The following is a 128,006-nucleotide window of genomic DNA, read 5'->3' as shown; positions in this document are numbered from 1 at the left end:
TATATATATATGGTAGGTACTGTGACATACTTACTTTTACAGACCATGAGATTATTCACAACCCAAACTCCATCATTGCAAGTCACCACGTTCGCGCCGCCGTTTGAAGTGAACCCATTTCTGCATGTGTAGGTACATGCCTCCAGATGTTCGTAAGGCCATCCACAGCCATCACTGTCCGCATTGAGTGGCATTGGTGGTAGATTATCACAACGCTTTCCCGCTGATAGAAAAAAACACAAAATACAATTTTTCCAGACTCATATTAGACAAAATTAGTTCACCACCACCAGAGACTGAATAAGGTGTTATGCGCACGTTACATAATGTTCACTCCGCGTGAGCAGGTTTTGGCATAAGGCTGGGGGAAATATGAGACTGATCCCGATTTCTATCTAGCATTCTAAGAATTCTCGACGAAGATTTGCTTTCACAAAAGCATGTCACAGTTGATGTATTTCTAATTTAGATAACATATTGCAGTGTTATCTGACCCAGTACTATTAAACATTCATCAAGCCAACCAAAAATGCCTTCGCTAGAATTAAAATCTAAAGCATTTTTCACAGCACAATCAGCTGGTATGTTTCTGTATCTACAAAAACGAAAACGGTAACCGTCGGAAATAGTAGGCACTTGAAATACATACCTCTACATCGCAGGCGGCCCGGAGGTCCCCAATCCCAGCCCGGGATACACGTAACAAAGAGGGAGCCCCCGACAAAAATTGCCTTGGGTTCGCAACCATAGTTACATACGGTCCCAACTGGGTATGGGGGTGCCGGTACCGGTGGCGGTGGAATACAGTTTAATAGGTCGGTGCGGGGTGGACTAGGTGGGTCATTATGACAATTGTTGTTTATTGTCCCTCCAGCTGATGAAAAACAACATTCGAAAGACTGATCAATTTTAGACTCATTCTAAAAAGAAAAGAGCAAGTCTTCGTTACCAATCGACCACCGAAACATGATTTATTTGCTCTACCATTTAATAAGCCCCTCCCCTCTCTTCTTAATCAAACCCCATTTTCTTAACGTAACTGCAACCGTGAATGTAGATACGTACTACAGACTACGGGTCGTCCCCAATCCAAATGCCATTATGACAGGTCTTCACGTTGCTGCCGCCGACTTGAATGTGAAATTGATGTATAAAATCTCCTGGACCGAAAAGATTCCACATGAATGGAATCATAAAGACAGACAGTAAACGGTACAGGCATAGTGACAAAACGCACCTTCGCAGACCAGGGGGGTTCCGGTCCAGGTTCCATCATAACATCGCAGGACCTGGTCGCCACTGACCTGAGTGCAGCTCGGTTGGCATTGGTAGCTACATCTCTCCTTATGTTTGTAAGGGGAATTACAGCCCTGACGGGTGGTGCAGGGTGGGCTCGGTGCTGGACCGCAGTTCTGTCCCACTGATTACGAAACAACAAAAGCGTGGAGTAGTGATAGTCTATCAACTACGAAAGCGCGTAGTTAGCATAACATTTAAGTTTTTTTCCACAATACATAGCGACTCCGTTTCTGCTACTACACAAATGCTGTTTTTGTAGTAGCAGATCTAGTCTCTAAAAGCAAAATGTAGTTATGGCATCCCCTGCATAATTGTTATCAGATGACTATATAAATGGCATACATACTTCTACAGATCAGGTGGCTCCCAGTCCAGGCTCCATTTCGGCAGGTTCTCTCGGCATCACCGCCCACTGGGACGTAGTTCTTTTTGCACCTGTAGGTACATGTCTCGCCATGGTTGTAGGGTTGCTTACAGCCACTCCGAACGGTGCGCTTTGGGTTTGGTGCTTTATTACACCCTGGGAGCCATGATAGAGAACAACATTTGAAATACACGTATTTTCTCATACTCATTCTTTCTCGGAATTCAACAAGAAAACAATTATTTTGTGACCAGTCATACTCGTGCCCAATTCCTTATTTCGAAACCAGATTTGTCTGGAAAACGTCTTATTTTATCAAGTTAGACATTTTACACAAAAGTTCATTAATGTTTTGACCTGGGGTTGAAAAAGGCACTGCGCATGATACATCTAACAGATATAATACCACCCTAATAATAGGCACTTCGATTAGAGTACTGGAAGCGGGTTAAAGAAACCGATACAGGGCCAATATACAGTTCAGTTCATCCTCAGTGAGGTGACAGCAGTTCAAAGTAAAAAAACACATAATAAGGCCCCAAAGTCCGACCCACATAGTCTGCTATCTAAGGAGGCTATAATGGTAACACAATACAACCAGTTTTCTGTCCTTACGTTTCTTACGCTTAGCTGCACCCAAGTCCAGAAGAATGGCTGATACCATAAGGACTAGCAACACACCGTACAGAAACCTGAAAGTAGAAAAGAGTAGAAATAAATGCATTTCTTGTTCTAATTGAGTGTACGCAAATACTCAATGTCGTGTACATGGATTATAACATAGACCATGTCGCCAATACACGCAGGTCAACGTTGGTCTCCCAGATAGAAGTAAGTAATTGAGAAGAATTACAAAATGGTGTTGTCCCGTAATGGTCACATAATGTACATGCAGTACTGTTCATCGAACTTGGTAAATGAAATTTGATCAAAAGATGAACTGATAACTGTGTCTCAATGACAAGCGACCTGCATGTCGATTCAAGCTTCTCATGAATACTATAGTAAAGAATGGTTCAAGCTTATTGTAGTAGTCAACAGAGTTCAAGGTCACAGAGCCGACAAAGTGGCTACCCATTTAGACTGTAGCACGAACCGTGTCACAAAGAACCCAATGTTTCAACATTTCACGTAGACAACAGAGACAGCTTCAAAACTTTGTATAGTACTCAATACTTATTTTGTGTAATTTGCCAATGTTATGATGGGTGAATCATATCCAGGGTATGCCTCCAATTAAAGTGGCATCTTTTCACAAACCACTGCCACCTGTATGTTTGAAATACTTTGAAAACTACCGACCTCAGCTCTTTTGCAAACACAAAAATACTGGCCCAGTATTTTTGTGTTTGCAAAAGAGCTGTGGTCGGTAGTTTTCAAAGTATGCCTAAACATAGTAGGCATAAACATCTCCACAGGAAAACGATTCAGAGTTCAAAAAGCAAACGTGGTCTTTCTGACAAGATCGCACATTTGTACACTGTGACGCGCGAGATTCAAGCTTATAATTATGACGTGTTTGATAATTGACCAATTTTAAAAGGGGCGCGTTAGGTAGATAGGTCAGTGTGCTTCGTGCCGAGTGAAACATGAGTCTATTGAAGTTCAGGCAAGTAGAGCGTAATTGTAATTAATGTAGCAACAGGTTTTGCTTGTTTCTTAAGACAAGAAGATTATGATGAATGCTCCCCATTGGCGTCATATCAACTTATCTACTACCACACAAATGTTGACATGGTCAAATGAGCAACCCCCCTCCCCCTTTACTGTGCAGGTGACCAATCTTAAAAAAGTGTCACAACCCTCCATGAGGGTCACTTCCCCGCGTTTTCAGAAAAACGTACCGTAGCGGACGTGGCCTCCCAAAAACACTTACGGCTGGTTGTGACCCTCGCTTTAGACATCACTACCCATACCCTCACATAGGTCATATTGGCCATCAGCCAACGGCAAGCAAAGCCTCGCTATCTAGTACCATTCCCTTAAAGTTATGTGATACCTTTCCAGAATGAATTTCACTAAATTCAACCCAAGCATCGAGAATCTTCTTAAGTTCACGGGCATGAAATACAAAGGTTCGCCTACCGTTACGAGTGTGTACGTTGAGTGGAAGAGAGTAATAGTACAGTACAAAATGTACTAATATTAATACCCACACTGCTGTACACCAATCTTGGCAAATATATTTTATCAATATTTAATATTTAATAAATCCTATTCTCCTTTCGAACAACTGTATTTCAAATTTAATATTAAACCTTAAGTTAAAAAATGGGGGCTGAAAGTCAACGCAGCTAAGTGTAAAGTCATATCCCCAGAGCTAGAGGGGGAAATAAGTATAGAGGGGTCCGTTGTTGAAAAAGTGCAGGAATTTGTTTTGCTAGGTAGTGTTATACCAGGCACTAGAAGCGATGTCAAGAGGCGGGTTGCCCTGGCTGCTTCTGCCTTTGGTAGACTCAGGAAATCAGTCTGGAATAGGTCAGATGTCAGTAGACACCTAAAAGTCCATCTGCTGTATGCTCGTATCTTCCCAATAGCTACCTATGCCTGTGAATCGTGGACACTGAAAAAAATTGATGAACAACTCCTATTGGCATTTGAAATGAGATGTCTACGGGCTATCCTGAAGGTCTCAAGGAGAGACCATATAAGAAATGAGGAAATACGAGCTATGCTTAAAGTGGAGAGCACAATTATTGACAACATCCGGAAAAGAAGACTGAAGTGGTTCGGCCATGTACAGAGGAGACCCCCAGACTCATTTGTATACCGGGCCTACCATCAGGATTTTGATAACCCTAGACCAAGAGGAAGACCCCCCAAAAGATGGCGGGACCAAATAGTGACTGACACTGGATGGCCCCTTAAGGTCGCAGAACAAAAGGCTAAGGACCGTGCTGCCTGGAGGGAGAAAGTGAAGAGGTGCAAGGGGCCAGTTCTGGCCTAGGCATTTAGGCAGGTAGGCAGGCCTTAAGTTAATACTTTTTTAGCTGCCTAGCTACGGCTCGAATGGTACAGTCCAACTTGTTGTACAGTGTCCGGTCACGCAGATGAAAAATAATGGCAAGGTGCCCAAACACGAAATTCAATGTTTTGATCATTGATAGTGTCGCCAATTTACATTTTTATCATGACGGATGAAAGGAAAGTACTCACTGGACAGAGCTACAAGTAAATAGTAAAAAAGGTAAAAAGTGTCATGTGAAAACCATTTGCTCTTACAAACTTGAAAAATGACCTCAATTCTGTGGTGTAGAAGATAATCGATACTTTTTCCCTACCCGGCTCACTTTGTCATTGAATAAAAAGTTATGTCTGACTTTTTGTTTGAAATCCACTCAAAAACACAGGAAATGCCATTTCAGAAGGTTCAATTTTCAAAATTTTCCGGGGAAGCATGCCCCCGGACCCCCTAGGGGCTCGCTGGTCCCTCAAACATTGGGAAGAACCCCCTCCCATTCAAAATCCTGGCTACGGGTGTCAAAAAGAAGTTTTATGGCGGCAACTGACAGCTTCAAGCATTTTCCAAAGTTCTCAGTACTTGCTGCATGGGGTCATGTACATGTAGTTATACCAAGGCTACGACCCATATTCAAGATATACCAACAATATAATATTTTTTCACAACCTGCCGCCCCTATATATGTCGTTTTTGAAAGGCTTTGAAAACGTCTAGAAAGCAATCTCAATTGCACCTCTTTTTAACCACGAAACTTACTGGTAACAAGTCCAGGGAAAACTATTCAGAATTCAAAAGTGGTCTTTCTAACGAGATCGAGATCGTACACTGCTTACACTGCTTACGCACGATAATACTACAAAATTTCTTTCCATGTGGCCTAGGGATTAGATAAGAATAAGAAAACGGTATAACTTACTTCATCTTGAAGTTACGCAGGTGGACGAACAGTGCACGCGTTTGGGTAGTAGAATGGTGCTGGAACTTTCTCCCTGTTGATAGTTCAGAAGTGCGCCAAAAATGAGTTGTAGCGACGCGCGCGCTTCAGTCTTATGTGGACGCTCTCCATAATTGGCCAATTAAAAAAAGGGGGCGTTTTGTAGATAAGCCTACGTGCGTCGTGCTGAGTGAGACGTCACTCTATTGAAGTTCAGGCAGGTAAAGAGTAATTTATGATTAATGTTAATTAGTTCTTTGTCATCTTGGAAGACAAGAAGATTATGATTAATGGTTCTCTTTGGCCTCACGTGTCATCCTAATCAGCTACAACACATGTACTTTTTATCATGGCGGAGTGGGAACATGGTGCTCAACGAATCAGAAGTAAGACTAGGATGACTAGACTCCACCAGGCCTCCAAGAGGGTTAGGGTGGTAGAAATCGGTATAGATAGGGTCTGAGTGGCCAGGAGAGTGGGTTTCATTTGTCCCTCTGAACCGCGCGGGTAAATGAACTCTACTTTTTCCAAACTCCCCTGGCTAATCATTCTTTCTATTGTACTAAATTATATCGTTTATGAACTAGCGTTGTTAGTCTGGTAGATATGTACTCTAACAGTGCTACTGAAGATAATCACTACTGCTGTTTTCCGGAGTCAGAGTGCAGCCAATTTTCAATGATCTACACTTTGAAAACAATATTAGGAAGAATTATTGAGAATGTGCAAAAGTCAGTCTTTCAAGGACATTTTAAAAATTATGTCCCAAGAAAATCATACATAGCCCCGAAGATACGTTTTTCAACTGTTTCAACTGTTCTGCTGTAGTGTTTTAAAAAGTTCGAGGTCACAGAGAGAGCGAGAAAGAGTCAACCTCTTCAAGGCTGCCACCTTCTCTATGACCTCTTATGACGTTCTTGATAATTGATCAATTTCAAAAAAGGGGCGTGTTTTGGAGACAAGTCGGTGTGCGTCGTGTCCAGTGAAATCTCGGTCTATTGAAGTTCAGTCAGGTAGAGAGTAAATCTTGTTTTTCTATCATCTTGGAAGACAAGAAGATTATGATAAATGATTTTCATTGGCCTCACGCGGCAACCTTATCAGCTACCACACAGATCTAATTTTTTATCATGGCGGAGTGGGAAAAGTCAGTCTTTCAAGGACATTAAAAAAAATCCCAAGAGAATCGAAGATACGTTTTTTTAACTGTACTACTGTAGTGTTATAAGAAGTTAGAATTTCTAGGCCACAGAGACCTAGAAAGAGTCAACTTTTTCAAGGTCGCCATCTTCTCGGTCTCTATGACCTCTTATGACGTTCTTGATAATTGACCAATTTTAAAAAGGGGTCATGTTTTGTAGATAGGTCAGTATGCTTCGTGCCGAGTGAAACCTCACTCTATTGAAGTCCAGTCAGGTAGAGAGTAATTGTAATTAATGTAGCAAAAGGTGTTGCTTGTTTCTTTGGTATCTTGGAAGACAAGAAGATTATGATGAATGGTCTCCATTGGCCTCACGTGGCATCCTAACCAACTACCACACAGATCTACTAGTACTTTATTCATCATGCCGGAGTGGGAAGCATCGGTCTTTCAAGGACATTTTAGACATCATTTCCCAAGAGAATCATAGATAGACCGAAAAATGCGTTTTAACTGTACTACTGTAAGTTCGAGGCCACGGAGACACAAAAAGTGTCTCGGTGACAACCACTTGTTTACTAACCAAACTAAACACGTGACTCCGCGTGCTATTTTAAGCTGGCAAAGTACAGCCTAGCCAGGTAACAACGTAGGTTCATCATTCTCCCATGGCTACACATGGACTACAGTAGTGTTATAGAGAATGTTTAGAATACGTTTTTCAACTGTTTAACTGTACCACTGTAGTGTTATAAGAAGTTCGAGGCCACAGAGATCGAAAAAGAGTCAACCTCTCCAAGGTCACCATCTTCTCGGTCTCTATGACCTCTTTTGACGTTCTTGATAATTGACCAATTTTAAAAGGGGGCATGTTTGGTAGAAAAGTCAGTGTGCTTCGTGCCGAGTGAAACCTCACTCTATTGAAGTTCAGGCAAGTAGACAGTAATCGTAATTAATGTAGCAACAGGTGTTGCTTGTTTCTTTGTTATCTTGGAAGACAAGAAAATTATGATGAATGGTCTCCACTGGCATCACGTGGCATCCTAACCAACTACCACACAGATCTACTTTATTCATCATGGCGGAGTGGGAAAAATTAGTCTTTCAAGGACATTCTAAAAATCATTTCCCAAGAGAATCATAGATAGACCCAAAGATGCGTTTTAACTGTACTACTGTAAGTTCGAGGCCACAGAGACACAAAAAGTGTCTCGGTGACAACAACTTGTTTACAAACCAAACTTGACACGTGACTCCGAGTGCTATTTTAAGCTGGCAAAGTACAGCCTAGCCAGGTAACAACGTAGGTTCATCATTCTCCCATGGCTACACATGGACTACAGTAGTGTTATAGAGAATGTACAAAGATAAGTTTTTCAACTGTTTAACTGTACTACTGCAGTGTTCTAAGAAGTTCGAGTCAACAGAGATCGCGAAAGAGTCAACATCTCCAAGGTCACCATCTTCTCAGTCTCTATGACCTCTTATGACGTTTTTGATAATTGACCAATTTAAAATGGGGGCATGTTTGGTAGATAGGTCAGTGTGCTTCGTGCCGAGTGAAATCTCAGTCTATTGAAGTTCAGTCAGGTAGTGCGTAATGATAATTAATTGAAGAGACTGAGATTTCAATCGGCACGGCACACACTGGGCAATTATCCTGAAAATTGTCACAAGGCCACAAAGACAAAGAAAATTGTGGCCTTGACGGGGTCGCCTATTTTTTTTTATCTCTGCTCTGAGACCTTCGCCTGATTAGAACACCACAGTAATTACAGTCAAAACAGTTTAAAAAGTTATGTTCAGGTCTATCTGTGATTCTCCTGGGGCAGAATGCGATGTCTTTGAAAGGTTGACTCTTACACATTCTTACAAGGGGGTTTCTGTATTACATGTATAGATGATGGAAAACGCGAAACGTACCGTGTGAGGGCCAGGCTGCACTTTTCTTGTTTGGGTCAAGTGTCAAGTTGGGTTTGTAAAAGCAAGTGGTTGTCATTAGATAATTTTTCAACACTGTTAGCATACATGTAGCTCTGTCCATCGGGTCTTCCTTCAGAGATTTGTTGAACACACTGTTTCTTCGCTCTTCTTCATGATAAAAAGTACAGCCGTGTTCTACTAGTATAGTTGACAGATAAGGTTGCCCTGTGATGCCGATTTGAAACATTCATCATAATCTTCTTGTCTTCAGTTAATTATCATTACGCTCTACCTGACTAAACTTCAATAGAGAGAGGTTTCACTCGGCATGACGCACACCAACTTTCTACCAAACATGTCCCCTTTTTTCAAATTGGTCAATTATCAAAAACGTCAAATGAGGTCATAGAGACCGAGAAGATGGTGACCTTGGAGAGGTTGACTCTTTCTCGGTCTCTGTGGCCTCGAACTTCTTACAACACTACAGTAGTACAGAATTATATAACACAGTTTTCAGACTTATGGGAGTAACTATGGTAGAACTACTAGTATATACATGAAACACAGTTTTCTGGTGTGGCGGGATTATGGGAGTTGGCGTGATAGCTAACACAGACACGTACCTTGTACGAACATGTTGTGATTTGTCTGATTGCCGTACGCGTGGGTATATCTAGAGTCGAGATCTTACATCGTGAATCAAATGTTATCAATGTTACCTGTTCAACCAATAGCAGCTAGCACCGCGCAGAAAAAAACAACAAACAGCAAAAGCTGGTACGTGAGAGAGTTTGAAAATGCCCAACTCTTCAACTTGACTGGATCTGTTTGGCGTCATTGCACACGCATTGGATGGCTGTTGGCTGAATTGGATGTCGCAATTGGCTACTCGGTGCCATAGTAAGGCTTTAATATGAATGTGCTGCATAACTCGAATGTCATAAGTTAATGGTCTACATTCAGCAGAGAAGGAAAAGCACAGTCTCTACGCACCCGGAGCTCGAGAGAGAGAGGTAAGCCATTTTCTTACTTCACGCCTATGAAGGGAAGTATTGTGTTGGACTTCAAGTAACAGTGTGTGTATGTGTGTGTGTGTGTGTGTGTGTGCTTGTGTTTTGCGATTCTCAATAACTACAACAGAGCATTGTCAGTCATTCTTTAAGCGTTGCTACTCCCGGAGCCAGCCATGACTACAAAAATCAATTTAAAGGCGGGACACGTACTCGTTGAGGGATAAGCTGTACGTTGTCGGCGGGTTGGATCGCGAACGAGCCCTCGACGGTTGTTGACAGGGAGCCCCTCTTCTAAGGTTACTGTAGCGCTACTACTTTTTGTCTGTGAACTTGAAAGGACGCAAAGCCAAAGGGTGTCGACATGAAAATATAGGGATGGAGCGCAAAACGTCTGGCTCAGTTTAGGTATGTCTATTGTAGTTTTAGCGTCTAAGGGTCGAAACCAACGTAGTACACCTATTAAAGGCTACAGAAGACTAAAGCAAGTCATTTCATGTTGCAGGCGGAATTCGAGACGTGTCGACGGACGAAGAGAATAGACAATTGTTTTTACACCCGCACCGAACAAGAAAGGCGAAAAGGCTGTGTCTCTATGCTGGTTGCATTTCACCAGACGTTAGCCTAAATATCCCGTTTTTTGCTGTGATACCTCCAGAAAACAAGAAGCAAAATCACTTCTGAATGCCACCCACGCATCAAGTCAAAATGTTTGCTGCAGTTTCTATCATGTTGCTTTTACAAAACTTGGCACAAGTAAGCTCACTTGGCTCTTGCTGGACGGACGGTCTCTGTGCACGGCATAATCCAACCTTAAAAACCGTACCGGACAATCTAACATTTAGCACGCTGTCTAGCCTGATTCTCAAATTCAACGACATAGAACAGGTGACGTCAGTACCAGAAATGCCGAAGTTGACATATCTGGACTTGTCTTATAATCGCTTGAAAGTATTTCCGTGGTCCACACTCCACAATACGCCACAGATCACCAACCTAGACCTGCACCACAACCAAATATCACGAGTTGATGCCTACGTCGACTTCCCTCGCTCTTTAGTGCAACTTTCTCTTCAATACAATCGCATCGCCACCGTTCCAGAGACTTTCCCGAGCGGAGCGAACCCGCCGGAAAGCATCTTCTACCTCGGGATCTGGCAGAACCCGTTCCGTTGCGATTGCGGGGCGGAGTGGATCGCCCGTTCGCGGCGATGCGTGACGGAACACCGCCGAGACGGGTGCGCGAACACCACGCCGAAGAAAGTGAAGGCCTGCATGTTGGCGAACTGCGATTTTCCTCATCCAACTGGCACAGTGGTGGTCCTGGACGTCCCAGAAAATCACGCCACCTTCATCACTCGCCTGAGATATCCGTACGTCCTGAGGTGTAACTCGCCATCTGAGATGAAAGGGAAGTTCTTGAGGGACTTAAACCTGATGACTTGTGCCCCTCCCAGCACTTCTGCAAAGCCACTACAAACCACAGAGCCTCACGCACCTAGGACAACCCGGACACAGCAAGTCGAAACGGGAGAACCAGAAGAGGAAAATAATGAACTGCAAGTCACTATCAGCGGACAGATGACCACTGTTACCAACTGGAAGGCACCACTGACGGAATTTTGGAAAGGTGGGGTTCTTGTTTTATTCCTAGTGGCGTAGAAGGCTTTACCTGGTTGGAAACATAAGTGTAATATAGAATCGCTGGCATTAGATGTCTGAGGATTCTGAATCTCCTGGTTGTAAATCCCACCATATATTTTGTTATTGGTACTGTTAACTGGCGATTAATATTAACTGTACATGTGTAAATGGAGCGCCCTAGTCTCTTTCTTTGTCACAGACTATCCTATCCAGAACTGCGCCTACACGTATCTAGTATATATGCCTGAATGGGTTAAGGTTAGGTTTGGGCACGGTTCTGGGTAGTCTCCGCGAATCCAGGAAGTAGATTTTGCCTCAGGCACGGTTCTGGATACAATCCAGAACTGTAACTGAGCATGGTTCTGGATAAAGCACGCTTCTGGATACAGCAAGGTCTGAACTCGACACTCGCTTTCCTCTTTCCCGCAGCGTTCACCGCCATCTTATTCGGTGCGCTTCTCGCCGTCCTGGTTGTGATCAACTTCACCCTGCGCCGCAGATCGAGCGCTCTCGTGCATCGCTTGCGTCACCGGCAGACTGCAGCGGGTCTTCACAGCACGGCAGGGGAACCAAGACGCCAGAGGCGCAGAAGAGACGGCGAGCAGGAAACAGGTTTCTAGAAATGGCCGAAACTTAAAGATGCCAAAGTGCACTATGGTGGCATGAAATCCAGCCTTGTTAGCTATACATGTAGCTATAGGCCGGCTCCTGAAAATTCGCTCCCAGCAAATTTTTGGGAGAGGACCTATTGTATCTGTATCTGTATAGCCGGTATAACCGCCTTTCGGCGTAACACACCAGCTTCGAACAAGGATGATAGTACGCAAACTACAAGCAGCTTTTTAGTGGCCACAAGACAGTATCAAATTGGGCAGGCAGTATGCAGTATCCATTCCCCAGACAATACCCATTTACCACCGAAGGATACTGTCTGGCTAATGGATACTGCCTGGCCAATTTGATATTATCTTGCGACCACCGAAAAATCTGCTTGGAAATTAGATACTATGGCAATCCCTTAGAAAGTTACGATATCGCCTCCAATTGTCTGTTCGAGATTCAATTGTATATCAATAATATCATGTTTCTAGTTTTACCACCAAAATCACAGTGAGTACACGACTACAAACGCGCTGCACGTTCTAGTGTCCGCCCACTCAAGTGCGCATACCAGAGTAGCACCTCAGACTAATAAAAACAATTCCTGGTAAAACGGAACACATTCATGATTATGGAGGATTCTAGGAACTGTAACCTACCTAAAACAAATGTTACGCCACACCCCCATTCCCCAAATCAGATGAAAAAGTTGAACGTAATATGAAGGAGGTTTTAACTATAATTTTCAATACAAGAAATTGGACTTACCCAAATTTGTGACTGTGCAACTCCAGTCTTGATCAAAGAACGGGCAATCCATCAATTTGGGGACGTCAAGCTATATGTAAATAACACAGGTGACTCGGCCAGCAGTGGATCACACATAAATGTAAATTGCGGAAAGACATGACAGCTCAAAGTTGCTTAAAATATTCATAATGACTTCTACCAACACAGATGAACTTTCAACACAAAATCAAGCTGAAGTACATGTAGAGAGTACAAACGAGAACACCATTGTAAGGGAATACCACTACAAGTGACTTTAATTCAAAGATAGGGCCCGATAATTTGTCCTTGCACAGTTCTCAACAATGGCTAATTTTATACAACAGGTAAAACAGCATAAAACACCACATGACGTCGGCCGTCCTTCCTCTAGGCACCCATCTTATCTTTCATGAACATCTACGTTAACTGCTAGAAGAGGAAGATACAATTGTACAGCAGAAAAAAGCCTGATTGCACAACGCAGTCACAATCTCTGCACCAGTTCTGTGATACTTGAATGAAAGGGATTTTTCCAAGTTTCTTGCCTTCTCCCCAAGTGACCTCAGATGAACTGTACAGACTGACAGCCTGTATGTATGAATGTTATACGGCCTCCCCACACCCATATACAAACTGTGATGTAGTAGAAAAATTCATGAACAGGCTTTCGCAATCAGTCTGAGATCACCCAAGAAGGAAAGAAACGAGACAGAACGAACCTAAAAACATTAAGTAAGACTACGCCCCTCCCACCTTGTCTTTAGTTGTACTATTGGCTTGAAATAGAGCCCACATACATAATGCAGATATACAGCAATGAAAGCCCTTGCCAATGTACACAGCTAACACCATTTCTTTGCTATAATGTATATTACAGGTAATACAACAGAAATTTTCAACAATTCTTAAACTTAAATTAGAATTATTACAGTACATATTATTCAAACATCCTTTAACAGTGGATACAACTCAAAAATGTATTTTTTATCCAGGCTAAAAGCACTTACATTGTACTGTCAATTCATTCCATATCAACAGCTTTCAATATAACCAGTCAATAATACAATTTCTTGCTTATCACATTCTATGCTGCTAATAAATTTACATAAACAAGAGCTATATTTTCAAGGATGACTTGCCTTGTGCCTCTGTTGTGTACCTTTAACAATCACTGTCTTAAAAAAGCCACTGTGGCAACGTGTATACAATTTCTTCAAGGCACCCTTGAAACAAAAAAAACAACTTTCCTGCAACTAAAAACGAACAATTCTGCCTCTAGAGACAACCCCATTTATTCATGTTGCTATGCAACAAGGGAAGTTGCCTAGCAACCATGGATGTTGCTAGGCTACCATGGATGTTGCTTGGCAACCATGGCTGTTGCTAGGCAACCATGGGTGAGAAGAATAACTTTGGCACCAGGGTGTTTCTTTTCCTATGCTGAAACATTTCTTCACCGCTAGTCTACATTCTGTGCCCGCTAAAAAAATTCAACATTCAAGAATTGTCCTTATTGTATTGTACATAAATAACTATCATTGCACATTCTATGTATATTGTTCATTCTTGCACATAATTTCGTCTTCTCTTTTTTTGTGTATGTCTGTACAGTGTGGCCTTCCTGGCACTTACATGTAACAATCTCTGCTCAAATCAACAAATGACTCCACTCCATTGGTGTTGCCAAAAATCTACAGCCCACTAAACTTCATCAATTCTTACTTTACACGTTCTGGAAATTCCTGGTTGTAACTCAACTCCAATTGTAACAAATAAGATGTACAAGTTACTGAACAGTGTAGAAGTAGAGTTTTGGTGCTGTGAACCGGAGGTTATGGGTTCAATTCCCAGCCTAGTGCTTCTTCCTATTCCTCTCTCTTTTCCCCCCATCTCTCTTATCTTATTCACACTACTTTGGAGAATCCTTGAAATTAAAACAACTGAGATCAGGAAAAAGTTGAAAGTCCTCCAGAGAGGAGGATACTACAAGGAACACTTCTAAAATCAGCTGTTATGCCTGGTTTACACTTTTAAGTGTGAACAACATTCACATTCCATATTTCACTGTTGTGTCCTGCTGAATCTTTCCTTACTTTACAACACATTTTTACCAGTGACTGCTACAAAGATATGCCACATTTCATCCATCTACATTCTACAGTAATACAGAAGAGGTTTACATCTAAAGAAACAATTACTGACAGAATTTCAGTCTTATCAAGAACACAGATCCCACTAATATCGTAGACAACCCTAGAAATCTGTACAGGAGATAGAAAGTCACTGTAACACACTTTTTTATTCTCGCTTTCTTTCTTACTTTTCAGCGGACACTACAGTAGTAATCCTGAGTAGACAGTGACAGAAATTTGAAGTAGGGACAAAAATCCTATTTCTTGAGATGAGGACTCAATGAGATGATGATGGTGAGCACGTCAGCAGAACGTACTGTACCTGCGCGAATCCTGTAGTGTGTTGTGCATAGCACTTTGGCAGAATGTCTCATATAAGGTCGTATTCGTGTATATAAGGTTAACATCCCGTCTGTAGTTTCCAAAGGTTATGTCGGAAAAGATTTTGTCTACAACAGGCAAAAATTCTGACCCAACGTTGACCGAAAATCCAACGAAAACCGTGAAAAATTGGTGTTTCGCGCAGGCACAGTACGTTCTGCCGACATGCTGATGATGATAGTGTACAATCATGTAGTAGTGAAGCAGCGCCCCCTAGTGTCTCATCTGGGTCGTGCATATCTCGGCCGGCTGCCCAGTCCAGTGGGTCCCTGGGCTGGAGAGTTGAAGGGTGAGTTCTGAGCGCTAAACGACGAGGGGTTGAAGAACATGGGGGGTGCGGCCACCGCCTGGGGGGGTGGTGCTACCCCCTGGTCTCCTACAGGGGGGCCTGCACTGTCTTGAGGCTGCTGGGGGGGTGTAAAAAGAATATTAGTAGTGAAGAATACTTGAAATGAATAGTGTATGCTTTGGCTATAGATTATACATAGGCATATTCAATAATTGCAAGCATCCGTGAATAGTTCCATCAGGCTGGTAAGTCACTGAGTAAACAGACTCTTTTTACACCAGCAAGTCTTTTATTCAGCCGATGTTTCGGTGACCCTCTGTCAGATTCCTATCAGAATTGCCCTGAGGAAGGTGACAGACGGTCACCGAAACGTCAGCTGAATAAAGACTTGGTTGTGTAAAAAGAGTCTTTACTCATATTGTAAGCGATTGTTGTACTCAATGTAACACTGGTTAGTAGCAAATAGCAGTTACTAGTATGTTGGCTCAGAGAAGTGAAAGAATAGGACGGAATGAAAGTACAAGAAGAAAATATGTATTTCCATGTTTTTCTATGTTACATGTTGTGCTGTGATAATACGCCCCACACATTTCTCAAGATAGATTCATGTAATGCTGCGAATCTTCAAAATGTACAGAATTTTCCAGTTTTTCACATTGACTTTTTTCACCAATAAACTCATTACATTTATGATGACTGCTTGATGTTTCCATTGTGTTGTGACTACTATTTCTACCTCGAATTCGTGATTTTATCAGTGGCACAAAATTTAGATGTTGTGAACCAGCAGAATATGAGGTACAGCAGTTCCCAACCCAAATTTCAGGACACACAGCAGACTACAAAATAGTCCTATAGAGTAAAGGAAGACAGAATGGAGGAAAGCTGTACAGGGAGCTCAAAATATCTTTTCTTTACTACAAACAAGCTACTGGGAAAAAGGACTGTAGGGCCACACCTTGGTTCACAGATTTTTACCTTTTGCAGCAGCTGTTTGGCTGCCAATTCTGTGTTGGTTACAAGGTTAGGCAGCAGGGAGAAGGCTAATATGTTGTTTGTACTAAAACAATCAATGCAGTAGCTGTTGCATGTACATTGTATATTCAAGTTTGCCTCCTAGCCCTCTGTTTCTATCTGCAATTTGTCGTCTAAATTTTCACTTTAAAAAGTCTGAGAACCAAGGTGAGGCCTCTTGAGTGAACTAGGAAGGGTGTGGGAGTGTGTACCAAGTCTACATTGGAATCCTGAAAAGCTTTTTTTTTACAAGAGACTGCACCAAAAATAGGAAAACAACAGAAATTTGCATCAGTGTTCACACACACCACACAGTGCTCATTCCTAGTTCACTCCTACAGTACAAGTAAAATGGTTAGTCAAGATACACTTCCTACTATGACTGTGTAATTGATTCCAAGCTCAAGTGACAGACAAATGGTGCAGAAACTATGATGCAAGTTTAAACTGTCCTTTCCAACACAAGGAATTGGCCATACAACTCCAATCTTTGTCAAGGAATGAACAATCTACCGCTTCTGTGACATTACATTATGTTATGTCAATGGTGGTAGACTGCTCATTCCTTGACAAAGACTGGAGTTGTACAGTCAAGCATTTTGGTAAGTACAATTCCTTGTGATAGAGTAAAGAGACTCTTGTTACACAATCAAGTCTTTTATTCAGTCGACGTTTCAGTGTTCGTCTGTCACCATCAGCTACACCTGTGCTGCTGTGCAATGTGAACCAGTCAGAATTGCCCTGAGGAAGCCTCAGCTGAATAAAAGACTTTGTTGTGTAAAAAGAGTCTCTTTACTCAGTGTCTTACCAACCTGATGAAACTATTCACGGATCCTTCTTGTGTTAGAAATTATAGTTCAAACTTGCTTCATAATATCTTCTACCAACAACACAGAAATAAACTTTCAAGATAAGGTGCAGGAATTAGTGTTCTTTTTTTCTAATGACGACAGACACCACAAAAGCCAAAGCACAACTCAGATACCTGTGCTTTTAGGAGGTGGCTGACCTCGTATGACATAGAACTCATAGAGCTTGACCGAGACAGCTATGTGTGGGAAAACAACAGAACAACACACCCATTACTTATGATATATCAACTTCACTGGCTGGTCAACGCAACGCAAAAATAGGGAGGGGGATTATTGGGTGCAGGTACTAGGTAGCGGCAATTCTGGAGGCCAGTTTTCAAGTAGTTTATGTTTTTGTTGTCAAATGGCAAGTTTTAAAAAAGCCATGATTTTTTTTCTATGTAAAAAGAAACCTTACATGTGTATTTCTCTCTTTCTCAATTGTTCTACACAATAATTTTGAACATTAAACCTGGTGGATACTTAAATGTAATAAGCTATCTTCTTTGTATCTTCTAAGTTATATCACTCTTCAGCTTTTGATTATTTCCAATATTTGGCTTCCTAGCTAAAATGGATGAAAATAACATTTCTTGAAGATAAACTACTTGAAGACAAGACTCCATGAACTGATGTTGCAATATTAAAAACTATATATCATTTCTTGAGGAAAAAACTTGAAGAGGTAGTAGCAAAGAGAGAAATTTAACTGAAATTCTGCTGTTTACATAGAGGAGAGGACAGAATGTTTCAGAATCTGCAAAGTGCTTTGGGTTTGTGTGATGTCTGTATTCATACATACAAAACAGAGAAGATAACAATGTAGCCTCCATAGCATGCCAAAAACTGGGGGTTTTGGGGGTCTTCATGGTCTTTTGGGAGCTTTTATGTGCTATTTTCTGATTGCATATAGACAAGTTAGCCGGCCTGGTTGAATTACCCCCGTTTTTTAGAACTGGGCTAATCAGAAAACAGCCGATGACCACCAAACCCCCAGTTCTATAAGCCTGCTACGGAGGCTACAAACAGTGCTCAAAATAAAGGATTCAAGACCTATATGGAAAAAAAAACACATACAACAAGTTTGGGACAGACTTGAAACAGATGCACATTCTGTCTGCTCTGTTCTTTTACACAATATGTACAAACAAACAAACAAACACAAAGTTACCTGCGCCTGTGAGTTTGGGGTACTTGTGGGAGGGACCTGGGCAGCTGATGTCATTGGCTCATTGGGGTTATAGAACTGAAGTGGAGGAAAAAGCATGTTTGAAACATGGTTCAGTAAAAAGCATTGATTATAGAATAGTTAGTGGTTAGTGGTATTAGTAGGAGTTTTTTTTTTTCTTACCTTCATTAACTCTTTATCTGTTTAACTCATCAAACCCCCATCTTGAAAGGTGACCAAATGTTTGTCGACAACTTTGCAATTGGCTACATTGATATAATCTTGTTATTGAAATGAAAGCTTGGATCTAATTAGGAACTATTTCAGGCTACTAAATGTTAAATGTTAAGTTGTTAATGATGACTAGAGCTGCTCTTCCTAAAGGGTAGCTACATGGGGAAGGCCTAAAACCTAAAGTAGGCGAGCATATCGGCAGAACGTACAGCACCTGTGCAAAACCTGTAATGCATTGTGCATAGCACTTCTTCAAAACATCTCATGGTTGTAATCTCTTATTTAAGGATGGCATTCCGTCTATAAGTTTTCAAATGTTGTGTCCAGAAAGATATCATCTGCAACAGGCAAAATTCTGATGCAACATTGACCAAACATCCAAGGAAAACCGTGAAAAATCTGGGCTTCGCGCAGGCGCAGTAAGTTCTGCCAACGTGCTAACTACTGTATGTGTGTCTACTACTGGCCACACGAGCCAGACACTCGCTGCACTGCCGGGGAAAGGAGGGACTCTGCTTCTGCGCTCTACGAGACATGGTAAAACTTTCTCTCAACTGACGGGCGATCCCCTTTCAGTGATGGTCTCCAGAGAACGATACACGGCACCTTGCCCCGGCACAAATGTGGGTGTGGTTGTTGCGGTCGGTACGATATTGTGATTTGCCCGTAACGGCCTCCTCACCATGGGTGGTTGTTGCTGCACCTGGGTCGGTGCGTGGGGTCCCTGGGGGTCGCCCTGGGTCATCGTCCCCTGCAGCTGCGAGCCCTGCGGTTCGTTGGCATCTGACGTGGGGACTGCAAGGAAAGGAAACAATGCAGAAGTGCCCCCTTGTGAAAGCTATTGGTGCTGCAGGCTACCATTAGACAACTACATGTACTTGATTTAGGACAATTTTGTAATTGTGTGTCAATGCCTATTCTTTGAAATTGAGATTTTCTTTGGCATCTGAGGTGGGGACTGCAAAGGGAGGAAATAGGTTCAAACAGTGCCTCCTAGTGGAAACTGTTGGTACTGCAGGTTACCATTGGATAACTTTAAAACAGACATGTTTTTTGGTATTTGATGTGGATTTTGCAAGGACAGTGTGGGAGTGCCCCCTGGTGAAACCTGTTGGTGCTGCAGGCTAGCATCAATTTCTTCATTCATAATAACTTATTATTGTGTGTCAATGCCCATTCTCTAAAACCAACATTTTTTTTAAATCTGATGCAAAGGAGAGGAAATAGGCTGAAACAGTGCAAGAGTGCCCCCTGGTGAAGCCTGTTGGTACTGCAAGCAAACAGTCCAAGGCCTTGCCAAATTGTAAGTTGTTCATATCTTTTCTCAAATCTCCCAAAATGATTTCCTGCAAACCACATTTGAGTACATTGATAGGATGTCTTGCATAAATGTGTAGCCTGAGGTGAATAAAAGTTGCATCTCACCAGCAGCTGGTACAAACATGTTAGGCATGGTGTTCCTACAATATTTCATTCATAATGCAAACCAACTGCAGCCAAGTACTTTCAATTGATAGTATGTAATTCATGAACTGGTGTAGCCTTAAGTTGAGTGTATAAAACTTGAGTCTTACCGGCAGCTGGTACAAACAGGTTGGGCATGGCGTTCCCAGTAGGCACCAGTCCAGGGAACAGGTCAGGAGGGGGGGCAGCCGGCTTGGTCGTCCCACTCTGGTTCAGAACATCCACATACTTCCCTGTGGGGCCTGGGGGATGAACACATCATGAAATAAGTTGTGTTTTAAGTCTCTCGAATGTCCTATAGTGTATAAGGCAGCCCCTACATGTATCTGTTTCTATCTACGACATCTTTATTGGTTTTCCAACCACAAACATACATATGCAGGGAAAGACAAAAGTCTCCCTGAAGTGGGTAGTTTGTTACAATATAATCAAAACACATAATACAATACAATCAATGAACAATAATCAGCTTAAAGATAACAAAATTGGATGCAGATACAGCATGGGGTAGCTTATGAAACAGACTCATTGTACAGTACAGTATGCCTCTTGAATCATGCAGTTGTAAACATAATTCAGCAAAGAGCCTCTAGTGATACTGGCAGTGTCATAGGTACATGGTGAACAATGGTCGTTCAATTCTTTTTTTTTTGCCGGGTTTTCACACATGAAACAAGTGATAGTGCTACACTTACCTGCTCTCCTGGAGAACCTGTTGGGAGTATTGCCAGGTGGAGGGGCCGGCCCACCTGTAGGAGAGGGAGACAGTTCTGTGTCAGAATTGCTCAGGAGACATTCTTATCATGTTGCACTTGAGGCTACAGGGAGCACACATACTTAGTAAACAGTCTTTAGGCATACATGAATCACACCAGTTTTGTACAGTAGGCAGAATGGATTGTAAGGCTTGATCTATTGCAACAGACCTGTACTACACATATGTACATTTGTACTGTAGCTTAGACCTACCAGCAGGAGATGGCATGGGGTCCTTAGGAGGGGGTGGTGGGGGTGCTGCATCCTGGAAGAGAAAAAAAGGTTTATATTTCATTTGTTTGTTGATTAATGTCTCCAATGGTAGACACCAAGATTCATTGTAAGAGATGTCATACAAATACTGCATTCTAAGACCTTGATAAATCAAATGAGGTCTGGAGAGAAATAACAAAAAAGACAAACTTATCAAAACAATATTTACCTCTTCTTCCCCTTCATCCTGGTTCACCCACTTGTTCCTCGCAGCGTCCCAAACAATCTGCAAAGAAAAGTTTAAGCTTTGAACACATTTTTACAAAGAATACAAAAATAGCAGACTTAGGCTGTAAGATACATGAATGTCATGTTTTCCTGGAAGTTGGTAGAAATTTAAATCATTTACTGTACAGGTAGATTCTCATTTATTGATAGATTCACCAACTTGTCTTGTTTATTCTCATTTTTCTTTTACCCATTTTGTAATCAAATTATGTAATACGTATCTCGTCATTGTTTTTTACTCTCTTTTTAAGTTTTTAGGTGTCACATAAGCAACTGTGCTTCTTGTCTAATACTCAATAAATATATGTGAATATAAATGAAAACAAAAAAACTAAAAACTCACAGATTTGTTGGTGTCATCTGGAAGGTGGATCTCGTTTTTGCCCCTCATCATTTTGGTGAAGAGACCTCCAAGCCAGGACGTGCCCCCTGACCTCTGTGGGGTCAACATGTCAACAAAGGTTAGAGTTGAAAGGTTAAGAAACAACTGTTGATATGGCAGAAACTGCTGGGTGCAAGAGACCAACAATTAGTTTTACAACATGAGTGAGGACTTCTTAATGATTAAGTATCAAAAATTACTTTAATCTGACACTGCTATGCCAGCATATAGAAAAAAATACCTGGCTCTATACATGTATGAATGCAGTTACAGTAAAGTTTTAGTGTCAGAAACACCCAGAACCTTTGTCCTGTGTCCATGTTAGTGCTGTAAAATATGTATGTAAGAGAATCTATACGGTGCTTGCAGTATACACAAGCAGACCCTAAACTATGACAGGGTGGAGTGCCAATGTGTGTTAGACCCAGTGTTTTGATAGGAGTGACCAAAAAAAAAATATATGAAAGAATAGGAGAGACCAGCTTACAATGTACCCTCACCATATCTATTTACTAACTACATGTTCGACTGTATATTGTCCTTGGTAGGATCTCATATTATCTGTCTGCCTTCCCTCAAAGTATACACCAACTCAAAAGTAAAAGATGCACCAAGATAAGGGAGTTGTGCCTTAACCAAACCAAAAAACACCAAACTAAGTGTCATGTTGTGCTTGTAGAACTTGTATGTGCTGTTTGTTGTGTTTAAGGTTCTACCTGGGCGGAGGTTTTTTGTCCCTGGTGACTTTGCGAGCTGATATTTGAGTCCTTTGGTTTGGCACTAGCCTGCCTAGAGTTGGGGACCTGTGGGGAGGGAACATGCAGCAAAGAGAGAGAGAGACATTGGGGGTGAGAAGGAGTGGACAGGTCCACATGATGAAAAGTTCACAACACACAGTATTGAAAGAGGCAAAGTACAACAACTGCGGGTGTACGTACATGTAGTGGGATGTCTTACAACATACAGTAGTAGGGCTCAAAATACTTTTTCTGCATAGCTGCACTGGTGCAGATAACATTGAGTGGTGCTGGTAAAATTTCAGCAGAAAAAGTATTTCGATGGATTTACTGCAAACCCATTACAATTCTTCCTGGTCTTATCATGTCTGGTGAACAGATGAAACAATAAAGTGTAACAGTCATGAAGGAAGAACACAACATCAGAATGGAAACAACAAGAGTTGCGCAGGGTAACACAAACAGGCTGCTTAAAGTCTGGTAAAAATGGTGTACAAAGAAAGCTAGCAGTATATGATGGTATCCCCAACTTTGCCCTAAAACAAATGAACATAGTTGAGGAATAACAGCAACTAATGCTAGCCCCCAAAAAAAGGCTACCGGGAACATCCTCTGAAGTATCTACAAAAACTGGCAACTGTTAGAAGAACAGCCAACTTCATTGTCCACTGATGCTAGCCCAAAAAGGGCTAACATCCTTAAAAAAAACTTGCAACTGTTGGGAAACAGCCAACTTCCTTGTCTACCTCTGACTCTTCAACTTTCTTCCTGTCTGAATTTTCTTTCTTCTGCACTGCTGTTTCCTCCTGTCCCTCTACAACTCTGAGATCACTTTGGGCAGTTTTCTGACTTTGTGAATCTGACACTGAAGGAACTGTGGCCTGGTTTTGTCCCTCTGTGGCTTCCTCTTGAACTTTCCTCTCTACTTCATCCCTTCCTGTATCTGTCTCCTTGTCTAAATCTTTCAAAAGTCTTGGAGAAAAACTTTCCTCTCCTTCCTGCTCTTGGATCACTTCTAACTGGAACAGTTTCCTTCTAACGCTGGCCTCTTGTTTCTCAAAGCCACCGCCCCTTGTATCTAGTCTGCTGCAGACACCCTGAAACCTGTCCTGTTGACCACTGCCTTCTGGCACGGCCAGTTCTAGCCTGGCCGAGTCCTTGCTCTGATGACTCGGCTGTGTGAACTGTTCGGGAGTTTCCTGGTACGGGCTCACACTCACACGCTTGGTCTTCCTTAAACCTGATGACTAGATTAAGTTTATGATGGCATGGGAGGGGTTAGGGGAATTTTTCTGATGCTAGGTGCATGAAATCATGGAGCAGTCATCTTTCTTCACTATACTTCACCCAAGTATCTTACTATCTTCTACTGTATATGTACGTCTCCAGGCGCTTTTTTCCTTTTTCTCCTTTCTACGACTATGTTATATCATAAACTCCAACTCTTGCTGAAACTAACCATGTCAACACTGGACCTTCTCAAAAAACAGTACCAAAAGAATCATCCCTCTTCCCCCATAAAATGGTGCTGCATGATCCCATTAAAAGTAAATGAAAGAGAAGCGCTTGAAAATACAAAAGTTAGGGACCTGGTTTGAGAGTTTTTGGTGACCATTGTTTCTCACATACCTTTTCCTGTTTCTTTTGGGCAGGTTCTTCCTTAATGTCCACCTGAAACAAAGAAACAAATTTGTTTCTTCAGTTCAAACATATATTCATTGACACAAATATTCTTCCAACACACGCACAACAATTCAGAGAGTTCCAGCAAGTTCGGTTACTGGTGAGTCTTTTAACATCTTTCATGAAGTTTGGCTCTCCTCAAACACTTGATCTCCAGATTCTCAACTGCATAGAGACCCTTCTCACCTGTGAGGACTCTGAGGTTGTTCTCTGTCTGCGCCTGATCCTCTGAGACCCGTGGGAGAGCTGAGAGGACCCGCTCATGGACCGCGCCCGTGTCGTGGAGGCATGGGAGCTCCCGCTCAGCGCCCGCAGTCGACTTTGGGAACCCTGCGAGTCCGGCGTCCCCCGGTGCTGCTGCTGGACCAGTCGCTGGGAAACATTTTTAATTAAAATCAGTATTTGTCAAGGTTAGACATCTTGGTAATAAGATACGCCAAAAAGCCATCGTATGCCATCAATAGATATAAATGCTATAAAGATATAACTTCAACAAGCTATTGAGCAATTCGATAGATTCTGATATATATGAATAGTGCATGGCTATCAATTATGCTTTGGACTAAATTAGAAAAATAACCTGGTCCAGTTGATTGAATGACAAACTTTAAAAACACAATCAAGACATCAGGAAAACTGAAAGAAAATGAAGATGAAGTTCTAAAACTTTTCTTAAGCAGTTTTAGAAATGACTGATTTCATGCATGTAAAGTAACAGATTGTGTACAAGACTGAACAAAAACATCCAGGAACACAATTCAGTCTACATTCAACAAAAAGGGGGTTACAAAAAAAGAAAAGAAGGATGATGTGTTACGTACACACCAAGCAACAGAACAGAAAACACATATTATAGAGTAGCCAGCAATAACTGTGAGGGGATGTGAACATTTTTTCAGGTTGAAAAATCTACATCAACATACATTGTATTATATTGTTTTAGCATCATACATTTTGTGCAAGTGTGTCCATTTTCATCACCCCCATCCCACAGTACTGCCTGGCCATTAGCAGCATTGGCCATGCATGAGAACAGGGGTGCCAAAGAATTCATACGAATTTTACAGAATCCATACAAATTTTATGAAATATATAATGATCTATTACTCAGAAGCATACAATCTTTACTACTTTGGTGATCCAGGCGCAGGTCACCAAATTAGATTGTTTGTTTCCGAGTAATGGATCATATGTATTCCGTAAAATTTGTATGAATTCTTTGACAACCCTGGAGAAAGCAGACTAGTGAGATTACAGCGCTAGTGTCTGAGTCCTCCTCTGTAGCGTCAGCAGGACCCTCTCCTGGGCTCTCATCAGGGCTACTGGCCAGAGACTTGAAGCTCTGGTGCAGGAGAAATGTGAGGGAGAGAGAGAGACACTTGTGTGTGAGGGCTGAACACTGAAGGGAACACTGTGCTAGTACAACGTCATAGGACTACTGGTAAAGGAACACAGGTAAAGAAGGAACACACATGCAGGACTTTTGCTAACTTCTACATTTTTCAAGTCCAGTCAAGAAACCCACTGCATTCCCTCAACACAAGGTTTCCACTCTAAGTAGTTTTCCAGTTGGCTATGTTTCACATGACATCAGTCCATATACGAGAAACTGAACATTGTCAACTACATGTAGCAAGACACAGAGAAGAAATCACTTAACAATACTAACATTCATATGTACATGTACATGAATGTTGAGGACAAAAACAGAACTCACTAACTACATTTCAAACGAACTGTTACCATTAAGTGTTATAAAGGACTGTTTGTTGCCACAGACAACCACAACCTTGTTTGAGTGTTTTAAAGTATTCTCTATATTTCTATACTGTCATAGGTATAGATATAGGCCACCATCCCAAGACAAATAAACCTACCACTTGTCCAGCCATCTGGTCATAGTAATCCGGCACATCGTTTTCTGTCTCGGTTCCCCCGTCAGTAGTGGCAGACGTGGTGCTGTACTCACTGTTCATGGACGCCATCAGGTTCATGTCAGCAGGGACGGGCTTGGACCACGGCTGGTAACTGGCATTGGGGTCTAAGAAAAAGAAAAAAACTTAAGCATGAAAGCTCTTCTACATGTATGTGATTGAGGAAAAACTTCCATTGTATCAAATGGACCACGGCTGGTAACTGTTGTTGGCATCTGGGGAATGGGATAGAAGGTTACCGGTAGCACAAAAACCAATCTGTGTAGAGGAAAAGACTAATGTTAGAGTTGTTACATGTATGAAGACTTTGTTGTGAGGGGTTGTACCACAGCTGTTGTTGGGATCTGTGGAGAGGGATGGAAACTTATCTGAGTAGGGAAAAACTTGCAGTGACGGTTCCCCCGTCAGTGGTGGCAGACGTGGTGCTGTACTCACTGTTCAGGGATGCCATCAGGTTCATGTCAGCTGGGACAGGCTTGGACCACGGCTGGTAGCTGGAGTTGGGGTCTGGGGAGAAGGATAGAAAGTTAACACAACAAATACATGAATGGATCAGATATTGGAAGGGCTGGCTGTTAGCTTTTGGGGTCTGAGGAATGGTAAAAACATTAGAAAGTTGTCTGTGATGGAAAGAATCTTTCATTGTATCACAATAAATGCTGTTTGCCATTCTTGTGCAAGATATTTTTTTTTCTAACCACCAGGGTGCAGGCTTTTTATTTCCATTTGCCCTCATCTCTATCTATCCAACCTTTCCTTTTGCCAGTTGAAAAAAGAGGTCAAAGCCAAGTGATCAACATGCATGTATGACTGCCTGTAATATCTAAAAGCACATAATATATAAGTTGTAAATCCATAAATACCCATTTGTTGTTGTTGTTGTTGGTACTGTTGGTAAGGACTGTCTGTGCCTCCCTGCTGTTGGTAAGCTGCAGGGTCGATGCCACTGGCATTGTAACCTGGGAGAAACACATGTAAGACCCAATCATTTGGGGATATCTGACATAACATACATTCATACTTCATAGTTACAGCAAAAACTTGTTAGCGGTTTCAAATTGACAGCCTTTCCAAACTTACTGTACCCAGAATTTCAAGACCAGTGAACACCTCTTTATAAGGACCACCTGGCCAATGTGACCACTTTTTGATGGCCCCTTAGATAATTTTTCCATTGACACTCACATAGATCATATTTTATCAGTCCCAAGTGGTCTTCTTGCTAACTGTACAGGCGTTAATATATGAGTTGGCAAGAGACTATAAAAGGGTCTTGAAATTGATGTAATGTAATTTTAATTCTGAAAGTGACAGCCAGTCACCAAAACTACTGGTTGCTGAATAAATAACTTTCCTATACAGGTGTACATATAGTTTGACCCAACACACTCTCACCTTCATACTGTTCCTGCTGTTTGGAGTCGTACTGAGGCGTCCCCACCCCGGTGAAGGTGGTTTCCCCAGGGGTGGGGGTGCTCGTGCCGTCGATGCTGGGCTCCGTGGAACCAACAAACATCGGGGTGTCACTGGCCGACGACGGCAACAGGGCTCCCTCCTGTGATGGGATATCAGTGATTGGGACATTAAACAATAGAAACGGATGCTATCTCACATCCTTCATTTACTGTAATGAATGTTCCTTTGTAGTTTGTTGATTAGGTTCTATACTGTAGCCACAAAACTTGAAGGGCTTTACCAGGACTTACTTGTTTTCATATCATATGCTGTTGTGGTGTGCTGTTTTATTAAGTAGAATTTGTTTTTCAATAACTAAAAACTGTGCCAATTTTTGTTTCACTCAGACTATACATGTAGTTTCTTCATGTATCATTAGTGTAGTAAGTTGTGATTTTATAGCTAAAATTCAATCATCCTTAAATGAATAAAAACCATGGTCAGTTTTGTTTCTCTCGTGCTAGTTTCTTTTCTGTGATCAAAAGTCTCACCAGAACTTGCTGGTTCATGTATCTGATGCTGTATTTAGTTCTAGTTATTACAGTTATTCTTTATTCTCACCAGAACTTGCTGGTTCATGTATCTGATGCTGTATTTAGTTCTAGTTATTACAGTTATTCTTTATTCTCACCAGAACTTGCTGGTTCATGTATCTGATACTGTTGATCCAGTCATAGTCCTGATCCTCCTCAGCGCTCAGACTGGAGAAGTGAGGGTCGTGCCAGAACAGCCGCTCTGACAGCTGGTGTAGCTGGGAGATCAGAGTACTGCTGAAGGATGTAGGGGCTCTCTCCACCGCCGAGACTATACACTCACAGTACGTCAGGGCCTGTGGTGGGAGGGGGCATGGTTAGTACACTGTACATGTATGTAAGAACTGTGTGTAGCTGGGAGATCAGGGTACTGCTGAAGGATGTAGGGGCTCTCTCAACCGCTGACACTATGCACTCACAGTATGTCAGGGCCTGTAGATATAAAGAAACACTCTCCTTTCTATAGATGCAAACGCTACTACATGTACATTGTACATACTTGAAAATGCAAAGAAATGTGGATATCAGGACAGATGCACATGATTGCCTTAGTTTCTAATGTTACCTAAGCTGTTGCATGAAAGAGTTTTCAAAGAGAGAAGCTAACATACCTGTGCTGTCATGCCACACTCCGCCAACCTTGTCGCATACAGAAACTTGTACTCCTGAAAAAAGATCAAATACAGTCAACACCAACTGTCACAAAAAAAAAACTGACAAAATGAAGATAACAATAAGATTCATACAGCACAAAAAAGTACATTTTGTGCATACACATTTGTTTCACTATTGGAGAATCGTGAACAGCAAAAAAAAAAACAAGAGGACTTTGTCTCCCATACCTGGAAGCTGGGTAGTATGTAGTGTGCAGCGTTGCCCAGAGTCATGGCGTACTCGTACACTTCTGTCATCTGGATAGCCTCATTAGAAGCAAACTCCATAAAGGGCAGGCTACAGACAAACAGTAAAGAAACAAACTAACTTTAAGTAAGAAGCAGTGATTGTCCAAGAGTATAAACTAGATCTTTCGTACCAAGGTTAACTGTTATGATATACATTGTACATAATCATTGAGAAACTTCATTGAGAATGGTGTTATTATCTGTTAGGATACATGTATAGATAATCACGGACAAACCTAGACTTCTAAAAATAATGTTTGAACTCCAAGTTGAGTTTCCAGTGCTTAGATACAATGTATGCAGTGCAAAGTGTGACAACAGGTTGGTTGACATACATGTAATATCATCACTGCCTGTTAACTGTACATTGTAAGCCTGCAAAGAGCAGCTAAGCTACAATGTACATCCATTCACTAAATGTTTGATACAGATGTCTTTTCTATTGACAGAACAACAAGGCCAACACATACATAGATATAAACAACACGGGTAGACAAAACTACAGGTACATGTACAGTGTACAGGACAGGTGTGTTACCTGTGACTGGACCCCAGTAGGACCATCTTGCTGGCCTTCTTGCTGTAGTGTCCGAAGTTGACCTGAGCCATCAGGTAACAGAAGTGGGCAGCGTGGAGAAGGCCTCTGGAACCTAGGCAGGGAACAAGGAAGGACCAAGAAGATTTAGACTGATGATGTCTTACACCTTTTACTGTTTCCAGGCTTCTGCTTTGTCTTGTCTTGTATTGGGATCTCTGTTTCTACATTGTAGTATCCAGGAGCTGAATACTAGTGATAAATACGTATCAATTTCTTCTGAACAAAATTACACGACCAGCAGACACATTTGAAGTCCAGTTGCCTCCCATTTAAAAACCAACCACCAAAGCAACCAGTTCCAGTTACTAGTTACTTTTCCCCAGTTCCAGGACATTTGATAGAAGCCATTTTGTCAGTTTCTTTAGTTTTAAATTTGTGTGGAGTTTTTAAAGGTTTTGTGTCTCTCCAAATAAAACCAAGATATGTCGGTGAAGGTTAGACATCCAGGTAATAAGATACACCAAAAAACAGTTACACAAGCAACTGGATATGATTATCCAAAACCTTTTACAGTTTCTTGAGAAACTGTTTTTTTTTTGCATAAAACCAAGATGCGTTACCAAAGTCACAACCATATGTACCTAGTGTATCTCCTAGGGTGATGATGCTTTTCCTGTCCACCTCTGGTCGCTGGGTGTGGTTAGATAACACCATCGCTAGGTGTGGTCTCCAGTCGCCCCACCTCTCGTCCGCACAGCTCTGCAGTTCACAACAAAATCACAAGGGGGCATTGTTAAACATGTCGCTGGGATTGGTCAGGTTCATTGGATGTTTGGTCAATATTGCATCAGAATTTTTCCTGTTCCAGACAATATCTTTTCCAAATCCTTAAATTCACAAACATGACCTAAACAAGACATGTCGGTAAAGGTTAGACATCCAGGTAATAAGATACGCCAAAAAAACAGTTACTCAGGCAACTGGATATGATTTCCAAAAACAAGTTTCCAAAATCATATCCAGTTGCTTGAGTAACTGTTTTTTGGCTTAAACAAGACATTCTGCCAAAGTGCTATGCACAGTACATTACACTTGCAATGTACTTGTGTTGTGTGACAGGCTGAATAAAAGTTCTAAACAGGAATTATGCAGCTCCAGATGTCTTACTGAGAGATGACTGCGTGTGTGAGATGTCGATTAGCTTGAGGAATGAATCCCCTTTACCATACATAGTACATTACACGCTTTGCAAAAGCCCAGTACTTTCTGTTGATGTTTTGGTCTATGGTTAATAAAACTGCTGAGACTCACGGTGACAGCTGCAGGCTGGCGGTGAGACATGAGCTGGTACAGGGTCTGCAGAGGGTCGTTCATCGGCAGACTGTTCGCAAACCTACAGGAAACAAACACATCGATGGTCTTACTTCAGAATCATTCATTCTGACAGGAGAGAAAACTGACAAACATACAGATCCACTAAAACATTTTTCAGTAATCTGCATGACAAAGCAACAAATAATGAGAATCTTATCTTATCTCATCTATCCTTTAGTCTAAATTACTCAACTAGATTATCTAACAACCAGTTTTCTCAAAGCTTGTCGGTTTTCTATTTCTTTTAACATTTGACTAAGTGTCATACTGGTACATTCCCTGATCCACTTTCCAATTGCCTACCCTTCTGTCTTCCTCCCTGGACCGTTGCTTGCATTATGGTTTGTTACATACCACAAATCAGGAATAGAACATTTAAAATTTACGTCCTAGCAAGCCAGACCTTGTCATAACGTTGGCGTGAGCTCTGGAGTCCATCTTGCTGGCCAGCAGCAGGGCGTGGCCCCACAGACCCCCCTTCATCGCCCACTCCAGGGCATCCTGTAGTAAACACAGAAACAGTTAACACAGAAACCCCTTCATGGCCCACTCTAGGGCATCCTGAGGGGAAAAAATACCAACATTCAGGGACATTACAGTGCCATAAGTAGACTTTGTTGTAAATAGAGACTGTTCTTTGTCAAGTTTTCCTTTTCATTTCAATCAGCTAGTGAAAACTGAAGGAACTGCACCTTAGCCAACCTTACTAAGGTGAGCTCCGGTCTCTGATGATAGATAGAGAGGGATGGCGAGTGCTTTCAGGATTGGTTCAAGCAGGAGCTTGACCAAAGTAAGTGCATGCTTCTCCCTCACACCTTTTTTCCTCCCAAACAGCAGTGAAGTAGCTATGAGCTTGTGTTGACTAGAGTAAAATTCTCACCTTTTTCCTCCCAAACAGCAGGAGTTCTCTGAACTTCTGTGTGAGCCTCTCGATGTCTGCGGCCTCGGTGCCCCCCACCGTCCCGTCACTGGTGGTGGAAGCCTGGGACAGGTCACCCTGACTCCCCCGGTCCTCTCCCTCAGCCTCTGTACGCTGGGGGTACGCCATGGACGGGTGGCCTTGCAGGAGCAGCTCTGCGATGTCTGTACCTACAATCGTCTGGAGAGAAGGGAAAACAACAGTTTTCTGAATGTCTACAGCCACAATTGTCTTGAGTAATTAATTTTCTGAGTACCTGATGATGTCCACAAGTTTCCATCATCTTCTGGACAAGGAAGAAACAACAATTTGCTAAATGTCTGTACCCACGATCATCTAGGGAAAGGGAAAACAATGATCATTATGAGTCTTCTAACTGTGACACTGGGGGTACGCCATGGACGGGTGGCCCTGTAGGAGCAGCTCTGCGATGTCCGTACCTACGATAGTCTGGGGAAAGGGAAAACCATGACAATCATGAAAAACAGCAATCATGACAAACTCTTTTAACTGTGACACTTGTAAGCTGTGGGTGGCCCTGCTGCAGCAGCTCAGCAATGTCCGTTTACCCACAATCATCTAGAGGAAAGGGAAAACAACAATTCTGTAAATGTCTGCAGCCACAATTGTCTAGTGCAAGGGCAAAACAATCATTATGACTCTGCAATGTGTGAAACTGTAGTAAAAGTAACAATGAACAATCAAAGGAAGCAATTCTGAAAGTCTACCTGCACAACAGCCTAAGAGAAGCAACTGTGATTCAGTTGTGAAAGTAACAATGCATTTCCATTGTACAAAAACATTATTCAGGCTTACTCTTAGTAAGGATACACATACAGAAAAGTTCACATATCTTCCTTACCCCGTTCTGGCGACAGAGTAGCTCTAGCAGCTGCCACAGCAGCGCGGCCGACTCCTTATCCCTGAGCTCGGTACTGGCCAGCGAGGCCGCGGCCTTGTCCTGACAGAACCGGATCACATCGCTCTTGTGGGTCACGCCCCTGAAAACATAGTCAAAGAAAAATCAACAAGAAATCAGAGATTTCAGACCATGAGGAAGTATTGGGGGCAGATTTGGGTATTGTGAATTTATATCTATATCACCAATACATAACATATTGTAAATCTATTACCGGTAGTGCAAAAAGTGCAAAAATATACACCATACTGATAGACACATTTGCTGACATGTCTGCAATAATTATTGTAACACCAACACTCAGGATGACATACTTGATAAGTGGTCCAGGGAAAACTCTGAATTCTTCCACTTCAGTGTTGTTTACAAGAAGAGTCTGTGGAAGAAAACAACAGAATACAATCATGTATTAATACATAAACTTATTATTTTGTCTATGCCCAAAAACTGAGCACACCAAAGCCTAAACCTAGTCCTCTAAACCTAGGATTTTCTTCATTATGTTGTTCCAGTTAAGTTCAAGAAGCAACAAATTAATTGGTATGGCCTTAATTGGGTTTATCTCACTTAAGTTTCCTTGCACCTGAATTTCTAAGTTACATGAAGTGTAGATGCATCAGTGCACTTATTCCAAAGTATAAATTTCAGGCCCAGTGGGTATGTTTTGAACATTACGTCTTGTACAGAGAATTGTTCCTCACCTCGAGAGCGTGCACCTCCACCACAGCAGGCATGCCGTCGGCCGGGTTGTTGGGCAGCACCTTGATCATGTGACCCCCGGGGCCGAAGCGTGCCAGGACGTGGGGGATGTGGAACTTGGCAGGAGTTGTCCTAGCAGCAGGGGTCTGACCTGGGTGGAGGGGGGATGGAAGGCATATCAATCCTATATCTATTTTTTTAACGCACTGTTATGCCTCACCTTTGCACAGCTAACCGTTAACATTGTTAAAAGCTATATGTCTTGTTACACCTAACCTCTGCATATCTAACTGTAATAGTTGTTGAAAGCTATCTAGTTGACTTGTGACACCTAAACTTTGCACTTATAACTGTAAAGGCTATCTAGTGATGATGCCCCTACTGTACACAGAGGCAGCAAGTTTCACTCTACGATAGTTCTAGGAAAGAAAAGTTTTTGAACACCTCAGTCCTTGGTTGATAACTCTGATGCTTGAAGGCATAGCTATTTCTTGATTTGTTCTTTTCTAAGCTGGCCATTAAGGGGACATTCTTAATATAAGGAGATTGACGTCAATTCAAGTTAGTAGAAATGGATTACTGTATACATTCAATGTTAGTATGTTCCAAGCCGGTACCTTGCTGCCAGGAGTCCCTGTACCAGCTGTTGTCTCCGTACCCACCGTTGTGTCCATAGCCGCTCGTGTCTCCATGGCCGGAGTCTCTGTGGAAGTCTCGCGCAAACCTAAACAACATGGACATAGCAGCATGAAACTTCAGAATTGTGTTACAGGTAGCAAACCTTTTTAAGTACTGTCCTGATGCACAGTTACAATGGTTTTAAATTGTGCTTTTTTTTCAAGATGTTAAATACTAGTACATCTAGAAGTTAAATGATTAATGAATTAAGAAATGAAATGAATTAATTAAATGATGAAGGAATGAATGAGTGCTTGATGTCGCAGATTCGTTTTTACCTATCATCATAACAGATTTTTAAGTTCAGGTCTTATGGTCTTGGATTTTACTGTGATTACTTCAAAAGAATCCAGAAAATTCAGATTCTTGTAACTGATTTGTAATGAGTAATTTTTAAATTCCATTGTCTTTGAATTTCTTATCTTTAATTTTGATGTCATTGCAAGAATACTTTAAGGCTAATGATAGACATCCAAGGAAAAATCAAAAAGAATTCAGAAAATAAATGCAAGAAGAATTAAAAGCAAATGCTGTAAATTGACAAAACCAAAAAGAAAATGCCAGAAATTGAGAATTGAGAAAAAATAAAAAACTCTAGAAAACAAATGTGAGAACAATGCAAAGAAAGCCAAAAATGCCAGAAAACCAAAGATTGAGAAACTGAGAATTGAGAAAAACCCAAAAGAATGCAAGAAAACCAAATTCCAGAAATTGAGAAAAGCCAAAAAGAATATATCACGATCCACGCCACACACAGATTAGTACTGAAATGTTGGTACCTATCGTCATACTGCCCTCCCCAGCCCTGGGAGTGGTGACTGTGAGAGCTGTGACCGCTCGCGTTGCTGTGCACGCTACGGCGGTCGTCCTCGTAATTCTCGTCATCGTACGTGTTATCGTAGCGAGGGTCGTAAGCGTACAGATCGTACCCCTGTGACTGCTGTTGCTGCTGCTGTTGTTGCTGCATCTGCTGCTTGTAGTACTCGTAGTACCGGGGGTCGTAGCTGTTACCGTGACGACCGTAGTAGTAGTTGTACCACTCCTGGTACCGAGGGTCGTTCGCCCAGTAGTCTACAGAACAAAAAATTATTTAGTTTTACGTTGATGAAGGTTAAACATCCTGGTAAACAATACTCATACATGTAGGAAATTCAAACTCTACTACTGGATTAATCAGTGACACTGACAAAGAGTGGTAGATGTCAATCGAAACGTCCAGGACCAGAAGTTATCTTCGTAATCTATCCCAAGTAGTAGAGTTTAAATTTCCTATGAGTATTCTTTAGTTTTTATACACATTACTGTAGAGATGAGTTTAATTAACATATTTAACATTGCTTTAAACCATTTTCAAGAGCTCTCAAGGGAAGCAGCTTTTTTTAAATTTCTTCCTTGAGTTAACAATTGAAAACAATGGAAGGAGAGACAAGGACACGAGATATAAATCAGCTTTACAGGTTTTTACGTCACTTGAAAGAACACCACGGTGCTTTCTATACAGTATAACTTAAATGGTATCTTAATTTTTTACATACATTGACTTGTAACTGGTAATACATGCTTTATCAGTACTCTGATCTACATGTACTTTACTGTACCTTATGGAGCCCACATCATGGCTTTTCATGCTTTTGTAAGTTGTTGTTGTTTTTTTTTGGTTGTTTTCTACATCAGTGAACAGCTAGATTCTACCAATGAACACAGTGCAACTATGGTCTTCAGAAACAGAGTCAGAAGACTCAGGCTACACAGGCCAACTCATGTAACAAAACCCAACAGTGTCACACTCTGTATCACCTGTGTTGTCCACTGACTTGCTCCTCTGACTGCCACGTTCTTCAGTCACAAGTTGCACAAGCAGAAAAAGGAAAGAACAACAGATGGTTGGGACAAACACAAAGCTAGAAGCAGGACCAAAGACTGAGATAAAAGCTGATGAAGGTTGAGAAGCTCAAGAATACATGGCAAACACAATATTAGTATGTATAATAGTATGGCAAAAACTTGGTGATCTGATTAATTGTATTAAGTATGATAGCAATAAAAAGACAAAGACACGTTTAGATACATGATGATGACAATTTGAGAATTTGTTAGTGTGTATAAAGTAAATTACAAGGTCTGGCTTAAGACAGCATCTCGTGCAAGGAAAGTATACAAAACCGCATGCCTCCAGTGTAAAGAAACATGGAGTAGCCATAAAAGCAGGAAGGCTCATCTGCATCAATTTGGAATATTCCATCGATACTTTCGTTCAACAGAGTAGCAATATTCCTGTCCTTCTTACCTCTGCTGTATCTCGGGTCCCGTTGTCCTCTTGAGTCGTACTCTCTCCCGTAGTAGTCTCTTCTTCTTCTGTACTTCTCCTGATCATAGTACCCACTCCTGTCATAGTCAGCACTGTACTGTCTGTAGTAAGCTTCCCTGTCGTAGTCTTGTCTCGAGCGTGGTCTCTCTCCTTGCCTTGAGCTCGGGCGTTCTCTCTCTTGTCGGGAAGATGGTCTCTCCCTGTCCCTGGACTCCTGTCTGCCGTAGTAGCTGTCGTACGAACCCTGGCGGCCGTAGCGTGGGTCTTGTTCGTAAGACCTGTAACGGTAGATTCAAAATGTATTTATTGAAAAGGGAGTGCCACTGAATTGCATAAATTGCAGAGATATACATAAGGAGTGGTACTCATGCAATAGTTTTTGAAAACTGACTGTGAAAAAGTAATTATGCTACTTGAAACCTCGCTAGGTGTGGTCTCGTCTGACGCAGTTTTCAACATATATCCAGTTGCTTGAGTAATTATAACAATTTTCATAATGTAGTACTGTACTACATGTACAGTCATGTTTGCGTTACATTTGACGGACTTAGATAACGCAACGCTGTCGCAACGCAGCGATAACGCTGACGCAACGCAGCGGCAACGCTGACGCAACGCGATAGCGCAACTTGCGGTAATTGACCCCGGCCGAACGAATGCGTTACAGCGTTATTTAACCTGCTACCGAGTACGCCATCGCACTATTGACGCAACTATAATGAGCTGGATAGGGTTTCATGTTTGTTTGTCTACTTTGTCATTTAAATTTAAAAACAATACTGGGTGTTATGGCCTCCTTTCAGCGGTCATAGACATGCATGAGCGTTGGAATTGGATGGCAGGAATTAGTTTGAGCATGGATGTAAAAATGGTTTGAGGCATTTCCAATGAGGTTATTCATCAGCCTGTCTAAACATGTAACGCCCCAAAAATACGTTAGATATAGCAACAATAATTCCAACTACACTTTACCCCAACATGTCGCAAACAAAATATAGCAACTCCTCCTCCGCTACTTTTCAACACGGCAAGGTCAGACAATATTTGGTTTTGCCCCGGCGGCCCGGAATCTTACTTGTGCAGTCAAAAGCGTAATGAGCCGGCGCATGTTGTCGATGATTTTTTTAAACATAGAACGCATAATTCAGCAACCAAAATTGAATTGTCAAAAGCTTAGGATATATCCCGCCAGCGAAATGGATCTTGTAAAGGAGCTGTCTTGTTTACCGTCGGTAAGCTCTGGGGTACTTTGTCGGATCGCTACCAGTCTGTAGAGAGTGCGCGGAGAGGACTGTTTACCCTCCATGTAAATGGGGGGTATTGTTTTTACTCCGTTTCATGTTTGGTCTGATATCTGAAGATCGGTGAGAAGGAACTGTACGATATTTGGCAGATTGATGGATGGGGCCTTGGAGATTGTTTAGGTTGACTTTGAGCCCCTGGTGATTGACCTTGGTACTGCAGTTTAATTTTTTTATTCTACTGTTGTCGCGTTATGGGCTGTTTGTGCGATATTAAGGTAGCATGTTGTTGTTATTACCATGGTTCAGTGGTTTAAATTTGGGTCCCCTAGCTGTTTGCGTTTGATATTTACAAAATGTTTAACGTTGGACTTTTTGTGTTGAATGTTTGGAAAATCTGGAGGATGGTTTGGTATGATATTTGGTATGTGGGTAGTTGTTGAGTCTCTTTGTGTTTTGGAGTGCATTAGCAGGTTGTCGTGTATTTGTATTGCTTAATTTAAAAGGATTTTCACATTTTCACCCCTATTTCATAATAGGATGGTCTGTTTGACCCCAAAGCTGAGACAGAGTGTTTTTGTTTATACCCCCAGCTGGCAGGTCAGGCCCAGGCATCAAATCTATTTTTACCCTAGACAGTCTGCAGAAAATATCGTCTGGTTGTGTTTGGGTCATTGAATGGGGTTTGAATTTGTTTATGTGTGCTTGAGAGGCCATTGACCTCACCTCAATATGGTTGGTTGGTTGGTTGTCTGTTAGTGCTGTTAATGATAGTTTATTGATCCAAAGTAGCGTCTGTGATGTACATGTTTAGTCAGTTGTTCAAATCTGTGTCTCAGATGGTGGGTAATTTGAAGGTGAAATTTTGTGTATCATTGAAATTCCTTTCTCATGGCTAGAGTGTGCTCTCTAGTGAGGCTGTTGATGTCAGGACTGAGGTCATAAATCTTGTTTGTCTGGTCTGCAGGTCATTTGCCTGCCTGGTCATTGACCTACATGTACAGGCAAATGACCTGCAGGCCATCAAAGTAAACAAACCATGGTAACAAGACACTAAACGCTTGCACATGACAGCTTGGCAACCCCTTCCAATACAAAGTGCCACCACAAATCATTCTGCTGATAAAAACAAAGTTTGACTCATAATATCGCTATTGAAATACACCAAAAGATTAAAAAATAACAAGCTATTTCATGGAGGGATGATGTCTACGACTTCTCCTTGTTGTGTATGTATTCGGCTGACGAAATGATCTTCGTTTCACATTCGTTTCTTTTCGGTTCTTGTCGTCAGCGAATGAGTGTGTTTGGTATGCTCACGAGATTTGCCGATCTTCACCAGTAATTTTCTAAGGGGAGGAAAGATCACGATTACAGTAATGGAAAACATCACATGATTGACTGCAGTCCCTTGCACTTGGCACAAAAACAACAACTTGTTGGGAAACAAAAAATAGAATAAAATTTTTGATCGTAGTAATTTTTTTAAATTTTGAATTCGTGTATGTAACCATGGAGTTAGAAGGAACCTCCCTGGTGTAACACAGGAGATCTTTTCTCCTTAGTGTCAGACAGCTTGGCGCGACAGACCTGTCAACATTGATTGATGACGCCCGCCCGACACAACTTAGATCAAAGGCGGCGGCGGCGGCCAGTTTGAATGTAGCAAACTCGTTTCACCAGGAATTCTCACGCTGGTGGATTCACAACAACGCTGATAAAGAATCCAGAGCTGTATGAATCTGACCAGATCGTCTGTATTTCTGCCGAGATTTCACGCTGTACACGCTTTTTCAATGCATTCCTTTCTTTTGACAAAATATTGACGGCGCGGAGTTGCAGCGGCTCTACGTATATATTTATAAGATGACGGGTAACGTCATATGGCTCCTTGATCAGTTTCAAAGACATTTTTCTACACGTGACTTTTATTCGTTGAATGGGCCATGGAGGTGAATGGGCTAAGCATTTCTGGGATAAGCTCGCAAAATGTGTATTGTAAACGAAACAGATAATAGGCTATTCAGCCAACAATGAACAAAAGGTGTGAAATAAACACTAATCCATTCGCCCATCCTTGCCACTACGATATTGTTAATTAACTATTTTGCAAATGAAAGCGCAAAATTTCACGATCCAATCTCTAAATAACCCAACAGTTCAGTCAATAAACGAAATGGCGAAGCTGTATCAGTCCCGCCCCTGACAAAATACTTCTTAGTTTTTTTTTGCAATATTTAAATGTTCTTTTGATGTGTTTTCAGGTTCATCCTCAGGTCTTTGATTGAGTTACGAGACTGTGCTGCGTGAAACATGTGCGGACTTTGCAGGATCAACAGGATTACATTCAAGTTTTTTTCTTTAGTTTTGACGTTCGGTTATTGACTAGAAAGTTACGTTTGGTTTTGACGTTGAACTTCGTTTGTTGACTAGAAAGTTCTTTTTCTTTGTTTTTGACGTTTTTTCTTTCGTGTTGACGTTAAGTCGTTGACTGCGTTTTTTTATCGTTTGAAGTAGATTGAAGTTCCCCAGTTTAGACGTTCGTTTGTTGACGTCTGTTGACTCAGTTTGATATGTTATTATTACGTTTTGGTCTTCTCAATTCCATTGAAGTTTTTGCTAACCACACTTTACTAACTGATTTCGCACAACTAATAACTCATATCATTAAAATACTAATATGTATCAGTTCATGGATATTTTAGGATACGTACACAGGTAATGTGATTAACGAGTAAGTGCTATTATATTTTATCAAAGAAAACGAGGGAATTGTTAGGAAATCTTCTTGTGGGAAGTGATCTTGTCTATTTTATTACCGGAAGCAAACGGAAGAAATGTTGCGAATGAATGTAACATCTGAAAAATGCCGCACCGAACCCTTTCGGCCGAGATGTAATATAACAACGGATGGTTCCGTGTGCCTAACTCAAAATAGATACATCACAAAAGTTTTTAAAGATTTGCAACGGGACGAAAAGATATTAAGGAATATAGTAACTGTTTACTCACCTTAGACAATACCAAAAGGACGATCACGAAGTAAACGATGGTCTAACTACATTATACCGGTAGTGTGACTTTGTCAGCTGGAAGGTTGTCCAACTTGGCAAAAGATGTCAGTTCAAGACATATGGCACACGTTTGTCTGACGTATAATCTTGTATTATATTTTCAGCTAAGGGTGAGGTGTATGGTGTTTGATGTCCAAACAAAAAATATTGACACATGAACATGTGAAGAAAACGCCGTTAAACAGTAGTTTGTTGGGAAATTAATAGTTCCGTGGTGTTTTCTAAAGCCGACACACTTTAGATTGTTGGAAAAGCTTTCTGTAATATGTCAGAGTGTATAACATTACAGACAGCGGGTAAGTTGTAGAACGTTTAAAAATAACGTCCAATCAGAAATAATGATAACGCAGATTTGATACAATGCATTGGGAGCGTCTATTGAATTGTCTTTCATCGGAAAATCGAGAGTTCCGTATCATTCTTGAAAACCGAGAACACGACAGATCCCTATAAATGCATATTGTTATACAAGAAATATAACATCCTAGTAATGTATATAACTAAAACAAAGAGTATTTTGTGGAGGATTTAAAAAAATGACGTCTACATGAAAAGATTGGCAGCGCAGTTGAATTGACGTCCTGATAGATTTGTATTCCAAATGGTCTCGTATTGGAAAATTTATGGTTCCGTGTTGCTTACTAAAGTTTACAACATTGTAGGGGGATATAAAACTTGTTGTAACATCACTAGATAAACAGAATTTTAGTGTTATATTTCACGCTTAGGGTGAGTTGCAAAGCGTTTAAAATTTCCGTCCAAACTGAAGCATTGGCAGCGCGGGTTTACTAGAACACGTAAGGAAACGTTCGTCTTCAATAGACATTTCAATAGTTCCGTGTTGTTTTATTAAACCGAGACCATTTTAGGACTTTTCAAGAAGCCTTCTTTAATATGGCAATAATAGTACTCTAGTAAATCGTTTTAAAACGGATGGTGTGGAGGATTTTAAAAAATACTAGAAGTAGGAAGATTCACATGCATGCAGCGCAATGGAAAGGGGTGAAATACAATGGGCCGAAACACGTTACCTGAATGAACGGTCTCATACTGGAAAGTTGATGAGTCCGTGTGTTTTCTGAAGTTAAGAACACAGCTGGCAGTAGCAAAAAACATCTTCTACTATCGAAAGATAAACATGATTCTAGTACCATAAAATACGGGGGTATTGTAGAGCGTTTGAAAATATAGTCAGAAGAAAAATATTGACAGCTCGGGTTTATAGAACACGTACTGAAAATGTCTGTTAACCAGCTTCTTCGCAAAAGTGATGGTTCCGTGCTGTTTTCTAAAAGCAGGAACACCGGTTCCTCAGACCCTCGAAAGAAACATTCTGTAATATGGCATGGTGTTTTGGAATGTAATGATAGACAACGTGTGACTGGTAATGCGTCTGTAAATGATGTCGAACCGGAATATTGACAGTGCGGGTTTCATTCACAGCATGAAAACATCCATTGACCTGCCTTTTGTTTGAAAATTGATGGGTTCGTGTTGTTTTCTTAAACTGAGAACACTGTGGACCCCTCAAAAACCTTAGTCTAACATGACAAGATATATAGCATTCTAGTAAATCGGATGGTGTGTGGAGGATTTGAAAAGAAAAGACTAGAAATAGGAAGCTTTACATGTATATCCCGCAATGCGAACGGAATGAATACGCACGCCGGAACAGTTTTGTAGGATAAATAGTCTCGCATTGGAAAGTTGATGGTTCCGTGTATTTTTCTGAAGTTAAAGACGCATTGATAGAAAAAAGGAATTGTTGTAGCATGAAGAGCTATACGAAATTCTTGCATAATAAAGTTGGCTACGGAGAAGTTATAGACGGTTTGTAAATAAAATCCGAACATCGGAACAAAAATATTGACAGCGTGGGTTTCATAGAACGCGTACGAAAACGTGTTTGCAAAAATGAAAGTTCCGTGTTGTTTTCTCAAACCGACAACGCCATAGCACCTTACAAATCTTTCTGCAATATGACATGGTAAGTAGGAAGTTAGTATATTATTATAGGCAACGGGTGACTTATAATGTGCTTGTAAATGATGTCCGAACTGAAATATTGACGGCTGTATCGTATGAATACGCCTATTGAACAGCCTTTTTGCAAACAAACTAGTTCCGTGTTGTTTTCCAAAACATCGTATGCCCTTGAAAAGGCTGTCTGTAATATGGCATGGTAAGTAGACAAACAATTACTAGTTAGTATATCATAGGGAAAGGATGACTTGTAATGTGCTTGAAATTGACGACCGAACCGAAATGTTGACAGCGCTGGTTTCATACATGGCATAAGCACGCCTATTGACCTTTTTTTGCAGAAATTGTAGTTCCGTGTTGTTTTCTAAAACCAAAAACGCCTAACGTCCGTGAAAAGGTATTTCTGTAATATGCATAATATATAGGATTTTAGTATGTCATCATAGGTAACTGTTGACTTGTAAAACTTTGGTACATGGCGTCCGAACCGAAATATGGACAGCGCGGGTTTCATTCACAGCGCATGAAAACGTCCATTGACGTCCTGCCTTATATGAAAATTGATGGTTTCGTGTTGTTTTCCAAAACCGAGAACACCTTATTCCCCTGAAAACGCTTTCTGTAATATGGCATGGTAAGTAGCATACAAGTATATTATAGGCAAAGGATGACTTGTATATAAAGGTACTTGAAATTGACGACCGAACTGAAATACTGACGGAGCAGGTTTCATACATGGCATAAGCACGCCTATTGACCTTTTTTTGCAGAAATTGTAGTTCCGTGTTGTTTTCTAAAGCCGACAACGCCTTAATCCCTTGAAAAGTTTTCTGTAATACGGCATAATATGTGGTATTCTAGTATGTCATCATAGGCAACTGTTGACTTGTAAAACGTTGGTACATGGCGTCCGAGAGAGAGAGAGACCGCTGAAAGGGAGCTGGTGTTGTATGGTGTACATCTTAGCCGAACGGTCCCGCATTGGGAAGTTGTTGCTTGCGAGTTTTTTTTTCCAACGTTAGGGACAGTTGGAAGTAGAAAAAAAACTTGTAACAACGCCAGTCATCGTCAGCAAGTCCCGGACCCTCTGGCATGAGGATGGAACAAGGTAAAGGTAAAGGTTACAACACAAGATTGTCAGGTTATACGGGTGAGTTGTAGAGCGTTTGTCAATATTGACAATTCACGAATTCCCGAACTCCCCGCAACCATGCTTTATAGGTGTAGGTTGGCACAAAGTCGGCTTGGTCTTTGGTGTTCGGCGAATTCGGCTGCGAAATGTTTCAAAATGTTCTGGATAGCTGTCGTATTTGCCCCTCTTTGGTCAAGAATACTGTCATTAATTTTCAGACCGAAAACCAAAACAAAGGTCCCAAGCATAATAAACAGCCATTATGCAAATTGACATGGTAATTGACACCTCAACGTGATATTGGAACTTCACACCTGAAGTGAATATCGCAAAACGAAGAAGACGTGAGAAGCCCTCCAAAGTTATTCCCAGTCCGGTCTGCTGGCATTTTCATATGTACTAGACTACTAATACATGTAGTATATTTGAGGTGGAAATTCTGAAAGGTAGTGACGGATGTAGATAAGTTTAAATTAAGCAGTGAAAATAAAAGTATGGGTTACGTGTAAGGATTTTTTTGTAAAGATCACATACATGCAATCACTTCTAGTACAATGTATACCGTTTGATAGATATTTAAAAACTATGTTTACAATCAATCAATCATCCGCGGGCTTCATGGTAGAAGCGTGGCGGCCGTAGACAGCTCTCTCCAGAGGCTTCTGTCAGCAGCGAGGACTCTCCAGGAGTCCTTGGTGACGCCCACTCTCCTCAGGAAGTCGAAGGGCAGATCCTCCCATCGCCTTCTGGGACGACCTCTGGGGCGCTTCCACGTGGGGTCAGGTTCAGCAGTGACCAGTTTGCAATCTTCTAGTTCATTTGTCCGACGTGTCCTATGTATAGCTTTTTTCGTTTCTTGTATGTATCATACTTAAGAATATCGTTAACATCGTTTCATTTTAAGCTTCAATGTTATGAAATTGTTAGTTGTGCGAAAGCCAGTTACTAGTAGTCAAGTTTCGTTAGTAAGAACTTATATGGAATAGATAATACAAAAACGTAACAAATACATAACAAATCGGTGTCAACAGACGTCAACAAACCAACGTCAAACGAAATAAAAAATCTAGTAAACAACCGAACGTCAAACCAAACGGAACAAAAAACTTGCTAGCCAACAACCGAACGTCAAACCAAACGGAACAAAAACTTGCTAGCCAACAACCGAACGTCAAACCAAACGGAACAAAAACTTGCTAGTCAACAGTCGAACTTCAAAATGGAACAAATGAGAAAAAAATGAAAGTAATCCTGTTATGTTAATCCTGCAAAGTCAGCAAATGTTGCGCACAGTCTCGTAACTCGATCACAAAGAGGATGAACCTGAAAAACATATCACGGAAATAATTAAAATATTCATACAACATATATATTTTTTACGTCTCCAGCCGTCGCACCTTGTTAAATTTTCTAATGCTTTAGCCCTAGTCCTACCAAATGGATGCGAAGAACGAAATTAAGCTAAGGCACCTTTTTTCCAAATACTATGCAGCACATTGCTAGCCAAAAATTGTTACAAATTCATGTAACCAACGACCTTTATGGACCGGCAATGGTATACACTATACAGGGTACACAACAAAATACATGTAATAGAAATTAATTTGATGGCCGTTGTAGCGTTGTCTGCACATACATAACCAAAAATCCAGGTCTATCTTTGGCGCGAAAGTTAGTCCATTCTTCGAGGGACATGGTTAAGAAAGTACAACAGTACAACTAACTTTAATTTAACCTACGGAGACGATCTGACTCAGGAAAATAGGGCGATGAGTATGTAATCATATTCAGCTTCAAGTACATATGGCCGGTATGAAGCGCTGCTTACAGAAATAGTACAAAAAGTACCAAAGCATGCTCCAGCATATCTAGGTTCCGAAACGTTGAAACGTACTTTAATGACCTTTGACCCATTATACCGCCGGCGGTGCGGGGCTGGCAGGCGGCCTGGCGCTGATCTGCCAAGCTCCCGGCCCGGGTCGGGCTTCCACTGGAAGCAGTTCTGTTCACGGCCGCGATTGCCGGATTGGGGATTTATCCCGCTAATTAGCAGACAATGTACCGGCGTGCTTCACCGTGCATAACAATACTGCATAAATTACGGATTTTCTAAAGTGTTGCACTTTAGTAGACCATAATGGTAACAGCAACAGACATCTTCGGTTAAAATTTAGAAGACTAGTTAAACGTTTTACACGATTTTACTGGTTCACATGGAGATCTGATTTATACCGAACGTCGAAAAAATTTGATACGTGGCTCTTCTTTGCTCACCAAACAAAGAAACAAGTAATATGCGCCTAATCGAGATTTGAATACTAGTAAGATAGCATTTGAAGCGAGCTATTTTTTTTTGCAAAAATTCCAGCAAAGCATAATTTTTTTTATTTACGATTGCAACAGTAAAGCGACACAGACGACTCTAGTAACGCAAAGTAATGCAAATAAACAGTCAGGGACTTGATATAAGATCGGGCCGGGAATCTACACGTGTATCAAGCATTTATGTCCGGACATGTTACCGGTGCGTGATTCGAGTACGGTCTGATGGTATAGTACTGGTATAATGTCCTTGTTCCCAGTATATAAATTGTCCTCTTTTTTTGCCAAAATCATTTTCCACATACGTCAGTGGCGTCAATCTTAGAAAAAAAATAAAAGCCCTATTTTGCTGGGATCGTAATTTCATATACCCTTCAGCGTGACGCTGTCGGTAAAATTTACAGTAACAAAGGACCTTGGTTTGACGTATTTTTACCGAAAAGGTGAGTGTGGCCAAGGACAATATATTATATAATAGGATAAGTAAAGAGCCGGGCTAGGTTGTGCCGCTACCTTTGATCTGAAACTCAGACCGCCCTGTCGGCCCTGTAGGAGTTCATCAATCAATTTTGACAGGCTTGCACCGCCGCGCGCAGTGCCTGTCGCGAGATTTGGGTGAATTTTGACTTCAATTATCGTCATTACTAGTCCATTCCTCAAGACTTCTGATTTGACTCAACATTCGAAACTATTGTTTTGATTTACAGAGTTTTGGTGGATGCAATTAATCATGAGATGTTTGTTCAATACTTATATTTCGCATACGAGTTTTTAAAAAAATGCCTGTTGCCTTTCCTCCCCGTAAGCAAATGTGTATTCCGCTACCGACTTCTCCCAGTCAGTCCGCGTGGCTTCGCTGATCGGGGCACACGTCCTAGTGTGCTCTAAAACTTACGCTTCCAAAGTTTTCTTATCCTACCTTAGGCTTATCCGTAACATTAAATGTCTTGATTTTGACAAACGTCAGTAAAACCGGTACCTACGTGGAACATAAAAAAAACAGGTATGAATATGCTTATTTCAGTACCGAAAACACGGGAATAGCTGAATATAATTGGTTACTTCATGGAGGTAGAAAAATACCTCCATGGTTACTTCGGCACGCTGTGTAGGCGGGGCACTAATCAACTCATGACGCCCTCCCGTGCATATGAATGGATAACGCGACCGATCACTCGAGAAATAACGCGGGTGACGCGGGGCTACCTATGAGGCTCCGGCCACACAAACTGCGTTACCGTAACGCGGTATCGTCGCGATATCGTCGCGACGTTATCGCGCCGACGGCGCACCAGTATCGCGCCGCTAACGCAACCTCCGTCAAATGTAACGCAGACATGACTGTATATCATTACCCAGGCAATATTACACATACATGCTATAACATAGCTTACATGCTTTAAAATGATCAAGTGTTCATACAGTTTAGCAATTTACTAGTATACAAATGTACATGTAGTACTATTTAGGTTACAATGATTATAACGATCTAAACAGGCCCTACCTGCTGCGATAGTCCCGTTCCTGGTAGTAGTCCCTCCTGCTGTCATACCTCCGATCCCTCTGGTCGTACCAGGAATACCTGTCATCTTTGTCCCTATCCCAGTCCCTGTCTCCACCGTGGTTAGAGGAGCGACTGGACGGTCTCTCAGGCTCCTGTGCTGAGTACGCCGTGTCTCCTTCTCTCCCTCTGTAGTCCCGCGTTCTCGTGTAATCCGTATCCGATGGTTGTTGGTTACTCTGTGTTGATGGTTGTCGGGTGTCGGCTGGTTGCGTAGCATGCCCCGCAGGCTTCTGAGGCTGGCCACGTTGGCTGTAACGGTCGTCCGGTTCGGACTCATTTCCGGCAACCTGCCGCGGGCTACGGGATGGCGATGGCTGGCCTTCCTGTGGGTTCCTTCTCTCCTGTGTTCTCTCCTCTGTGAGTCTCCCCGATTGGCTGGTGTAAGAGGAATTTGACGCCGTGCTTGTCTGTCGCGAGGGAGGCGTGCTGTAGCTCTGGGTCGACGCCACCGGCGGGACGGTTTGTTGTTGAGCACCGTGGTTGGTCGAGTCCGGGGGAGGTGCCGAAGCGTTCCTGTAGGTGTCGGGAGACTGTGGGGACTGCTGAGAGGAGGGGGTGGTGGCAGATGTGGTCGGGGCGGACGCAGCAGCTGTGCTCAAAGGTGTACCAAAGGCACTGGACGACGGGATTGCACTTGCAGGAGTTGGCTGTTGTGGTTGTTGTTGTTTCTCAGGCGGACTAGCAGCAGGAATAGGAGGGGCCTGCATGGTGCTGGGGAGGTTGGGAGCAGGGATGAACATGGGGACTGGATGGGGCTGGACCGACGGGGCCTGGGTCAGCGTGGGAGGGGCCGCAGGTGCAAGAATCACGCTGGGAACGCTAGCGGGGACGTCCGATGCCCAGAGTGACGCCGTGGGGGTGGATTCCCGCCGCTCTTCCTGTTTCCTGTGATGCGAGTGGATGCCTGCGTGGTGAGTTTGACTCGGGAGGGGCTGCGCAGGCATGGGTGGAGGTGGCACGCTTTGCTCTCCTTCCGCGCCGTCGCGCTGTCCTGACGTCCTCCGTTCTCTCGGCTCGTTCCTCATGTCCTCTCTCCGCGGCAGCGGCTCGCGTTCTAGCAGGTTCTCCCTTCCGTGCTGGTGATGCTCTTCTCTCGAAGGCTGTCTCGCAACCTGCGGCGCTTCCCTGTCCTGTCTGTCCACAGCGTTATTGTCGTTGCCTGACGTTGGCGTGCTATCCTGCCCTTCCCCGGGAAAGCCGTTGTGCTCAGTTCTAGCGGGAAAAGGCTGTGGCCGCGTGGCGACAGGTTGGAACGGGCTGCTGGCACTGTGCTGTATGGGGGATGGCATGCTCGGTCCCGCATTGGGGAAGTTACTAGCGAAGGGGAACTGTGGAGCCATGGATCCCTCCATGGGCGAGAAGATGGGGAAGTTGGGGATGCTTGGGCGGGAGGGGGAGGGGGACTATGGCCGCTGGGGCGGGCTTGTGGAGGGCGGGTGTTTTGCGGCGGAGGTTCGGGCTCCCCGTCGCCCTGTTGAGGCTGTGTGGGCTCGTCAGGGCTGGCGGCTCCTTCCGGTGAGTCCCCGGGACCAACGTCTGATGGTCTACCAGGCTGGGGGCTTGGCGCTCCATCGCCTGGGCTCTGCTCCTCGAGTAACGGAGGCTGGGAGGACAGGGCGGGGTTGCTGCCAGCACTGTGGATCGAGTCGTTGGATTGGCTGTGACGTGAGAGCGACGGCGGCCGTCCGCCGCTCCCACCGCTCCGACCGGACTCGGCCGACCCGGACCGGCTACGCTCCATCGCGGCACCCTCCTGGTACGGGACGTTCAGCGGCGGGGCAGGCGGTGCACCGGAACCGCTCCTGCTGCTCCGGGCGCTTCTACCGGACTCCGCCGACCCCGACCGGCTCCTCTCCGTACCCCCTACAGGCTCCGTTTGAGCCACACTTTGCGGAGGGCCGTCGGCAATTCCTGGTCCACTTCGGCCCGAGTCTACAGACCCAGACCTGCTGTGGTCACCTACAGGTCTCGTGCCAACATCAAACTCTTCTCTTGTTCCACTGTTTGAAGCAGCTGGAGTCACACCAGGCTGGGCCTGACCCTCTACGATGAGAGAACTAGCCCTGCTGCCACTACGAGAGGGGTTCCCTTCTTTCCCACTCCCCAGGCTGATGGTGTCAAACTGCTGAGAGCTGCTACGAGAGTGGCCTGGACTCGGGGTTGGAATTCCCGATGTCGGTTCCTCTACACTTAACATTGGAGGTGCCTGTGGTGGTGGCTCGGACGGTTGGGAAGCGAACTGGGCAGGATCCTGCGGTAGCTGTGAATCTAGCCCGTCCTCTTGTCCTGTTAGTTCTCTCCTCATTTCCTGGTGTGGCGCTCCTCCTCCGAAATCCCAGCTGGTCATCTCTGGACCGGTTTGGGAGCCCTCCAAGTTTGGTGCCGGTGGCAGCTGGGTGTTCTGTGGTTGTGGTGGAAGAAACTGCTGGACATTTTCTTCCTGTTCTTGGCCTGTTAGTTCTCGTGTCAGCGAACCCTCCCCCTCCTCCTGCCCCAAGCTAGCAGCACTTCGTGACTCCTCAGGGAGGCCAAACTGTGGGTTAAACATGCTGACTTGTGGCACACTCGCTGTTGTATTTGTGTTTCCTGGGCCAGAGAAGTACTGTCCACCAGGCCCTGAATCATTCGGAAGAGAGTTTCCCTCGGGTTGTCTGAACATCGCCGCTCCTTCCGCTGGCGGTTGCTGCTGCATTCCGTCTCTCGGAATGTCCATTCCGGTTCCATCATACGGAAAACCGTGGCCCTGACCGTAGTCGCCGCCGGCTAGCATGGGCGACGTTCTCTCGCTGGAATTCAGGGACGGATTCTCGCTGGAGTAGCTGAAACCGAGACCCAGGGTGGAACTCTGGCCAGAAGACTCATAGAAGGACGATGAAGCCCTACTATCAGTCAGGGGGTCAGATACAGGGGGTGCATACAGGTCCTGGTCTTGCCATCCGGGGTAGGGCTGCTGCTGGGGGTACTCGTTTTGCTGCACGTTCCCACCACCCTGGTACCCCCCCTGGTGAGGTGGGCCGTTCTGCACCTCGTGAGAGTTCCAGGTTGGTTGCTGCTGCTGTGGGGGGTAGGTCGGGTTATCCCACTGCTGCTGAGGGGGGTGGGCAGGTCCCTGCTGGGCTAAAAACGGCGGGGCTGCGCCAGTGTCGAAACTGGCAGGGTTGAAGAACATGGGAGCCCCACCAGAAGTGGCTGGCATCTGCTGTGGGTTGTAGAAGGCAGGTTTTTGCGCCGCGTCGTTTGGAGGCCAACCCTGCTGCGTATAACCACCGTGGAACTGTCCACTGTGTACAAAACAACAAGGAACAGGATGTTAGACACTGTGAAAATGTCAGGAAAGCAACATCATATACGCTGATGCAAGGTAGTCTTTTTGTTAACATAAATATTTCAAATTTTCAACTACAATGTTCAGTCCATACAGATTCAAACATTTTGAATATGGAAAGTCATTTTCCATGTTTTAGTTGAAAGCCCTAAATTTTAACATAGCATTCTTTCAAACTTTGAACCAAGCAGAAGCATAGCAGTCGAGCAAAGTTCCTACCTTTTTTCTGCTCTTAGCATGAACATCAGTGAAAGCAAATACTCATATATCACAGCATAAAATGTGTGGAGGATTCCTCTGTCATTACCATCCATATCCCAATAGAAACATCTTTCCTGCTGATATTTCACCACCTTGCTCTAAATGTATGAATGGTTAGCCACTGATGATCAGCTACATGTTCATACATGATGTATGACCTCATTCCTTTCTTTGTGACACCTGTACATGTACATGTGCTGACCACATGTCCAATCACCTCCCTACCACCTGTTGTCTACTACATGTATGTAATCACATGACTCCATGGAAAAAAATCCTGCTAATTCTTTGTAACAAAAATGATGTTTGCCGTTTGTATTTTGGGACTTTTTAATTTCACCCCATCGATTTGTACACATAAACATCACACATGCATGATCACACTTCACCAGGATGATACAAGTCAAAATATTGTGGTGCAGGTTGTTTTGTCTGACTCGAGGATACACAATTGAGCATCCCAAAACAACACTACTGGACAGACCGAAAAAGAGTAGTTAAAGTTAAACCACCAGTACTTCCCAGTTATTACCTGTCGTCAGCAGGCTGGTCCGCCATGTTGTTCAGGGGTCACAACCTTGGGTACAGACTGTGGAAACAAGAAGCAAAAAGACTAAGAACTTTGTGTCATCATAATTAATGAAGACTGACAGATAATTAGACTGGGTGCCATCCGATTTGTGTGTGTTGCCGTTACAAATACAGGGTTGCCATTACAAATTGGATGGCACCCAGGCTAACAGATAACATAGTAGTTCCATTACATTGCTGCTTCATAGTATGACATGTAACTATGTATTCAGCATAATACACAAAACAGGCATGTGAGCACATCACACATTCACAATATGTATCATACCAGTATATAGCAAATCTTGTTAAAATTTGAATAAGCAAGATAGAAAAATACTGGGGAAAATCCCTTCTGCAAATGCATTTTCCTATACAACATATTGTCAAGTTACAGGGTATTAGTGTCCATTACCAGTATAGGAATTACCAATGCATGTTCTCCAATATATCTTACTACATGTACAAGGTAAAGCAATACAAATGTGTTACGTAACAAAGATCAATTGCCTATCGACAGAGTGATCTGTTAGTATTAACGTTAACAGTTGCCCCTTTTTCCTCAACCAAGTCCATCTGTTTCTGTAAATGAAGGACATTTGTGTTCATTTTTTCATTATTTCTAACCAGATGTTTGGAATCTTTTAATCTCTGTCTTGTCATGCCTGGTGTGTATGGAATCCCTACCTAGTAATAGCACAGACCAATCACATTAGGTATAACATCCTGGACACTAGCAACAGACCAATCATGTTAAGCATAACATCCTGGACACTATGCAAACAACCTCGCCATCACAAGTGGTCTCCTTTCCTAATGTTACCAGGGACAGACAGACAGGGCTCAATTTCTCAATTTTGTGTCAAGTAAATGGATTTTCTATCAGTCTCTTTGAAATGATTCTTATCCTCATTCCCCAGTCCAAGGACATATTATTTATTTCCGTTTTCACTCTTTTACTGAATCCTTCCCAACATGCTTTCCTTGGCTTCAACTGGGCCATGTACAGTACATGCACATGTATTGGGTAACTGTGATTATAGAACAAGTACAACTAACTTGAACCAAGGTATAGAATGCCCTTGCTTGAACTAAATACATTTGCATCACCTCAAACTCAAAGGCACAGATTTGCCATAAATTGAGCTTGCTGTCTAATGCTAGATGTTCCCTAGCAATCCTTTTCATGTGATTCTAAACTGATTTCAACCAAACAAGACAAAAGTTGATGTTGTCCACTTGATTACCTAACATTGACATCAGACTGACATTGAGCATGACTGTACTACATAACCTTGTGTCCATCAATGGACCTGTCACAGCTGGGTCAACAACAGCCTGTCAATCAATATCATGGTTACCATGGTGATAGATTTAAAATATGTGCCAGGGCCCCCTGACACATCATGACTTTGACATGAACTCCCAACAACAATAACAACATGAAGTGTTTTCTTCTTCTTCCCTTTTCCCGCTAACCTCAATCGTTTGAGGGCTCCAGCACGGTGGGGGTGGGGGTATTGGATGGGGGTGGTCGCAAGTTTTGTATGTATATTTTGGTCTGTAGCTCCTCAATGGGCAGGGGCGCCACTCCATGTCCACCATCGAGAGCAGGGTGGCATATTGTATCAAATGATATTTCTGTAAGGAAAAGGCATATACATTGTAGTATAACTTACAAGTTACAACTGTAATATTTTGAAGGCTTTGAATATTAATTGTGAGCTACATTTGTACATCCAAATGATATGGAGTCCTGTCTCTCTCCAAAGTGAACTGTTTTTGCCAGACTAGCTGCCTGTATATTCATGCTTGGCAACAATCAATAGTACTATTATAGTAGTGTTGGCAAGTATGGATTTACTACGGTACTGTGTGCAAAGTTATTGCTCTATCAGTCTATGTCTTCAGCAGTTGCCTGGTGTGAAAGTACGCAGCCACAACTTTCTATACCTCCATTGTGTACCTAGTGAGGTCATACCATTTCACACTTGGGTGGGGGGCTCTGATATTACAAGGTCAAAGTACAGATGGCTGTGAAGAATGACCTTTGCAACAGAACTCTGTCCAGGGTTGAAGGTCAAGGTCAGAGAGGAGTCATTGAGGATGACTTCTGTGGCCAGATGACAACAACATCAATGCCAATACATCAAATGGCCTATGCAGAATGGGCAAAACACTGATCATCCCCATATTCCTTGAACTTGGAAGAGAGAGGCGATTGTTACAATTGTTGGTTCCATATGGTACAAGTACTCATCCTTGTTGGGAATTTATTGTTTATTTAGACAACTGTAAATTACTGTAATGCCAACTTCTTTGCCTTAATAGTGCAACTGTGGTAGCTTCTACTTCTGAGCAAGGCAGTGAATTCCAATCTGTGGTTGTGCACAGAAGTTGGCATTTACTATTTAGACTGTACTGGCATCATCAACTTACACACTTACTACAACTCTATTAGCTTTGGTCCAATTATGTTTTAAACAATAACACAGTCACTTGACAGCATATATTTGACACTATTGTGGGAGGTGCCACTCCCATGGTAGTCTAACAAATTTCAAGTACACATTTACATTGTACTGTTCTATCATAAACTTTTATACTCACTGAAATGCCATTGTTGTTCCGATGTTAGACAATAGTACAGACTGAACAACTTAAATAATTAATCGTTCTATATGCTTCTAGCAGATTCCACCCTCCCCTCCCACCCCTTCTATCATGACTTACTGATGCCATAAAATCAGTACATCAGCCACAAATGCTTCATGAATGTTATTATGTTCAAAATCAGTGCTAATCTACTACAGGATCTTTGTCTAGTGGTATACATTTGGCTTATTTACCCAAGCACAGTAAATCACATGTCAGAAACCGGTGGAAGAAAATTTTATCCACCTGTCTACGTTGGTTCTTGTTGTACCTCGTTTCACAGGTGCCTGAAAATGACGTCGTTTAGTTAGAGTGCGAGTAAACCTAAACAAAGTACACGTCTGCAATCTTATGCAATGTTATAGGGTAGAGTATGGCATGTTTAAGATCCGTACTTACCAGAATTACCCTACCAGAAGACGTGGATGGACCTTCCTAGCCAGTTCTTGGTAGTCGTAGTCTCACCATACGGATCACAGATAAGACTATTCGGAGTAAAAATGTTCGTTATAGTCGCTGTTTTAACCGACTTCTCGGTCAAGTAACCAGTTCAAAATGGCTTCCTGTCCTTGTGCAACAGTCTAGCTCTCGTCTCTCGTTAAAATCAGTTCGTTTGAAGTCTCAGGAAGGTCGTTTTTTGGGTAGAAAGTGTAGAAACGCTCACGCTTTCGGACAACCGGCCGCCATGTTTTCCGGAACTAGTGCGACGTGTCAAGCACGCATGCGCACAGACGAGACAAGGAATTTTCGAAATTTTCGCAAATTCTACAGACTTTCAAACCTAGAAGTACACAAAATACCGAAATCTGAAACTTTCCTCACTAAATCGTGGAGCAGAATCATGTAAATCTACCGAGAAAGCAGATTTAACACTACTTCCGCGTGATACCGGAAATTACCGAGAATTCCCGAGAGAGAGCGACTGACCTCTAACCTCTGGTGGGAAACGAGCGCCAGCCACGTCACCCCGGCAAAGTTGGAGTTTTTTTCGAGTTCCTGACGTGTATAAAACGACTCGAGGGTTTGGGAAAGGTACAGACGACGGCAGAAGGTCGGGAAAATGGTGCTGATGACGATGATAGCTCGGGTAGCGGACGGGCTGCCGCTCTCCGCCTCTATGCAGGAGGACGAACAGGTAGGACCTACAGAACATGACCCGCCCCCCTCCCACTCCCTTTCTGTGTGTGTAAAAAAATCATCGATTTTCGGATGGTTGCCAAACTGTAGATCTATCCCTCTGGTCGCACCACCTGGCTTTGGACACGTTGCAGTCCGTTTTGTATGACTAAGCATGTAGATTTTTACTAGTATGGTCTAGAAACTAGAGTATAAAAATTATGACTATATTTACTAAGGATGATAAAATTAATAAATTGCAAATTATATACTGGTATTTACTAGTATGAAGTAAATTCATTTTAGTAGCCAAAATCATGTGGTTGGTGTTTGATGACCTACAATGTATGTGTGGACCCAAGGTGATTGATTCGTAAGACTCTGGATTTTGGCAAAGACTTCGAAACAGCTGCCTATTCCAGAATGGGAATTGTTCCAAGCCACAAATAATATATATACATGTTTTGTACTTGTGTGCATGTATCTGTTAGTTCCCCGCCTCCTACTAGTCCTAGCCTTATTAACTTAACCTCCTCCATGCTAAGTATGTCTTTCAACTTATCCATACGTCACTAAAACTGAAAATGAATTTTTCTCATGCCCTGTTTGCTATTCACCTTGGAAGGGGGATAAGGTGCAGTATAATTCTCTTCCAATTTCACTTTCAGGAGTAGCATGCACAAAGTTGTGACAAACCAGTGACTAGCAAGCATGGCCTTGGTACCATCCTAGTTCAGCTTTACACTTGATTGTGAGCAAGCAAGTGAAGAAGGAGAGTGAACGTAAAGCTGAAAGAGGATGGTACCCAGGCTATAGTAACCCTTCTTTACACCCATCAAGGTTCAGTTTTGATTGCTCTCATCACAGTGCACATGTAGCCTGATTAAATTGCTTTTGCCGGCCGCCCAACATCCAGCCGGCAAAAGGGTGGCGGACTATGTAGGGAGCCCCCCGGAGCTTGGGTTACATAGGCTAAGTGCACATGCATGCTGCTGGAAAAGATTCCAGACTATAGATTACACTGCACTTAGAGTGTCACTCTAAGCTTAGATATAGAAAAGTCCATCTCATGTACGTTTATGTGCACATAGGTCACAAGAATTACCAGTTTATGCACTGTGAAAATACTCACCCACTTTGGTATTCACACATACACTTCAACAAAACTAATCACTATTTTTTTTCTCCTACAGATGGGTCGTAACTACATGGAGTATCAAAACCAGGGCAAGATGCTGTTCAGGAAGCTGAATGAACAATCTCCACCCAGATGTAGTATCGAGTCAGGACCTATGATCTTTCAGTAGGTATAACTAGCTATAGTCTAGAGAACAAGTTAATACAAACGAAGGTAGTGGTAGCTTGACACACTACTTGTGGTGTTAGTAATACTTGTGATCAGATCAAAACATTCTGATGGTAGAACTCCTTTTTTTCAGTGTGCTGCAATGTTGCAAAATGTCAACATTTTGTTCTGCAAGTTGGATATGTATATACTCTCCGCAAATACACTCCAAAACTGCAGCCATATCAAGAAAGGCTGACACCATTGAAGCCCTAGTGTGATATGTTTCAGTCTGCAAAATTGCAGGTTGTTTAAGTTTTCTTCTGCAGTATTGAAAATGTCTCTGCAAAATTCAGATTGTATATATGGATATTTCTGACTCCCTCCTTGTTCTTTCCTGCCCAGCTACCTGATAGAGCGAGGTGTGTGCTACCTGGTCCTGTGTGACAAGAGTTACTCCAAGCGGCTGGCATTCTCATACCTGGAGGATCTGCAGGGGGAGTTCCAGATACAGTACGGCAAGAGAGTCGCAACGGTATCCAGACCGTACTCCATGATAGAATTTGGTAGGTGTTAAACAAATACAATTCATTGTATGCTTCAGTGACCAGATCCGTTTTGCTAGACTTGTGACTCATGAGTCAGAGTGTTTCAAAAAAGGGTATATGATTCACCAGATACAGTATGGCAAGAGAGTAGCAACGGTGTCCAGACCGTACTCCATGATAGAATTTGGTAGGTGTTATTAACTGTTGAAATTCAATGGTTACTTCATAGCCTGGTTACCAAACCTATTTTAGCTGACAAGTCTCTTTTGTCTTCTCTGCAAATAGAGAACAAAAGAGACTCTGCAGCTAAAATAGGTTTGGTAACCACTACTAACCAGGCTAGTTCCTTCAGTGACCAGATACATCATGCAAAACTTGTGACTCAGAGCCTAAATGGTAGATGACTCATCAGAGTGAATATGGTGTAATACCCGGTAGGGCCTGGTTAGGTCTTATAACCATTCAGTAAAGCACTAAATGAGTATAACATTGGGTCATTGACGTATGTATGAGGGAGCTATAGGACCTGACCAGGCCTTATCTTAACATACATGTACATTTCACTTCAGTAACTCATTGATAAAATTCGATATGTACTGTTGTGAGGTATGCATTTTGTAGAAACAGTGAAGAGGAAGACTGATCAGAGCCCAGATTTTTTTCTTACAATTGATTTAATTCAATTGGAGAACTCTGCATAGGTCATTCAAATGCTTCTTGTTTGGCCCTGGGGTAAAAATGTAAAAGTGACTTGTGATAGTCTTAACAACATGTTGTCTTCAAATCTCTAACATAACTCACTCACATGGTGGGGACGTGTGGCGTAAGGGCAGAGTGCTCGACTCAGAACTAGCTGCCTGTGTCCCACGTATATTCTGTTGTTACAACTTCAATAGATCAAATCTCTCTATTTCAGACACGTACATCCAGAAAGCGAAGAAGTCATACATGGACTCCAGAGCGAGGCGGAACCTCACACATCTCAACACAGAGCTGCAGGATGTGCAAAGGATCATGGTCCAGAACATCGATGACGTCCTTCAAAGAGGAGAAGCCTTGTCTGGTAAGCAGTGATGAAAAAGTCTGGTCTAACACAGTTTGAACTTTTACTGTAGAAAACTGGTGTGTTACACCTAAAGGTGGTTTACCAATTATGTCAGGTAAGGAGTGATGAAAAACCTGACAGGATATAAAGATTTTCTTTTACACCATCGGTAATACACTGTTTTGTCTCTTACCAAAATGTAAGCAAGGTAAGACTAAGAGACAATACTGGTTGCGTAAAAGAAAATCCCTATATCCTATGCTCTGCCGACCTGATGAAACTAGTTTTGGAAAAACCTTACAGTCTCGTCTTACAGGTACACAGTTTGTAGTTGTACTTACTGTTCATAACTAGTGTGTTACACCTAAAGGTGGTTTACCAATTATGCAAAACAAAGCAAAAAGGCAAGTGCAAGCTGACAAGATAGTTGAAGTGAATGTATGAAGATATAGCTCAGCATTTATTGTTTTATATGAGTGAACAAAAGTAGAATCTAGAATGAAGGGAGGGGCTGTTTTTCTTTGTCTTGGCTGTAACTTACAGTGGAAGTGAATTCAACATAAAAAGATCAAGAATCTTGAAATGTCATGTGTAGTTAGTAATGAACTTGATGACTTGCAAAATCACAACTTCTTTGCGCTATTTTTCCAAAGGTTCAAGTATTTTTTTTTTGTTATTGATTATGCTCTTCTATTGCCTGCTTCATAATATCTCTATCCTCTAACTCCAGTTCTAGACGACAAAGCCAGTAACCTCGCGGGTCTGTCACAGAAGTACAGAAAAGACGCCAAGATGCTGAACCTGAGGTCAACGTACGCTAAGGTCGCGGCTGGAGCCATCATAGTCACCATCTGTGTCGTCTTCTTCAGATTCTGGTTATTCTGATTTTTGCGATTCTTATTGAACAAATGTAGTGAACTAAAGTTGTACATGCACAGTAAAGGCAGGTCAAGAAGTTATGCTGAGGTCACATTTCCAAACCGGGGCCCGGCCAGGCAGTCCTATGGAACAAAAAGTATGATATAGAAGCCAACAAAGCACAAAAGAGCTGAAAAAATTAATATTGGAAACTATTTGATATAAATTGTTGATTTTTCGTTCATCGAAACAGCCCGGCCAGGCCCCGGGTTGGAAATGTGACCTCAGCATTAGGGGGTTAGGAGTGGGGTGAGACATCTTACATGTATATTGCTCTTACCAATTTTAAGTGCCATTCCTATGCTACATTTATTTTCCAGTACTTCTTCAGATACTGGTCATTCTGATTTCTGCAGTTCTTATATAACGTATGTAGTGAACTTAAGTTGTACATGCACAGTAAAGGCAAGTCAAGAAGTTAGGGGGTTATGAGTTGGGTTTATTTGAGGCCTATTATGCAGTTCCTGCCAATTTTAAGTGCCATTCCTATGCTACATTTATTTTTCACTACTTTTTATGAAGCTCATTGCTTCTTATTTTTTCCTGCATGTCAGCAAACTTCAGCTCAAAGTGATCAGTATTGTCTCAAGTTGTTGTCCTTCATTTATGTTTGTGACATTTATTTTAGAAGATACATTTAACCCTTATAATTAATTTAATGACCTCTCAACTAGTAGGTGTATATGCATTTAGCAATAACCCCCTCCCCTTTCTTAAGGTCTGGACCTACGTACGATTGCATTTGATTAGTACCCAAATACCAGTGGTATAAATGTAGAAAATCTATTTGAGTCTATTGTGAAATTCATTTTTCGAGGCTACATGGAAAATGGCACTGGCTCACTACACATTGTAAAAAAAAAAAGGCAAACAGTGTTATTTGTTGTCGTTCTTTGGCCACATTTCAGGTATTTTGACCAAGTGTTGACTGTTGTAAAGTTACGTGAAAATAAATGAAACAGGGCTCATAAGTATGCAAATTAGTAATTTAACAAATTCTGCTGGCTATGTTGGTAGTACAAGCAAGTGCCACCATGCGACACATTGTGTAAGTAAGGGTATGACTAGGCTCTTCTATCTCCTATGCTACATATATATTCACAGGTGAATGTGATTTACAAATGAATGGTCAAAGTGCAAAGTAACATGTCCACAGATGAGATACCATCATACACATTCATAGATGTAGTACAAAGGCCTGCTGTCTTTATATGAATCCACTAAACTGGTCATGTTGAATACACACGTAAATTAAGATATGAAAACACTGGAGTGTAGGTTGTTTTAGGGGTTGTTTTTGTGACTATAAATTATAACAAACATATGATGCAGTGACATGATTCTGTGAACTTTCTTTACTCTATCACAGAGGCATTAGTAATTTGTTCCAGACATGTACAAAGTGTCAGTAAAGCAAGTGTGAGAGAAATAGACTGTAGTTTTATACTAGTATGCTGTAATGGGTATTTGAATTTGCCAGAAGTGTATCACAAAGAGGAACATTTCACTGTACAAGTCAGGAATTGTAGATTTTTGTTATAAAAAATTAATCAAGATGATACAAGTACTTGAATGATCCCAAAAAGTCACTTCAAAATGTCTACAAGGACTTGCTAGTTGATCTATACAGTCAAGTATGTAACACAAGTAGTAATACTTAGTACTGGAGTTTTATGGTCAGTATCAAGTCACATATCAGGTTGGCGTTATTTTTCTGTGCTATGCTTAATTTTTATGTTTCTAAGGCAACAATTAAATTTTATGAACTACTTTCTTGGACACAAAGTTAATGCGAGAGCAAAAGCCAACATTTTGCTTCCTTTGCAAGTTGTGGCTAAACAATTACAACAGTAAGAATACTACCTTTCAACTGGAAATTGGAATCTCCTACTGTATTTCTTGTACATAGTTGAAATTAATCTAATAAAACATGTACATTAAACATATATGCCGATTTACACTTTGTTACATACTGAATCAAAATAGCTTCTTAGGTTTCATGTTGCTTCATCAATGGCATTGTCAGAATGGATTTTTAGTGCAGTGTAAATAGGCATTGCTTTAACAAAACTCAAAGTAACTACTATAGATCACAAACAGAAATGGTGTTTCCTTTACTGTTGCGCTACGTGTATGTACATTTCACTGCTTTAGAGAGGCTTTGTCGCAAGTGTGGAAATATTATGATCGTTTTCAGCCTTCGCACATAATACCTCGCCTTATCAGGACTAGTCTTTCTACTAGCGTACATGCATTTTACTACGAACCTATATACATTTCACTGCTATGAAAAGGCATTGACATTAAATTTGTCGCTTTTGAAACTTTGTCACTTTTGGCTCCCGTACGTAATACTCTACCTTGCCAGGAGGACTAACTTTTCAACTACTAGTACACGTAATAATATACCATAAGCTACAGTATTGCTACGTGATTTGACCAATTTCTACTCCTTTTCCAGTCGCTTCAGTTCTGAAGCCTGGTACTAGTGGTAGAGACTAGACAGGCATCAAAACCTCGTCATTTTAGGCTCTTGCACATATACTTTATACTATAAGTTCTCTACGAAAAAGTTATCAACGTTATATACATGAGCTGCAGTATTAAAGTGCTACGTGATGGTGCCCTTCCTCTTGAGCAGCCACTGCGGCACGTCCACCGAGCACAGTCCGAACCCTCTAACGTCCCACGGCAGCCTGCAGTGCGTGTCCCACCTCTCTGTCTCAGGGTCATACTCGTACACCACCCCTCTACTGTCCCCCTCCCCCTTCAGCGCGACGTAGATCCGGTAGTCCATCGTCACGGCCCCGTGCGGAGACATTCCCGCCAGAACACGTTGCTTGGTGACCACGCTCCATTGCCGTGACGTCAGGTCGAAGCGTTCCACGTCGCCCGTGCCCTTGGAGGCGTGACCGCCAAACACGTACATACCGTCTCCTAACACCTAACGTTAGAAGTTTGGAAAGTAAGTTTTACACCAAATTAAAGAACAAGATTCCAGTAAATCTGTAGAAACTGAAGAAAGGTTGAAAGGTGAGCGTCGGTAGCCTGTGTGATTGGAAGCGTGACCGCCAAAAACGTACATGCCGTCCCCTAACACATGGAAGTTTGGAAAATGCGTTTTACGCCAAATTTAAGAGCAAGATTCTAGTAACTGTCTATCAAAATGTAGAAACTGATCATGAAGAAATATTTAGAGTCGAGCGTCGGTAGCCTGTGTTCTAGAGTGACGAACAATCATCTATGACGCAACTTTGGAATAGAACAGAAGCGTTCTCTTTATAGCAACCACTAACAGCTTGGAATGATTCGCAACGATGCAGGTACAGTGGACGTTTTTACAGGTACATGTAACACTAATGTCATTCTGTAGATTTCTAGGGCAGCTTTTAGGAAAGTTTATATCTTAAAATGTCACTGAAAATATCGTCCTTTTGATCAACATTTTCCCTTATATAACCTCATTTCTGTCACAGTGTGCGTTTGTCCTTGGTCGAACTCGAACCGATATTTTGACTTCAAATTACAAATTCACTGATTAGTGTTACAGTATTTCCGACAACTCACTTGCATGACGTGTCGTGCCCGGGGTGCGTTCATGTTGGCCTCTCGTTCCCAGGGTTGTCCCGGGCCGGGGCAGCAGTAGACCCACCGCTTGCTGGCGGGCTTGGCCGGGCCGCTGTCGAAAATGCCCGCGGGTTGGGCCACCGCCCCGCCCGTCACGTAGAGCTGGTCGTCCGGTCCCGCCGTGGCCGCGTGGTCAAACACTTCTGACGGGAAACCTGTCAGATTGATAGATGCTGTCAACTCTAGCCTCCGTAGCAGGGTTATAGAACTGGGGGTTTGGCGGTCTTTCGGCTGTTTTCTGATTAGCCCAGTTCTAAAACGGGGGTAATTCAATCAGGCCGGCTATGTTGTCTATATGTATTATAAAAAGAGCTCCCAAAGACCCTGAAGACCCCCAAACCCCCCAGTTTTGGCCTTCTGTGGAGGCTAGTCAAATCGTTTTTGCTTGATCTATCCTAGATCTATCGTTTCGATAACACTAAATTAGACATTCGAAACCCTAAATTAGGGTTTTCTAAACCCTAAATTACGGTTAGTGAAACCCTAAATTAGGGTTAGCGAAACCCTGAATTAGGGTTACGAACCGTAGCAATAGGTAGCCTCTACTGGGCTTCGGGAGGCGGCTGGAAAGAGTAGAAATAGACCAAATAAATAGTCTGGGTGCCAGACCCACAGCACACTAGACTCAAAGGTATCCCCTGCACACTGGATAACTTTGAATCTATCGGTGATGTGGGTCTGGCCATGGCACCCAGGCTGTCAAATAGAGAGATAACATGCCAGGGGAGTTTCTCTAGTATTCTCTAGGGGACCAATTCCCCTGGCATGTTATCTCTCTATTTGGCTATTTTAAAGCACTGCGGACCTGAAATTGATTTCCATTCGTTGTCCTTGGGCACGTACTCTTCCACCGGTACCGCCGCCGCCCCCGGGCACTTCCCGGCGATAAGGAACAGGTGCTCCCGCCAGACACTCAGCGCGTACCCGGTCCTCCTGTGCTCAGGCCCGGCCAGCTGCCGCCAACCTTTTTTTTATTAGATCAGAAATAAAGAAATGCAAACTAAAAAAGGTAACATTTGCAAAGCAAATGCATTATGTGTACCTTCGCACATGGTCTGATCTGTTAATTCTTACTCAAACACATTCACATATATGGTGACAGGAGTCTAAATCCTTCCTATTATGAAATTGCAACATGGTGTCACCCAACACTAGTTACCATGGTAACAGACGTCTGGTTCAGGTCATTGAACTTATTTTTTTGGAGAAGAAGAAACAGAGCAAAAACTATTATATGTTTTCCTTCTGCGATGGTAAACATAATCAAGGGCGAAACGTTTGTTTATGATAAATAAAGTCCTGAGTTAGACTCCTAATTTTACCTTAACCCAACACTAGTTACCATGGTAATAGACGGCTGGTTCAGGTCATTGACCAGGTCAGTGTTTGAAACGGAAGAAGTAACAGAGCAAAAGCAATATTTTGAACTCTTTGGTAAACATAGTTATTCAAGGGCGAAACGTTTGCTTATGGTTAGGCATATATATGGTGACAGGAGTCTAAATCGCTCCTGCTATAAAATTGCAACATGATGGAACCTAGCACTAGTTACCATGGTGATAGACGTCTGGTTTACCTTTGACCCCAAGGTCGTACCGATGCAGCTCGTGTCTGTCCTTCAGGTCGGTGATGACGTACAGGGCGTGGCTCACCATGGCAACCGCGTGTCTGCTGACCTTCCCGGGAGGCATGGAGGACAGGTCCACCCACTCATCCCACTTCTGCTCGTAATATCTGAACAAGTGAAGAGGTCACACACACAGGTGATTAGATGAAGGATTGTACCAGCATTATACTAGAACGATCCCATCTTTTTTCCAAATAGAAAGCTTTAAGCGACGATATTGGACAGATTTTAGAATACTAGTAATTATCAGACATTTCAAGACGCTTTTTCTACTTTTCACCAGTGACCAATGCTACCTGAAACGTCTGTACAGTATTTAAAATCTATCCAGTTTCTTGAATGAGTAACTGTTTCCTGTGTATCTCATTACCTGGATGTCTAACCTTCGTTGACGTATAGCGTCGACATCGTTTTCTCCAAGGGATTTGGCTACTGAGGCCGAAAAAGTAGGGCACTTGGTTTGTTTTTAAGATCATCAATTCCTCCCTAACTGACTTGGACTTAAAAACAAAAACGATGCATGAAAAAACACCATAGATGGAAACAAAACCGCCTTCAAAAAGAATTCACTAGAAAGAATGACTCGCCACCTGCACGTCTGATAGACCCTGGGGATGTCTTCATGTCCTTCTCCCAGGATGACCAGCTTCCTCACGGGTGCACCTCGCGGGGTCTCCGCTAGGCGGCTCTGCGACTGACCGTTGCCATGGTGCAGACGACTTTCCACCACGTCCTGTACGACCGCCATGACTCCTGGGTTAGCTGTGGGGAGGCGACATTGAGCTTTAATACATGTTTAAAAGATTCAGCAAGACACTGGGATTTTTCATCTTTCACAATTTTTTTATGGCAAATATGTCCATAATGATAACTATCGACGCTCTCATTGGAAGGTCACAAAGATGAAATGGTCATGGCATTTTTAATGGATTTTTATGGGACTCCAAATATGGTGACATGCAAGTTTCCAACTTTGAAATGATAGCGGTAGTTGATCTTGATCTTTAAAGTTACTGTGCAACACCCCTCTGTTGCAGAAGATTTAGAATGCCACACGTTGTCAGGTTGTTTAGACAAGCGTATTTGACTGTACACTAGTACACCCCAAAGACAAATTTGGTGTTGCCTTTTGGCAAGTGTCAACGCAGGTGCCATTTCCACTTTGACGTCTGGAAAATAATAGTACCATGCCTGAGCATTGTTCTGGATAAACACGGTTCTGGACACGCGTAGACCATCCAGAACCCTATCTGAACATGGTTTTGGATAAAGCACGGTTCTGGATACAACAAACCCACCTGTTAGCACGTTCTCGCACACAGCTTGCAGGAGGTCCTCTTGCGACATGAACGAGAAACGCACCCTACCTAGGACGGCCTCTGCGTGCTCGTATCTCTCCTCGTCGTGCGCTAGCCACCTCCTTCCCGCTTCAAAAACTTCCTTCTCCGTCGATACCACCAGCCTGTATTGTACAGTTAACGATTGTACAGTTAATGATTTTACTTGTCAAAAGGACCCTGATACTGTTCTTTCTATCATATATATAATATAACTTTACATGTCTATGCCAGAGTTTTATGCACACGCGGATTGACTTTTTGTAGTTCGGTGCTTCTGGGGGCGACACCCAGTAATGTTCCTCATACTAAATATTGCTTTTATCTGTTTTGTCATTTTAACGATTTTAGATATTTTAAGCGAATTCATATTGATCTGCCAATTTGTACACGAGTCTGTCAATTCAGCCTGTTGGCTGCCATGTGACTTGTCTTTGATTTTAATAATAAACCAGTCTACTAGCCTGTCGCTGCTCAAGATCTCTTGCACGGTCTTACTGTCCAGGTTGATGAAGTCTTCGGTCTTGGAGACGTCGGAGAAGTTCTCGTGCACGTGCTGGAGCATGTACCTCCGGTCGAGGTCGGGGAGCTCAAACTTGTCCGCGATGCTGAGAAACTGAAGACACGTCTCTTTGTCCACCTGTAGTGTTAGAAATACCCATCTGCAGTCTGCATTTTGCAGAGACATTTTCAACATTGCAGAAGAAAAAATCAAGCAACCTGCAATTTTGCAGACTGGAAAAAATAAGGCTAGGGGTTTGATGGTGTTTAATACTAGCTTTAGTGCTTTCTACGAACTATTTTTCAAATTGCATGTAAAATATTTGCCAACATACAATTTGGTATGTACCATGGGTTTAGATCCAGACCTTTAAGTGTGAATTTGCAGAAAGCATTTCCGAATTGCAGAACAAAATTTTGACATTAATTTCTGCAATATTGCAGATCACTGCAAAAAAACGTACTTCTACCACTGACCTGTGTTTGTAGATACTGCACGCAGAAATCGGTGGCCTTGGCGACTTGTAGGACCTGGGCAGCGTTCAGGAGATCTTCGATAGTCTCAGGACTGATGGCGATTTCGCCAGAGTACATCATCGCTACGATTTTGTGGACGGCGTCGAAGTTTACGTCGGCGACTTCGTGGATTGTCGTGTCCTGTCGCTGCTCTTCGGTGCCCTCGGCTTCTGACGTGAAGACGGTGAGGAAGTAGTCGCTACAGGCGGCCAGCACGACCCTGTGTAACAAGGTGTATTGATAGTCGGTGAAGGTGAGACATCCGGGTAATAAGATACGTCAAAAAGTAGTTTCTCATGCTGCTGGATATGATTTTGGAAACGGTCAGATGTTTCAGGTAGCATCCACTACCTTTCGTCAGTGACACTTAGAGACTGCAGGAGAAATGCAGGTTATAAGCAAGAACTACATAGTTCGCTGTCTAGTCAGCGCTTTATATAAACCTAAATATTGAATAAGATCAGTCTCGTAGAGCAACCGCTGAAGTGTACTACTCAGTTCTGTAGTAGACTGCTTCTGAAGTGCTTCATTTCTCTTGAAACCCAGAAAAGTACACACTAGGATGTGTAGTACTACAGTTTAAAAACAAGTGTAAATTGGGCTTAAGTTTTCATCGTGACCAGCCGTAAGTTTCTCTCACCTGTGCGCGGGGATGGTCTTCCCTTCCACCACCAGAATCACGTCGCAGAGAAGCTCCTCCCGCCGCATGGCCTGCAGGCACGCCGTCAGCACTGAACAGTGCTCCGAGAACTTGCCTAAGACCACGCTCTTGTGGTGTGCCGACGACGTTTTGTTGCTGCTTTTTTCAGTCTCAACGGGGCGTTCCTCCGCAATGGCCGCCATGTTGTTGTGTTCGAAGCTAGCACGAAGTTGTCACGTCCGACCTTCTGTTAGGTTAGTCTCTACCAGACTAACTACGCTGGCTATATATAGGAGAATATTTGCCAGGGGAGTTTGGCCGCCTTGTAGGTTTGACTGGCCGCGCAGCTAGGGAAAGAAACTACCTCCCCACGGCCGGACTCCCTTGGCCAATTTTACTCTCTTTTTTGCCCAATTCTACGATCCGTATTCCCGTAGAAAGGCCTGGTGGAGGCTACATGTAGGTGCGGCTGGCTTGATTATTTACAGAGGTGACAAAAATATGACTTGTCGAACTTTGACCCGACCAAAGGTTCAGATTGAACGTGCCTTCCGCCACATCAGTACTGTTTGACACACATACAACAACCCCGTTTAACTCTTACTGCAACCTTAGTGCTCCAATCAAATTCAGGTTATCCTAATTATAAGATTGCTCCTGTCAAACTTTGAAAGAACGGAACAGATATATTCACTACTCTTTCGGTAGAGCTGTAAATCACTGTCAAACAAAGCTTCATTATGTGTTTTGTCGCCTTTGTTTAACGTCGTTAGTTACAACTCATTGGTGACGCGTGTCTGAGCGGCCTCGTCCGACGGGTCTGTCGCTAAGACAGCGTGAAATCTAGGTCTACAAACTTGCCTCCGGGTAACCGGGTGCGATGTTTAATTCTCAGAAGGCTGTAGGCACACAAACTCAAATGACCTGATGCGAAGACAACGCTAATGGTCTTGTGTATGTTTTTTTTTCAGTTTCTAGACATTAACGTTTGTACGAACACAATATGACACTTTTATCAAACGTGATTTGATAATATTTATTTTTATCTAATAATATTTCAAATACATGTATATATCTAAAACCTCGGCACTCTCAGTGGGAATTATGTCTCAATGTTTCCCTCCCTATACTTAAGCCACTGTTCAATAAAAAGCTTAAATTAAATATTTCTAGCGTCTTTTTTATACTAGAGAAGACTCCATCAGCCGGTATAACCGCCCTTCGGCGTAACGCACCAGCTTCACAGGCACGCCGCTCGGCGGCAGCTGGCTACATTACACCGATCGACTTGTTACACCTAACCCTTCAACATCTAACTCTAATTATAATGATAATAAACATTAGTTTGAATTAGTGTCATAAGTTGAATCAGAAGTCTGTATGTAAATTATGCCGCCGCTACTGTCTGGTGGGACCGCCCGTACCCACAGTGTGTGTTGGCTCCGGTCTACGATCCAGCCTTCGGGAGCTCCGTCGGACAGTAGACCGTCCAACGACGCCGCTCGGGGGTACACATGGCCCGTGGGGGTCGTCACATTGGTAACTTTTTCTAGGAAATAAAGAAATGAAGATGATTAACAGAAATGCGTATCATATGGATGGATGTATATGATATAAATGACCAGCTTAGACAGGATCAGCGAAGGTCTTCCGTTCCTGTGCACTAGCGTTAAGAAGAATACTAGACTTGTTGCCAAAGTAACAGTTACACAAGCAACTGGATGGATTTTGGAAACGGCCAGACGAATGTTTCTGGTAGCATCCAGTACCTTTTGTCTGTGACCGTGTTGAAAACCTCTCCAATTGCTTGAATAACTGCTCCTTTGGTATCTTTCAATAGGGAAATATACAATTACAAAGGTAGCAGTTTCGTAATACTAGTAAAATAGAAAAAAAATGGATGACTTACCTGTCCATGGTGCTGAAACCTGGAGGATGTTGGTTCTATTCGGGTTCATGTCGTTAAATACGATCTCCCAGTGTTCTGGAATAACAGAACAACAGGGTCGAATTACTACGACAAACAACTAGAACGAAAGGTAACATTTGCAAATACAAATGCATAATGTTTACCAGCGCATATGGTCTGCTTTGTTAATTTGTACCCAAACACATTCAGGAGTGTAAATCCCTCCTGCTATAAAATTGCAACATGATGTAACCCAACACCAGTTACCATGGTGACAGATGTCTGTTTCAGGTCATTGAACTTATTGGTTTGGAGAAGAAGAGGAAACAGAGCAAAATAATATGTTTTCCTTTGGTAAACATAACAACTGACAACGCCAGGTGTGCGTATCTCATGTGTGTATCTTTTAACTGTAGTGAAAAAGGTTAAACTTTGAAGTACGTACTTGCGTAGATGACGTGATACATGCTCCACCACGACCGGTCGTGGAACTCGAGCTGAGCGAAGCCGTCCTCGGTCGGCCAGATCCACAGATGAAGCAAGTACTACAACAGGAGAAGCAATAGATATTGACACCCTTTCCACTAGACGGCGATTGCTCGGCCACATCTTTACGTGCACGTTTGGGGATTATACAGTTGCGAAAATGAGGAAGAAACGCCGCCTTATATGCTATGTTTAAGCGTGCTTATAATTAACGTAATTAACGACGTCTTTAAGCATCTGAAAGGCGCGTCAAGAAGTGAAAATGGGCACTTGCGGAAAGGCCACGTTAAGGCAATCTTTACGTTCAAGTTTAGGGGTTCAAGTTGCGGAAAGGAGGAAGAAACGTCGCCTTAACGCTACGTTTAAGCGTGCATAAATACCCGTTTTCGTGCCGTGGACCGCACAGCCACTAACATTGGATTTGTGCAACCCTTGTGAACATATTTTCTACATATTTCTGACTAACCTGAAGGTGCTTCATGGTGATGACCTTCGGGTCAGTAGCATCACTTAGGGTCATGACTCTGGGATCGAGAACGGGAACCATCGTCCCCGCGCGAACGAACATGGGAACGACGTCCAGAGGGGCGGAAACGGTCACCACTCTAGAGGAAACGAAAACTGTGCTTGATATTGAGAGACAAGCGGAATTACGAAAAACAAAATGAAAAGGATACGATCGTTTGCTAGTAAACGGCTTGGTATGCATGTACAATGTGTCTTCAAACTGCTAGTATCGAGCGCAAGGTTTCCTGTGTGATTCAATGTCCAACTCACCTTCCACCTTGTGTATAGTTTGTGAATCCCAACATAAACCGACCGCTTTGTTCTTCATACTAAGGTAGGAAATGAAGAGAAAACTGCTATTAATCTTTCGGCATTGCATTGCAAATACTATTAGATTATATTGAAGGGCAACGATGACAGTTACCATTACGAGTCATACATACCAAGGGAGTTGGTCCGCGAAGGACTTAATTGGTCAAATAATCTTTCCAGCCACACCCGAAGCCTAATCGATAGGCGCTATTGTGTTGAATGATTCCCACCTTGAGCTGACTGCTGACGTCTATCCATGTCTCCCCCTCCGGCAGGTACACCTCCCAGTCCGTCCGCCCGGGTTCTATCACCGGGGCAACCAGGAACGACGGCCCGAACATGTACTGACGTCGGGACACAAAGAGTTAAACGTTAAAAGTTGAAGGTTAATCTGTTGTGTTGATACGAATTATCACAGAAAAAGCTGAGGGAACGAAAACAAGTGAGAGAAACAAGTCCACCTGGAAGTTCTGTCTGATCGCCTGAGTGTCGTTTGGAAAGTCGAGAAGGTGATGCCGCATGACGGGCAAACCGGTCTGAAAATAACACACATTTGGGTCGCACAATCTTAATTACATAGATTTAAAGTCCAGGTAATGCAAGCATGCTAAGCTTGAGACAACGAAAAGAACGACACAACCACAAAACATCGAGATGTCGATTGAGCCGGGATTTCGGACTGCCATGCTAGGAAATGACTGACAGGACACGCATAAGATGCTGCCCATAGCCATAACACCGGAGAAGGCATCTGGCAGAGTGCTACAACTATCTCTTGAGATGGAAAGCCGTTTTCGCCAGTTTCTGACCTGATATGCCTCGTGTGCTGTGTTGTACAGGTACGGGAAGAGTTGGGTGCGGAGCTTGGCGTACTTCCGCCAGACCCTCGTGCCTTCAGGAGTGTCGAAAATGTGAGTCTTCTCACCGAAGCCCTTCCCGCTACCTGCCGGCAACAACGACAATGATAATATACCATCACCCGTACATCCGTTTACTTTATTGTCTCAACTTTCTAAACACATATGTATTATAGTAGAAATTTGCCAAAATAGACAGAAGAGTTGGTACAGTTAAACAGTTTGCCGACCAACTTCCCTGGTATGTTGTCTGTTTCTTGTGGCCAATTTCTACTCTTTCAGCACTTTTAGCCGCTTCTAAAGCCTGGTAGAAGCTAATGTATTATTGTATTGTGGTAAGCGCCAAATGGCAGCCTTGAATTAGCGCAAGTACTCTCCAAATGCAAAGAGAGATTTAGTGTTGCAGCCACCGAAAGATCTGCTTGGAGATTGGTTTGTCGTTACCTTGTTCGTGCATGGTCCCGCTGAAACAGCCAACCTCGGCCCAGCGGCACCACAGCTCTTCGCTCGGTGGAGGAGTCAGATACCACACAAAGCCTCCTGGAAGTGATAAAATGTTTTTTAATGCAAAATAGATGCGTTCTCGAACGTGGCTTCGAAAGACTTGGGGGAACGCATTACCTGGCTTGACCATTCATGACATCACACTTAAACCAAGGAGGTTTTAAAAAAAAGTTCAGTTCACGTTTGCCCTGATGAAGATGATAGAGCTAGGGAAGACATCGGAATCGTTGACACAGTAAAATATATAACGGGGATATTTTATATATGGTTGTGGAACCTGCAGAATTGACTTACCAACGCAATGAATCTACTCACGGGGGTACGCCCCTTAGCTTGGTTTTGGCTATGTCGGTACCGCTGGAAACCTGTTATACTACAGGTGCTTGTGTCAAGCGGGCCAGTAGCGTAATGGATAACGCGTCTGACTTCGGATCAGAAGATTGCAGGTTCGAATCCTGTCTGGCTCGATTTTTTTTTTTTTAAGTTTGGAGATAGTTTTCTCGACACTTTGTCCTGTAACTTATAATTACATGTATTTGTCTTCTTGTTGAGCACAAGTTTTTTTCGTATTGCAATTTGTTTATCAACTTTTTAAATTGTGATGAAATTCAAGCACAGACTACTCCATTTTAGACCCGATGTTGTCGGGTGGTCTAGTCCACTGGCTTTTGTTATGTGGGTTTGCTGTTCTCGAACAGCACGAATGAACTATCATTCTAATGTCACTCAGTTGTTTATGACAGAAACGCGTTCGTGTTATTCTATAGAACATTTGGAACACCCGTATCAAACGTTATCATGACCCAACTGTAACATAAAGCAGGTACTGTTTGCTCACCTATGTCTGACCCGGAGTAAGGCATCCCGGACAGCCCGGCCGTCAGACTAGCGATGATCTGAGCGGGAAGGCCGCTGGAGTAGGACCTGCGAGGCGAGGAACAAAATAAACATTGCTAGAAAATTTACAACGAAATTGTTACTGTAGCAATTGGATAGATTTTGAAAACTGCCAGACGTGTGAAGTAGCATCCACTACATTTCGTCGGTGACTAACGGAATCTTTATTATTTGAAATTCTATACAAATCTCTTTGACTTGAATGACAAATTATCTGTATACCATCTGTCCTCGTGTTAATGGTAGTTTTTAACATTAGCAATAGCCGGCGTCTTGCTTTAGTTGTTTGGGTTTCGTAGACTCTGTACTCTCAGGAAAATTCTCACCAGTCAGACGTGGGATCGCCGGTCCAGTGTGCCCAAGTGTACCGCTGAGAGCCGGTGTAACCAGACCTGGAACGGTAAAACAAAGTCGTTACTGTTTAATGTTTTCGTTTTATTTTCTCCTAAACGCATCTTCCAATGCACAGTAGACGTCTTTTTTGTGTGTGTAAAGTTTAACGAAGTAAAGTTGCAATATTTAGCTGGAATCAGTAAAAAAACACGAGACCCCCCCCCCAGAAGACACCTGTAGGATTTTGACCTACCGGACGTAAAACACGAAGTCCGGCGCGTACTTGTCCGGTTCTGATGATGGGTACTTCCGGGTCAGGAGGTCATAGGTCGTGTTCTGGTACAGGAGCACGAACTTGTTGTGCATCTCTAGTCCTGTAGGTGAAAAATATTTTTTTGTTCATTATTTAGGTAATAATCTGTAAAATGAATCTCTCCCTCTCCTCTCTCTCTCTCTCTCTTTCTCTCTCGCTCGCTCGCTTTTTTCGGATGCGCGTTTTTTTGGGATACTGAGTAAACGTAAACTTCAGCACCAAGGACAGTGCCAGTGGCGAACATGTCAGAAAGCAGGTCATCTGTTTTGTTTACGAAAGCCGGTGGTAACTTCGGAGGATGGCACCCGGGCTAAGCCTCTACCAGGCTTCGAGAGGCGGCTGACATGGAAAGAGTAGAAATTGGCTTAATAGAGAGATAACATGCCGGGGAGTTGGTCCGCTAGGAAGTACCGGGTGTGGCAAACTGTACATTCTAGCGGACCAATTATTCTACTCTTTCCAGACGCCTCCCGAAGCCTGGTAGAGGCTTTCCGGGCTAGCTACGTACCGTCTGTGCCGTCAAAGCTGACGGAGTCCGGCGGCGTGTACTCCCCGTAGTCCTGCATCCAGCCGCGGAACCCCATGTCGATGGCGGACTGCAGCTGGGACTGGTACCACGTCACGGCGGCGGGGTTGGTGAAGTCCAGCTGGGAAACCGCACCGTAACCTCTGAGGATTGAGAAAAGTAACAATGGAACACCACCATGGTAACGATTGAGGACAAGAAATTAATCAGAAACGCAACCAGTTAACATTTGCAAAGAAAATGCATGTTTAACCTATACATGGTCTAGCCTAACAAACTACTGCTCTGTTTATTCTCACTCAGACACATTCCTATACTAGTACATGTACATGGTAAAGTCGAGCTGGGACACTGCACCGTAACCTCTGGGGATTGAGAACGAGAAATCAACAAGAAGGGTGACATTTTTGCAAATGCATGTATATCTTTACATGGTCTAGCCTAACAAAATACATGTACCGCTCTGTTCACTTTTACTAAAACATATTCATTTACTAGCCCCTCTAACTCTGTACAGCCACTTGCTACATAATATACTAGTAATCCAACACTACAGGGTGTCTGCTACAGCACCGGTTACCGTGGTGACAGCCGTCTGGTCCAGGTCATTGACTTTACCATAAAGTGTTTGCAACGGAAGAAGAAGAAACAGAGCAAGCTACATAACGTTATACCCTTACATGAAACCGTGACTGGACAGAGAATTTCGGATGGTACATTTCTACAAGTAGTGAATGAACACAGCAGAAAATATTTAAACATGGCTACAGTGTTTATCGGAAGGGATGTTAGACCTACAGGTAAGTGTAGTTGTACGGTTCGCCAGTCCGAGTCTTCAGCAGGTAGTCATTCCGGGCCGCCATCTCGTATGTCCCGTTCCAGTTTAGCGACACCATGGGGTTAAAGTAACCCACGGACTGGAAGGGAACAGTAGAATTCATAGAAAGTTTCGACCCTTCATAGCGCCACAAAAAAGTTACACTAGTCTTAGAGCCGTAAAATCTCGATCCTGCAACCTTTGGGTTGCTTGTACAAAGGAATGGTTGTGTGAACAGGGCCAGTAGCGTAATGGATAACGCGTCTGACTTCGGATCAGAAGATTGCAGGTTCGAATCCTGTCTGGCTCGATTGTTTTTTTTACGTTTTCGTTTTTTTTTTTCAGCGTTCATTTGAAAAGGAATCTGGCGTAATTCTTCCATAAATTTCAAGAAAAGAAAATTGCTTACCTTGATACCGATGTCTGCAAGTTCTTGATGATCTTTCTACATTGATGAGACGTAGAAGAATGTGGAAATAAGCCATGTTCCATGAAATGCACAAGAAATTGAAAATAAAACAGAACAGTAACACAAGCTACCGAAATCGTTGAACTAGGATATAAATTCACCCACATAGTCTTTTTTAACGCTAAGTTACCTTCCTGTTAGGCACGATGTCCGGGTCCACACCCCCAGGGAAGAAGTGTAGCGGCTCGATACACAGTGAGAACGGGATGTCATGGTCCAACAGCAGTTCTCTGTGTGACGTAATAACATCGCCATGGAAACAATGGAACATCACCATGGAAACAATGGAACATCACCATAGCAACAGTGGACCATCAGCATGGCAACAGTGGAAACATAGAACTTAGAACGGTTCGAGGTTTCTGACATAAAATTCCATAGTAAGAAAGATATTTGACTTTAGAAAATAATCGTATTTTCTACATTTCCATTTTGCTAAATTATAAGGCCAGAGTTTTGAGAAGACGTTATGCTAATGTCACGAAAATCATCAACACATTCCTGTACAACATCAGAGCAAGGGGGGTAGAAATAAACCTCCTTGGCCAGAGGGTGTACCCTGACCCTACCTGGCACGGGCGACGATCGTTTCTCCCTCTTGATTATCAGACAGCTGGTTCCACGGACCAAACTGGAGAGGACGACAGACATGAAAATGCTTGGTGATGGAAGTGCGATGGTTCAAAACGCATTCAAACATATTTTGCAAGCAGCTTTTCACTCCCTAGCACCAACAAAACGTAGAAATGACTGTCAAAAAGAATATGACACCATACTCCTACCTGCCAAGCTGGGGGTATGAGAGATCTGCCGTTCTTGTCAGTCATCATCTGCAGTGTGTCCTGTGAGCATAAAAAAAAAGTTATTTTCTTTTTTTAGAATCTTACATTAACGTTAAAGTCCAACACAGAGGACCTAACGTTATACATATACCTGGAGGGTCCATAGCACGACCTGAAAATGTGAAACAAGAACTAGTATATAGCCAATAAATACGAATTCAACCGACCAAACAAACAACTTGATAAACAAAGAGCAGTCCATTGTTATGGACTATGGTATCACCGTTGTTCCAGAACTACATATGGCGTGTTCGTAACAGTGCCAGCATCGTAACACGTTCCATAGAACACATTTTATACAATGCTGCTTGTCAACGTTTCCATGGAAGTCGTTTTGCGTTACTATGGTCGGTGTATTTCTGGTACAGTTGTTTTCTTGGCACCGAAACACTGAAACTCAAAAGACGTATATACGATATATCTCTCGCCGGCCGACCAACTGTTCGACGATCGACCTACGGGATAAGCTTGTGTGACTGCATGACAACCAAAACGTCGTTTTGCGATGTCCTCTGAGTCTGAAATAGTCCTGAACTTTCCGGAACAGACAACGTCACATGCATATGATGTTACGACGACGGGACCTTCGCCAAAACCTTGTGAGCGGGTCTGGACACCCTCTACTGCCAGCAAGTCGTCTACAAACGACACCGTGTCCCTGCCTGTGTCTGATGACGACGATTCGGAGCACACGACACAGCAGAACACACTCCAGGTCATCGCTGATGTTCACAGAGACGTCCATGGTAACTTTGCGGTCCCACCGATCAGGAAAAGTAGCGCACCAGTCAGGAAAAGTAGTGAAAAACCAGCGGGCAACGGCTGCGTTTACACCGGTAAGCTAGAAATAACGCATCATTCTCCAGAATCGGAGAATTTGACTGAAACAACTGGAAACGACCAGAAAAGGTTGGAAGAAGAAGAAAGAATAAATATCCGGGTTTTCCAAACGTATATGCTATTGGGGAGCGTCGGACTGTCTCGTAGTCTTTCGCGCCAGATGCAGTTGCATCATCCCAACAACTTCGAGGAAAGGACCAGGCCTCGCCAGAATGCTGAAATGACTTGGAACGCCTTCGACACATCTACAACGACAGGAAGGGGAAGACTGTATCAAGAGTTTCCTTCGAGCAAGGGGAGCAAGGGAGAAGAAACTTGCTGGTGCTGTCGCTTGATGTGACTCTGCCGCTTCCTCGGTTGTTGTTTTATGTCATAATGCGATATTGTTCTCAAGACACATTTGATAGAAGAGTGTTTCTTACTGGACATGTAGTAGCCAACGACGCTGCCATACATACCTATAACCAAGACAGTAAAGGTAACAAAGGGACGTAATATTTGTTCTACAACATAACACACTCTTGTATCTATGGTCACCGAATTTCACTGTCACAATACACGTACAGAACAATCACAAGTTCCACACAATGTCTACCTGTCAACGAGAGCAAGCTATAAAGTAAGTTGTGGTCTTGCCAAACTGTTGTCCATAAGTTATCAATAGTTAGGCCATATTGATTTGATTATATGGATGACATCCGCGCGCGCATGAATTTTCGGCCGTTTAAAAAAAAAGTTTTCAACCATACTGTAAATCGTACAAAACAGTTGCAAAATGAGCAAAAATATACCGTAAGTTACAAAAAAACCATACCAATGTCGTAGAATGCCAAAATCAAACGAAAAAAGACGAAATTGTAAAGAAATGAACTTGAAGACTAGATTATTCGCCAAACCATATTCCGTCCCATTTGTTCAACCCTCATGACCACGTAGATTTCATAATGAAAACAATTTTTTTTGCAAAACTTTTTTTTTATTCGCACGCGCGCATCAATTTTGGGGTTCCCGGAGGATGTCATCCATATAATCAAATCAACATGGCCTTAGAGAAGTGTGAAAAACAACGTTTTCCGGTTCGAGCACGACAAAGTCTTACGTACCCTTGGCGTCCTGCCGGCGAACAAGGTCATGTGGAAGAAGTCTGCCTCTGCTTCGATATACATGACGTCATCCCAGCGTTTAGAGTCAAACACGGTCCTGTGATGGTGGGTACAGTAAGGCAAAAACTCTAGGTACTTTTGCGAGATTATTGGAAATAGATTATTTGACAGCAAATATTCTTAGGCGTCTGACACAGCAACCATCAACTGGCAAATGTTCGTAGTCCGCTGCCTCCCATATACTACAAAGTTTAAAAGCATTGTAGGGTTAGGGTTATAGGGTTATAGGGTTAGGGCTAGGCTAACTTTAAACCCTAACCCTTACTGTACCAAAAATGGATAACACTGCCCAATGCTCAACACAGATGACTATCCCTAACATTACCTGTCGTAAGTGTACTTATTTTGACAAGATCTCTGAGAGGAAAGACTTTTGGCCGGCTCCCTACCTGTGGTACATGTCCATCTGCAGTCCGTACCCCCGTGAGGAGATAGTCAGAGGCATGGGAGCGTACGTACACAGCTCGCCTTTCGGCACCTGTAAAACATCATAAACATCAAGAAAGCTGGTCTATTACGCCGAAGGGCGGTATACAGATACAGACGGTACACAGATACAGAAGCTGGTGTTTTACACCAAAGGGCGGTTATACCAACTATACAGAAACAGATACAGATACAGAAAGAGACAAGTACGGAAACTACAGACGACCAACACCAAACTCACGCGGAGATCCTTGTCCCAGTTGCCCAGGCCGAACGACCCTTCCTCCAGCCAGTGCCCCACACGGTGGCCGCGCTGGTTCGCGTCGTTAAACCTTCGTGATGATCAAGAAATCAAAAATAACCACTAAATAATACACTGGTATTTCTCTACTATTGTTAGGTTAGGAAGATCTAAGACAGAAACTGAAATAATACATATAAGAGTATGAATCAGTTAGTTTACTCACCTCTCCCCAAAGCCATAGAATCCTTCGGTTTTGTTCACCAGGTTGAAACCCATCGCTACTCGATTTCTGCGTGGAGAAAGACGATAAGAAAAGGCAAGGTTCAAAATAACAAAATGATTTTACATTTGTAGTTTTAGAAATCTTTACAATCTGAAAATTCATGTATGTGGTAAACCTTATCAAAACTAAAATCGTAGCAAAGACCATAAGATACTCATTTGCTCTTGTTGGTCTTCTGCCATTATTTTGTATGTTGTTTTCAGTCACAATACTCGCAAAATGTTTGACGATAATAATCTACATTTCATCTTTGCACAAGAATATTTATCTATTTCATTTATTTGACTGCAGATTAAAAAGAAAGAAATCTGCAAAGATTCGGCAACAGAAACTTAGTTTCTCTATCCGGCTGGCTCCTCAGAAAATGTACAAAGTGAAACGAACAAGGAAATAGCATATCCTACTGACCCTTTTCCCGGATGGTTGACGTTGACCTTGACCGACAGTTGGAACTGGCGCGGGTTGTCTATGACGACCGTGAGCGTGGCGTTGTTCTCCGTGTCTGACGTCATCACTACGAACGTAGCTGGCTTCTGATAGGTCAGGAGTGACGTGGCGTGGTACCACCGTGTGACGTCACCCGCGCGAAACAGGTAACCCTCGTAGATGTTCAGGTACTCCCCTTCCCATAGGCCGAAACCCTAAGGAGGGACAGAAAAATGGATGTGAAAAAGTGATCTTGAGCCAGTTTAGCTCACTATAGAGCTAATTTTCCACTGGTCGTGACAGAGAAGACAGACGCTATATACAGTATTTACAGGTTCATTGTACCGGGGAAATTTCCCTAGCTCTTTTTCGACAAGCACAATGAACAGTGGACCACGGCTTAACGTCACGTCCTAAGGACTGCGATCCTAAACAGTAGCGTGCATGTCGGCTGAGTGCCAACAGCCGGGATTCGAACACCCAACCTCTTAGTCCAGAGGCAGGATCGCTAACCACTGGACTACGCACGCTACTATGAAGCATGTGAAGCAAGTTAAAACGGTAATCTCCAACACATAAATAATGGACTTGCCGAAATTTTCAACTGTACAACTCCAGTCTTTGTCAAGGAATGAGGGACCTACCACATCTGTGACGTCACGTTATGTAATGACACATATGTTGCATGGGTCATATATGTTGCAGAAAGTCCGTGGCGCCCCCCGTCCTTGTTGAGGAACCGTTGCAATGGATTGCTCATTTCTTGACAAAGACTGCAGGTGTACAGTCAAAAATTTGGGCAAGTCTTGTCTTCAAACTTGCTTCATAATGGCTTCTGCTAAAGACGAATTTAAACTTTGACCTTCGTACCAGTTTCTTGTCGACATCGGTGCTCTCAGACAAGATGGCGGCCTCCGTGTGGTTATCGAACACCTGCAGTCTCCATGGTGATTTGTCTATGGCGACGGTCAGGTTCGTGTAGTACAGCAGGATACGGTCGTAATACTGGCGGGAAGGAGGGATGAAAGAGTGAGCGAGTGAGTGAGTGAGTGAGTGAGTGAGTGAGTGAGTGAGTGAGTGGGTGGGTGAGTGAGTGAGTGAGTGAGTGAGTGAGTGAGTGAGTGAGTGAGTGAGTGAGTGAATGAAATTAGCGGATGGGTAGACTGGTAGATGAATGAATGAAGCTACAGATACATGAATGAGTGAATAATTAATGGATATTGAAGAGATAAATTGAATGAATGAATGAATGGATGGATGGATGAATGGATGGATGGATAAATGAATGGACTTGTGGCTTAATGAATGATACTTGGTTATGTGGACAAATGGATGCAGAAACTGATGCAATGTTGATGATTTTATCAAGTAGAGAAAAACATGTAATGTTTTGTGTTTATAGAGCTAAAGCTTTCAAATCCCAAACACTGTGCTAAACTGACGCGTATCCACCCCCTAACGAAAACACAGCCTCACAGCTGGTACAGTTCTAACTATAAGTACGTGTTACCGCATGTGGCAGATCGGATCAGCACGGACATTTACAATACCGGCATGAGACTTAATCCTTACTGATCCTGCTCTAATCTTCAGATCCCTTCTGTCTACAGGAAACATGTACACTTCTGTGTGAGTCTGAATCGTTGCGCCAGCAAAATGTGTCTATGTTTTGACATCTTACTAAGTTACTTGCAGCGGTGCATGGTTTGTTAGTTTTAGGTCAGTCTTGAAGTACTGGTAGCCAGAAATCTTATTAGATATGGTCAAGAGCCTTTTGAAACACCCTCCATTCTTTGTTTTCATTGCCATGTCGCGATGTTCACCCTCCCCTCTCCCATAGTTGTACATGTATGGCTGATACACCTTAGTTAGAAAACTGTGTATGTTTGATACCCCCCCCCATCTGAACTTTTTAAATGGTATAGCCTTACCTCTTCTGTGATAGGTTTCACCCCATGCCCATTGCGATGCCCGTTGGTGACCGATAGGCAACACAAGACGAGTACAATTGGAAGAACCAGCAATGATTTCATCCCTACAACCGCCATGTCATGACTAGTGTTAGACCTTGAACAGTGACATGACGGTTAAACTTTCGGAGGCTAAGGTACAGCCTATGTGGTCATAGATTAGTACATATATAGATGCAAGGGCAAAGTCCGTGTGTGTGTATGTGCAGGTCATAGTGGGTCAAAATAACAGGAAAGCACACGGTTCGTATATTAGCCTGATATCCGTCATGATCATAATATCAAGTTGTGAGGGAACAGAACGGTAGCTGCAATAGGGTTGGATATAGGCATGATTCTAAAATATCATTGGGATCTACTTTATTGTCTCACACAATGACATTGGGTATCACAATTATCGATTTATTGATTGATTTATTACACCCACCATCCGACTGACCGGTCGATCTATCGACTACCCAGTCAACTAATTAACCAACCAACCATGCAACCAACCAACCATCCAACCAACCAACCAATCAACTAACTAACCAACCAGCCAACCAACCAAACACACTACAAAACCCTTGACATTTGACCTCTCCAGTGAGGCCCAGACACCAGAGAATTCTGTCTTCACGTTCCGCCCTTTTTGGCTGCAGGCCTTGCCAAACTGACTAACCAACTAACTAACCAACCAACCTACCAACCAACCAACCAGACAGATACGCTACAACCCCTTGACATTTGACCTCTCCAGTGAGGTCCAGACACCAGAGCATTCTGTCTTCACGTTCCGCCCTTTTTGGTTGCAGGCCTTGCCAAAGTGACTAACTAACCAACTTACCAACCAACCAACCAACCAGACACACTACCAAACTCTTGACATCTGACCTCACCAGACACCAGAGAATTCTGTCTTCACGTTCCGCCCTTTTTGGTTGCAGGCCTTGCCAAAGTGACTGGCAGTCAGCTAGAGATAAACGTAAAGTCAACACGGTTCCCTCTGCGCTAAAATAACGCATTAAGTGGCCAGGCTGCATAGTGCACATTAGGTACAGGTGTCTGTTTTTATGCTACGCAAAACAGCAGTTTACTCAAGCAACTGGATATGATTTTGGATCCAGTTGCTTGAGTAACTGCTTTTTGGCGTATCGTATTACCTGGATGTCTAACCTTCATCGACGTTTGTTTTTATGCTTCAAGAAATTGAGAAAAATAAAATATCTACTTGTACAAAAAACAAATGTTGAAAGTCTGTTTCGGCGCCAGTCACTGGGATGGAAATCTTTACTCTCCAAGCAGAGTTTGGGGTTTGGGGTTATTTTTGACGTGTTTTTAGGCTTTTTTATCGGATTTTTTTTTACACAAAAGCCTAAAAACACGCCCAAAATAACCCAAAACCAAAACCTCTGCTTGGAGAGTAGAAAATCTTGGTAAACATTTTATGATACATAGAATACACAATCATGTTTGAAAGGGATTACTAAAAAGGAAGCACAGCTACTAACTGCCTATTATAATTGGTAGGTAAATATATATGCCGTGAGCGTGGTAGCTAGTAGAATAAACTGTTTAGCCCGTGTACCACCACTTTGGCAACGGTGGCATGAAAAGAGCAATTCATGGCGTGGGTAGAACAGGTGTATGTGAAGTGTTGTGAAATGATTTTCGCACGCACGACTTGCGTACAAATGTTAGTAGTAGCCTCCATAGCATGCCAAAAACTGGGGGGTTTGGGGGTCTTCAGGGTCTTTGGGAGCTTTAATGTGCTATTTTCTGATTGCATATAGACAACATAGCCGGCTTGGTTGAAGAACCCCAGTTTTTAGAACTGGGCTAATCAGAAAACAGCCGAAGACCACCAAACCCCAGTTCTATAAGCCTGCTACGGAGGCTACGTACACACGTGTGTGTTGCATAGAATCACAGAAAACACAACATAACAAAATGTTATAAGTTGTTCCTCTGTACTCTCCTTATCCTATCTTCATTTGGGATCGCTCAGTTGATGGTATCTTAATCTTCTGGAAGTTGCAGTTATAGGATCACTGGCGGAAGGTCGACGGATAAGGATGGCTTTTAAGAAACTAAAGGTTGTTGTCGAACTCAGGCACGTATGCGTTTCCTTTTGTCAACACTCGATAGAGTTGTCCCACCAACACTGTCGCTATCAGCCCTCAAACTAAGGTGTGGTGGAAAAAAATGGGCGCTGGGCAAACACGCTGCAAACATGCGCGGCACTGTTTGGCCCTGGACTCCCGGTGGAACAAGTCAGGCTCCGTTAATCATTAAAGAGGTGTCGTCTGCAGCTTTTGTTGGGTGTTTGGACGGCGTTTATTTGACTTTTTCCTGTGTACACTGCGCAAAGTCCGTGTTACTGGGCCGAGCTCCAGTCGGAGTAAGGTCTTTCTTTCGCCTGGCTGGGATGTTTGTTGTAGTCCAACCGGTGGCACGAAAACAGCGAATGGTACAAGTTTTGGAAAGATGGAGCGGGCTAAAACGCCATCGTTTGGGAAGCGAGCACGTGTAGGCTTCGGCTGAAGGAATGAGGTCGACGCTGGGAGGTCTCTGTCATCGCGTTGGTGTGATCACAGGGTCTGGATTAGACGGGAAAAGTAGGCCGGTAACGCACACTACTTTCACCGCCATTCTACTAATTTTCAAAACAAGACGCTGAATTCGACAACGGCAAGCTGAAAACGTTTTGAGAAACTATCTGACCAGCTCTGGCAGAATTCAACGTTCTGGAGGTACGCAAGGGACACCAAGAGATGGGACTAATTTCAGAGACAGTCTGTCGTGCTTGAGAAGAGACAGTCGTATGTTACACAGGTGAGGGCTCGGAACGTCGAGCAACTTGTTTGGTTTGTTTACCACTGACCCCACTCCTTAAAGTATGGCCGTGCTCGTATCAACAGTTACGGCGTTCCTCATTGCCGCTTTAATAGGCTGGGCTCTCTCGCTTCTTAGGAGGGAAAAAGAAGGAAGGGTTGCTTTAAATACAGCTTTGCAAGAGAGGGAAGCATTTAGAAGTCGGCTAGAAGAGTTAGAGGTTGAGAACAAGACCTTACGTGAGGATAAAGAGGAGAGTGACAGGTGTAGTTGGGAACAGGTTCAATGTTTGCAGGACAAACTGGAGGAAACGGAGCGCAGAGCGGCGCAGTATGGCAGGGAGCTGGACGGCATGGCCGCTCTGTCGGACGAGCTGGCGGTCTTGAAAAGTCAACACCGGCAGCTACAGGGCAGGGTTACAAAGCAGGGGAGAGGCGTGTCGGCGTTCCGCGGGATCGGCCGCGTGGTCACATGCGACCTGCTGCGAGACAAGGCCGGTCTGGCCGAGAGAGTGAAAGAACTGTCGCGAGCAGTCGCCGAAAGGGAGGAAGAGCTCGGTAACGTTCGGGAGGAGGTCGGGAAGTTTCGTGCCACGGAGGTGGAACGTCGGCGCCTCCTCGAAGAAGAGATATCCGACTTTCAAGACAAGCTAGACACGATGTTTAGAGACAAGAAACGTCTCGAAACTCAAGTCCAACGTCTTAAATTCGAACTAGATGAAGCCAAGACGAGCGAGCAAGACTTGGAAAGCCAAGCGGAGAGCCTGAGACGAGAACTGACGAAGGAAAAACAGCAGAGCACGGAAGAAATCCACTCGCGTCTGAAGGAAGCGAACGACTCGAACGAGCGGCTGACGAACTACTGCCTGCACCTGAAGCGGCGCATCGGGCGTCTGAACGACCGGGCGAAACAGGCGGAGCAACAGCACAGGTCTGACTACTTTACAGTCCAAGTACATAGAAGCAGTACAAAAGAGAGCGGGCAGGATAATAGCCTCTACCAGGCTTCGGGAGGCGGCTGGAAAGAGTAGAAATCGGCCAAAAAGAGAGAGAACAGTTCGCCACTCCCTTGGCATGTTATCTTCCTATTTGGCCGATTTCTACTCTTTCCAGCCGCCTCCCGAAGCCTGGTAGAGGCTAGCAGGATAATCAGAAAAGCAGATACTATGTTAGCTATGACAGAGCAATGGTGTTTTACATTTTATTGTCAATTTGCTGAACCATTCTTGATAAATTTTAATGTGCCCCAATTCAGCCATGTAAGGCTGCAATGGTATGTGTGTTGTAAATAATAAATAAACCAGTTCATTCATTCATTCATTCACTCATTCATTCATTCACTCACTCATTCATTCATTCATTCATTCATTCATTCATTCATTCATTCATTCATTCATTCATTCATTCATTCATTCATTCATTCATTCATTCATTCATTCACAGGGAGTCGGCTCAACGTTGCGACGAACTGTACCGGTCTTCCCTCAGTCTCCAATCCCACGTGGAGGCTCACAACAGCGACGCAGCGAGGGTGGAAGAGCTACAAGCAGAAAACGAGCGTCTAGCGGATGAGGTGGAAAAAGCGATGGAGTGGCGGCTGTGTTCGTTGTGTGGGGTGAACGAGCGGGCGGTGGTCACCTTACCGTGTTGTCATTTCGCGATGTGCCGGCAGTGCCACGGCAAGCTGCCAGGGGGCTCTGCTCTCACGCGCCAACAGTGCCCGTACTGCAAGCGCGGCATCAAGAAGACACTAGACGTGTACGTAGTTTAGAAACTGACACTTGTCACTTAGGCATCGGTTTGGGATCTCACAGACATTGAAGTCAAAAGTCTCTGCCACACTGTACTTTTGCGGTGGGGATTTTAAAAAAATACTATATTCAACACACAAAAAGAGGCATCAAGAAGGCACTAGACGTGTACGTAGTTTAGAAACTGTCACTGGTCGCTTAGGCATCGATGTTTGGGATCTCACAAACAATCATTATGATAAGTCAGATATCTCTGCAACATTGTACTTTTGCGATGGAGTTTTAAAAATTACTATTCTCATTATCGTTACAGAAAGAGGAAATGAATAACGTATGAAACTTCACTGTTTGTCTGGAAATAAGGTCGAGGCTGGTACAGTAGTAGTTAGGTTGTTGTTTTAGGAGTGCTTAGAAATTAAGTTGCAAAAGTGGTGCTTTAACTTTGTAAGGGTACAATTGCATAGTATATAGGACTGTCAAGGCTAGATACTATTAAATGATACCCAAGGATGGTGGCGACGAAGATATAATTTGCAATGATTAAAAACGATGGAAGAAAAGACGATTCCGTCCATGTCATGTATGTTGCACCCTCCGCAATGAATGAAGCTTCATGCGGCTGTAGTTAGCAACTTGCCGCCAGAGGGCGTTTCCACCAGTATGTGATAGCAAATGCTGCTGCTGTTTATGGTGCTCAGTGGTTTACGTGACTGAGAGCAAATTTTAAGCTAGTAGATTGATGTCGATTTAAGTTTTTGTGGACATATCATGTCAAGACAATGCTTATTACATGATATCAATGTGCTTACGGTGTGTACATTTTTGGCTGTCAATAATAAAGCTTGTTATCAATGACCCTACTTGTTTCAGATGAAAGAGATAGCAAATACAGTATTCCAAACTTAGCATCTTTGTAGAATACACTTCAACCTATCATAGAGGGCAAGCTCTTTAGCCTAGGTGCCAGACTGTTTCCAGGGCCCAAACGTACAGACCAGTTTCTGGGCTCCAGAGCCAACATGTACCCAAGGAAATTATACCACAGCCACCCTCAGTTAGGCCCTGACTCTGGGCCTAGCATGCTATGGTTCTGGCATAGTGTAGAAGGAAGAATGGTATTATCTAGGGTAGCAGTTCTCTCAGACAGAAGACACAACAATCTGATAAATCTTATACTCCAAGGTAGAAACCTTTATTCCCATCAAATATTTACATCTCTGTTTCCCCTCCCTTTTTCGTAAAGCTCTATTTACATCATGAGCAACAAGCCTCTTTCCTTCTGACATCTACATGCAAACTCAATGCTTACTATGGTATTGCATACTAGATATAAATGTTCTAAACATGCCTTCTTTTTCAAAATGTAGGAATGTGGAAACAGCTACAGCTCTAAAGCCTGTATACATTGACATGCTGACAGAAAAAAATTAAGAACTTTTCCTAAAATAAAATCACTGACACATTTACTCAAGCACCACCTACAAGATACACATTCAAAATGTGTGTAAAAATTCAGTCTTTTCAACTACATGTACAGTACTAGATGTCTAGTAATGCCTGGTCCTGTTCTTAAACATGATAGAATATAAACATAAGAAATAATGTTCGGACTAGCATACAAATGTGTCACTTCTTGTAACAGCATCTTTAGCACAATAAATTCTCCTTCTGAATGTTGTAATTTCTTTGCTAGCTGTTGGCTAGAAATCTGAATCAAACAAAATCATAGGTGCACGTAATACATATTGAGTTTAAAAAATTAACCAGTTGCTTGATTAATTTTGATTACATAATGTTCCACTTTGATGTCCAACCTTCATGGACATACATGTAAGCTAGTCACATAACTGATAGTCATAAGCTTTATGCACCATCAGAATGTAAACCAGCTATTAAGAACACCATAGATGCCACATAAGCAGATTGTAAAGCATACCAGACAACCATGCAAAAGGCCCATCCACACATACATAATAAATACCCCCCAACCCTACCCTCCCTCCTCACAAAATACAGGCATACTCTCCTTTCCTTACTGCAACTTAGTATCCACAAATCGTTCAACTTCTGCTCTCACACCCATAAAGGAAAATCATACTACTTACTGATATGATAAAATGGACTAAGTGCTCCATTATTAAGTACAGATACTGCTTTCAAAAGTAACAGTACAGGCTATTTAGTCACAGAGCAGCAAGAATTGTGCTACAGCTACATGTAGAATAAAGATATGTACAACTCTGATCTACTTGACTGTATAGTTTCTTGCTACTGTAGCTGAACTTTCCCGTCTTAGAATATTAGAAAGACAGTGACATACATGTACTTGTACATGTAAATGGAAAAAGACTGATGTCATAGGTACATAAGAAAACACAATTTTCTGCAGAGCTTTCAGATTGTCAGAAATGGATTGAAATTGTACAAAATGTAACACAAAAAATGTGAAAATCTGGCACAGGCTACCTTTAAATTAGAAATCTGTGCATTAAGTTTCATGTAATAACACATTCTCTCTATATATTTTTTCTGTTTTCATAACAAACTATACTTCAACCACTGGCAAGTCCCAACAGCTTACTAACGTTTGTGACAGTTTTATAAGTTTAATATGATGATTTAATATGATCAAAGATGCACCATCTTGATCCACAAGTATGTCTCTTCTGCTGCCTTAATATTGCAACAATGCCCTGGTCCACCAGTCCCCAGTAATATTTCTCAACCCTCACTCATACATGCATGGTATTTTACAAGCACAAAATACTTTCCTCCATAATATGTATAAAATCTTTTCTCGTAGCTTTCAAAACTTCTTTCTTTGCGATGTGGTTATACCACACCTCATAGCTGCATCAAATAGCTACCATTGTTCATTTTCTTCCTGTAAATACTGATACAGGACAAAAACCTCCACATCAAATTATTTTGGCATCTTTCAACAAAATTTTTGAGATAAAAAACCTCCTTTGCTTGGAAAATACAAACTGCTTGTTTTTCTGGATAAGATTTTTTCTTCTTTTTTTTTTTTTTTTCAAATCACTCCTCTGTACAACTGGAAAACAAGCAAAACCTCTCAACCAGCAAGAAGCCGCTCTTCCTGATTGGTTGATTTGTCACAATATAAACTGTGATTGGTTACAAACACTCACAATGGCCAATCAGAAAACAGCTTTGGAAATGTACACCAGCCAATGACAACATCGCGAATTGTGATTGGCTGGGTACATTCACAAGGACACTCCTGATTGGCTGTTGACTTTTAAGGAGCCAATTAGAAACAACTTTAGGAATGTACCCAGCCAATCACAACATCGCGGACTGTGATTGGCTGTGCTCATTCACAAGGGTGCTCCTGATTGGTTGTTAATTTTTAAGGAGTGTTGTGATTGGCTCTGCACATTCACAAGAACACTCCTGATTGGCTGTTGACTTGTAAGGAGTGCTGTGATTGGCTAGTTAGGAGGAATGGTGCCCTCTGGGTGGGGGTGGCCGTGGACAGTTTTGGGGTCCATGTTGGGGGAGGGGACAGTGTAGGTTGCGTTGTCGCGGAGATAGGCAGGGATGTTGGATGTCTTGAGCTGGATCATCTGGGTGTTCATGACCTCGCAGTCAATCTGCATCATGGCCATGTGCCCCTGGCGGGTGTCCATCACAGTTTCTGTGGAACAGGAGAAACATGAGCTTGATAAAAATTACACACTGACTAGTCAACTTTATTGCGTGCATAAAGTAAAGAGACTCTTTTTACACGACCAAGTTTTTTTATTCAGCCGACAGTTTCTTTGGAAGAGGAGAAACATGGGATTCTTCAATCAGAGTGACTTATTGCCTATGACTAATCTACAACAACTTTATTGTGTGTTATTCCTGTAGGCATCCCAACTTGTCTGTGTGTTTGAAAGTCTGTATGCATAAATGAATGCATGTATGAATGAATGAATGAATGAATTCTAAGGATAGATATACATGTACCTTGAAGAAGCCACTGCATGCATTTTTAAGATCTCAAAAGCAGTATGTGTATACATGTAGGTGAATTACAACTGTATTAAAGAATTTTTTCAACAGCAAACTTAAAACACACCAAGAACCTCCTCCCTCCCAACCACAAAATAAATCCACTAAACCAAATCAAAACCAGTCAGTATACAGCTTGTATTACACAAATTCTCCTCATTTGATTAATATTTGATTCAATATACATTGAAGCTGGTGTCTTACACCTAATGGTTATGGGCTTATGGCTACAAAATACAGGCACAAGTAGAAAAGTCCATGAGTACCCACCGTTGACAGCAGGCATGAGGAGAGACATGCGCGGCCTCATGGTCTTGTTGTGAGCCGTGGCAGGCAGCAGCAGATGGTCCTGGGGACAGGAAGAAACAACAAGATTTATAACAATTGTAGAAGGCATGGCATGGTGTGGCCTTGAGTGTCTCAGAATCTAGGGTTTCTGGGTTTTAATCCCCACACCCTTTGGAGAGGCACTTAACATGCAGAAAGGGTCTGATGCTTGCTAAAAGTGAAATTTAACAGTAAAGTATTCTATGTAGAATGAAATGTAGTCTGTTGTTGCTTTTTTTTGTAAAAGAGGAGAATACAACACTAAGTGAGTGACTAAACCGTAACTTCTGTCTGAATCACTCAGTGTTCTTCAGCTATCTGACCCAATCCCTCAGGTCATAATACATTCTACTCTACCAACTTACATGAACTCTCATGATAGAAATAAAAGTCTGTGCATCTTCAAGTAGCACACGAAATGAGAAAAAACCCTTACGACATACCTTCCTGAATGACACAACATAGAAGGTGTCTTCCCTCCTGTTGATGGCCTCCAGGAACTCCAGGTAGCTGCGATCCGGCCCGCCGAACACCTGCACCTCGTAAACCTCGCCCTCCCCGCTGGGCGCCAGGGCAAGGTCTGTGTTCTTGTAGCGCTTGGGGGACCTGTGGACTGCAGGCTGGGGGGAGAAACAATACACTTTCAGTTCGATGTTTAAAAAAACCCAAAAACAAACAAACTTGAGTTTAGCAATTTGTGGAAAACTTTGTGCATGTGTAAATGGTTTATTTGCAAATTGACATAAAACTAAAACAACATTGCAGCCTAATAATACAAGATAGCCCAACACATTTGTCAACAGTGCTACATGAGGCAACCCTTAAGGTTTCAGGAATTTAAGGTTGCAAGCGGCCAAGATAGGTAAGGAAAAATACTGTATTTGTGATAATGAGATAACAGTTACTCAACAACTGGATGAGTTTGAAAACAGCCAGACGTTGCAGGTAGCATCCTTCATCAGCGACTAAAAGAGGGCTGTGTAATAAGTTGTACCTGTGATAGGTATCACATTGGAAATTTTGGGAGAAAAAACTCCAAGATTTTAATTGTTGACCCACCTTCTTCTTGGGCTGAGTTTTCTTCTTTGTCTGCTGTTTCTCCTTGAACTCCTGTTTGTGCAGCCCGGCCAGCCAGCCGGTCAGCTCGTCCGCCAACCTGTACATCAAACAAGTCATGTGTAACGAAACAGTTTATCAAACGTCTGTGCTGTTCAGTTCTATACTTTGAGCTTAATAAAACTATCCCTGGTCCCCTGTCTACTAAAAGGTAGGTTTATTCAGAACCTGTGAAAGTTGACACAAAATCTGTGTACCAGATACTTTGTCAGACAGTACCAGGTCAAAAGTTACGGACAACTTATAACATTAGAGTGTATATAAACAGGTGTCAGGTCTTTATTCAACTGGACACATTTCAAAACATGCTGATATGCTATTAGACTTTTTGAATGCTGTCTGAAAGGCTGGGTTGATTGTTAATCATACACATTCATCTATAAGATGGTTGTCTGAGAAAAAGACCCTAAAATGTAACAAGGCAAAGCAACCCCTGTCTACCTGATGGAGTCAGTAGTGTTGAAGAGCGGACATGAGGGAGGTACCCTCTCCTCCATGCCAGGTTTCCTGCCCGAGGGTTTGGGGAACTCAGGCAGGATCATCAGGGCCTTACATGCTACAGTATCTAACACCTGCCTACCTGATGGAGTCAGTAGTGTTGAAGAGTGGACATGAGGGAAGCACCCTCTCCTCCATGCCGGGTTTCCTTCCTGAGGGTTTGGGGACTCAGGCAGGTACAACCATAGCATCTACTGTAGAACCTTACAAGCTACATGTAGTCTATACATTAGAACCTGCCTACCTGATGGAGTCAGTAGTGTTGAAGAGCGGACACGAAGGCAGGACGCGCTCCTCCATGCCGGGTTTCCTGCCCGAGGGTTTGGGGAACTCAGGGAAGTACCTACTGATATACTTATCTACCTTACAAGCTACATGTGTTGTACATGTACCTGATGGAGTCTGTAGTGTTGAAGAGTGGACATGAGGGAAGCACCCTCTCCTCCATGCCAGGTTTTCTGCCCGAGGGTTTGGGGAACTCAGGGAAGTACCTACTGATATACTTATCTACCTTACAAGCTACGTGTGTTGTACATGTACCTGATGGAGTCAGTAGTGTTGAAGAGTGGACATGAAGGCAGCACCCTCTCCTCCATGCCAGGTTTCCTGCCCGAGGGTTTGGGGAACTCAGGGAAGTACCTACTGATATATGCCTACCTGATGGAGTCTGTAGTGTTGAAGAGTGGACATGAGGGAAGCACCCTCTCCTCCATGCCGGGTTTCCTGCCCGAGGGTTTGGGGAACTCAGGCAAGATCTTACAAGCATAGCATCTATAACTGTATAACTTATGTATAAGCACCACTTACCTGATGGAGTCAGTAGTGTTGAAGAGTGGACATGAGGGAAGCACCCTCTCCTCCATGCCAGGTTTCCTGCCCGAGGGTTTGGGGAACTCAGGAAGGATCATGAGAGCCTTGTCACTCAGGCTGCTGCTCCTCTCCTGCCCGGGTTTACTCTCATTCCCGGGGACCACGTCCGCAGGCGGGTCACTGTACCTGAAGAAAAATGGACAAAAAATGTGCATCTCAATCCCGTTCAGCTACAGGAGTTAGAATCCCACCCGTTGTCACTCAGACACTCAACATGCACGCTACCAGACAGGATTGCAGTCCTTAGGACAGGGCATTAAGCAGTGGACCACTGTGTTCATTGTGCTTGTTGAAAAGAGCTAGGGGAATTTCCCCGGTACAATGAACCTGTAAATACTGTACATAGCGTCTGTCTTCTCTGTCACAACCACTGGAAGGATAGCTCTAAGAGTGAGCTAAACATTAGCCTGGGTGCAAGATGCTGGCATTTCATAAGCGATAGATTTTTTTTTGGGGGGGGGGGAAGCACTAATGTCTGCTACAAGGGTATCCGCACAAACCCTTATCTTTCACGGTAATTAGAGCCAGGGTGCCAAATCGGGGTTTCTCTGCCCCTAGCACTTACTTGTGGTAAGGGCTGACACCCAGGCTAGCTAAACACGGGTCCTTTTCCATATGAACACCATATGAGTCACCATCCATCCAACTAAGCTTGTTACATGATATTACCTGAAGTCGTTGGTCTGGTCAGGGTCCTGTGAGTACATGTTCCCATCTTCTGAGAACTGCAGGAGGGTCCGAGCATGGCGGATCGGGATGTCTCCTAACTCTGGCTCTGATGTTCTTCTGAACAAACTGGGGAAATATTGTACTGTGTCAATTAACACCAGGTCTTTCAAGGATAGAAAGACAAATACATAATACCTCTAGAACAAAATACAGTGTAATACACTATGACAAAAATAGTATGTAACAAGCAGAACGTACTGCGCCTGTGCAAAACACGTAATGTATTGTGCCTAGCACTTCAGTAGAATGTCTTTTTAATTACATATTTAAGGATGGCGTCCCATCTATAGTTTTCAAATTTTGTGTCGGAAAAGACATTGCCTAAAACAAAAGGCAAAAGTCTGACATAGCATAGACCAAACATCCAATGAAGACCGTGAGTTTTGCACAGTAGGTTCTGCCAATGTGCTGGTTATCAATGCCTATGAAGAATGAAGAAACAGTCCCATACCTGTATGTAGCCAGTGGGGCCAGGTTGAAGCAGACCAGGAAAAGTATCGCCATAGCAACGGTGGTTTGTTTGTTGCCAAAGAGTGATTTGGAACTCCGTAGTCTCTCATTCTGAGGAGGAAATGATGATAAAATTAAAAGTTAAAGTTTTGGAGAAATCAAAATTGCTGCTAGTATTATTACAATATTATGTACAAATCTGGACACAGGAAAAAACATTGTAAAATGAAGGGGCTACAATATGTGTTCACTGAAATTTGGTTAACGACTTTACAACTACCAAAAAAACAATTACATGTACTATTTTTAACACAACCTGCTATTCACAGATACAAACACACCAGCATTCATTCACCCAAGTCCTTACCTCGTTGTTTAGAAATTGTACCCTCTTCTTGAGTAAGTTGTTTTCCTGTCTCAGCTTCTCGTTCTGTTGCCCGAGGGCCTTGAGTTTGTCTTCAAGACCCTGGAGGTATTCCTTCTTCTTCTTCCTGGACAGACAGGCCGACTCTCGGTTCTTAATCATTCGCTGTTGCCGCTTCAGGACCTTTATCTGTGGAGAGGGGTAAGAAATGTGTTAAAACTTTATTGTTAAGGAAAACATATTGTTTTTGGTACGTTTTCTCTTCTCCTCCAAACCAAAAAGGTCAATAACCTGAACCAGACTGTCTGTTACCATGGTAACTAGTGTTGGGTCACATCATGTTGCAATTTTATAGCAGAGGGATTTAGACTCCTGTCTGACCATGTGAATGAATGTGTTTGAGTATGCGAAGGTAAACATTATGCATTTGCTTTGCAAATGTTACCTTTCTAGTTTGTTTATTTGAATTTTTCACCATGTGAAAGGGAGGGCAAAAGAGGTGCATATAAGGAATACCAATTCTTTAGAAAACACCAGCATAGCATTTCAGCAGAACAAAACCCAGATTTTTCACGGTTTTTGTTGAATGTTTGGTCAACATTGCATCAGAATTCTGCCTGTTGCAGACAACATATCTTTTTCCCACACAACATTTGAAAACTATAAATGGGATGTCATCCGGCATTTAACAAAATGTTCTGCCAAAGAGCTAGTCACAATACATAACGGGTTTCGTGCATACGCAGTATGTTCTGCTGACGTGCCCACCAACGAACAAGTACTCAGAACGTCGGCAGAACGTACTGCGCCTGCACAGAATCCTGTATTTTCACGTTTGTCGTGGATTTTTGGTCAACGTTGCATCAGAATTTTGCCTGTTGCAAAGGATATCTTTTCCTACACAACATTTGGAAACTACAGACGGGATGTTAACCTTATATGCGCGAATACGACCTTATATGAGACTTTCTGCCGAAGTGCTATGTACAATACATTACAGGTTTCGCGCAGGTGCAGTGCGTTCTGCCGACATGCTCAAGTACTCAGTCTTCCAAATCATATGACTTACATCTACGTTCCCATTGGCCAGTGATGGATTGGAGACGGCAGGTGCGATTGGCTTGGCAGGGGGCACCTGGACTGGAGGCGGAGCTGGCTGTTGATTGGTCAACGGGACTGCAGGCTGTGGGGTCGTCGTCGTGGCAACAGGCTGCTGATTGGTCGGCTTGATGAGCCCCTGTGCTGCAAGTCTGGCAAACTCGGCCTGTGTCAGGACTATGGGCTGACCTGAGGGGTGAGAGGTCAACAGTTAAAGGTTAAATAGAAAGATTACATAAGAATCCATGCTCTTCATATGACATTATGAAGCCAGGAATTCAGTAACAATATGAATTTAGATGCAAAGCTTTCGACAGTTGTCCCTAAAACGTGGAAAAATGTTTTCCAAATCTAATTCCAGCTTAGCACTGTCAGCTTGGCCCTACTAAAATCAAATAAGATTTGCCCCTACTAAAAAATACATGTACATGCACTTACATTCTGCCAATTGAAATAGACATGATGCGTGTTTAGAGTTGACCTGATTTCAATATTTTCCACATCATAACTGTTATGTTGTGAAAAACATTAAAATCAGATGAACTCATGCTAGAATGGAATGCAAAAAAATTGCAATAACAGAGAAAAAAATTTAAAGCTGGCTAGTACTATTGTAACCACCCCTACCTGGAGCCTGTGCCTTGAGGTTCTGTAATGTCTCCTGTAGACTGGGTTGTGTCTGTGTCTGTGTGCCGGTGGGCTGTGCTGTGATGATGGGGACCCCCAGGGGTTTGGGCACGATGGGTTTACATTGATAGGGGGACGTGGGGGGAGGGGGGGAGGGGTTCTGGGAGCTGGGGGTCAGCGGGGGGGTTTCCAGCTTCACCTCGACTGTGCCATTCTGTGGGGACAGCTGGGGGTGGTCAAAATACTTCTGGAAAAAAAGAACAGAATGCTTGAGAAACTATACCTACATGTAGGACTTCGGTACATCTCATACCTAAAGCTATTCTAGGCACAGTGAAAACTACATCATGCAAAATATAGCTTATACTGTAGTTATACAGATTTTATAAGATGCATGTATTAAGTGCAGAAGCCATAGTTCAAGAAAAGCTGTTGGCCATAAATGATTTGTGTCTACACAAGTAGGTAAAACACAGTAACAGATTTCAGCTCAGAAATTCACAAAGCAAAATTCTGTGCTTCTTTAAAATAAAGACATGCCACTTGGGAAAAATTATCTATCGGACCACGAAAAGTGGTCACAAATTGTCAATGGCCAGGTGGTCTTTATGTAGAGTTGGTCACTTGCACAGGTTTGACTGTATTTATTTAGTCCACCACAACTCCAGTTACTCACCTGGTTGGAGAAACCTTCCCCTGATGAGTCAGAGCAGGAGGAGGGGGCAGGAGACAGGGGCTCTGTCTTCACCTGCACATCTGGGAAGGAAAGGGTACAGGTTACTAACAGAAACCAGTGTATTTAGAAATCAAGGAATAATGCTAGTTGTCATCCAAATTTGAATCCTGATTTTTGCTGGAATTTTACTACTTAAACTTCTTACCAAGATCATGACCTACATGTACTCACACACACAAAAATAGAAAATCACGATACAGTTAAGTTGTAACTCTGACTATTTGGACAAAGTAGAACTAGCAGCAATCATGACTTTTCTCAAGGGTTATGTTCTGCTACAAAAAATTTACCTTGGTCTTATTCCTAATAACTAAAACATAGGTAAAAGAAAGCCATGACAAGCCATTTGATTTCTTTTACACACAAAATAACACACAAACAAAGACCTACGCTACCAAAAACAGGACCCTCTATATAAGTCTGACTGCTGTACATGTATGACACTAAGCTTAAAGACTTGAAGCTTAAACTTTGCAACTATGTATGACACTTGTTCAGTAAATAAGAGGTACCCTTGGAGGGAACCAGCCTTACCTTGGTAGCCATTCTGGTCCAAGTTCATGTCGAGGTCAGTCCAGGGGTCGTTGAACCCGTCAGACAGCTTCAGGTCCGACCTGCCGTCTAACAGGTCAGACCTTCCTCCTAACAAGTCATCAAACTGGGGAAAGGTGTAGTAAGTTAAATTGGAGCACAATTTCTCATATTACACCTTCTATTCAAAAAAGTATTTTCTGTGTGTACGTAGTGGTGAAGGGGTGATGTAGGGGTGAGGGCTGAACATCTGGGACAGTTAATGGCGGACAGAGCTGTCTGGAAAGAGAGAGTGGACTCGGTCCGGGCAAGCCACCCGACATGATCATGATGATGGTTTAAATTTTCTGCGTATACCTGCAGAAGTTCCAATCAAACTTCAATTTCTTTGCCCTAATCAGGCTGACCATGAAACAATGTGCATAAAATCTTCAAAGCAACACGACTTTGAATCTTTACATTGCAGAATGCTACTACAGTGTAAAGAATTTGAAAGCCAAAGGCATTTCTTGGCTGTATTTCACCAGTGTGACATGGGTTGGTTTTATCCTGGACTGGTACAAATATCGTAAAACTACTATGTATTTTGGACATCTAGTTTTCATATCTGACACAAACACTTAAATGCAGATACTGATGTAGATGAAAAAAAATCCACCTGAACAAGAATGACTTGAGATCTCACCTCTATGTCTGGTATCCTCTGTAAGAGATCGTCTGCACTGCCAAAGTCACTGATGTCTGGCAGGTCCTCTATGTTACACAGTGTGCCATCATCTGGGGAAACACAGGGGTGGTTAGGGTTATATAATATAGTCACTTCTAGTTAGTATTGACATTGTTGGTCTGTTGGATAGAAACCGTTTTGAAATACAGATACTAGCATGTTGTTTTAATTCATTTTTACTGGTTCACATTTAAGTAATACCATCACATCTAGAATTTGAGTAGTCTACATGATAAAACAGCTTTAATACGCAATACTAAACCTAAAATATCTGCTTGGACAGGGCTTGAAAATGGTAATTTGCTCACACATGGGTCAGATATCATCAACCTATTGTTTCTAGTATATATAACTTTTCATTTTTCCATGTAAAATGTTACTAGACGTTGGTAATCTAAGGTTTTTTTATCAGTGAAACTAATGATACCCATAAGTGCATTCATATTGTGTTAATAATTCTTTCATGCATGTAGCTTTAGCAAAAAAATATCTACGACTGCCTGTAAAATTCCTGAACAGCTAGTACAGAAATTTCTTTACACCAGGGACACTGAGCATTTTCAATTCTCCCTTTCTGCAACAGTACACGCCTCTCCTTTGTTCCAGCTAGTGTTCTCCCCCGACCTCATCTTTTAGTCATTATCTGCCATGAAAAATACATCAAGCGTTTGTTGTACACACCAGACCAATCTAATTAACAGAGAACAATAGCACAGATGTCACTTTATGCCTTTTACTCATGGGAATTAGGATGGGTTACAGGCCTGGTGAAAGCTGGGGAAATATTTGTTCTAGATAACAGAGCAAAAAGGAACAATTTTAGCAGGTGCGCAAATGTTGAAAAATATTTACTCTTTCTGATCATGATGTACAGGTACGGGTACAAAATACCCATTGCAGAGAAGGTTCAAGAACCATTTCTTGGGTACAAAAAATTTTTTGCTTTGGTCTTTTGGATGGATACCTTATTAACATTTGTACACATAACATTGCAGTCATCTCTTTAAAGTATTTCAGACAAAGATACAGTTAGTACATACAGAATTTTGTGTGTCCCTATATATTCTATATTCCACCAAGGACGTTATGATTTTACCAATAGGGGACATAAACAATTACATGTATAATTGTACATGCTTTGTTTTGTAAACCACATATTTTCATACTCTCCAAGCAGAGGTCTGGATTTAGGGTTATTTTGGGCGTGTTTTCAGACTTTTTTATCGGGGTTCCTTTTTTGCACTGGATTTTTCTTTCACCAAATCCAATCAAAATTTGGTTGGGTGAAAGAAAAATTCTGGTGCAAAAATATTTTCATGCTTTTCTTCTTGTTTGGTCACCATTGTTAATGTTAGCGTATGTTTTTGACACACGTGTAAGAACATGCATGTTCTCACACCCTCTACACAGTTGTAGCAGACCTGTGACTCGTCAGTAAACGTGTCCTGTACACCATGACCATTGTAAACAACAGCTTTTGTTCAAACATTTTCAGTCCCTACTAGTCTGGTGGCAGCTGGTGTAACATTTGTATGGGAACAGTACCTGGTGCAGAACAACTACATGTTTTCATTCTACATTTCAAAACACAAAACCTTATACAAATTCTCAACCAGATTTTCGCTCCGTGATGCTCAAAAAAATTTTTTTTCGAGCGTTGCAGAGCAAAAATCCGGATGGTACCCAGGCTATCTCTGTGTAGTGGTGCCAGCTTCCTTGAGGTTTCATCAATTTGCAACTGAGACACACAGCCAGCTAAACAGTTTTGCACATCTAAAAGTGAGAGTCCTTTGTACAAAATGTTCAGAGGGTTCTTTGGAGGGTTCCCATGCCAGACAATCAAATTAAAGCAGACCTTATTCACATGGCACCTCGAGAGTTGTGTAAACAGAGACACCAGGATATGCAGCGTTTCAAATCACCACACAATTGACCACCTTATGTTTATGACTCCATTTTCATGGCCTAGAGTACATGATAAATTGTACATCAACAAAGGAACCAGGATGTTTCGTCTTGTTTGAGGTTATTAATTTTTTCTCCATTTTTAAAAACAAGGACACAGTCTCTCTTTCACTGTTTTTCACACATCTTTCTTTTATGTTCGATTCATTGATCATGGTGAGAATTTGAGGAAAAGCTGGGTTTCATTTGTATACAAATTTCAACAAAATAGCAAATTGCAAAAGGATTGTTTGTCTTTTTCCATTTTCTGTTTAGTAGACAGTGCAGTGTACTAGTATCTTACAAAATATTATGAAGGCTACTGAAAAATGTAGGTGGGGTAAGGTTAGTACTACAAAAATACAGGTAAAAAATAAGGTATGGTTGTTTACTAGTAAGTTTTATCAACTTAAATGAAATTCACACCCTGAAAGACTAGATACTCGGGCAATTACTCCAAATAATGGGACCCTGAATGTTTAGTAGTTATGTAACAGTTAAACATTAATTTACACATGCTGAAACACATGCTTCACATGGCTAGCTACCTGAGCTTCACAGTATAAAAACACAAACTTATGCACAACTTATTTAGAAGTAAAGGTACATAAATCTTTTAGAAGGATATAGTAGTAGTGAAGTCGTGTTTTTTTAGGCCTGGAGGGTAAAAAAACGCCCCTTTCAAAAAACACGCCACATCCGGAAGTTAAAAAGCGGACCTTGAAAAATACCACACAACAAACGTGTGTAGGGCTAGACTGCAGCTAACAAATCAATATACTACCCCGCCGACGTGTTAAAAAAACACATGTGCTGCGTACAAATGTTCAAAATTAACAGTTCATTTGAAACGTGGCACAGAAAGTGCCCCAAAATGGGACACGCAGCCAACAGTAACACTTTTGTTATGATATAATTTATGGCCAACGAATGTTTCAGTGAAAGGACACGTAACCCTTTTTTCCACCTACCCCAATCTTCACTGGACAGCAAATTGTCGGCGAAAAAACGAGAGTCCGCCTCTGAAATGAAGTCCATCGCCATGTCTAGAACACCATGTAAGTCTCTCGCCAGTGAAAATGTACGATATTCGGTAAAAATTGAGAGTTTTGGGGAGAAAACTCGGGACAATATGTTGTTCCTCCTTCCACCGGTGAAGATGGCGTCTACTTAGTTATACCCAACATGCACCGCGGTTTCGCGGAAATGAAATTCGGGGAAAGTGTGTGCAATTCCAATTTAAACAGCTAGTCGTCGTTCTTACAATATACTGAGAGAGTTTTACACCGATGAAGAAATTTCTAATTTCCAAGCTGACCTTTTGGTGGGGATAAGGCAGTATCGAATTGGCCAGTCTGTAACCATTTTGATACTGTCTTACCCCCACTAAAAGATCTGCTTGGAGATTAGAAATTCCTCGCACGAAAGTTAATCTAAGTTGGTAGTTGACCGCTAGAACATACTGTAACGTAACAGTAGCTAAAAAGCTTCAGTGTTCTATCACTACAAGTTAGCGCACCGGGTATCCCACTACCCTACCGCAGTCTTCTTATGATGCACATAGTAGCTTTTAACATTTTGTCTTACTTGCCTTGTGCCCACCTCTTAGTACATGTATAGCAAGAGATAAAGGTGCGCCTAGACGTTACCCAACCTTTCATCTTGCACAGTCTACATTGTGATATGATAAATATGATTTTAAACCCCATTGACAAATCACGTGGCGTCAGGGGTTCTTGACAACCAAAGTTTGTGTTGCACAGGCCTAGGCGTGTCACGTGACTTGTTCGCTCGAGTGAACAAAGGAAGTCAATGCTCAGGTGAACTTTGTCCCCACAAATACGCCTCCATGTTATCTGTCCAATCAAAGGCTTCTTTTTGTTACTACTTTTGTTTATACTACTTATCCAATGGCTTCCGCCGAGAGGGAGGGACAGTGCCTGGGACACATCAAACAAAAATCACGAAAAAATGTATATTTAGCAATTAGCACACAATACTGACTGCCAGAACCTGAACTTTACAAAAAGACACACCTGTAAATAGGATACCCACAAACCTTTGCGCACCCGGAAGTTATTACCTGAAAAACGGTTCTCTTTCCTACTTTCTGCACCCAAACGCCCAGGTGCTGCTCACGGAGAGCCAACTGTGAAGTTACAAATGGTTTTCTGTGTCAGCGTTGAACATAGTATTTCAACCGACTCTGAGCCGGCGAGCGATCTTTTGACTGATAGAATCGTTTACAGGTGGGTGTGAATTGTGAAGTTGACGCAGTCAGTCTTCTGGTGTCAGTCACCAGAGAAGATTAATTAAGTGCTAAGTACACCACGTCCAGGTTGCCGGTCACGGGGAGATAAAAAAGCGCAATCAAAAAGCAATGACGGTTATATCTCAATAGTATCACTTAAATGAAATTATCGGACTTTATTTACTACCATTGTAAAGTGTGGTACTGCTTACAGAGTAAACATTACCCTAACTCTAATTTACTGGCGTATGGCACTTGTTGCAATTCCTAAATCCAACTTTTCGTGCAGTGTACGTTTTATGTTCTCTGTAGGGTCACAGTGTCTAGGTGAAAGGAGTAATCACCATGGCCGGGATTTGGTGGCCTTATTATGATTTTGAATATGACTACATGTATGCCGATCCTTTCGATGACTATGGCTACGACGAATACGATGACTCAAGTGATAGGTATGGCGACAATCGTAGCTATGACAGTGACTATGCCTGCGGAGTGAGGAGACCGGAATATACAAAATCCTACGATGAGGACGATTCCTGTTGCTTCGAACATACCATTCACTGTCGCGAGCTCCTTGCAGAGCTTAACAACCAGCGTCAGACCAGGGATTTTTTTGATGTAGTGGTAAAGGTACAAGGCAGGAGGTTCCGTTGCCACCGGGCCGTGCTGGCATCTACACCGTTCTTCAAAGCCATGTTGTCCTCCCATCTCGCCGAGAGAAAATCAAAAGTTATAGAAGTGCGAGAGATTGACTCCACCAGCTTCTCCAAGATCCTGGACTTCCTGTACACTGGGAAAATCTGCATCGGTAAAGACGACGTCCAGGACATTCTGCAAGCGGCACACATGCTGCAGATTGAAAAGATCACCCAGTACTGCCAAGAGTTCGTCAAAGACAACCTTTGTCTGTCAAACTGTATTGGTGTCATGCGCCTTGCGGACATGTATGGGTTTTCTGACCTTACTGAAAAGGCCAGGGACCAGGCATTGTCTCACTTCTCAAAGATAGGGAAAAATGAAGAATTTCTGTCTCTTTCGGTGGAGGAGCTTTTGGACTTACTCACAGACGAAGACCTACATGTTACCAATGAAGAAGATGTTGTTGATTCGGTGATAAGATGGCTCGACCACGATCCCGAAAGCCGCAGGACAGCGATAGTCACCATCTTTCAAGAGATTCGCTTACTGTCCGTGCGAGTCAGTGCGCTACTGAAACTAGAGTCGCATCCTGTTGTACAGAATTCGCCTGAATGTCTGGCAAAGATCACAGCAGCTAAGGCGAAACACCTCGCCAGTACGCAGCGAGCAACAGAAAATGAAGAGGCAGAGGCAGAGGCAGAGGCAGATGAGGCTGAAGTTAACCCAAGGCTTGGTACATCAGACGATCTGGCAATTCTTGTTGGTGGCTGGAAAGCAGACGAGGTCATGAGGGGTGATGAGGAATTATTACCCTTGCAAAGTGTGATTTGTCTGGATCGAGCCAGTGAACAATGCTACAACGTCACCGACCTGCCAACTGCCGCTTTCGGCTACATGAGTGTGGCAAGAGCTGAACGACACCTGTACGTTACAGGTGGGCGCGACCACCCTTTGGTCGGCGAGCAGGGTCCTCACAGTGCGCCATCCAGACAGGCCTTTCGGTACGACTTCCAAACAGACACTTGGACGAGGTTACCCGACATGCCTCGCGGAAGGGCAGGGCATCAGTCGGCCGTCGTTGATGGTAAAGTGTTCCTGGTTGGGGGTGACACTGACGACACGCCTGCATTCAGCATGGACTGCTACGATCTTCAAGAAGAAGCTTGGATAAACCCACCCACACTGCCAGAAATAAACCCTTCATCGGACCTAACTGTAACAGCGTGTGGAAGTAATCTTGTGGCCGTTGAGCTTTTTGATAACCCAGAGGAAGGTCACAGGTATGATGAGCAGAGGAAACTCCGTGTTCACCGGTTTGACGTGAAAACCGCACATTGGCTGTTCTCCGAAGTTCCTGTGAGAGAATATTATAAACCAGATCGTATCTTGACGGTTGTGCGGGAAAATGTGCATATCCTCTTGCAACGTCACAACACACACTACCCTATGAGTACGATGTTCGTCTATGATGTCAAAAAAGGAACCCTATCCAATCTTGAGGACAAAGAAGATTGGACAGGGACCTTTTGTAGTACACAGTACATGTACGAAGAACATTACGTGATCCACCAAAAGGACCTGGCCGACGTCATAATCTACTCCAACTTTGATGAAGACAACGAAAGCATCAAGAGAAGCAGCATGGAGCCAAGCGTAACGTTGGACCTTAGCTTTGCCTTAATTGGTCATAGTTTAATTGCAACCCAGAAAAGTACTATCGGGTGGTACTGCAGAGATCTTGAACTTCTTAGTGACAACAAGGAAGATGAGACAGCGTCGACGTCATCGGGCTGAGCTGTCTCATATTTCCCAATTTTATTTCACTGAAGGCAGGAAGGTTCTATAAGACTTGTATATATCCGATTTGTATATATAATGTAGGTTTTAAAATCACTTCCCTTAATTACTTTTAATGTGGTCAAGTATGTGCTTTTTAGTGTATTTTTAAATCTGTCATTTTTTGTAAAACACGCAATTCAGCCTGTGGCTGCCATGTGTTTTTTTACGAATAAACCTTTCATCAAATTCATCATTCTATGATCCTTACTTAGGCCATGTTGATTTCATTATATGGATGACATCCACGCGCACATGAATTTTCGTCCGTTTCCCAAAAAAACGTTTTCGACCACTAGTACTCGTAAATCATACAAAATGAGTGACTATAACGTTTTAAGTTGTGTGAAATAGTGGTCGGCACATAAGCGCAGTGCAACCGACTTATCATTAAGAAACTAACGTTACATGTATCAACTGAAATTAACATGATGAATAAATTCTAGTGTCATTATATAGTAATCACTCCAGTAAAGAGCTTGAAAAAATACTTTGAAACGTGCACGTGTGTTCTGCTGTTCTTTGTGTAATCGGCTGTACCCTGTTCATATAGGCCGATGATGCTAACATCACGCTGTATCATAACCCCCAAACACCCACCAGGAAAGTAAGATATATTTCCAGCCTGATTTAATCGCACCCTAGCGTCTCTCCCACCCAATTGCAAGCATCAGAAGGGGCCCACTGGTCCCTGACGACCAATATTTGTGTAAACGCAACACTGGGTGTGACAGTCTCACCTTACTTGTTCCGTATCAACTGAACAAAGGAAGTCAGTGCTCAGGTGAAAGTTATAGCATCTATCCAATCAAAGGCTTCTTTTTGTTTATGTACTTAGCAACTTTAATTTTTCAATCGCTTCCTTCGGGCTGGAGAGAAACATCAAAGAAAAACTACATCCCGAAAATGTATACGTATTTGTCACATAATGCTGACAGTTAGAACCCCAACCCAAAAAAAGACACAACTGTCAACAGGTTACCCATGAATCCATGCGCACCCGAAACTTGCATGTCACGGTATACGTTACCTGGTTTTCTTTCCTGGACGTACTTTCTGCACAAAAGTGAGACGCCCCATTGCCGCTGACGGCTAACTGACGGTTAACTGTCAAGTGTTTTTCTGCCGTCGTTGACACAACTTTTACCGAAGGCGAGCGATCTCTGCCAGAATCGTTAACAGGTGGGTGTGAGAAGCATTGACAAGCAAAATCTGAGAGGGGCTCACGGTTGTCTGGTTGCCACACAAAAATGGCCTGATGGCGTCATGTTACTAACGGAAAAGTACAACATACGTGATGCATAGTGCTGGGTATTCCATGAAAGCCAGGATATATCACAGGCTTACGCAGATATTATGATCAGTGATCATCTAAAAGCAATAATTGATGTTGATTGATCTTTTAAAAGATCTATGAAACAGTATATCCTGTGTATTCCCTGGCGCCAATGTTGCTCACGCACTGTGGACATAGTTGAGACAGCTACATGTATATGATACTCATTACATGTTGATATGGTACCGTACGTAAAGAGGTCTGATTATAAACTAATGCATTTTATAAGTCACAGTGAAGGTTAGACATTCAGGTAGAACATGTCGTAATACAAAATAAACTTGATCATCCAAGCAGTTAGAATGCAGGATAGATTCTCTGAAGACGGCCAGACGTTTTAGATACCTCCCCTCATTTGTGACTTCTGTAGCTCCTGTTGGCGTTAGATGTTGGACCACGTACTGGGGAGTTCAACACACAGCCCCCTTGCCCTGTTTAGATACAGATTGGGGTTCGTAAATTCACTACAAGATGAGAGATAGCTTTTTATCTCACTTATTTAATGCGTAGATTTATTTTCATCAGAAAATGTGATACAGTGTAATTTAAAAAGTCGTGATAACTCTTTTTCTAATGGTAATTCCCTGTTGAAATGTATTTTTTTCCATACAAGAAAATTACCATTAAAAACTATCTATCACAACTTTTGAAGTCATCATGTTTTCCAATTAGACGTACTAAATAAATGTGAAAGATAATTAAGTCTAGATGATGCTCTATTTTTATCTCCAATTAAAGTTTGTAATCTAACAATCCAATTCGCTTTATATATGCCCTCTGCAGGACTGTTTATGAGAAAAGAGCCCTCACCATGGAAAGAAGTGAACCAATACCCTACGATGAACAAGGCCGCGGTCATTTCGAGAATACCAACCATGTCCATGACCTCAATGCTGTGCTGAACGACCAGCGTCAGAACGGGGAGTTTCTTGATGTAGTGATAAATGTACAGGACAAGAGGTTTCCCTGTCATCGGGCTGTCCTGGCATCAACGCCATACTTCAAAGCCATGCTGTCCTCTGACTTCGCAGAGCAGAGGATGTCAGAAGTAACGCTGCACGATATTGACTCCAGCAGCTTCTCCAAGATCCTGGACTTCCTGTATACCGGGAAAATCTCCGTCGGTATAGACGACGTCCAGGACATTCTGAAGGCGGCAGACATGCTGCGGATTGACAACATCTTTCTGTGTTGCGAAGCCATCATTGAAGAGAAATGTTGGCCGTCAAACTGCATTGGTGTGATGCGCATCGCCGACATGTATGGGTTTTCTGACATTGGTAAAGTGGCCAGAAGGGAGACATTGACTTACTTCTCAGAGATGGCAGAAAATGAAGAATTTCTTACCCTTACAGAGGAGGAGCTCTTGGATCTACTCAAAGACAAAGACCTATGTGTTACAAATGAAGAAGAAGTGGTTGATTCTGTGATACGATGGCTCGACCACGATCACGAAAGCCGCAGGACAGCGATAGTCGCCATCTTTCGAGAGATCCGATTAATGTCCATGCGAGTCAGTGCGCTGATGAAACTAGAGTCGCATCCTGTTATACTGGACTATCCTGAATGTCTGGCAAAAATCACAGCGGCCAAAGAGATGCACCTCGCCACTACATCGCAAGCTAGCGCAAGTGCAGAGGTAGATGAGGCTGAAGTTAGGCCAATTAGGCTCGGTAAGTCAGACGATCTGGCAATTCTTGTCAGTGGTTGGAAGGCCGACGATATTTATCGTGACGAATACCCTACACTGACGACACCCTTTCAAAGTGTGATTTGCTTGGATCCAGACGACTCTTGGGCCAATCAAGAGGGATGCCACCACGTCACAAACCTGCCAACGACCGTCTCCAGTTACATGAGTGTCACAAGTGCAGAACGGCGTTTGTACCTAACAGGTGGGCGTGCCCATCCTTTGGGTGTCCATTCTTTGGTAGGCCAGCAGGGTCCCCAGAGTGCTCCATCCACACAGGCCTTTCGGTACGACTTCCCAACAGACACTTGGACAATTTTACCCGATATGCCTCGCGCAAGGGCAGGGCATCAGTCAGTAGTCGTTGGTGGTAAATTGTTTCTGGTTGGGGGTGATACTGACGACACGCCTGCGTTCAGCATGGACTGCTACGATCTTCAAGAAGAAGCTTGGATAAAGCCACCAGGTGTACAAATGCCAGATATAGCCCCTTCATCAGAATTCACAGTAACGGCCTGTGGGAGTAAGCTTGTAATCGCCCACGAGTTTTCAAAACTGAGTCACGACTCGTATGAAAGAAGAGACCTCCGTGTTCATGGGTTTGACGTGAAAACTTTTGATTGGCTTTGCTCTGATATTTGGATTCGGTGTCCCTGTGAAGGTGTTTGTAAGTTGATGACTTCAGTTGAGGATGAAAATGTGCATATCCTTCTTCATCATTACCCGCAATCGTCATCCAGCAATATGAAAAACCAGTGTGAAATGTTCGTCTATGATGTTGAAAAGGGAACCCTATCTGACTCAAGACTTGAGGAAGAAGGAGATTTGACAGGGAACTTCTGCCGTATACAGTACATGTACGAAAACGACGCCTTCCAATTCAGGAACAGTCGAGAATGCCAAGAAGACCTCAGTGCCGCCATAGTCTACTACGGGTATATAAAAGACAACGAGTTCGAAGGCATCTATAATAGATCGTTTCGCCTACCGGGTTTTGCTTTGTCTGGTCATAGTTTGGTTGCAACCAAGAAGAGTAGCATCGGGTGGTATTGCAGGGATCTTCACAGATTAGAGCGGCGGCGGCGGTCATGGGAAATCAACAATGAAAACAATGACTGAAAAACAATCTCGTTGAAACCTGCTGCGGCTGCCAAGAACACTCACTCTTGTTTTTGAGAGTGTCCTTAATCTACGTGTTGCCCCTAGGCCCTAGGACCCAAACTTCACTGCATTATTATAGCAGCTGCAGATTGCAACCGAAGGTACGGGAATAGTCAGTAGATCTGGAGTATTGTGGCTTCGCCCATGCTGGAGAGAACATTGAGAAGTACGTACTGTGCAGAACGTTACTGCCGCTGAAAAGGTGGCTTCCTTGGAACTTAACTGATGTTAGGTTAGGCTGCAACCTCGTACCAGATCATGTTCTGAAATCGTAACATAAAGGAACCTGGTAGAAGACACTGAGCCAGAGACGGCAATTCGATCGATGTGGAACTGTACATAGGGTGGGTTTTATAAGGGTTTTAAAACTTGTTTAAAACTTTAGAAGCTTAGGTAGTATTTGGCAGCAGTGCATAACATGGAGAACTGCGTGTCCTTAGACTTTTACGTACGTACGTATATTCTTTTATCCTTCTATCCGATGTACTATGTTACTTAGTATGTACTAGTATATCATACTCTGGTGTATGCATTTAGCCCCATGGGCAAGAACTGTCAACATACAAATAAAGATTCATTATTCAAGAAAGTGCTAATAAAGGATCTGAGATGAACATGAAAGACTGGATGTGTGTTTTACAAGTTTTCTCTGTAGTTACTACTATTCATTTAGGTTTTGTTTGAATGTAGAATGCGATTACCAAGAGCGCACGAGGGCCGGAGTGTGTCATTGACCCATTTGCATCAGAACAGAGAAACATATTTGTGTAGCTATAGATTTCAAATGTTAATATTATCAAACCAGTACGCATGAAAAACGCATCAATCCAAAATGATAATTTTCAACAACTGCTTTTATTTCAAGTAAACGTTATAGCTAGAGAACACCAAGCCTCCACATTTGAGGTGCAATTGTAAGCACCTGTAACTCTCAACAAATGTGAGCAAGTTGACAGTCATGTGTTTGAAGAGGCTCTTTTCATCTTATCCCTTCTGTCTAATCCCATAGCCAATACCAATCTGACATCAAAGAGCTACCTTGGCATACTGAAGTTTACTTAGCATCAAATGAACCATCACACTTGATAACATTAAATACAGGTACAAGATGATACATGGGTATCATAATATGGAAGACATGAGATTTCTAATAGCCAAACAAGGCCAAATTAAAAGGAACATGCATGCATGTAGAGCCCCTAGGGCTAAAAAGTATAACATATAACTGTTTTTTTTATCAACAAAGTCATGATGTATGTTCTAATAAATAAATAAAAAATAGATCTGCCATGATGTAACATGTCATCATCAGTCTCTTCCTCATCAGTTGTATGGTCTTGTATCAGTGTCCTGATCCTCCTTAACTTCTGCAAGGATGTCCACACAGTTTCACGCAACAGAGGTTTGCATTGTTTCTCTTGCACTCTTGCACAGACATTTTGATCTCTAATGATTGTTTCTGACTTAAGTGTACAGCACACTTGGTATCAAAGACCTGTGGCTTCAGTCAAACGAACTCTGGTTTGGCTCTTTAACATTCTTGAATTTTGCAAGATCTCGACAGTACCATCCGATGCTTCTCTTATCGGCAATAAGGACACTTTTGCTCAACAGGTAGGTCGATGTCTCACCCTCCCCGCTCGCCATGTTTTGGAACATGTAACGGTTGATCACGGCATCTTTAAACCTGCCGAAAGCATTATAGTAGCGACGAAAGTCGCATTCTGTGTGATTGATGTCACATACTCTCTCTGCATCGATTACGGTGTTCTCTTTGACATTGTAGACATAAACAGTTTGAATGTATTTACGGCCAATGAACAACGATAACCGGGTACAAACAAAATGGAAATAAACCCTGTCATTAACAGTGATCACAAAGACGTCGCAGCCATCCACATTATGAAGCACCAGAATATCGGAGCGTGTCCATTGTTCATTTTCATCGCATTCGCTATCCTCCTCCTTCTCGTCCCAGACACCGTCATTGTCATTCCATTCATCTTCATCGCTGTCATCACTGTCATCGTCACCATCATTGCTGAGCGGATCTGTCGCCACTTTTAAGACATGTACAACAAGATTGGTCCATTTGGCATCAAAATACCCACCCAAAACCCGCCTCAATACATCATTCGTCACACATTTCTTGGAATCACAGGAGATCTCAAAGAGTACAACATGGTTCGAGGAAGTGTCTACTAGTCTTAGTTGCGACCAAGGGTCAATTTCTGGCAGTGACACTAGTTGGATCCAAGTCTCTTCTTCAAGATCGTAGCAGTCCATAGACACGGACGTTGCCTTATCGTCACCACCAACCACGTAGAGTTTCCCTTCAACGACTATTGACTGATGCTCTGCCCTACCGCGAGGCATGTCGGGTAACTTTGTCCAGGTGTCTGCTAGGAAATTGTACCGAAAAGCCAGTCTGGATGCTGATCGGTCGTTACTCTGACTCTGAGGACCATAGCCTCCTGTTACATACAGGTGTCGTTCTGCTCTTGCCACACTCACGCAGGCAACAGATGTTGGCAGTTTTGTGATGTAGAAATATTGCTGGCTATTTGGATCTCTGCATACAATGCTTTCCAAGGGTATGGAGGGCTGGTAGAGTCCAATCCACCGAAGTCCACCAAAAAGGATTTCCAGGTTGTCTGGTTTTCTAGATCGCTTACGTCCATATTTATGTAGCCGTCGTGTACCAGCAAGATGTCCCTCCTTGACTGCTGTGATTTTGTTCAGGCATTCAGCAGACTCCAGTACCCCTGGGTGGGATTCCAGCTTCTCTAGCGTACTGACCTTCACATATGGTAAGCGAATCTCTTGCAAAATTGCAGGTATTGCGGTCTTGCGGCTTTCAGGATCATGGTCAAGCCATCGTAACACGCAAGTGACGACCTCATCTTCACTCGTAACTTCAAGCAGACGATTGAACCTACCTCCCAGTAGTTTGACAAGCTCAACCGTCGAAAGGCTGAGAAACTCCTCATTTTGCCTGACCTCTGAGAAATGAGTTACCGCCTGTAACTCTGCCTTCTTTTCCAGGTCAGAAAAGCCATACAGGTTGGCAAGGCGCATGACTCCTATACAGTTGCAAGCGTGAATGTTGTCTTGAATGACCGTCCGGCAAAATTCAGTGATCTCATCAATCTGCAGCATGTGTGCCGCCTGCAGAATGTCCTGAACGTTGTCTCCACTGATCTGGATTGATCCTTTGTATAGAAATGTTAGGATCTTCACGAGGCTGTTAAAGTTAATTCCACAGAGTTTTACAACCCTTGAGTTACTTTCTTTAAAGCTGGAGGAGAACATGGCTTTGAAGTACGGAGTGGATACCAACACAGCACGGTGGCAACAAACCTTTTGGCCCTCTACTTCTAATACCACATCGGTGTATGTGCCGGTATTACACTGACGTGCAAGCTCAACACTGAGGTCATCTGAATGGCTGGGATTTTGGAAGTGCGCAGTAGGAGGCCTCATCTTGCTGTGTGTCTCATCCTCGTGGTCATCATCCCTCCCCTCTTTATCATTCTGATCGTTGTTAATGTTATTACGATTTAGTTTCACTAGGTGGTCCCGACAGTACCATCCAATGCTACTCTTCTTGGTTCCAAGAACAGTACATTCGGTCACAGCAAAGGGGAGCCGTTCAACTTTCTGTCTGTATCTGTCAGCAAATTCGTGTATGGATGTTATACATGCATCAACCAAGCAGTCAGCGTCGAGTTTTGTGTAAAGAAATTTGATACCACTTGGAACTGCTGTAATCTTGACCTTTGTTAGGCTTTCTGATTTGACATCATAAGCAAACAAGTTACTTTCGGCCCGGAAATACAGTTTGTCATCTATAGCATTCACCGAGATGTCCACGTCGAGCCAATGCGAGTCTGATTCGTATCCCTTCCATGCAATGTCCGAGTATACCCATTCTCCGTTTAGCAAGTCAAGGGCATGAACACGGAGTGTTCGCCTAGATGTCTTGATCAACCCCTCAATGAGGACAAGTTTACCCCGGCAGGCTGCTGCTACCTTCGTGTTTGACAAAGGATCAATTAGTGGTGCTGTTGGTGGTTCTATCCAAGTTCCTTTTTCAAGATCATAGCAGTCGATGGTGAGTGGACATGTCGTATCAGCTGAGGCGGCCTCGTCGGACGCCGCTTTGACGTCACCACCAACCAGGAAGAGTTTCCCGTCAACAACTACTGACTGATGCTCTGCCCTTCCACGAGGCATGTCAGGTAGCTTCTCCCAGGTATCTGTGGCAAAGTCATAGCAAAAGATCTGCTTGATTGGTGCACTATCTGGATCATCATCGATGCACCCGCCTGATACATACAGACGCCTTCCAGTATTCACAACACTCGTGTCCACAAGATCAGGTGTTGGTAGGTCAGTGATGTGATAGAAATGCCTATCATCCGGATCTAGACCAATGATACTTTGCAATGGAAGAATCAGTTTGTCAACTTTCCAACCACCGCCTATGATTATCAGGTCGTCTGTTGTCGCAGGCTTACGTATAGGTGTGCAACAACAACAACCACGTTTATGTGCCCCTGTTGTCAGTTGCCTTGTCCCGTTGAGGTGTTCCTCCTTGGCTGCTGTAATGTTGGTCAGACATTCGGCAGACTCCTGAACTGCAAGATGGGACTCGAGTTCCCTGAGCACGCTTACCCTGACACATGAAAGGTGGATCTCTTTCAAAATCATGGGCAATGCTAGCTTCCGACTCTCAGGATCGTGGTTGAGCCATCGTATCACGGAAGTGGCGATCTCGTCTTCACTCGTAACTTGAAGCAGATCATCCTGGAGAAGATTCACGAGTTCATCTGATGAAAGAGTCAGAAAACCGTCGTCTTGTTTGGCCTTTGAGAAGTGGGCTATCGCCTTTCTCCTTGCTTCTCTTTTCAGGGTGGAAAAGCCATACATGTTGGCAAAGTGCATGAATAGGAGACAATTGGACGGGCATAGAGTATTATGCATGAAGTCACGGCAGTATATGCTTATGTTGTCAAGCACATTGCCTGACAACAAGTGTGCCGCCTGCAAAATATCATTGACGTCGTCCTTACTGATAGTGATTTCTCCTGTGTACACAAAGTCAAGGATCTTGGCGAAGCAGAGGGGGTCAATATTTTGGATCCGAAGTTTTATAACTTTTGAGCTTTTACCCTTGGCATGTATTTGGGACAGTATGGCTTTGAAGGATGGTGTAGATGACAAAATAGCCCGGTGACAACGAAACCTTATATCCTGCACCCTTACCACTAGATCAAGAAACTCTCCTGTCTGACGTTGACAGTTGAGCTCAGCAAAGAGCTCTTGTCTGCGACGTCCAAAAAAGGTTTTAGTTCTGGACATGATGCTTTTTATCTTTCAGGAAATCTGGTAGAAACAATGAAAAAGAAAGGAACAGTTAGTATGGCTGTAAAGGGGCTTAATAACACAATGTGTAATTGTGTTATTAATTGGCAGTATCAAAAATGAACAATAAAATTTTCATGGTCCTTGGCTGTTGTAGGTATCTACTGAGACGAATTGTTGACCATAAATCTACCATAAATGTAGGAGTTTTGATGCCCCTCCCCCTTCCTCCAAGCATTATTTCGCAGTGGCTGCAAAAGTGTATCAATTTGGCCATGCAGTATCTATTTGCCAGGGAGCTTCATGATTTGGCCCCCACTTAGATACTAGTAGGTTGGCGAAAAAAGATACCAGTACAAAAAATAGAGCCCGATAAAACACGTCATACATCATACAAGCCGAAGTCTACTTTAAATCTCTGCTTGGCAGCCCCTCCCATTTTCTCTCCCACCCCACAAATTGCCACGCCACGATTCTGTGAACGGATAAGTTTTTGCTGCAATACGTCAAACAGTGAAGATATTGAAGGAAGTGAACATAGTACTACGTTTTTATAAGACCTGCACCGTACACGTAGCGTTAACAACCATTGCATAATCGTTCACTCAATAGCAACAATTAAAAGATTAAAAGTCAATGGTGGGAGTATCGTTACCTGGTCATGCAAACACTGACGGTAAAGTCCAGCCGAACAACCAGTCAAAGATGCATGGGCCATGACTCCGCAAAGCTTTAGTTCCTCCACCCACCTACAAATGATTTTAACAGTCAGTGAAATCTTTGCCACACCGTTTCGCTGTATAAGACAAGAATTCAATTAATTTTCTAGGACGAAAAGTACCAAGTGAAGACGTGACTTACTCGTGACCACCCCGGCCCTCCCCGGTCCCAGTTTCGGTGCGCAGTGATTCATGGGTAGCCTCTGTGTGAGTGACGGGCCCGGATCACGGTTTAATTATTTCATAATAAAACAGATTTAAATATTTTCCTACTTGTTTTTTTTTTCTTTCGTGAGCAAAACAAGCAAGAAAACTGCAAACCTTCAAGTTCCAAAATGCCTCTGATTGGACGTCTGCTATGGGGACAGTTTCAAAGTTCACAGGTGATAGTGGACCTTGAAATATCGACTCCTTTGCAGACTTTGTGACTGTTGTATAATCTCAAAGCGAATTCTGTGGGGCAATGGAAAGTTTAGATATGTTGGCCGCCTTTGTTGATGCAAGGAGGTTTAATAAAATTAATAAAAAGACCTCCTTTGTTGATGCAACACACCTCTTTAAAGTGCTCTGCAATTACAGAACTAATCAGTAGATGTCGCTTCTACATAGTTGACTGTGGTACTAGTCTACTTTTCTATGTGGGAAATTCCACTCTATTTACTTGTAGAATAGAAGGTTTATTTACCCCTCCGTATAAAAAAATAAGTTATTTTACGTTATATATAAATGCTTTTTTATTCACATTAAGTTTTTTTTTCAATTTCTAAATGTTAGACAAAAGCGATAAAATGTTACGCGCAGAGTTTTACCTAAAGATGGAATGGACTAGTCCAGTTCGAAAACATGGCGGTGCACATCACGTTGGCGGAGAGCCGTAAGAAAACGTCGGTACCTGACGCGCCGAAACACCTGGTGACGCCGGGCGACGTCATCACGGCGGACACGGGATACATGAGGTACCGAGCTACGGGGTTTGTGGGGGTCATTGGGAACCGGGCCAAGGGATATCGTACTTTTTAGTAGCGTTGTGGGGAGGGGGGCATAAATTTATCAACACATGGCGTTTTCATACTGCTGAGGGTAAATTTGCTGAGAGTAATGAAATGTAAGCCCGAATACAGAGTCTCCACGGCTAGGACTTCAACAACAACATCATCATGTATATGTGTATATTCTCGTGTATATGCAAGCAGATACACTTTGGTCACTACAGCCAAAGTTGCAGGGCCAAGAAGGCAGGTTTAAACCTCCTTAGGGCTAATAATAAATTATATCAGGATACCGTGGTCTATGTTGACTACAGGAGGCCATATGCAACTCCCAATAAAGTCTACAAATAACACGTACCAGAACCAGCCACCTTTAAATTATCATAATGACTTAGGCGGCCGCTTAAGCTACGGGCTTTGAGTCTGAACTCAAACCTATAGATATTACTAGTAGTAACTAGAAAGGCCGACATTTGCTTTGGAGCAAATACAGCAATGGCTTCACCACATTTTACGACATGGCAGGGAAAGAATGAGAAACACAAGGGAAAACAATGCTTTACATTGATATAACTATAGTATGAAGTAACATACAACTAAGACTACAACAGTTGGATAGCTATTCCCTACATTATTGGTTAGGATTTTTAATTGCATAATGCAAACTGTTGATTTTCAAGAAAAAAAGAAGTGTTCATGCCCCGCATTCCAATGCTGGAGCAGGAAAGCTTGAAATACCTACCAAAACACTTGAATACAGACATACTGTCAGTATGGAATGGATCTGAGCAGGTATTAATTAAGTTAAGCCTGTTAAATTCCAACAGCCAATCAGCAAGGAGAATAGAGGAAAGCTGCATGCCTATTGGTTGATGCCCTGCATTCCATTGTGATGACTCATGCCCAAATGTGGTAACACTGCACACTAACTCAGTAATACATTTTCTATAACACAGCCAAAAAACTCAAATAAAACCATTCTAAAAGCCTGTATCACAAAAATTTAAAAAACGCCTAGGGGTATTTGCCCACTGTACATCCATACCAAATTTCAGGACCTTAGGCCCTAAAATGAAGAAGCTGAATCCATTTAAAAAATGGCAGGAGAAGAAGAAGGAGAAGGAGGAGGAGAAGAAACATCAGAAAAAGCAATATGGGTTCACCACCACTTCGTGGTGTGGTGAACCCATAATTAAAAGTCTTACTCATTGTCATATCCTTGACTCAAGGGGCAATGTCACATACATATATAGCATGATGTACAGATTGTGAGCTGTTTTATGTTGCACCAGGGGCCATGGCACGTACATGGATGGTGACATGTTGTGTTGTGTTGTGTTATGTTGTATCAGGGGCCATGGCACGTACATGGATGATGACATGTTGAGTTGTGTTGTGTTGTGTTATGTTGTATCAGGGGCCATGGCACGTACATGGATGGTGACAAGTTGAGTTGTGTTGTGTTGTGTTATGTTGTGTTATGTTGTACCAGGGGCCATGGCACGTACATGGATGGTGACATGTTGAGTTGTGTTGTGTTATGTTGTACCAGGGGCCATGGCACGTACATGGATGGTGACAAGTTGAGTTGTGTTGTGTTGTGTTGTGTTGTGTTGTGTTGTGTTATGTTGTGTTATGTTCAGTTGTACCAGGGGCCATGGCACGTACATGGATGATGACATGTTGAGTTGTGTTGTGTTGTGTTATGTTGTATCAGGGGCCATGGCACGTACATGGATGGTGACATGTTGTGTTGTGTTGTGTTATGTTGCACCAGGGGCCATGGCACGTACATGGATGGTGACATGTTGAGTTGTGTTGTGTTATGTTGTACCAGGGGCCATGGCACGTACATGGATGGTGACATGTTGAGTTGTGTTGTGTTATGTTGTACCAGGGGCCATGGCACGTACATGGATGGTGACATTTATTTATTTATTTATTTATTCAAGCTTTGCCACAAGTGGAAGGGAAGGGAGAAACAGGTGGAGACCACCTTTACAGGCTCCCTCCCCAAAGACATAAATGACATTGCAATCAATCATAGTTAAAACTAATTAAACATATTGCACAACATCGTAAGTAGACAATAATAACAATATATATAATTGCACAATTTCATAATAGCTAGATCTCTGCACATGTACATCCGGCCGTGGAGGTGCCCCATGTCTACCGTGGCCTTATTGCCAGACATGTGGCACACCGACAAGCAGACGTCCACGTGCAGAGATTGTCAGTAACAAAATGATCATTAAATCTCTTGGTCAGCGATTTGACAAGACCCCGTTTGAATGTTAAAAGCTCGGACTGCCCCGAAGCGACAGCCCCCATGTCCCGGACTCTGACTTCCAGTCTGTTCCACTCAGCCACCAAGCGAGGGATGTAGGAAGTAGCAAATGTTGATGTTTTGCAGCGAACTGGCATTAGCATATGTGACCTACTCCCTCTTGTTGGCCGTGATGAAAATGAAACATAATTGTGCATGTCTAAATCGTACACATTACGACATGTTGAGTTGTGTTGTGTTATGTTGCACCAGGGGCCATGGCACGTACATGGATGGTGACAAGCTGAAGGCGTCCCTGGCTGGAGTTGTGGAGAGAGTCAACAAACTCATCTGTGTGCAGCCGCTCAAGACAAGGTGAACTCAGAGGCTTCTCAATACCACATTTGACTCAATACTACATTTGAAGGAAAAAATCCCTGCAGCATTAGAATAATTTAGCTGGCTGCCAGTTTTGTTGTAACAGCGTCCCATGTGGTTTAGTGCTTAGGATTTGGTGCTCTCACCCCCAAGGCCCGGGTTGGATTCCCGGCGTGGGAACCACTGTAAGAAACAGGAGGAGTGAGTAGAATAGAAACAGATAAAAAACCCTGGTCCTGGGCCGGGGTTCGAACCCACAACCTCCCGGGCACCAGTCCGACGCTCTAAGTCTAACCACTTGGCTGAAGAGCTCTAGACCCATCGGCCGGGTCAGTTGGTAGCGCCTATAAACCCCCCACTGTTACACTGTCTAGACTTGAGTCAGTTTAGATTGAATTCTTGACATGCCAATTGTATTTTTCACAGGTACAATGGTGAGATTGGTGATGTTGTGGTGGGGAGAGTCAGCGAGGTGAGAAACATTACTTTTATTTTATCTTTTCATTCCCCCAAAAACTTGTAAGGCCACAATGGTCAGGTGGTCCTTATACAAAGGAAAGGTGGTCACAAGACGAAGTTTTATTTATTTTTTTTTTTTCCGTCATTTTTATACAGGGTGGCCCATTAAGTGATTGCACTTCTTTTCAATGGGGCCCTGTTTTACACGACAAAAGACAACAGTCACATACAAACAGTAAAAAGTACAGTTTTGACTCTTATCCATGTCAGAGTAACTGACACTCGGCAAAGAGTTCAGTGTAGAGTTAACATATGCTGTGTTTGGTGGTGTGTGGGTTCATTAGTGTTTTATTTATATTGTCTTTTTCACCTCAAATAAATCCCAGGTTGGCCAGAAAAGATGGCGGGTGGACGTTAACTCCAGACTAGACGCCGTCCTCATGTTGTCAGCAGTCAACCTCCCCGGAGGAGAGTTGGTACAACCCATCTAAACATTCATACATGTGCCTATACATGAAGTTACCTGACTTAAAACTTTAGACCTGGTCCGTTATGGACAAGTAGAGTTCATCTTTGATTTTATCTCTGGAAAGTTTACAAGAGCTTAGCCTCCACCAGGCCTTCCTAAAGTGTTTACGATGGTAGAATTCGGCAAAAATAGGGTGTGACTGGCCAGGGGAGTGGGTCCACCATTAGGGGTTCATATCCCCCTTGGGCAAATGAACTCTACCCGTATATGGTGGCTGAACTTCCCTGTCCTATTATTGACTCCCTAATTGGCTAAATTTTACTGTTTTTGAACCCATTAATCTGGTACTAGTGGTAGAGACTTACATAAGCTTATTGGTAGTACAATTACATTCCATCTTCTAGTTACTAAAATATAGAGCCTGAAATTCGAGTACATTTACAAGAGTGTAATGTGATCTATCTCTGTTGTTGTTTGTACCTTTAACGTTCCGCTTGTTTTACTGTCTTGCAGAGAAGAAGGTCAGCTGAGGACGAACTGATGATGAGAGAGTACCTCCAGGAAGGGGACCTCATCAGTGTATCCTTTCTCTCTCTTGATGTGTGTGTTTTACAGGTGTTGTTTTTTACTATAAACGGTGTTGTTTTGACTATAAACATCTACATAAATAACCCCACACATTCCTAATTTTTGTTTATGTTTCCTTGTTTACTACTGTTCATTACTACTTTTCATTATTGTAGATAGTATTGTATCGTATTGTATTTTATTGTTTTGTTTCATTTACCCGTTACCTAAGTTATTTCTCATTTATCTGATTTATATGAATTGTTAATCACGTTATGAAGGGAGGTCTCCTCATAAGCATTTTTATGCTTCCGGCCTCCCGGCAATGTTACATTTCATTTATATTGTTTTGTATCTGTATTGTTACAATTTGTTTTAAAGTGCGAATAAACTGAAACTGAAACTTAACATATTATGAACTGAAATTATTTATCAGGTTACACATTATTATAGTATCTAGTGTTTTATCTTGTTTCTCTGATCATGTTGTTTTGTACATGTTTATAAATCTTTCTATGGCATGCTTCAAGTACAGTAACCTGGTTGCTTCTAATTTTTTTCTAATTTCCACTTGTGTTCTTGGCCCTTTTCTCTGTGGCTTTTTCCTTGACCGACCGTACTAGGCTGAGGTGCAGGCCATTTTCCACGATGGAGCTCTTTCCCTTCACACCAGGAGTCTCAAGTATGGCAAGGTACTCACACAAGCAGTCAAGCACTGTTTCACTTACATTTGAAACGAGAGCTAGGCCTTATGATTGTTGCAACAATATTTTATGTATATCACAGTTCCTCAATGTTTGGGAAAGCTGTAAAATCTAGCTACAGTGCACAGAAAACCAGTCATGATTACCCTGATAAAGATGACAGATGGTCATTGAAACGTCAACTCTTGTTAAACAAGTGATTGTGGATAATGAACATTGCTATTCAAAGTTCTGTATTGTCCCAGCTTGCCCAGAGAGGGATATTGCTTGTGCCCCTGTCCCCATCCAGTTCAGTTTATTTGAAAACCAACAGATTAAACTGACTAGCCTGGAGTCCAACCTTGTCACCTTCATGATCAGTCTACTCCCCAAGAACCACTATCCAGTGACATAGCCTTAGGCACTAAAGCTCTTCTTCCACTTGCGATAAGTGTTGACTAGTTCTCTCAGTTTATTTTAGTGATGCTGAAAAAGTGTGATGGATGTCACTCCAAACAACCCAAAGTATTCTCCATAATTTATCCAGTAGTACATGTACAGTTTGAAAGTGAGACCATGAAGACATGGATAGGAAACCCTGACTAAGTACGGCATGCCTGTAACAACAGCTTCCAGACTAGCTGTTGGCTGCCAATTGTCCTTGAATAAAGTACTGTCCTGTTTTGTCCCAGCTTGCGCAGGGTGTGATGGTGCAGGTGTCCCCGTCGCTGGTGAAGCGGCGTAAGACCCACTTCCACAACCTGGCCTGCGGGGCCAGCGTCATCCTGGGGAACAATGGCTACGTCTGGATCAGTCCAACCGTCAACGACGAGAGGGGGGAGAGCAGTGGGGGGTACGAGCAGGACCTGGAGGTGGGTTTATTGTAATTAGCTGCTAGAAAGGTAACATTTGCAAAGCAAATACATAATGTTTACCTTTGCATATGGAAAGGTACCTCTGTTAATTCTTCTTCAAACACATTCATATATATGGTCAGACAGGAATCTAAATCCTTCCTGCTATAAAATAGCAACATGATGTAACCCAACACTGGTTACCATGGTGACAGACAAATGGTTCAGGTCATTGACCTTATTGGAAGAGGAAGAGGAAGAAGAAACAGAGCAAAAACAAGATGTTTTCCTTCTGGGAAGGTAGACATAATTGAGTTATTTTTCATGAATGTACGGAGAAGAATTCAAATTCAAGTGGAACAAATTTTTGACCAGGCCAGACCATTTTTTAAAGATAAAAAAATTTGCATCATTGTTAGAATTTGCATTAGCTAATAAGCTATTTCAATATGATACCATCCTGTTGTTGCCTATCTTTTTTGTCAGCCCATTTTGCACATAGTCTTTCAGACTGACTGACAGACAGACAGGCACCCCTATGATTGATGATTTTGTATCATGGTACAACCCGTTCAATGTTAAACCCCGCCTGTTTCAGCCTGTTCCATCGGCAGACAGGGAGGTGATAGCTCGGCTGAGAAACTGTATCCTGGCCTTGGCCACCCACAAACTCATGTTGTACGACACAAGTGTGCTGTATGCGTACGAAGCCTCTCGTCAGCATCAGGTACATTTTACTACATGTATATGTATTTCCTTAGTAGATCTTTTGGTTGTTTTGATCTGTATTTGTATTAGTATAGCCGGTATAACCGCCTTTCGGCGCAACACACCAGCTTCGCAAGCATGCGGTGCGGCGGCAGCTGGCTAACTTACACCGAACGACCTGCTACACCTATAACCTTACACCAACAACTCTAAACACTGTTTCAAGCTATCTAATGATAATGCCCCTACTGTACTTGGTGACAGCAAGTTCCACTTTGCGATAGTTCTAGGAAAGAATGAGTTTTTGAACACCTCAATCCTTCTTGCAGGTGAAGGACCTTCTGCAGCCTGATGTAGCAGAGAAGGTTGCAGATGACACCAGACAGAGACTACAGATGGAGTCGGGATGATCCTCTGTTCTTATGTTACAGTTTTCCTGTTTTCTTACTCCTTTCTAAGTTTGTAACAATATTTCCATAAAGAAAAAAAAATCCCATAAACTTTAAGCAACAAAACCAAGAGGGTAGACTGTGTTATTTACAAACAATAAAATCAAGGAACTGGAAAATAATTGAACCTCCTCTCTTGTTGGTTAGATTTTTTCACAGATCAGACTGATATTTGACTGTGAGAACCACAATCCTTTTTTACAATTCAAGAGCATGTGGCCCTTCTCTGTGTCCTTTTGAACATGTCCAGCCATGGAAAATACATTGGAGAAACCTCCACCATTTCGAATGATTCCATGGCGCAGTTTAAAGTTAAAACTTTTGGTTCAGCACAAAAAAATTCTCTCACCTAGAGCTTTTGACCAGTCACTCTGGCCTTCCTCAGTAGACTGACCCAGTGAAGCTTGTCATGTGGCTGGGTCAGTCTACTGAGGAAGACCAGAGTGACTGGTCGAAAGCTCTAGGTGAGAGAATTTTTTGTGTTGGACCAAAAGTTGTAACTTTGAACATGTAACTACCAACACAGATGAACTTTCATGATGATATGGCAGTTTGTCACAAGGTATTCACAGGTAGCCTGGGTGCCATCCAATTTACTAAAACTGGCCTGCCAAGATTTTTGGCTGGCATGGGACCAGCAAGTGTACAGAGCCGGTAGCTAAATCGGCTTGCCAGGCACAAGTGTTGTACTATGAATTTCATCATGTCTCAGGTTCAGTTTCTGTTAACAGTGCCGGGATGTGGCAAGTACTAAGTATATCTGATATAGGAATATCCTGCCTTACAGGAAGCATATCTATAGTTTCTAAGGAACCCAGGGACAGAGATTATGTCATTTCCTATCTGTATCTGTATAGCCTGCATCGGCTACATTACACTGATCGACTTGTTACACCTAACCCTTGAACATCTAACTCTAGGCATTGTTTAAAGCTATCTAATGACAATGTACTTCTAGCTCCACAACAACCTGCGGAGACTTGTCTTTAGGTAACTTGATATTACAACCAGCAGAGCTCATGGCAGTCAGCAAAACATATGGCCAGTAGGAAGTGACTCACAGTGTCAACACTGACCTTGATTTCACCTCTGATGAAGTGTGAAATGTTATCTTGTTCAGATGTCGGCCTGTCTGGCTAACTATGAGTCATTCGGAGTACAAAACTCTGCCAGATGTGACCAGTTGTAACCTGTTGATTGTGATACCCTCTACTGTTGATATCCTTATTTTTATGTTACATGTAACATTACCTTCAATTAGCCTCTGTACAAGAACTCCAAATATATATATAGAGAGAAAGATATGAAGAATATATTGACACAACAAATGTACAGGGACTTTCATAAGGTCTTAAACTACGTATAAACATACAGACAATACATGGGTACCACAAAATTGACCTACGTACAAAACAGTATATGAATCAACTTATACTACTTGTTCTAAGGTCTAGAAACTCTTTGATATATTTACCTATCTGTACACAATGAGGGATATTACCTTCTAGGATGAAATTTATTTATGACGATTTACCACATTTATGGAAGGATTGACATAACAGGTGACTATCACCTTTACAAGATGTCAGGCCTGAGACCAGACTGTAAGGTTTGAAGCACTCACACCGGGAAGGTCCCCTACCCTTTTTACGATAAGTGTGGTGCGTTCTTTTACGTGCGTGGGGTGTGGCTCTCCCCAAACACGGGACCTCCATTTAACGTCCTATCCGAGGGACGTCCCTAACCGAAGCTAGGTACTCATTTAATTGAATTTATCTATAGCATAAAATGTAACATTCCGTTGAGCAAGCAGTAAGAAGGTTGAACAGCTTTGTATCTGGGGATGAGATGACGTCTTGTAGGAAAGGTACAGTCACATGCACGTGCCAGGTTCCGCGAAAGCAGGAAATTCCTGACAACTTGATATAGTCTAATAAGTTCGAATTTGGCACCCAATCAACATTCCCCGGAACACACGTAGTTCACAATTCGTGTGTGCTTCTTGATTTAACCGTATGTGGCGGAAAGTTGGCACACTAGTATGTATGTTCCCTCATGTACATAATCACAAAACAGACGCGTCCAGACCATTGTGGAGTCCAGCCGCTTGGTTCTCCAGTCCTTCTCGGGTGTACATCGCGTTTCTAACTCTCAGGTAAGCACTGTCATAACATGGAATCATTTTATCCTCCGTAGCAGGCTTATACTTACAGAACTGGGGGTTTGGTGGTCTTCGGCTGTTTTCTGATTAGCCCAGTTCTAAAAACGGGGGTAATTCAACCAGGCCGGCTACAAATGTATGTTGTCTACATGCAATCAGAAAATAGCACAAAATAGATCCCCCCCAGGTTTGGGCATGCTTTGGAGGCTAGAATCATTCGTTCATATAGGATATTGGGACTTTCCTCACTTGTAATTTCCTCACTTATAGGTGGATAAAATGTTGAAACTTGGAACTTATTTTTACAGCTGTTTAAGGTAACTGGATGCCTCAAAATGCGGTGTGCAAAAGGCATCGTGCGATATCCTAAAGCGATTCCGGATTTTCTAAGTTAATTTTCTTGTCATTTTTATAGAAAGTTGGATCAATCTATCTCATGTTTAGATTTGGAATGACGGATTTTTTTAATGATTGGCAACTTTTCCTTAAGGTTTTTTTGCACCAATATCATACCATTAATATTAGTTTTGTTCAAAGAAGTATACTATTAGAGTAAGGGAATTTTTTTCGCTGTATCGTTTCCCAACTAGCAGAGAGGTCCTGAACCTGGGGATAAGTTGACATTGATGCACGGCTTCCGTTTCTATTTCAGAATCGGTTAAATCATTCACAGGAACATATACACGGATCAACATCACTGTTCCCACGAGCTCAAAAGTACCTCGCGTACCAGGAACATTAAATAATACTTCATGAAATGTCTAAGAGGTTACTAGTATTTTGTACATTTGTTTAAGTCCGGACCATATATGGTTGGATTGTTTGTTTCCTGACCAACAGCAGAATTCACTGATGACTTGTGAATGGATGTTTATGATATTTATTATCTGTCCCTCACAGGAGAAAATCCGAAGATGTTTCGCCTTGCAGCCATCCTAGCAGTCTGCACATCCCTGGTCGGACTGACTGCAGCTCTACAGGCCTGCGGATCGTCACGGGGACCAAGGACCCCTCGCTGGACGGGTGGGGACTGCAGCTGTAGTGGCGGTATTGTTAACTGCGAGGACAAAAACCTAGCCGCAGTCCCTGACAATATCCCAGCCTACACGACTAGTTTAAGCCTCCAACACAACAAGATTGTTGAACTCGAGGACGGAAAGTTTCAACACCTCGAATCTCTGACAAGTCTTCTCCTCAGCAATAACCAGATCACAGCAATCAGATCACGGGCGTTTGCCGGCCTAAAGAACCTTGACATACTGTTCCTCCAAAACAACAACATACGTGTTGTAGAACCAGGAAGCTTCCAAGGACTACAAGAACTTACATGCCTTCGCCTTCAATACAACAAGTTGACAACGCTGCACGGAGACACTTTTTCAACTCTGTACAAACTCAGGGAACTCCTCCTTCATCATAACCAGTTAAAAACCCTGCCCCATGATATCTTCGACAGCCTAGGCCAGCAGCCACCTTCCACGCCTTCGATCCAACTGCATGACAACCCATGGTCCTGTGACTGCAGCCTAGAGCCAGCCAGGTCATCGTTCTGGTCAAACCAAATCGTTTGCCAGTCCCCACCTGCCCTGAGGAACATACCACTGTCCTCCCTCGCCACACACCAACTAAGCTGTCCCTCGACAACGTCAAAAACCTCCACATCGAACACCACTCCAGCTTCCACACGTCCATGGCCAATGTCAACTTCCACGGTGAACACTGTTTCATCTACCACAGCCTCCTCGCCAACAGGAGGGACAGAAGAAGGCACAGGCAACAGTCCCGGCACTGTACACGTCCCTACTTTGATAAGCGTAGCCATAGGCTGTGGTGTCTTCGCTCTCAACCTGTGCGCCATCGTTGGAATCGTGTGCTACGTGCGTGGGAAGAGGAACGGCTCACGCGAGAACCCTAGTTCACAGCCAGAGGATTCCGGTCCAGACGCTGGAGAAGACGGAAGCGAGTATGAGGACGTCCTAGTTCCCGAGGGGAGGCGGGGAGGGAGGGTGCAGTACGCTGTCATAGCCACAGAGAATCAGGGAAGCGCCAGCTCCTCGGAATGGTCGACTCACGCGTACGAGACTATTCGTTCTGATGATCTCGAAGAGGACTCTTCTGGCTACTTGGCCATGCGTTAGGCAATACTGTAGATTATACATCATTCGCAAGCTAGGACATTCCCCCCAAAGGTACGCTAAAAGTTCAGTCAGTTTATTTCTCCTGTAGTGTAAGTACTTACTAGTACTTCTCCTGTAGCATGTCCAGGACGAAAGATACAAAAAAGGGAAGTTCTGCTGCAGTGCCAAGTTCGGCCACTAGGAGGCCCAAATTTGACCTTAACCTTCTACTTCCTGAGATCCGCCCACATACCAAATATTATCACAAACCATAAAAGCCTTCTAAGTTATGCCGACAACAATTATGCGGAAATATACACAGAGAAACACACACACACACACACATGTACGCACACACACACACACACACACACACACACACACACGCGCGAC

At 42.8% G+C, this 128,006-nt stretch overlaps 13 protein-coding genes and 2 non-coding genes across 15 annotated transcripts in view; 9 read left to right on the top strand and 6 right to left on the bottom strand.

The window, feature by feature from the left end:
* Positions 1-9,259, bottom strand: part of LOC109484290 (E-selectin-like) — a 16,635-nt gene extending 7,376 nt beyond the window's left edge. Inside the window, exon 1 of the mRNA XM_019787548.1 lies at positions 9,247-9,259. Within this exon, the coding sequence (XP_019643107.1) occupies positions 9,247-9,259 (13 nt within the window). The remainder of the gene's footprint in view (positions 1-9,246) is intronic.
* A 1,082-nt stretch (positions 9,260-10,341) lies between these two features.
* LOC109484289 (leucine-rich repeat, immunoglobulin-like domain and transmembrane domain-containing protein 2) lies at positions 10,342-11,897 on the top strand. The gene is made up of 2 exons (XM_019787547.1): positions 10,342-11,263; positions 11,707-11,897. The coding sequence occupies exons 1-2, from the start codon at positions 10,342-10,344 to the stop codon at positions 11,895-11,897; spliced, it is 1,113 nt and encodes a 370-aa protein (XP_019643106.1).
* A 3,402-nt stretch (positions 11,898-15,299) lies between these two features.
* On the bottom strand, positions 15,300-55,450 carry LOC109484288 (protein transport protein Sec16A-like). Its single transcript, XM_019787546.1, is given in 37 exon segments — positions 15,300-15,568; positions 17,450-17,512; positions 18,487-18,561; positions 19,400-19,512; positions 20,292-20,423; positions 20,877-20,930; positions 21,151-21,202; positions 21,380-21,436; positions 21,782-21,874; positions 22,537-22,623; positions 23,304-23,804; positions 24,187-24,228; positions 24,427-24,612; positions 25,496-25,582; positions 26,118-26,281; positions 27,038-27,133; positions 27,570-27,729; positions 28,261-28,458; positions 28,774-28,827; positions 29,005-29,113; positions 29,603-29,714; positions 30,244-30,361; positions 30,914-30,995; positions 31,380-31,477; positions 31,857-32,075; positions 32,226-32,231; positions 32,340-32,345; positions 32,758-32,896; positions 33,129-33,190; positions 33,516-33,664; positions 34,131-34,237; positions 34,971-35,262; positions 36,479-36,777; positions 47,756-49,205; positions 49,208-51,096; positions 51,934-51,990; positions 55,026-55,450. Coding segments are annotated over 36 exon segments (7,563 nt in total). The 5' UTR covers positions 51,960-51,990; positions 55,026-55,450; the 3' UTR covers positions 15,300-15,382.
* Positions 55,451-55,508: 58 nt separating this feature from the next.
* LOC109484595 (vesicle-trafficking protein SEC22b-B-like) lies at positions 55,509-59,670 on the top strand. Its single transcript, XM_019787920.1, has 5 exons — positions 55,509-55,761; positions 56,936-57,045; positions 57,433-57,593; positions 58,492-58,638; positions 59,351-59,670. Exons 1-5 carry the CDS (start codon positions 55,687-55,689, stop codon positions 59,503-59,505), a joined length of 648 nt encoding a protein of 215 aa, XP_019643479.1. The 5' UTR covers positions 55,509-55,686; the 3' UTR covers positions 59,506-59,670.
* Positions 59,671-61,940: 2,270 nt separating this feature from the next.
* On the bottom strand, positions 61,941-67,989 carry LOC109484287 (kelch-like protein 13). Its single transcript, XM_019787545.1, has 9 exons — positions 67,787-67,989; positions 67,108-67,366; positions 66,594-66,769; positions 66,091-66,254; positions 65,383-65,554; positions 64,742-64,899; positions 63,971-64,129; positions 63,106-63,320; positions 61,941-62,482 (listed from the first exon to the last, which is right to left on the bottom strand). The coding sequence occupies exons 1-9, from the start codon at positions 67,987-67,989 to the stop codon at positions 62,150-62,152; spliced, it is 1,839 nt and encodes a 612-aa protein (XP_019643104.1). The 3' UTR covers positions 61,941-62,149.
* A 1,137-nt stretch (positions 67,990-69,126) lies between these two features.
* Positions 69,127-81,988, bottom strand: LOC109484286 (lysosomal alpha-glucosidase-like). Its single transcript, XM_019787544.1, has 22 exons — positions 81,872-81,988; positions 80,811-80,945; positions 79,923-80,155; positions 79,455-79,520; positions 79,229-79,319; positions 78,951-79,039; positions 78,502-78,598; positions 76,499-76,558; positions 75,229-75,347; positions 74,413-74,573; positions 73,845-73,965; positions 73,585-73,650; positions 73,200-73,285; positions 72,302-72,397; positions 71,810-71,943; positions 71,462-71,536; positions 71,231-71,344; positions 70,959-71,017; positions 70,648-70,786; positions 70,141-70,240; positions 69,696-69,770; positions 69,127-69,335 (listed from the first exon to the last, which is right to left on the bottom strand). The coding sequence occupies exons 1-22, from the start codon at positions 81,986-81,988 to the stop codon at positions 69,127-69,129; spliced, it is 2,442 nt and encodes an 813-aa protein (XP_019643103.1).
* Positions 72,756-72,828, top strand: Trnar-ucg. The gene has a single exon. It is a non-coding gene; the product is annotated as a tRNA-Arg (tRNA).
* Positions 75,485-75,557, top strand: Trnar-ucg. Its single transcript has one exon. It is a non-coding gene; the product is annotated as a tRNA-Arg (tRNA).
* Positions 81,989-84,679: 2,691 nt separating the features above from the next.
* Positions 84,680-86,515, top strand: LOC109484430 (tropomyosin-like). Its single transcript, XM_019787679.1, has 2 exons — positions 84,680-85,654; positions 86,167-86,515. The coding sequence occupies exons 1-2, from the start codon at positions 84,789-84,791 to the stop codon at positions 86,492-86,494; spliced, it is 1,194 nt and encodes a 397-aa protein (XP_019643238.1). The 5' UTR covers positions 84,680-84,788; the 3' UTR covers positions 86,495-86,515.
* A 3,132-nt stretch (positions 86,516-89,647) lies between these two features.
* Positions 89,648-101,607, bottom strand: LOC109484737 (cyclic AMP-dependent transcription factor ATF-6 beta-like). The gene is made up of 14 exons (XM_019788098.1): positions 101,483-101,607; positions 98,526-98,617; positions 97,844-97,967; positions 97,250-97,329; positions 96,574-96,820; positions 95,918-96,135; positions 94,852-95,037; positions 94,486-94,595; positions 93,975-94,100; positions 93,243-93,431; positions 91,881-91,977; positions 91,265-91,441; positions 90,765-90,843; positions 89,648-90,135 (listed from the first exon to the last, which is right to left on the bottom strand). The coding sequence occupies exons 1-14, from the start codon at positions 101,553-101,555 to the stop codon at positions 89,930-89,932; spliced, it is 2,004 nt and encodes a 667-aa protein (XP_019643657.1). The 5' UTR covers positions 101,556-101,607; the 3' UTR covers positions 89,648-89,929.
* Positions 101,608-103,152: 1,545 nt separating this feature from the next.
* Positions 103,153-105,195, top strand: LOC109484285 (kelch-like protein 24). The gene is made up of 3 exons (XM_019787543.1): positions 103,153-104,056; positions 104,090-104,757; positions 105,109-105,195. The coding sequence occupies exons 1-3, from the start codon at positions 103,153-103,155 to the stop codon at positions 105,193-105,195; spliced, it is 1,659 nt and encodes a 552-aa protein (XP_019643102.1).
* A 2,170-nt stretch (positions 105,196-107,365) lies between these two features.
* On the top strand, positions 107,366-109,382 carry LOC109484284 (kelch-like protein 17). Its single transcript, XM_019787542.1, has one exon. The coding sequence runs from the start codon at positions 107,385-107,387 to the stop codon at positions 109,380-109,382; it is 1,998 nt and encodes a 665-aa protein (XP_019643101.1). The 5' UTR covers positions 107,366-107,384.
* Positions 109,383-110,764: 1,382 nt separating this feature from the next.
* On the bottom strand, positions 110,765-115,680 carry LOC109484427. Its single transcript, XM_019787675.1, has 3 exons — positions 115,653-115,680; positions 115,447-115,540; positions 110,765-114,812 (listed from the first exon to the last, which is right to left on the bottom strand). The coding sequence occupies exon 3, from the start codon at positions 114,786-114,788 to the stop codon at positions 110,928-110,930; it is 3,861 nt and encodes a 1,286-aa protein (XP_019643234.1). The 5' UTR covers positions 114,789-114,812; positions 115,447-115,540; positions 115,653-115,680; the 3' UTR covers positions 110,765-110,927.
* Positions 115,681-116,337: 657 nt separating this feature from the next.
* LOC109484415 (exosome complex component RRP4-like) lies at positions 116,338-123,462 on the top strand. Its single transcript, XM_019787662.1, has 9 exons — positions 116,338-116,466; positions 119,042-119,143; positions 119,573-119,618; positions 119,992-120,081; positions 120,588-120,653; positions 121,265-121,333; positions 122,017-122,196; positions 122,777-122,905; positions 123,216-123,462. The coding sequence occupies exons 1-9, from the start codon at positions 116,354-116,356 to the stop codon at positions 123,294-123,296; spliced, it is 876 nt and encodes a 291-aa protein (XP_019643221.1). The 5' UTR covers positions 116,338-116,353; the 3' UTR covers positions 123,297-123,462.
* A 1,753-nt stretch (positions 123,463-125,215) lies between these two features.
* On the top strand, positions 125,216-127,776 carry LOC109484742 (leucine-rich repeat-containing protein 15-like). Its single transcript, XM_019788104.1, has 2 exons — positions 125,216-125,490; positions 126,397-127,776. Exon 2 carries the CDS (start codon positions 126,411-126,413, stop codon positions 127,632-127,634), a length of 1,224 nt encoding a protein of 407 aa, XP_019643663.1. The 5' UTR covers positions 125,216-125,490; positions 126,397-126,410; the 3' UTR covers positions 127,635-127,776.
* Positions 127,777-128,006: the final 230 nt, after the last annotated feature.

Source organism: Branchiostoma belcheri, unplaced genomic scaffold (assembly GCF_001625305.1).
Source record: "Branchiostoma belcheri isolate BF01 breed outbred unplaced genomic scaffold, Haploidv18h27 scaffold7, whole genome shotgun sequence".
In the NCBI taxonomy this organism is placed as follows: Eukaryota; Metazoa; Chordata; class Leptocardii; order Amphioxiformes; family Branchiostomatidae; genus Branchiostoma; species Branchiostoma belcheri.
The sequence above is the reverse complement of the archived record's forward strand: the minus strand, read 5'-3'. Positions and strand labels throughout refer to the sequence as shown.

Coding starts and splice junctions, on each gene's coding strand:
- LOC109484289 (XM_019787547.1), top strand. CDS start 10,342: ATGTTTGCTGCAGTTTCTATCATGTTGCTTTTACAAAACTTGGCACAA. Junction 11,264..11,706: donor ACTGACGGAATTTTGGAAAG/GTGGGGTTCTTG, acceptor TCTTTCCCGCAG/CGTTCACCGCCATCTTATTC.
- LOC109484595 (XM_019787920.1), top strand. CDS start 55,687: ATGGTGCTGATGACGATGATAGCTCGGGTAGCGGACGGGCTGCCGCTC. Junction 55,762..56,935: donor CTATGCAGGAGGACGAACAG/GTAGGACCTACA, acceptor TTTCTCCTACAG/ATGGGTCGTAACTACATGGA. Junction 57,594..58,491: donor GTACTCCATGATAGAATTTG/GTAGGTGTTAAA, acceptor TCTCTATTTCAG/ACACGTACATCCAGAAAGCG.
- LOC109484287 (XM_019787545.1), bottom strand. CDS start 67,989: ATGGCGGCCATTGCGGAGGAACGCCCCGTTGAGACTGAAAAAAGCAGC. Junction 66,255..66,593: donor GAGATCTTGAGCAGCGACAG/GCTAGTAGACTG, acceptor TGTACAATACAG/GCTGGTGGTATCGACGGAGA. Junction 63,321..63,970: donor CGAATGGAAATCAATTTCAG/GTCCGCAGTGCT, acceptor TCAATCTGACAG/GTTTCCCGTCAGAAGTGTTT.
- LOC109484286 (XM_019787544.1), bottom strand. CDS start 81,988: ATGGCGGTTGTAGGGATGAAATCATTGCTGGTTCTTCCAATTGTACTC. Junction 72,398..73,199: donor TTACTCCGGGTCAGACATAG/GTGAGCAAACAG, acceptor TATCACTTCCAG/GAGGCTTTGTGTGGTATCTG. Junction 71,944..72,301: donor CGGGACCATGCACGAACAAG/GTAACGACAAAC, acceptor TGTTGCCGGCAG/GTAGCGGGAAGGGCTTCGGT.
- LOC109484430 (XM_019787679.1), top strand. CDS start 84,789: ATGGCCGTGCTCGTATCAACAGTTACGGCGTTCCTCATTGCCGCTTTA. Junction 85,655..86,166: donor CAGGCGGAGCAACAGCACAG/GTCTGACTACTT, acceptor ATTCATTCACAG/GGAGTCGGCTCAACGTTGCG.
- LOC109484737 (XM_019788098.1), bottom strand. CDS start 101,555: ATGGCGATGGACTTCATTTCAGAGGCGGACTCTCGTTTTTTCGCCGAC. Junction 96,136..96,573: donor CCTCAAGGCACAGGCTCCAG/GTAGGGGTGGTT, acceptor CTCACCCCTCAG/GTCAGCCCATAGTCCTGACA. Junction 90,136..90,764: donor CCTCATGCCTGCTGTCAACG/GTGGGTACTCAT, acceptor CCTGTTCCACAG/AAACTGTGATGGACACCCGC.
- LOC109484285 (XM_019787543.1), top strand. CDS start 103,153: ATGTATGCCGATCCTTTCGATGACTATGGCTACGACGAATACGATGAC. Junction 104,057..104,089: donor TAAGGCGAAACACCTCGCCA/GTACGCAGCGAG, acceptor ATGAAGAGGCAG/AGGCAGAGGCAGAGGCAGAT. Junction 104,758..105,108: donor GGCTGTTCTCCGAAGTTCCT/GTGAGAGAATAT, acceptor ATTGCAACCCAG/AAAAGTACTATCGGGTGGTA.
- LOC109484284 (XM_019787542.1), top strand. CDS start 107,385: ATGGAAAGAAGTGAACCAATACCCTACGATGAACAAGGCCGCGGTCAT.
- LOC109484427 (XM_019787675.1), bottom strand. CDS start 114,788: ATGTCCAGAACTAAAACCTTTTTTGGACGTCGCAGACAAGAGCTCTTT.
- LOC109484415 (XM_019787662.1), top strand. CDS start 116,354: ATGGCGGTGCACATCACGTTGGCGGAGAGCCGTAAGAAAACGTCGGTA. Junction 120,082..120,587: donor ACCTCCCCGGAGGAGAGTTG/GTACAACCCATC, acceptor ACTGTCTTGCAG/AGAAGAAGGTCAGCTGAGGA. Junction 122,197..122,776: donor GGTACGAGCAGGACCTGGAG/GTGGGTTTATTG, acceptor CGCCTGTTTCAG/CCTGTTCCATCGGCAGACAG.
- LOC109484742 (XM_019788104.1), top strand. CDS start 126,411: ATGTTTCGCCTTGCAGCCATCCTAGCAGTCTGCACATCCCTGGTCGGA.